At 48.8% G+C, this 141379-nt stretch overlaps 2 protein-coding genes across 8 annotated transcripts in view; both read left to right on the top strand.

The window, feature by feature from the left end:
• The first annotated feature begins 59892 nt into the window (after nucleotides 1–59892).
• MYT1 (myelin transcription factor 1) lies at nucleotides 59893–122308 on the top strand. 6 transcript variants are annotated; one of them, XM_027813608.2, is made up of 23 exons: nucleotides 59893–60154; nucleotides 79854–79954; nucleotides 87979–88033; nucleotides 89936–89966; nucleotides 93299–93361; nucleotides 94122–94369; nucleotides 95185–96063; nucleotides 96690–96824; nucleotides 98204–98342; nucleotides 99963–100076; nucleotides 101531–101745; nucleotides 104374–104579; nucleotides 105275–105544; nucleotides 106318–106472; nucleotides 108789–108851; nucleotides 109068–109136; nucleotides 113270–113332; nucleotides 113902–113985; nucleotides 118363–118584; nucleotides 119164–119255; nucleotides 120202–120305; nucleotides 120421–120564; nucleotides 122023–122308. In XM_027813608.2, the coding sequence occupies exons 3-23, from the start codon at nucleotides 87979–87981 to the stop codon at nucleotides 122161–122163; spliced, it is 3492 nt and encodes a 1163-aa protein (XP_027669409.2). In that variant the 5' UTR covers nucleotides 59893–60154; nucleotides 79854–79954; the 3' UTR covers nucleotides 122164–122308. The 6 variants fall into 6 exon arrangements, with proteins under 6 accessions (XP_027669409.2, XP_055578868.1, XP_055578866.1 ...); XM_055722893.1 differs by lacking the exon at nucleotides 59893–60154 and adding an exon at nucleotides 60287–60786 and having other exon boundaries at nucleotides 98252–98342; nucleotides 104455–104579; XM_055722891.1 differs by lacking the exon at nucleotides 59893–60154 and adding an exon at nucleotides 60287–60786 and having other exon boundaries at nucleotides 98252–98342.
• Nucleotides 122309–137771: 15463 nt separating this feature from the next.
• PCMTD2 (protein-L-isoaspartate (D-aspartate) O-methyltransferase domain containing 2) overlaps nucleotides 137772–141379 on the top strand; it is a 10485-nt gene continuing 6877 nt past the window's right edge. Inside the window, exon 1 of one of the 2 annotated variants that reach the window (XM_027813630.2) lies at nucleotides 137772–137906. Coding sequence is in view for 1 of the 2 variants with exons in the window: in XM_055721754.1 (XP_055577729.1) it covers nucleotides 141086–141379 (294 nt within the window). In the remaining variant the exon portion in view is untranslated. Of the gene's footprint in view, nucleotides 137907–140989 lie in introns of those variants that run through there. The other variant, XM_055721754.1, reaches the window with a different exon arrangement.

The raw sequence follows: 141379 nt of genomic DNA, 5'->3' as shown, positions 1-141379 counted from the left end.
CCTGTTTGCTGCCAGGCACCACAACTTCGGTGCAGACAAGGCTGGTGTCTCTTCATCTCATCTTCACCGATCAAAAAGGAATGACCCAAAGTCCTCAGGGCATCTGTGCTAGCAGCAGCGAGGTGAAACTGAGCCTTGGATCCTGCCCTCCTCCTGCCTGGGCATGGTTGGCTGGGCACTTCCCAAAGTGGGGCTGGACCCCGGGCACCTGCCTCCATCGCCGCCTTCTCTGGAGGGCTGGACGGTTCCCCATTCTCCCAGCACTGACCCCAAGGGCTGCACACACCATTTCAGTCTCTCCCTTCTCTCCTCCCACCTCTGACCACTGCTTCTTCCCCAAATGCTGGGGCAGAACATCAGGGTTACAGATTTCTCCAAGAGAAGAACAAAAATTTTCTGGGTGTAATTTTCACCATTCAAAGTCCTGCTGCCACAGGATCAATAATTACCAATAAGTAAAAGTGTATATATAATAATCTGCCACACTGAGGTTCTGTTCAGCTAAAGGAAAGCAAAGATGTTTGGTTTGGGGCTTGGTAGGTGTTTTTTGGTTGTTTTTTTTTTTTTTTCTGTTTTGTTTTGTTTGGGGCTGGAGGTTTTTTGTTTGTTTTGTTGGGTTTTAATATCTCATCTCTCTGGGCAGGGGCCAGAGAAGCTTATCTGGATCTCTCAGTGTCTCTCCCCCCTTGCCTAAGTACCTTGTAATGACTACATATGAACAGCTTCTGCAGGAGGATTTTGTAGCTTCATTCAATCAGCGGTAGCAGTTATTACAGAATTTATTACTTCTGTTTAAATGAAAATCTAAAAAACTCTGGTGCTAGAATGCAGACTGTGTCCCCTCTTTTCCTCTGAAGCCCTGTACGGTCCCTAAGGCATTGAGGACAAGTGCATCCCAAGATCCGTCTGGGTGGTGATGGAGACTGAAAGGGAAATGAATACTTGAGGCTTACGTAGGAGCTACCAAAATTGCCATTTGGTCCTTTTTTCTAATGAGGCTTCTAGATGGGAGGCAGCTGAAATGGAGTTTGGGAGACCAGGGCTCTTCTCAAGGCACATTTGGGTTGGTGTCATGATGGCCGTCTGCCTCAGTTTCCCCTTTGGGAGAAAAAGTGCTACTAAAAATCTAGTTCACGTGAGGTAGGGGGTGAGATATGTCAGTCGTATCATCCTGGCTCAGGAAACTTATTTGCTGGTGATGCCAGCTGTGTTTCACTCCAGGCAACATTTATTGTCTGTATCAGACAAATTCAAGCAGGAGAGTCCTCAGGGCATCACACTCAGCAAGAAGGGCAGATAGTTGGTTTTCCCCCCCCACCCCCCTCGTGTTATTCTTAATCCTGCCAAGCCCTAGGAAGGGATAGAAGCAGATAAAACTTTCTCTGTATGCAGCAAATAGACGTTATTAGAGCAAGCTGGAAATGGTACCTCCTCGCATGTCAATATTTGACTGGAGGTGATGTGGGGGCGGCATCGATTGCGCTTCGGCTTTGATGCATTGTCACTTCAAAGCATGAAACTCCCCGAATAGTTCAAGCTCCACGCAGATGTTGGCAGGTGATTATAAATCCAGGCAGAGACAGGAAAAACCAGTCTTTGGGGAGAGCTTCAAAGCTGGAGCTGAGAATATTGTAAATGTTATGAAATATTTCAAAGTCTGTCAAATGGGAGCTATGTTTTTAGATTAGGTTAAGAAACATGTGGGCTAATTTTGTAAGACTCTCCAGCACTTCTTGTGGATTATGGATTCTCTTTTAATCTTTAAATAGCTGCACTTTTCTTTTAGATTCAATAAAAATAACCCTCGCCTCCAAGAAACCTGACAAAAGAAAGTATTTCACTGTACATTTAGTTTGAGACGACTCCCAAATGACTGCAGTTAGTCAGTTGTACACAGCCTTTTACAAACACAAATGGGCAAATAGGTCTAATGAGGGGTCCCCAGCCTGCCCTGCATGGATTCTGCAGCATTCCTTGCACAGGGAAGGAACCAGTGGGAGACCACAGCCTGCTCGCTGCTGCCTTCCTCCCCACCATCTCCCGTTTCACTCCTCTTGCTTATTCACCTGCATCTTCTCAGCTTGATATTTTGCCAGCCAGGAGAGGGATTGCAGGAGATGGAGCCAGTCGTGGGGAGAAAGGAGTAGAGGGTGTTTGCAAATTCGGCAGATTCAGAGAATTAATTATTCTTTAAAATTAAATTTGAATGGGAGAGTTTAATTCTAGCAAAGCAATCAACTCCCTGGTTGCACGTTCCCAGGTCCAGGATGGTTTTAGACAAGGTGCTGAGCCAGGGTGAATTCCCCGTCACCAGGAATTAATCCTCAGCAGGGTGAGCTAAGGGTTTAAGTACCCCTGAGGTGCAAAATCTTCCTGGTTCTGGAGAAAAAACCCCAAGAAGCCACCTTCGACCTACTGTTGCTTTCAGGATCATCTCCTAAGATACCTACCAAAACTGAAATGACCCTGTCTAAGTTCATTTTGCAGCTTGTTTTTAGTACTTTAAAGCTTTCATTAAAGGCAGAGGTAACACAACAACAGCTGATGCCAAACTGTTGGCTTTCTTTTAAACCCTCCATTAATGACTTCTTCTAAAATCAGTAATTGAAAGCATTCATTAAAGGCAGAGGTAATGCAACAGCAGCTCATGCCAAACTGTTGGCTTTCTTTTAAACTCTCCACTAATGATTTAAAATCAACAATTTCGCCAGTAGGTAAGTGACTGTCCTGTATTGTGGCTGCACTAACTCATCTTTCCTAGTGGAATTAAAATGTGCCTTCAAAAGGAAGTGATATTTTAAAAATTGATGCATACAAAGCAGGTGGGCAGGAAATAATGTGCTTTCCATACAAAGACTTTTGAATTAAAAAAAAAAAAAGTATATTCACACTCCAAAGAGAGTGAAAAGGAAAATCTATCTTAGAAATCATTACTAAGTTACAGCCCAACCTCAAATCTTCCTTCCTTTTGAAAAATGTCACTTTAATTATAATCTGTATTTTTTTAAGCAGAATTTTCCCCATTTTGTGAAGAAAACCAAAAAACCAAACCAAACCAAAACCCCTCAAATCAAAACCATCCCCCAGACACTTCTCCTTCCTTCAAACTAAGAAAAAATCCTTTTAAAACACAAACAATTTTGGATAGGAGAAAGCAACAGTTAGCAAAGTCCCTGCTTGGTATAGTGCCCTCCATAAAGAGGGGAAGCGTCGGCACTCTGGTAACACCTTTCTTCTTGCTACAGGGCAAATTGGATTTTTGTCCGACACACCACAGTGCACGTCGCATTGCAATGAGGGAAGGCAGTGAGCCACCTTGCAGCTGGTGCGATAGCAGCATCTGATAAAGCTTATGGTAGGAAATACGGGATCAACGTTTTCCAGCTGTACCTTTTTTTTTTTTTTTCAGGGAAACTAGTTTTTTGATTATATAAAACCTTGTTGAGGCAGCTTTCTTTGGAGAATTTGGGGATTTTATTGGAAATGTCAGGCTTATTTTGCTTAGCGTGATCCCCCTTCCTCCCACGGATGCACCAGCTGCCCCCAGTCTCTCATCATCAGCTATTGCCAGGTAGCAGAACTGGGGTATCGTATGAATATTTAGGGTTTGTTTGTAATTTCTCCAGTGTAAATATGGACATTTCCACAGTGAGTCAGGGCCAGGCAATGCTGAAGAGCCAGGAACTGGGTCAGGACTGTGGAGTGAGCCCTGCCTGTAGCGGGAAGGGCAGCACACTTGCTTCCAGTTCTCAGAAGCAGCAAAAACTTGCTTGAGTTTTCCAGGTTTGTTCAGGAGATGTCAGGGGTATGTTAACATCACTTGGGCATCCAGACACAATTCAAGAAATGCAGTGCTTTACTATTAATAATGGACTGGTGGGCCTGAACAATCCTTGAGGGTCTCTTTTTCAACCCAAAATTGTTAGTCTGTAAATACTTCTGCTAGATCCTTCATGTAAAGAGCCGGGGGGTGGGGGGGTGAGGGATAAAAAAAGAGTTTAAACCCTTTGTTTCCTTCCATACTCCACTAGACTGCTGAAAGAGTATAAAATCAGAGATCTCCACCAGGCAAATCACACCTGAGATAATCTGAGCCCAGTCAGGACTCAGATGGATGTGGCATGTCCCTGGGAAGGAGGAAGATGAGGGGATGCTGCCTGTGGTCCTCTGTGGCCTCAGATGGATTCTGGACATCTTGGGGCTGCTGTGTTTGAGGTCTATGTTTCGTGCAGCCTTTCAGCTGCTCTCCTGGGGGGCTCCCAGCCTTGGCAAACAGCTTACAGAGGGTTTCTCCTTTAGCTGGCACTTTTGCCGGGGTGGTTTGTCTCCCTTCCTGCTAGGAGTGGATGTTGAATTCACAATGTGAATTTTGTGGCTGTGGGTTCCAGCTGCTGCTTTTTAAATTCCTTTCTCTGCTAAATTAAAAAAATCCTAACTGGTCATCATAGGGGGAAATAGGCTCTGATGTTCACCCGTGACACCAAATTTCTTCCTCTTCCCTGCGCTTGCTGAAGAGCATCACTGCGCTCATCCTCACAGGAGTAGTGTAGACCTTAGAGAGGAGCCTGGATCTTCCCGAGTGATGCATTTTCAGCAGAGCTTCTCCCTTACTTATCAGGGAATGGGCTGGCTTGGAAGGGACCTTAAAGATCACCTAGTTCAAACTTTGGCTGCAACTCACCCACCTTCCAGCCATACCCACCTTCACCAAAGTCAATCCCAAGGGACCTGCCTTTTGCTGTGAGTCACACCTGGTGACATCACTTGTTTTAAATGCCTCTGCCCCCCAGCCAGACACAGCACCCATCTAGTTTTAGTCCTATGAGTCACACCACAGATTTTTTGACAAGGAAATACTTCTTGCCTGTTAGCCAGCGTAGAGGCCAGCTCCACGTGTCCAAGGGACCGACACATCTGCTTCTGCTCCAGCTTCGTTAGTGGTGTCAGTGTAAATACATGAGCAGCTTTGGACTTGCAGGGAGAGACTTTTAGCAGCACACATGACCACGGCCAACAGCTCCACTAATTAAAGCGTAGTGAAGGACTGGCTGCTAATGCAGTGCCAAGTGAAACACTTCCGTAGTGTCTTTTTTTCTTCCCTTTTTTCTTTCTGTGTACAGAAAAAAATGAGTGGGCTTCTTGAACCTCATCATTGTAAGTTAATGTGTTACTTGCTTAAAAACCTGTCAAAATCAAGAGGAAAGAATAATAATTTTGATGTTCAACTGCATGCTTTTTTTTCCTTTAAGCTAAAGCATTGTTTTAAATTATTTCAGCCATCAAAGCTTATTTAGCAGAGATTAAAATTCAAAACGAGTTTAAGAAAAGATAAAGAACCACTTATCTTTTTAATTTCAGCTGTCTTTGTGGGAATTAGTGTGAATGAAATAGAAAAATACATTTGGGTATGAGCGATGGTAGAGAGCAGAAAACTGGAATTGGAGCCTAAAAATCAAGACGTGCTGTGATATTTTGTTTTGCCGGCATCCTTTATTTAAGATACTGAAGGAGCCCAAGGTATTACAGAAATGATGAAAAAGAGAAATACCTTCTTTATAGCAGCTGTAGACCTGTGGAGTTGATGTTGCTTCTTTTGAAGGCAGATTGCAGCATGGGAACTTTAGTTTGGTCCCTGCAATAGCTCACAGACCTGATCTTATAGGTATATTCTGTATATTTAGGCATCCTAAGATCATAACCAAGGGTCATTGCACAGGAGTGAATGAAAAAGCTAATTTGGGACTTCATTTTGCAATATTTGCTGGATTTCTTTTCAGTTAGAATAAAGCATTCCTCACAGCAGTAAGTCTCGCGCTATTCCTGGGTTTCCAGAATAAGTTCATGAGCCTTCAACAAGGGAAACCATGTGAATCACTAAAATATAATGTTTGCTGATGAGTCTCCGTTGTGAAGCTCGCTCACAGGCTGTGCGATACACAGAAATTCTGAAATGACGTTCTCCCCTGGTGGCTGGTTGCAAGCAGAGAGATAATAAGGCTCAGCCTTATTGCTTTCCCTGCCTGCTGCTCGGAGGGGTGGGAATGAGATATTCAGAAAGAGCCTCTTAAATCTGATTCCCAACCAACAGGTTCAGGAGATCTGCAACAGGTTGGTCGATGCTGGTGTGTGGAATCACAGAATGGTTTGGGTTGGAAGGGACCTTAAAGATCATCTAGTTCCAACCCCCTGCCATGGGCAGGGACATCTCCCACTGGACCAGGTTGCTCCAAGCTCCATCCATGACACTTCTCTGGCCCCGGAGGGGGAACTGGCTGCAGTTTCAGTTCATCAGCATCACAAGGTTTCTCCTGAAAGCCCCTCGAGGAGGTTTCCCAACAGCAAGAGCTGTTCTCATCTCCTCTTAGCCACAAGCCAGCAGCGCTAATGCTCGTATTTCTGTTCCCATTTCCTACTGCCTGTGCAATCGAGGACACGCTCCAGCAATGCATGGCAGCTCTCTCCCCAGACACCCTCAGGTGGGAACCTGGGAGCTGATGCGGAAACCCAGTCATGGTCCTCTGCATCTGTGCACCAAAGGAGCTCACAGCTAAGCTATAGCATCTGCACACACACGTACAGATGTGAAAGTGCACAGGAGTTACGGCAACATTCACGGTGTAAGCAAAGTGTGTAAATGCACTGGTGTTTATGCGAGCATGCTAACAAAGATATGCAGAAGGCAAATCTGCAGGGGGTAATATTAACACATCATGTGTTTATGCTATGGAGAAACCCCAGCAAGCATTTCCCTCCATTTTAAAATGAAAGCCTTACAAAGGGATAAAGGGGAGGAGATTCATTGCCAAGGCTTGCTGTGTTCTGCCACAGGAAAGCTCAGCAGGAGGATGGGACTCACCCTCCTCTTCCTCAGCCTGCCACGAGCATAGAAACCTGCACTATGGGAGCTGGGGAAAGACATCAGCCTGGGTCAGGTACAGGTAATTAATTAATTAACCCCAGCCCATAATGGGCAGAGACCTGGGAGGGAGCAGAGCTGCTCTTGGGTTGAAGTGATGGTGAAGATAGTTATTTCATAGAGGTTTTTGGTTAGGGCTTGTTTATGTGAGTACAAGTTGGGCTCTGAAGGGACAGAGGGGTTTTATTATTGCTTTTTCTACCTTGAAGTGCTGCCTTTAAGCCTCCAAGAAGGGGTCTGAAATCTTCTGTGGGAGAATAGGGAAAGCAAAGCCTCTCCTCTGAGCAGTGGTAGGGAGTTACTGTGCAACCAGGTGATGCTTTAAAGGGTTACTTGGTGTTAAAAGTCAATATTCTGTGCAGTTTTCTGCTGGAGAGGAGGCATTCTGTGGGCTGGCAGCTACAGACTGCTACAGGCAAAGCCCTGTGTGGCACCTGGAGTTGGGAAATTTTGCCTCTTCTCCTGTCCTGTCCCTTACAAAAGGAAAAAGAAAATTAAATAGGGATTAGTCAACCTGGTGGTGAAAAGTGAGAGTCCTTGTTTTTCCTTAGGGTTTCTCTGGAGTTAATTGTGTGATCGACTAACCCAAGGGCTCTTGGAAGGAGTAAGAATTTGGGTCTATACAGCCCATTTGCATAATACTCATTACTAACACTTGTTAGAGGGCAGTGTTTTTAGAAAGGTGATCTTGGCTTTGGTTCTGTTGATGGTGGCCAGTGTTTGATATCTTTCCAGGGTAATGTCCAGATGCAGAGAGATCCCTGAAAATAATAGGTCTTCATCTCAGAGGAGCTTGACTTCTCCTCAGATGAATAATGGTCTTGAAGTGAGTGTTCCCACTCCTGGCAAAATACAATGCTGCCTCTTTGAATTTTGTGTCAAGGCACAACTGTTGGGGTGTGGAGGGGTGTATTGGAGGAATTCCCCTAAAAGTAAACTGGAAAAGTTTTTCATCCAGAAATCCATAGAAAAGCATTCACTGCTTTCTTCAGTGCTAAATATTTTCCTGCTTAAAATCTAGTTTTATGGGTGCATGCATTTTTTATCCAGCAGTGAAAAAGCTTAATTTTCTCAAATTGCTTCATTTTTCTAAATAATTCTTCTGTGCTTGGTGTGTTTTCTAACAGCCCCTACTTCACCAGCCTTAGTGAGCAGGTCAGAGCCCCTCCTGAGCTGTAAAGCAGGTGATGGTCATTACAGGGACAACTTCACCCATCACTGAACTGCAGTTAGCTCAGAGGAGTCTGGCATCCCTCTGGCATCCACCACCAGGATGCCTCCGGTTGCGTGGGACCACAGGCTGAAAAACAGTGATGCAGACAGAGTTCGGGGGCTAGAGGAGATGTAAGCAAGGTGGGAGCTGAGTGAGTGGGCTGGAGGTTGGCAGGAGCCCAGGTACAAATGCCATGGAGCCCATAAGGAATCCAGCAACCCCACCGATTCACCATGGAAGCTCCCAGCTGGATTTGGAGGGTGCACAGGGCGGCTGTATCCCAAACCCGTGGCCAGGGAAGGGCTCCTGCAGCTGAGCTTACAAGACTTGTCATGTTGAAATTGCAGATCTCTGCTCCATGCGAGCTGAGCACAGAGGCATAAAGGAGCACCCTGAGTGGGGAAAATTAACCCACCAGATTGAAATCCCCATTGTAACATATTCTTTTCCACCTGGGTGTATTGATGGTTGGAGCCCATGGAGTCCATGAGCAGCCCGAGGATGACAAGCAACAAATTGGGGAGTAAAATGAGGGAAGAAAAACCCAGTAGTGTTTTCTCGTTAAAACTTAGAGTGGATGCTGCATGGGAGTCAAGAAAAATAAAACAAGCAAATATAAGGTGCCATGGGAGAGAAAGGGGAAGGGAACATTTTTCTAATCCCTGAATTTGACAGCCAGTTTATATGAAACAAGCTCTGAAGGCTCCTGCCTTCCCCAAGGTATTTTCTTTCTAAATAGATCTATAGATACACTAATTAGCCAAAGGAGAAGCACAGGAGTTAATCCCTAATCATGTAAATGTGTTGTTTCAATTAATTAATGCACGTGGCACTTGTGCTCTAGTGATAGGCACCCTAAGGAAAGACAGGCACAAACGAGAATAATCATATTTAACAGTCTACTCCCATTTATTCCTCCAAAAGTTAATGGTGTCAAACCTTCCCATAATCTTTCTCCATAATTCATTGTTGTTTGGCAGTGCTGTGTTATAAATTAGCTGGAATCATAGGCTGGAAATTATAGTTTTGCAAAAAAAAAAAAATTATAATGTGTTTACTTGATGACTCAGTGAAGGGATGTAAACAAGGAAGAAGCAAAGCACTATTTTCTGGGTTGGTTGGGTTGGGAATCTCTGCAACTGGGATGGTGTTGGAACCAGCACCCTACGGATAGGTGCAGGCTGGAGCTGGCCACCTGAAGTTTGGGTGCTGCTGGGGCTTTGCCAGTTTATAGGCTCAGCCATGCTGGGGGATTGCTGGAGCAAGCAGGCAGAGCGGGAAGAAGAAAACAAGTCACTAAAGAGTATATTTTTAGCCATTAAAAAATTCTTCCCTTAATCAAGACCTTATTGACCCTCTTAAAAGAGCTGCCCAAGCCGTGGTCCCAGCTTTGTGTGAGCACGGTAAAAGATGGATCCAATTTCTACTGGTTTTTACCAAATGTTAGCATTTTGGTTCAGACAGTCACTGCAAAGGATAATAAACAGGACGTGTTTATACAAACCTGAGGGGACTGTAATGTCCTTTCCATGCTGTTTCTGAGAACTAGAAGCATCACATCAGAATTAAAAGCCCCTTTGTTAAGGAAAAAGCACAAAAGGAGAGTGGAGCGAGGCTGTTTGCTCTGTGGTGAGGCGTGGATGAGCCCTGTGGAGCAGCCAGCATGGAAAGGGTCTCGCAGGCAAGTTCTGGCTCCTTGGAGCAAGCTGGGGTTTGTAAGGCAAGATAAAAACATCCACAAGTGCTATGACGGAGGCATCTGTGGAGCCAGTAATTACCTCTTGGACTGGGTGGAGGCTGCTTTTATCAAAAGACAGGGCACGCTTGAGTTTGAGGTCTCTCTGGAGAGGTGGGATGTTTGCAGAAGTTCTTCTTATGTCATTTTTTTAGAGGTTTTTTACTGACCAGCATCAAACGTGCCTTTATCTTGTTGAGGTTTGGAGCTCCAAGCTGAGGGATGATGCTCAGGGTGGAGGATGCACATATTGCACAGACAAGCAGGAGCAAAGTCCTTGAGGTGACAGCGGGACCTGCAGTGCTCATGGTCCACGAAGTCCTTTGTGCTTGTCCTGACAGAAACAGCATCCTCTGGCATGAAACACATAAATGCAATTATTGGAAAGAATTGAAGAAGTAATTAGAGAAGAGGCAGGAGTCAACTAAATAGCGGAGGCCAATGTGTGTCGCAGCTGTGAAAATGGGATTTTTTTTTTTTTTTGTCCTTTCTATCATGTGTAGCTGGTGGACAAGGCTGAGAGCTCCTGAGTAGCCCTGGGGCAGTGGCAGCCCAGGGAAGCTGAGGTTCATGGCTTTTGGGGTACACTTGCTTTTGGCTGCTGTATACCTGACCACAGGGTGCTGTACAGCTCAAGAACTGATCAATACCACAGTTAAATACTATTTTTGCAAACACACTGCCCAGGGGCAGTGCTGAGGGCAAACACACTTGGAGATCTTTGGTCCCGTGGGCCAAATCCATCTCTTATAGATTTTTTTTTTTTTTTAACCTGTTTTCCTTTCCTTTCCTTTCCTCAAGGGCTTTCTCCTTCTCCTAGAAATCAGGCAAACAAAGCTCTTCCCACATCAGCCAGGATTTCACAGTGTTCCTCAGGCTGATGAAGAGGAAGGGTTATGGTGAGCTTTGCTCTGGCTCCGCAGCACCTCAGTGCACACTCCAGCCACAACCCTCCGCGGTGGCTGAGCTGCTGCGGCTGCTTTGCCGTTGCCACCCGTGGTGATGCTGAAAGCAATTAGAAGTTAATTTTTGTCAATTCATCAGGGGGAAAAAAAATATCTGAATTTTCTGTGACTTTTTCCCTCTGGTTGCTATGGTGACTCTTTTGTCAGGCTGTCAATTTGGGTGTTTGAGTGAGGGAAGGTTTAATTTTGCTTCAGCAAATTAGCCCATTCCTTTGAGTGTCATTTCCTATGGTGAAAAATTCCTGCTGTAGCTTCCCATGGCTTCGGAGAACATCCTTGTTAAAGATTGTGTCTCTCTGATTTCCACTTGGACTGTGAAACCTTTCATTCTTCCATTTACTGGACTGACTGTGATTCACTCTCTCTTTCAAAGACCCACCTCCAAGCTTGTGCCCTGATGGTTATTTAAAACCACAGTCAGCTCTGAAACGAGTCCTCGGTGATAAAAGAGGCTTCAAGACCTAGTGAAAGTAAGGGGATTGCACGGGAGAAAACTATGAGCCTGCTCTGATGTCCCAGGATATGAGTGAAAAACCGTGGCTGCAGGGATGTGCTGCTTTACCCAAACTAAACCAGACTTGTCTCTGCCCAGTTTGGGTGATGGTTAACTGGCAGTGTAGGGCTGTGAAGGACTCGTTCTTGCAATTACTCTGCAGCTCTTCCTAAACTGATCAAGAACTATAACAAACTAATGCTGGTTTGTTTGGTTTGTGGGTTTTTTTTTTTTGTTTTTTTTTTTTTTTTTTTGGGGGGGGGAGCTCATCTTTCCTTGCTTCTTCCTTTCAGATTTTTGGGGGTTTTTTGAGTTTAATTGCTCTGAAGCTTAGGAGCTTAGTGTCAATATCCCACTGAAACAGAGTCACGGCCAGTTTATTGCCATTTGTTTAACTGAACTGTAGCAGGGCAGCTCTGGAGAGGACAGGAAGAAATTGCTTGGGTCTGAACAGCTTGGAAAGGAATCTGAGAGCCTCGTTTTAGGTGCTGAAAAGACAGGATTTCACTCCTTGGTCTCGGTACTTCCCAGATACCTGCCCAGTTCTCTGTCTCTATCGGAGGAGTGCTCAGAGGAAAAGGCCATGAGGTGTAAGCCCAGGGAGATGAGAAGGGCATTTTTATACAGCAAGCTGCAAAGCTGAAAGTCAGGAATTCTGCTTTTATGTGTGCTCAGCCTCAGGGCTGAAAAAACAGTAAAATCCCCCCCTCAGCTAAAATCCCCCCTGAAGCACTATTTTAATTTCTTACAGTGACTCTTGCTCACTTGAGAATTTGCATTTTCTTTCCCAGTTTACAATTTCCTCGAGTGGATTAAGAACTTCCTGGTTCTTTCCCAGTAAATTTTTCTTCGAAACCTCAGCGCAGGAAAAAAAAAAAAAAAAAGGAGTTTTTGCCAGTTGCATCCCCCAACCTGTGCTAAAACCCCCAAGAACTCTTTCTGCTGCTTCCTGAGCAGCCCCACTCCTGATGCACACTCATGTCGGGGAACACGGGAGAGGCTGAAGCAGCAAAGCAAGGAGCTTCTGGCCCTCAGCAGCGTTCCGCAGGGGTCCCCCCTGGAGCAGGGTCCCCCCTGGAGCAGGGCACCCCCAGGATCCGTGTGCTGTCCCGGAGAGCTTGGAGCATCCTCTCTCCCGGCGTCGGCGGCCGCCGATGAGCGATGGAGCTCTGCCACCTTGTGGGACTCCAACCCTGTTGCCTCATCCGCCTGGCACCCAGCCTTACCTCACACCTTGTAGAAAGGTGGGGGTTTTTGGGGTTTTTTTTGTTTGTTTGTTTGTTTTGTTTTGTTTTGTTTTTTTGGTGTGGTTTTTTTTTTTTTAAACAAACAAAAAGCGATGCATTGGAAAACATCACTAGAAAATCTTTGTGGCTCGAAGATCACGGGGAATATGCCTGATGCTGAAAAGGTACAATTTCAGTGCAACCTCTTGGAAGAAATGTGACATTTGTATTGAACTCCGGTGTTCTTCCCTGATGGCTGTTAGTGCTCTCAGTGTTCCTGTGCAGGGTCTCGGAGGGTGTGAGAGCAACAGGGCAAGGTCTGTGGATGAGGGCTGGAGGGTACCTGGTATCTCAGGGTGCTGGCTGGTTGTGGGAGGTGGCTGCTGGCCAGCCGAAGCCCACACTGGTGCAGTGCTATGGTATCACAGGGGGTACCTGTGCTGACCTGGAGCTCACACTGCTCATGGGCAGGGCTGGTAGTTGCCTGCCTGTATCTCCCTCTGCTTCTCCAATGGCAGAAGCAAAAATGGAGATAAGTTCCGCTGCGAGATGATGAACTTCTCAGGGATGCAGCCAGCAGTAAGTGCTACCCAGCAGGATCCTGGCCTGGAGATGCTGAAATGAAGGTGAAGATGGGGGAGATGGATGGGGTCCTGCACTGGATGTGAGGACTGAAAGAGAAAAGGGACAGGGAGTCCCCTCCTGGGGGTTTACATCGTGGGGAATGAAGGGGCTGGGAAGGACCCTTGAGTGAGCTGTGGGTTCTGCAGGCTGGCAGCTGTGGTGGCTCTGGCTGCTGGTGGGGGCTGGAAGCTGGGTTGGACCCCCGTCCCATGGCGTTGCAGGGGCTCCTGTCAGCCGATGAGGTTTTTGCCGGCCGGCACGTGGCCCCAGGGCAGCCCTCAGCCTCACCCCTCTTCCCTGCCTGCAGCACTCCCTGCAAGCAACAATTAGCATTAATAATCAGATTCTCTTTTTGAGCCTTGAAAAGACAAATAAAGGGGAAAGAACTAGCAGGGCTGCCGAGATTCACTAATTGGCACTTCCTTCCCTTGCCTGTCTGCTCACTTACAGACCGACAGCGCTTTGAACATGAATATAATTGAAGTGTCAAGTGGCAGGAGGTGCTGAGGTGGCCATGCCCGGCTCTGCCGTTTCTCCTCGATTTGCAATGTTCAGCTCCATGAGTGTGCTGATGGCCCTGAGCTCCACAGACACGGCAGGCTCTCGGTCCCTGCTAACACCGAGCATCGCTGCCGCAGCCCTGCAAGGGATGGGCAGGCTGCCCGTGTCCCCGAGGTGTGAATTTGGAGCTCTTCTAAGCGTGTGTGGCAGGGGCTGCTGGTGCAAAGAAGTTTCATTTCAAGATTCAAGTCACTGTCGTGTGTTCTGACCTGATGCTTGATCAGTGGGTCCAAGCTCCCACTTGAAACTCTGAAACCTTGGTGATGGAAGGCAGGTTCAGGAGCAGGACATCAGGCTTGCTGGTGGCTCTGGTTTGGTTTGTCTTAGGTCTTTACTTATTATTTTTGTATATATATATTAATATATATTTACTTACATATTTACTTAAGTCTATACCTATAAATCGTACCGATTCTTTTTGCCAAGGTTTTTTTGCAGTCAACATCCACTAAAATCTCTGCAAAAGTACCAAAGACAGTTTTGCTTCATAAATGCCACCAAAACACTTGCTCAGGAAAACATGTGAGCTCTTCCTTGGCCACCTCTAGCCTTCTCCAGCAGGATTTAGGCCAGTGCTTACACACTTCCTAAATCAGGGCCAGAGAGGCAAACAGTTTCAGTGACCATGCAGAATATGCCGCCTTCTGCCATCACAGGCTGATCAAGAGGAGTGAGCTGGACCTCCCTGTGTCCATCTCAGACGTGGGTGGATTTTCAGAGGTACTCACATTCCAGCAATCCCTCAGAAGTTCCTCAGCCTTTGAAGGTTCCTTCATCCCACATATATTGCTTTTGATGATCTGTTAGGGAGTTTTACGAATCTGATCTATTGGGCAGCAAACAAATACTCTGTAGCGATTATTCTGAGATAAAACCTTATTTTTTTAGCAGCAGCCTACCTCCCCTGGGAGAGTGACAGAGATACCACCTGGGAAACTTTTCAGCATTAAATAGTCATGAGCTGCTATTCTGGATGCATATGGCTGGTTTCAGAACCATGTGACAGGTTAAAAGCAAATAAAAATAACCCTTTACATCAAAAAACATGTTTCTGATCTCTGCTGCCTTCTGCCTACGGGACTTGCAGGAGAATAAACTCCTACGGACTTGATTTGCTTTAAAAGAATACAGTTGCTAGATTCGGGAGAAAGAAATCTGCTCTGATGTTGTTTAGGTGGTTGCTATTGTTTGCTCTGCTCTTTGGGAACCGGATGAGTCACCACCTGAAATTGGTATGTTCTCATAAAATGTTCCAATTTCACTGAAAGGTCAACAAAATTAATTTCCAACCAACTATAGACAATTTGTGATACCAAGTCTCATTTTAGGCAGTGCAGAGTATAAAAACACTTCCCCCCTGCCCCCTCTAACCAGAAGGAGTTGTAATTCATAAAGGAAATCAAGCAAACAAGAGAGCTTGAGCTAACACCACCAAACTGTAGGATAATCTGCAGGATTATCCTTTAGGTATTGATCTCAAGAAAAAGAGGAACAGCTGCAGAATCCTCTCAGGGCAAAATAATTGTGTCTGAAAGCTTGTTTGCCAACTGATCTGTATCCAGAGCAAAGGAATTATTTTAGCCTTTGGGAGTGGGGGGGAGGGAAATGTCAGACATGATAATCTAGTTTGCTGCTGGGAAAGCCTTGCAGCATGCTGAGCTCTGCCTACCTGTGCATCTCTGACTTTCCTCTTAAAAAAGCATTTTTAATTTTTTAATTTTTTTTTTCCTTGGAAAAGCCATACCGTCCTGTTCCCTTCTTAGCTGTTTCTTGAAGGGAACTGATCTCACTCTGCAAAATCCTTCTGGTGCTGCTGGAAGTGACAGTGTTCACACACTCTGCTCCTGCGTTCAGCTGTGGCAGGGAGGAGGGTATCCCATCCCCACAGTGGCAACAGCAGCGTGACATTGGGGTGACAGACAGTCTCAGTGAAGCATGAAGGATGCTCCAGGGTTGGGCTCAGAGGAGCCAGGGCAGAGCATAGATGTGGGTGATACTGGCTGTCAGGCTAAACTGAGCTGATTTGGGAGCTGGAACTGGGAAATTGGTATTTTACGCTGTGTGTAAGTGAGGAGAGGCGGAACAGGGCTTCAAGCGGGGCAGCTGGAGGAGGGCTGTGCTGGGCTGCGCATCTGGGGGAGATGCTGTGTGCTCCCTTTGTGCCATCCAACAAACCTAGCTCTGTTGCAACCCCGGGGCTGGAGGAAGACAGAGCAGGAAGGAATATTCCCTGTTCTGGAAGCGGAAGCACCACAAAGCCTGCATTGAGGGAGGGTGCTGTGCTGAGAGGGTCCTTGGAAACCTTCCCAAGCAAGTCCAAGGCGTGTCGGAGTTGTCTTTGCTGTCTAAGGGATCCATTCATGGAGCATGACCTCATTTCCCCTGTAGCACACACCAGTGTGTATTCTCTCTGGTTTATTAACCCAAAAGCGTTATTGCTCTCACGTTTGTTTGAAAAAGTTCCCCACAGGTCTTGCCTGGGTGGGGGCTGTAATGCTCTCTTTCCTTGTGCGCCCTGAAAATAAACCAGCTCAAAATTAACTTTGGAGCCATTTATTACTGTTCTTTTCAAACCCCCGCAGACTGGAAGTACAGGTTGGACCCCTGTGGGCACCATGCCCTCAGCCCTGCAGCACTAACCCTGGTGCCTGCGGCCAGTTTCGTTGCAGCCTTACCTGGGTGGCAGCTCCCCTGGGGAGACGGGGACGCTGCCAAGCCATGGCTTGCTGCAGCTCCTGTTGCATCCCCGGTCATCTGAGGTCTGTGGGACCCCTTGTCATTGCTGCTTGGCTGGAACAGCTCTGCCCTGGCCTTTCAAGGTGGTTTGAATTCCTCTCTCCCCTCTCCTGAAGTGGGTCTGGCTAGGGGACCCTCTCCATCCAGCCCACCACCCAAGAGGCACAAGGAAGGAGGAACAGCAGATGCAAATTGAAAAGCCGTCTGGGAAGGGTGAACGTGCAACTTAACCATGCAAAGGAAGCCAAAGATGCACAGAACAGAATATTTTGACTCTAAGCCATGAAGTTACTCAGCCATCCTCCTCCTCTCTCCATTCCTGCTGCGAAAGCTCTGCGTGGTGCCCAAGGAGACGCAGATGTAGGGATTCATCCGTTGCCATCAGCTAGTCCTGGAAGAGAATTTGCATAAGGCTAAAAATGTCAGTGTTCCTGGAGGAGGAACAGGGTTAAAATCCCATCTGGAGTTTGTAAAGCAGCATTCAGAATTCAGGTGGTGGCACCAAGAGGACACTGTCCCCTCACATCATCACATCTAACCAGAAGACCAGGGCAGAGGAGGTGAGACCAACATGGCTCAAAAGCACTGTGTGAGAACGAGCTTGTAGCTCTGGGGCAGTTTGAGGGAGGGAAGGGGAAAGGCAGGTGTATTCCTGGCCACCTGTGGGTCGCTGAGTGCGTGAGGGTCTTGTCTCTGGTGCGGTGGCATGGCAGAGCTCCCTTCCACCAGGGCTTTGGGGAAAACTTCTGCTGGGGACACAGAAGAGCACATTGAAGTGATGCGGCGTGGTGATGGGGACCACTGTCCCTGGGGCTCATGGTCTTCCTCAGAGTGGGGAAGGACTTCCTGCAGCGACAAGTTAATGCTGGAAAATCCAGCTCAGAGAAGCACCGAGGAGGCTTCCTGAAGGTGATCCAGCCACTTCCCTCTAACTGCAGCCAGAGGAGAAGCGCCGAGCAGGACAGACCTTGCAGCACATCAGGCCAGCTTGGGCCCTCTTTAAAGAGCAAAGGTCTTTAGAACAGGGACCAAACCGTGTGTCCCAGGCTTTCGGGTCTGTGCAGCTCATCAGACCTCCTGGGTTTATGGTTGCACTTGATGCTCTTGAAGGTCTTTTCCAACCTAAAGGATTCTGTGATCCTATGCTATGATTCTAAGTGATTTCCATCCTTTCTGCTGGGCCGCTGCTGAGAGCATCCCTGTGTCGGACGCCGTGTCCCTTACATCAATAGATGGCAGCAACTTCCCGGTGCTGATGGAGAAGCCTCGGCTCAAAAGAGCTGCAATAGTTCTCTTCTTGCCTGCCTTTCCTCCTGGTTCTCAGCCCAGTCTCCTGCCACAGCCTAAACTGTAGATGGCAGCAGGAAAAAGATTTTCCTATTTCTTTGTGCCTTCTGCTCTGGGTAGTGTTTTCCTGCTGCTGGCTGAAGGGGTCCGTTGGCTCTGGGGTCTCTGGCTGGATCACATCCCTGTCCAGACTTCAGGCCAGTTTGCAGGCTCTGCTGACTGGGGTCAAGAGGGTTTTCTGTGCGTGCTCCGGCTCGGAGCGATCTGTGCGGGGTGTGCGTGGAGACACCTGCAAGTGCCTGTCGGGGGGTGGAGGGGGGATGCTCCCACCAAACCACATCAGGGCTGTCCAAAAGTTTTGGTACAAACCGCTGCATCACACCTGGAAGAAAAAGTTGCTGCTGTGCCCTGTTAAAGGAGACAGAGTTTAAGCAGTAGTTGTGCAGGCAGAGAGGTTGTGGCATCTCCGTCCTTGGAGATTGTTGAAACTCAACTCTGACATCCGGAGTTCACTCTGATTGTAGCCCTGGTTGGAGCAGGTGGTTGGATCAGGGATATCCAGAGGTTTTCTGTGCTTGTCTGCCTGATCTCTCTGGCCTGCAGCTGCTAATCATACCCCTCCGGCTTAATGTAACATGTTTTTCTCTGCATTGAAACCCATTGCAGAGAGTCTGTTACCCCGTCTGGAGCTGGGACAGATGAATCTTCAAAAGCACCATCCAGACTGTTTGACACCTTGCAAATAGCTGTCAGTGTGTCCTAGGTGTGTCAGCAGGATGCTGAGGCCATATCCGCATGTGTCTCCCACATACAGCCACGCCAGGGCTTCCTAAAGTGTTTTTTTTTTTGAGGCTCTGTTTTGGTGAATTGGTTTAAAGCTTCACTCTTGCTTGCTGTAATGGGAGTTCAGCAAGCTGATGTCCTAAGGAACATGGGTCATTTGAAGTATACACCGCTCAGTGGAGGAGGAAATTTGAACGTGGGACATGCCAGCTAGGAAGAAAAATCAAGATTAAGGTGAATCATAGAAAAAGCTGCCTCAAAATGAGAGCTATTAGCTACTAGAGTAATTTGTGGGGACAGAATATTTAGGCTATTTAATGCATCATAAATTACATAGGGAATTCTCATGCTTTAACTCAGTAGTCACTTGATTTAAATCTGCTTCTCTCCCCAGCTTCCTATAATTACAGCGTAGCTATCAGCCACATCCCCAGCCACCTGCAGTGCCTGTTCCCGGTGAAAGGGACTCCCAGATGTTCGACACCTCTCGGTGCTGGGTCCCACGTCTATGGGGTCTCTGTCACGGAGCTGCTGATCCCCGCTCCCACCCCGCCAGCGGCTCTTGAACCGCCCGGCTTCTTTTCACACTACGTCTCTTTTTGTGGAGCTGGGAAAGGATCCAGAGCAGCTGTGTTAGGACCTGTCAATCTCAAATTGCAAAGTCATAAGGAGGCAAAATAATCATCGTAATAATAATAATAAAGTCATCAACTTGTCTTACCCTCCAACAGAAAAAAGGTTTTGGTTGGTGATTTGCATTAGTTATAATTTTCTCCAAGCTGATTTCTCCCTGTGATGCCACTATACAGCCGATAAACGATGCTCAGGCAAAATCTCCTCTGACATTCATCTCTGTTTACAGAGCTCATCCAAAAACAAGAGGCCTTTTCTTTACTTTATTCAGCATCACCACGACTCGGTTGCCAAGGCATCAGCCTTAGATTCCCGCAGTTTGGCTCTAACCAGTGGTGCCCAACACCTCCCGATCCCTGGGAGCGGCGAGCTCAGCCATTGCGGCACCGATCCTGCAGTCCAGCAGCACCGTGTCCCTGTGGTGGGACATCTGCTTCCACTGCCCAGCCTTGGTGGGCTCCTTCCTGGGTCTGACATAGGGACCTGCCTTCAAGCTTGATTTGTCAAGGGCAAAAAAGCAGGTGGAAAAGACCCTGGCAGAATAATATTTTGTTGGAACTTGTGTGTATATGGCTGTTCAACCAAAATCACCTTCATTCTCCTTATGGAGTGGAAAGGGCTGGTCAAGAAGACCCTGGAACAGGGGGGTTGTGAAGCCTTTGATGGATCAGGAGCAAAGCTGAGGCTGTTGTTAGCTCTCCTGTCTGTTCACCCTCCCACACCACTGCCACCTTCCCCAGCTGATGCACCGCTGTCCCCAAATGCCCAAGGTTTTCTAGCAAAACAGTTTCTAGCTGTAAACCCCACTGCTCTGAGTCAATCAGCTGCACCAGGTCTGAGCTGTTCTTGGGTGAGAGGTCTGCTAGCAGCCCCTCCTAAGACTCCCATCCGTACATTGCTGCTAAAGCTGCCAACATTTATAAATATCTCCAAATCCAAGTCTGATCAGTGGAAAAAGGTGTTTCTCCTTTTCTGGTTTTCCACCAGAAAAAGAAAAATCATCCAAGCTGCACAGCATGTTAAGGGAAAAGAGCCGAGAGAAGCAAGTTGGGAAGTGCATCTTGATGCCTTTAAGTCACTCAGATGAAGTTCATTTCTCCTTGTCTGTACAAGGTTGGACTCTTTGCATTTTCATGGTAAATTTGTTTACCGAGCCGTTGTTGAAATTCTGGAAGCAGAGAAAATGCATTTGCTCCATAACCTTTCCGGATCTGACAAGTCCTATAAAATCTATTAAAGCCTTTAATGAAATCCCCGCTCAGAGCCAGCTCCCATGAATGAATGTGGAATCGGAATTTAAATTAAAATGTTGTTTTTGTAGTCTGTGGGCTTTAGCCTTGACAGAAATTAAAGGGACAGTTCACATTTTGGGGCTCATTGCTTTCTCCCTTTAGTTTTGTACCACCACAAATTGCCTCTCCTTGGAGAGGATGGGTATTTGAATCTCTTTTCCTCTCACAGAGGCTGTGGCCAGTTGGGAGCACTCAGCTGCAAGCACAAAACCTGGTATACTAGATAATTTCAATTAGAAAAGAGTAAATTGCTTAATAGGCAGCACCGTCCTTTAAATAGGATGCAGAACTCTCATTAGCAAATGGAGGGGTGGTGGGTTTGGTCTTCCCCTCGAAGGTGCAGGAGCTGGCCAGGCACAGTGTGCCCTTGCTGCAGGGGTAAGCCCAGTGCCAAGGGCACCATGGTCATGGGCTGTCCTCAAGCCCCTGCCTGTCCCTCTGCCATCAGCCACCTGGAGACATGCTGTGGCTCAGCCCTCCAAGCCTTGGTGCTACGGAGACATTTCCAGGCAAGCCTTGGTAAGGAGCCTGATGTAAATCCATTGGATGTGCTTGGCTTTGCATACCCAAAGATTTAATTTCTATATGTAAATACAGGTCTGCATGTGCAGGGGGTGTGCAAGCAGTTTATTATTTTTGATCTTTTCTGCACTGAGCAAAGCAAAATATCCCACAGTGAAACATGTGTGTCTGAGCCCCCAAAATAAAGAGCTGCTCAGGGCTTTGGTTGCCTTCTCGTAAGCCTGGACCCTGCGCCAGCCTAAGGCAGCACAGTTCAGGGGTGGGCCAGGGTTACGCAGGTCCCTGCTACCTCCTTTCCCCAGAGAAATTCTGCCAGGATTTGCTAGGTTTGGCTTCCCATGGAGTGATGCCACCAACTGTCCCCAGTGCCTCTTTGGGGGGGTGGGGGGTGTTTTCCAACAAGAAGGGATAAAGTTTGCATTTGTTTTCTCACAGAGGTTTGTTTCTCTTTGCCATGTTTTGGTTTTAGGTATTTGCTTACAACTGCATCAGCTCTTGCCGTTCTCTGCAACGAGTCAGTGCTTTACCTGGAAGAAGGAAACATCCATCCTCCTTTCCTAGGAGCCAAAAGCTGCCCCAGCCCTGGACCCCCCCAGCTGCAGCCGCTCACCCCTGGGCAGGGAGCCAACCAGAGGAGGCTGCACAAGGTACCCCCGCCTCAATTCATTTTGGGGGTTTGAACTTTTGGTTGCTCTTTTCACAGCTTGCAACTCCTTCTGTTTGTGTATGTCCCCTTGTAAGGGTTATTTTTGCCTGGGGAGGCCCTTGGCACCTGTGCTTCAGCCTGGATTTAGCCCACGTGGTGGGCTGCCCTTGCCCCATAGCAGGCTTTGGAGTCCCACCCCACAACTGCAAACATGTTAAGGCTGTCTGGTGCCCCGTGGTCCTGACCCAGGGCTGAGGGTGATTCAACTTTTTTCTTTTCTTCATGAGGGCTGCTTCCAGAACCGCATTCCCAGCCCCCCCGAACCCGCACCATGCGGTGTTAGGCTACCCGGGATCAACGCAGGGTAGTAACTATTATGGACAAGGCATTACAAGAAGGGTTGCAGATCACAAATAACTGCATAATGAACACATGTAAACAGCCATTTGGTTCATGGCTGATAAACTTTCATGGTCCATTTTATCACTGTGTGAGCAGAGGAGGAGGGCTCAGGATGATGCTGGATGGCTGTGGACCAACTCTCTCCCCTCTGACCTGCAAGAGGTTTGGGCACAATCCTGAACAGGGGACTCATTTGGTTCATACACCAGTTCCTCCAGGCTGGGAGGACAGCTCTGCCTCCAAAGTGTGGCAGGGGACCATGGAAAAGGGTGATTTCTGGTGTGGGTGACACCACGGAGAGAGGTTGCATTCTGCAGAATGCTGAGTGCACAAGCAGTAGAGGAGGTGGCTCCCTTCCCAAGGAGATGAAAGCATTTGCTGCTTGTATTAAAAATTCTTAGGGTAGGAGAGTTGCAGCGGGCTGAGCATGCCCATGGGCACCAGGATTTTTCCCCAGCTTTGTAGGAAGCCTTGCTCCTGCAGCAAGGCCAAGCTTGGGAAGTCTTTCCAGAAGGGAGGATCTTGGAAGCCAGGCAAAGGCAAGAGTCTGTTTTCAGTGCAGAAAAGGAGGGGAACTCATTAGTGCAATGTGAAGTGAAACAGAAAATGCTTAAATTTGCTGGCAAAATGGCAGGAGGAGGGAAGGAAATGCTCTTTCCATGTCATCGCGTTGCTGGAAGGATGGTGAAAAGTTTGTTTTGTTTTGGTGGCCATCAAGCTTTTACATTTTTCTCCTTTTTCTTTTTTCTTTAACTTGGGTTATTACAAAGCAATCCATGCTGTTTCTAAGAAAAATATCATTAAGTTTCATTTTGAAAATGTCAAAACAAAATGTTTTGGCATTTTCTGAAGTGAAACATTTCATTAAAAATGCTGCATCTGAGTGTTTTGACATTTTTTAAATCCACTCTCCTCCTCCTTCTATTTTCTCAACCTAAATTTATTAATATTTTTAGTCCTTCTAAAACTTAATTTTCCAGCAAACATAGTAGTAGTTAAAAAAAAGAAATATATTAGTGCCTTGTACATTTTGAAAGCGATGAGCAATGGGAAACCTGGACGGCTGAGGTTGCCATTGTCTTACAACCTTGGTTGTCCTTTCCATGGTGCAGAAGGAATGTGTAATCGTGCAATTTTGTAGTAAGAGCTTTACTCATTTTTTATTCACTTAGAATCATAGTGGAAGGAATACCCCGAAAGCAAAAATTGATGCAGTGGTGGACAGCAAAGCTGGAGTAGGTTGGGAGCTGGGTGCTGATGCTGATGTCCCCTTGCCTTCCTCCTACTCCCTTGCTGCACCCCTGGTTCAAATGCTGGCTGCATTGGAGCACCCAAATGGCTGCAGCGAACGGTCTTGGTGCTTCAGCCAGGAGAGCATGGGGAGGCTCGAGGGGGCTGGGCAGCCCCGCAACGATCCAGGGTGGGCTGCTTGCATGTTGCTGGGTGTTTCTTGCCTGCCAGCAGCCACCACCATACTTCAAACTCTCCTGGCGTGCCCTGGGCATGAACTGGGGGCTGCCTCTAGCCAGAGCAAACTACTGATGCTCAGAGGCTATTCAAATATCACCGGACTCAAATGCAATCACAAGCTGCCTTTAAAGTGTGTGGGGGGTTGTGCAGTGGAGGGAATAGCTGGCAGGGCTCGATGCTTGTGGCAGTGTGATAGTCACCTACAAAGGCTGGAGATGGTTGTCAAAGGGGACAGGGAAGCCTCTGAAGGCAGGAGATGCTTTCAAGGGGAGAACGAGTGGGTATGTGCTCCGGTCTGCACCCCACCACTCGGAGATGAAAGGATTCGAGGCTCTGCTGTATTGCGTGTCTGCTGCCACAGCCCAGCACGCAGCAGCTGCACACCCTTCCCCTGCCAAAGCCTTAAAGCTGGGTAAATTGAAATGAAAAAATGTGAAAAAATATGGAGTCATTGTATTTGCTTTCAAATCGCCTGACTCCAGGAGTTCAGGTCTTGATGAGCATAGCCAATTCAGGCTTCAAATAGCCCCACTCGCTTGGCCGGTGTCAGTGGATAAGAGAAATTGAGTTTACATACCACTTTACGCTCTTGTGGCAGCACCTCCCTGCCACCCACGGGCAGAGAAGCCGGCGGTCCCACCGAGAGGTCCGGCTGGAGGAGAGGCTTCAACTGAGAACCACCTGTTCTCGGCGGGGGCGATGGAGTTGGGCTGCTGAGAGGCAAAGGCAGGCTGGGCCCCGCTCGGCGTGCTGAGCACCGCGCTGGGGCTGCCCCAGCCTCCGGCTTTGCTTGTACCCATCCCTGCTCCCTTTGGTGCCAGTTCAAGGATTTGTCTGAGCCATGCCAGGCTGAGCAAGTTCAATTTGTGAGCTTTTGCTTTCCAGAAAAAAATAAATATCCTCTAGCCTTACAAATGCCTATCTAGAGGCTTTCTCAGGACTTCAGGAAGACCCAGAAGCTGCCTCAGCAGTATGAAATACTAACAATAATCCTAATTTGCTAAAGGAAGATCCACTGTTGTTTTTTTTTTAATCCAGAGCAGCCAGTTATCTTTATGAAAATAAAAGCACGTTTGTGCTTGCTGGGAAGGCTGCTGGCGGTCTGGCTTGCTTGAGGACTGTGGTCCCAGCTCCTGTTTCAGCACCCCCCAGGCAGGCTGGGCAAGCAGAGCACCCACCAAGGGCCTCCTTTCAATGCTGGCTACTTGGGACTAGATCTAGGCAAAGGAGCAAACCCCTTTTTTGGTTTGGAAAAAAACAACTTATTTTTCCTCTTCTATAGCGGCATGCTTAATTCCCATATGGTGGGAGTGGATCTGGATCTTAACACCAGAGAGCTCCCTGAAAACACCCCACACCATTGCTTTGGGGGGTGCTGTCATGCTCAAGGCTGAATTTTTCCCAGCAAGTACAAACTTATTTTTGCATCAAGATAACCGCCTTGCAGTAGTGGTGTCCAGCTGAAACCCTCGTGGAGACACCAGCACTCTTACAGGGGTGAAGGCGGGTGTGGGAACAGAGCTGGGCTTGGGCAGCCTGAAAGATGGGCTCATTCCAGGGGAAAAGGGGAAAAACTGCCTCTGGTCTTCCCACCCTTTGGATGATTGCAGTTTTTGAACAAATAGAGTTACTCTTCCAGCCTTTTTGGTGACAAATTGCCTTTGCAGGGTTGCAACAACTCTGTCCCGCATCCCTCTTCCCCGTACCTTCTGAGCCAAACCATTCTTCAGCTGGGCTCATCCACAGCCTGCAGGTCTCCTTGGGGCCCCTCCACTTGTCTCTTCTTAACAAACATTAAGGGAAAAGGGCAGAAGGGAGGTGGTGGTGCAGGAACATAAAGTCCCACAAAGAAAATTATCTTCCTTTCCCTCGAGGTTTTTTTGAAAGCTGCTGGGTTGCAAAGGCGGTTCTGTTGATTGCAGTTTCAGTCCCTGATTATGCAGTAATGGAAGCATCAGAAATAATCAAGCTTCCTTCCTCAATTTGAGTTTGCCCTTCATCCCGTGGTTTCAGGCTAAGGAGAAAATGGTCATTTGGAAGAGGAAGGGGGGAAAAAACCCACAATATTGTTTATCTCCCTTAAAGTCACAGCTCTTTATTTTCCGTTCCCATTTTACAGCTTGGCCATTTGAAAGATCAATTAGCAACTGCCTCATAAACGAGCAATAAAACCTTTCACAGGGAAACTTTTCTCCAGGCTGAAAAGTACTTTTCTGTCCTTTGTACAGAAGGAAGAAAGGCTGGGTGGTTCCTCAAACCAGGAATCCCCAGGTGAGTGACACAGGCTGTGAAGAGGCTTTCAGGCGGCTGCCAGCCCCACTCAGCAGGCAGTGTGCTGGGGGTCGGCGTCTTTAAGTGGTTTAACCTAAACCGCTCGCTCGTGACAGCATCAGTGAGCAAGAAATGAGCTCAGAAGCCATGAATGGAGGAGGAAAGCACCTCTTGCTGTAGGAGGTTTTGGTGATGGAGATGTGCTTGTCCATCCTCTCCCTTTCACTGTGCTCCATCTTCTAAGTGGTGGGATCGCTTGAGAGGGGACTAAACAGTTAAAACAATTATTCTAGGTTGATTCTCTCTAGGATGAAAGTACAGCCTCTGTTTGAAAGTTTTAGAATATGTGTGCAGAACTATGTACCCACAAAGATTTCTAGGCATTTGTGTTGATAAGGCTGACAAAAAAATTCACAAAACGGGGGCAAAATAACAGCAAAACCCAATTTTAGGGCATCATAGCTAAGCAAAACCTGAGATTTTGGAGTATTGGAGATGCTAAAGGTGACTGCCACCTGGTCATCTCATTTCTGGGGGAAAGGCAGAGCTCTGACCACCCTAACGTTCCTGGCATGCTGCTCCTGCTCTCCCCGGTGCCCTGGGCAGCCAATGCGCCTGCACCTCTCACAAGGGCTGAGCACTTTTCTTTTCTCTCTCTTTTATATTTTTTTTTTTTTTTTTAACTCCAATCTGTTTGCACTTCTCCCCCCTCCCCATCACCATCCCTTAGGCCTTCTGGGAAAAGAAAGAAACAGCCTCTCTGTTTTTAATCAACCTAATTAGTGTATCTTTAATACAATTAGAGGGAAATTTTACTGCTCCCCCCCCCATCCTCGTGTATCAATTAAAACTCCACAGTTGCAGGGTAAATTTTTAATCCGTTTAGGACCATCTCCCCCGGCCTCGCATCCCCCTCCTCCTCCTGCCTGGCAAAGTGTCGCTTCCTCCTCCGTTTTCTTTAGGAGTCTGTTCAAACAGCACATTGTAAGGAGTAAATAAATTACTCTCTGCCCCCTTGCCCTCTCCTCCACGGCAGCCGGCCCCGTTCCAGGCAGCTGCCCTGATTGTACAGGCAGGCGTGGGGGGGAAGGGGCTCGCACAAAGCCGGGGCTGCGGGACTGCACGCTCCGGGTCGGGGGGGTCATGCTGTTCATCCCTCCTTTCTTCTATTCTTCATCTCCTCTTCTGTATCTTGCTGGTTTTGGGTTTTTTTAAGGTCTAGGGGTGGTTGGGGTTTAGTGTCTATTTTTGTGGCGTGTAGGGGTTTCTGTCCCAGCGGGATTTTTTCCCCTTGGGGGTCTCAGCTGGGGCGGGTGGGTGATGGCCCTGCTGCTGCGGTCATGGCTCCTGCCCCCGGGATGCTGTGTGGGGAGCTGGGGGGTCCCGCTGTGCCTGGCTGCCTCCCCTTCACAGCGGGATTCCCATGCAGGAAAAGCCTTGGGCTTGCCTAAACCTGGAGGGAACAGCCCTGCCCTGTGCCAGCAACCCTTAGACCATCTGGGCTCAGCACCAGTGGGCTCAATCCTGCCCTACACACAGAGATAGTGGCTTAGGGAGCACGAGGTACCAGCTGGTGGAGCAGCACCTAAATAGCAAGAGCATTTTCTTGGGGTTTAGGTTTTTTTCCTTGTAGTAAAGATATAGGGTTAATGGATCTGGAAAACCAGATTGAACACCACAGAATGTGGCACCCTGCCTGTGTGGGTTCCCCTCCCTGTTCCCCTGAAGGTCCCTGAGATGGCTTCTGCCCAGGCTGCTTCTCTCCAGCTTCTGCAGGATTTGAGCACCCAGGCCAAAGACCTGCTTAGTCAGCGCACGTTCATTTGCAGACTCCTGAGAGAGGCTGAGGGCTCTGGACTGGGATACCTGGAGCGTGGTACCCGGGGGTGACCAAAGCTGGGAGGGAGCCAGGAAGGAGGTGGCAGGACCCGACCTTCTCTCCTTTTTTTTGCATGTGGTGTAAGAGCTTGCTCGCAGGGGTGAAGTAGGGAGGCATGGGTGCCACGGGGCTGGGTGCTGACCCTGCATGGTGCCTGGCCAGCATCCCAACACGGGGCGATGCCCTGGGAACCCCACGGCAGCCAGTGACTGAGCTGTGCTCCAGGAAGTCCTGCCGGTGGCTCGTTATCCTCAGTGCAAACACAATTAGTAGCTTTGCTGCTGCCTTTTTGAGGTAGAAGGGCAAGATTCCCCTCTCTGCATTTCTCCCCGGCTGGCCTGTGACTACAAGGTCCTGCCTTTATGGATCACCGAGTCCCTGTGCTTCCTTAATGAACCTGCGTTTAATGCTTGACTTCTCTGTGTCATGTTTAATTACAGCAGCTGTAACTTCCTCGTTGGTTGGCTTGAAATAATATCTAAGTGCTTCTGAGCTTTAGAGCCTTGTTATTCTTCTATAATTAGAGTTCTAAGGCTGGTGTAAGCCATCTCTATAAAACAGACAGCCATTTGCCATGCATGCTTATTGCAAGGCTTTGGGTTTCCCAAGGATGGGGAAGAGATGCTGTTATTGAAAATCTGGCAGGTTTTGGTGAGAAGAAAGGTGGGCCCAGGGTGCAAGAGGCGGCAGCCGTGCTCTGTGGATTGTCGGCAGTGAGGCAGCTCACCGAGCATTTCAGAACTCAAATACCACCAAGGAACAAATACAAAAAAAGTTCCTCAGGGTGGATCTGACACAGGAGCGTGCACTCTCTTTGGCTTAAGGTTGTTTGTGCCTCCTTTCATCTCTAAATATGCTGGTTTTCCCTCAGAAGTGCTGGGGCTGGGTGGATCTGGGGTCCTTGCTGCCTCTTCATGTGCCCTCTGCTTCAGCCCGTGGCTGGTGACACTCCTGGGAATGGGAGACAAGTGAGACGGGGACAAGGATGAGCGTCACCCAGTGCAAACCAAGACCTGAGGTGACATTGTGCCTCCCCGGGAGACGACGGGTGAGACAGCAGCCAACTTGCAAAACAAGTGGCCTTTTAGGACCTGCCAACTCGGGAGAGAAGGGGGCTTTGAGGCGGTAGAGATCACCCCTTCTATACCACATCTGCACTCCCAGCGGAGGGGCCGCAAGTGTTCCCTTCTCTCAATCTCCCTCTCTATATTCGCTTCCTTTTAAAGAAAGGGGTTTATTCCAGCAAAAGTGAAGGGATTGATGCATTTTTCTTAACTTTATGTTCGGGTACCTGTGTCGTTCAGGCAGCTGTGGTAGGCGATCAAGTACGCAGCCCTGCAGCCCAGCTGGAGGGGTTTGTGCCGACTGTGGTGGGGGACTGAGACGCAGGGACCCCCCAGCTCTGTCCTTGGCCACGGGGGGGGACATGGGGACTTCTCAGCTCAGGGATAGCTCCTGTCCATGTGGGTAGGGGGGGTTCCCAGGCACTGCAGAGGCGGTGCAACCAGCAGAGGCAAGGTGAGAAGAAGAGCAACGACATTTTGAGATTTTATTAAACTCATGCACTTCCTAAATTCCCTGCAGCTGGAGGATCTCACCGCCCCAAACTGGGCACAAAATGCCACAGCCTGTGATGGATGTTGAGCCACCACTGGGGTATGGTCTCAGCTGTAGGTACACATGAGACTCAAGCCTCAGGGCAACCCAGATCCCCTTGGTATGGGACAAAAACCTGTGACTATACTGGGCTGGAGAGATCCAGGTAGTGTTGGGCTCACGGGGCTGGGGCAGCTGGAAACGGGACACCCCATGGGCCAAAATTCAGCAACTCCTCGGTGTGGCTTAGGGCTATCCCCTCATCCCTTTGGAAAGCAGCTCCTTGAAAGAAAAGGGCAGCATGCTGATCCATCCCTAAACTGGGATTAGTCAAAACAGGCAAGGACAAAGTGCCCTGATACCTCAATTTACACTGTAAACTCTTCCCAGAAGTGTCTGCCATGGGCCACGTTTGGAGGCAAGATCCCTAATCCAGCAGAGCTGAGGGTGAGACCACAGCAAAGGACCTCGCACTCGTGGCCATGGAGAAGCTCATCTCCTCGCAAGATCCCTGCCATGCTGCGTGTGCCGAGCATTAAGAGGGCTTTTTCCAGCAAGAAGGGGATGGCGAGGAATGACAGTCTCTGAATTGCAATTTGAAACGTTTACAGCCCAGTCAATCCTAATTCATTATTAGCTGTAATTGTTTCAAAGAAAGTGTCCACTGTTATGTAAAATGCAGTCCCAGATGCTCCTAATGGTTCAGGCTCTCTGATTGCTGTAATTTGCAAAGCTTTTGCCTTTTTTTCCCCCTCCCTCTGTAGTTATGATGTGCCTTTTATGAGCCAGCGAGGAAGAAAGAGAGAAAAGCACGCCATTAGAGGAAAATAATAATGTTGTACCTGAAAGGCCATTAGTGAGTCTCATATGAAAGTATGCATCTGGTCTGTGCTAGCCTTGTCCATGCTCCCTGGCACCTGGACACTGTCTGGGGACACGTGGAGCTTGGGGACAGGGACACAGGGAGCGGGGGGACAGCTCTGCCTGCAGGGAGAAGGGCTACAACCCAGGTGTGCAGCCCAAAGCAATGTTGCACTAACCCAGGCATCAGGATATGTAAATAATCAAAACGCTTCACAATTAATTTTCACAATTAGATGTGGGCTCTGCGTGGCTAGGCAATCAGCTGGGGTGGAGCAGCTTTTGGCTGGCAAATTTAATGGGGTGTGATTTTGCTGGTGAGCGGGGTTTTGTCTCTCTTTTGACATGAGGCAACATCCATTTCCCACTTCCATCCTCTGATGTTTCTTTGTATAAAGGCAGAACTGCAGAGATGTCTCTTGCCAGGATACCCAAGCTGTGCACTACGGGCTGTTTCAAAGCTCTTATTGCTTGCTGCCTTTCGCCTCCACCTCTGTTTTCAGCTCAGGTGTTTGTTTTAGCTGTCTGTGCCAATCCTGTCACCAGGAGCTTCTTAAGTCCATAATATCAACCTAATTTAAGGAAGGCTTTACTTGATGAGACAGGTTTCGGCCCCCTGCTGTGTGCAGAGGAAAGAAAGGAAAGTTGGTTTGGTGTTTCCATTACACCCTGCCCAGGGCTGAGCTCCCATGGGATGAGGCACGGTCCTTGGGCTGAGTTTCTTGGTGCAGTTTGTCTGGATGAACTGCGCTAGACCTAGCACTGGGATGAAACAAAGAGTTGTACTTTTAGTGCTTTTTGGGTTGGTTTTTTTTTTTTTAGGAAAAAAACCCAAATAGAATATTTTAGTTGGAATGGGCATACAGTGACTATGTAGTCCAACTGCCTGAATAACACCCAAACCCATTGTGAAAGAGGCCAGAGGACATGAAAGCTGTGGCTAAGTACAGTGTCCCCCATGTCCGGCAGATGCTGCATCTGTAAATTATCTGGGAGTGAAATACCCCGTGAATTGGACCGGGGTTTCCCTCCTTCTGAGGCCAGGCTGGGGGGAGCAGCAAGACGGAGGAGCAAAGGCCAGGAGGAGAGATCCAGGGCGGTGGGGAGGGAGGGCTGCCCTTTCACCTCTGCTCTCCCATTGCTCCTCCAAAACGCTCTGCTGTGTGATCCAGCCTCGCTGCTTCCCACCAGACAGCCCTGCCCTGGCCCCCTCCCCAGGACCCGCTCCCCCGAGACAGGCTTTGTCTGGGGAAGATTGAGAGGGCTGATGGAGTGGGGCTGCCGCCTTCCCCTTCCCCTCCGAGGAGGGTGGTCCTCCGAGGTCATTGCCGGGGGCACGCAGGGCAGCGCACGATGGGATTGTCTGCTAGGAGCCCCCTGACGGGCTTTTAACAGGGAGGAAGGGCACACAGCACCCATCCTAACACCGTGCCTTTAGCAGCACCCATCCCATCACTGTGCCTTTCGCAGCACCCATCCCAGCACCTTGCGTTTCTCCCCCTGCCCTGCCGCTAAAGGTTTCCTGGTGTTGGGAAGAGAGGGGATAACTCTTATTCATAGGAAGGATTTAATGCAGGATAACTCAGGGGCTGTGGGTCCAGCTCTGGCAATTAGCAGCATGCATAGGCTTGGAAGTGTCAATTAGGCTCTTGAGCCATTGTGTACTCATTAACACAAGGTCTCTAATTGCCCTGACCTGATGTTCTGGGGGTGCTGAGGTTGGCTAATCAAACATGTACAGGAAGTTAGGGCTCAGTACTGAGTGAAAATACCCTTTCCATGGCTGAGACCATGCTGTCTGGTGATTTACAGCACCATCACGCTCTCCATCCCTGCGGAGGGACAGGGAGGAGGCAGCGAGTGACCAAGCTGTCCAGGTGTCTCGCACGCTGCCGGAGCAGCCAGCAGGGCTGGGATTGCTTTGTTGCCTCCCGTGTCTGCGGCTGTGTGGACCTGGCAGCCCTGGTTCCTGTGGGATGTGTTAATGCAGGTCGCGGCGTGGCTGGACTTGCCGGCCCCAGCAGGAGCAGGGATGGATGCGGTGGCAGCAGGCAGACAGCTCGCTGGTGTCAAGCAGGGCTGCGCGGGGAGGTGGGGGTGATGTGGCTGGAGAGCTTTGCTTTGCAAACCACCAAAATAGTAATTTTTGAGGGTGAGGTGAAACACTCTGAACTCCCCAAATCAGAGCTACAAAACGGATACCACAGTCATGAGCACAATGGTCACATAGGAACCAAAGCAGCCTTTCTTGTTCGATTATTTTTTTTCTCCTGCTCCCTCTCAATTAACTCTCTTTATTATTTCATCAAGGAAATAGTTTGTGCCTTTAACGAATGGGAGGAACACTTGCAAATGCCTTTTTGTCTGAAGGCAAAGCTGCTTGTGTTACTGAACTTCAAGGGATCGTTCCCTGTTTCCGTTCCTCTCCCTTTCTCTGCTGAGGCAGAACGTAGCGTAACTTAAAAGTCAGTGATTCAGACTGCAATTATAACCTAAAAGCACAAATAAAAGATAAGCTGGCATCCTACTGTTCCCCATTTGCATCTGTGTCACATGGGATGAAGGGAAAAATAAAATCTGCTTTTATAAAGTGTTGAGCCAGAGAATCTCGTCCAGCAGAAAGAAGAAAATAAACAGATCCCCTGAGGCACCGGCTGTTTGAGTTGCAAATGACAACTCGGCTGGAAGACAGGCACCGGAGAGGCACGAGGAGTTCGCACACAGGTTTTGCACACAGGTTTGCCATCACGGAGCCCTACCATCAGCCTGACACTGGTAAAAAGCCACCTTGAGCTGTTTTTAACATGTCCCGTGAGCACCATGCACCTCATTGTGGGCGTTTCCCATTGCTCCCCAAATCCTTGCCACGATTTCCAGGTGCAGGAGGGCTTGGGGGGGCTGTGGGGCTGCTGTGGTTTGCCCATCCCATCCCATCGACCATCCAACACGGCTCCCCAGGGCAGCACCTCAGTTATCCTCTCTTTTGGGGAGCAACGGCTCATTTTAGCATTGGCAGAGATTTCTAGTGCTCCTGTCTTGGTAGATTGAAAAATCACCTCCCAGGGTGTTTCAGGTTTCTCTGTTTGCAGAGATGTCTGGGAACTCACTAGGGCCCTGAAAACACTTCTTGCTGAAAATAAACAGGTTTTTGAGACAATAGGCTTTTTTTTTTTTCTTTCAGAATGTGATGGGCTTCTAATGGGAAAAAAAATTATCCAAGGAGGAGGGTTTTGGCTGAGATACTGAAGAAGCCCAAAGCTATCGTCTTTGGGGAGCAGGGGGGGCTGTGCTTTGTGTCTCTTGGGCTGGAGGGAACTGAAGCCCTGCCACCAAGTCTCAGCTGCAAGAATTTGTCTTCCAGCCTGCGAGCAGATTGTTTCCCAGCCAGGCGCTGAGCTGGACACGAGGAGCCACGTCAATACAGAAGATGCTCTATCCTGGTCTGCCCAACTTGGCTCTGTCCTTCAGTGCCTCCTGCTTCTCCAGGCACCTACCCCGACGCTTTACAAAAGCAGGGATAATTTGTTCCTGCCTCAATCCAAGACCCTTCAGTGCTGCATATACTTGTGGCAGACTGTGGCTGTGGGACAGGCAGCACTTGGGGTCTTTCCTTAAAATCATGCAATGCTTTACTTGGCATTCCTGTGTCCCAAGCCCCACGGTGTGGCTGGACGGAGGGGCTCCTGCCGGCCTGCCAGGCCCCAGGAAGCAGAGCAGCTGTGCCAGGGATGCTCTGAACAAAGTGCCTCTCCTGGTGCCAGCAGCCTGCGATTTGCATACAGATGCATAGGAAATCCTGGCAGGTCCTGGTGTGAAGGGGGAAGGGGACCACAGGTGTGGGCAAAGAGGTGAGGCTGGCCGATGTGCAGCTCCCAAAAACTCCACCTCATCACGGTAGGCTGGGAGGCCCATCACCAAGGCTGTCCCCATGGCCACCCTGGTGCTTGCGGGATCAGGAGCAGCTTCAAGCCCAACAAGCCTGGGGCTGCAGGATGTCCCCCACAAGGGAGCACCACCCTGCCCTGTCTGTCTGTCCATCCTTTCTCCCTTTCCTGCCTCTTCTCTTGTTCCTCCCCTCCGCTTTTGCATCATCCTGTTCTCATGCTTTTCCCCTCCTGGTGTCTTTTGTTGAAGATCCAGGCTGATACTTTAAAGCAGGTTTTAGATCTTGCTTGCTGGCTGTCATAGAATCACAGAATCATTTAGGTTGGAAAAGACCTTTAAGATCATCAAGTCCAACCATTAACCCAGCACTGCCAAGTCCACCACTAAACCATGTCCCTAAGCACCACATCTATGTGGTTTTTGAACACTTCCAGGGATTGTGACTTCGCCACCTCCCTGGGCAGCCTGTTCCAGTGCTTGACCACCCTTTCAGTGAAGAAATCTTTCCTAAAAAATTGTCCAAGGGCTCTGGGTGCTCTGCACTATCTCACCCAGAGCAGAACCCCATCTGGCTCTGCAAATGGTGTAAAACCCCATCCCCACCACCCTCGCACCTTGAGTCCCCGCCCCATGACAAAGGTGGGCATTCGCCACAGGCAGTGGATTTTGCAGGCTAAGGAGGGTTGAACAAACCTTCCATCAACAAGCGGGAGGAAACTACAGCCTCTGATCCCCTTACCCCCACTCAGCAGAGGAACTCCAACTGGAGACTACCGCAGTGCATAAACAGTATGTTTGCTTTATTTTAAAGAAAAGTTATCCATCAAATCTGTTTGAATAGCAAATAAATGCAGGGAAGCTGTGAGCGGCCGTGGAGGGTCCTTGGGCAGAAGGGGAGGATGAATTTGTCAAACCCGCTGTTTGTACAGCTGGATCTCTGAGTGCTCTGCAGCATTGAGAAAGCTGAGGTTGCATACGAATGAAACACTGAATTCATCATCCATTTTTTGCGTGCCCTTCCCCAGATGCCGATGGCTCTGTGTCACCTTTTCTGCTGGACTCCCAAACCCTACTTGACATGAAGCTGGTGATGGAGGGACACACAACAACGTGGGACAGCACGCATTGACTTTCCAAGTTTTGCAAAGGGCTCGGAGAGGTAAAACACCGCAGCCACAATCATTGCATCTCCATGAGGAGCTCAGCAACCCCCTCTCCTACCAACTTGTAATTAAAGAGAACAAAAACCCAACACGGTGGAGGTGCTGGAAACGAGACAGCTTCCTTGCTGTCCTTGTATCTCTCGTTATCAAATATTGTCCACAGTATCCCAAATGCATGACCTCAGCAAACAGCAAATTGAGTCTGTTTATCACGTGGCTCCTTAAGAGGTGCTTGCCTGGTGAATGGCCTTGGCATACATTAAGTGAATAAACCGCCCCATTGTTCGACTCCTTCAGCCGCTCTGCTCAGTTGACCCATTCAATAACTGTTTGTTTGCACAGATTTCCCTGTACAAGTGCAACAAGCTGAACCCTGGATCTGAGCAGATGTGTTTGGAGTAGGCTCTCTCTCCTCGCTTCCTTCCCATCAAGGTGTATTGTTCCATCTTTTGAGAGCTCAAGCTCTCACCAGTGTGACTCATTCAGGCAAAATTTCTGTGCTGTTTTCAGAGACCCTCAAGGGTTTCCAGGCGTGATTTACCTCTTCCTTGGCCATATTTTGAGCATCAAACTAACTCAAAACTTCCTCCTAAGAGATTTCTTTATGTTTTATCACAGCATATCTGCACATGAGAAAGCAGGGAATGCAATGGAGCACGGGAAAGGTGTGCAACTGCCGTTTGAGGCCAGAACTGAATCGGATGCATCAGCATCTCCTCTCCAAGGTTGCTTGGCTCTGGAGGAGGTGTCCTGAAGTCCTCTGGGACTATGTCTACTGCGACCATCCTTTTGCCTTGACCTTGCAACACTGTGCATCCCAGCCCTTCCCGGCATCCTGGAGCTCTGCCTGGACTTAAAGATAGGAAAGTCTCAACCTGTATTGCTGGGATGTTGGGAGGCCAAACTGTCCCTGCATCTTGAACTTCTAATTGGTAAGAACAGAAATGGTGTTAAACCCTTGTGCTAAGTCAGACCCCTGCAAGTGCCTTTGTTTCAGGGACCCTGTCCTTCAGACATGGGATTTGGAGAATTTTCACAAAGAGAGCACTTCTCCATTTGAAAACCATAGGTTGGCCCCTAAATTATCTGATGTACAGAACGCACTGCTTGTAGCTCATGTCTTCTACCCAGAAGTAGCAAAGCACTGTGTAAATATCACAAGTTCAGGCTGATCAGGCACAATCTCGCCTTGTTGCAGAGACCAAGTGGCTGCAGGACTCACGGAGAAATAGCCTTCAGCAGTAAAAGTGAAGGGATGTACCCATGTATTTTAAAAACGTGGGTAACTTTGGGTATGGAGTAAGGGCATGTCCCTCAAAACAAAGAAACAGTGGCAAGCTCTGGAGTGTGCAATGCTGCTGCTTGAAATCAAAGTCAGCTCGAGGTTAGCTAAAAATACAGCAGGCACGTTCTGTGGGACTGTGGATGCCAAGACCCAATAAGCTATTAAAAGTTCTGGAGATTTAAAATCCTTCTTTCCATTGATGTATCACATGAATCACAAATACCCTCAAACGAGCCATTTGTGCGTCTCCCTCCAGACGGAGCTGACAGGGGGATAAACCAAACGCATGCAAATATTATTTCAGGGCAGGCTGAGATTGGATGGGGTGAAAGAGAAAAGTTAAACATAGAAGCATATTTATTTCTGCATAATTTTGTCAGCTTTCTGCTGGCAGCGATAGACTAAACTTCGGAGGAGCCTGACCTCCGGATTATCTGAGGGAAGACATGTGCCTGCTGTTTCAGAGTCACCATCTGTGAGGGAGATTTCGGGGAGCGAAGACGCGTGGCAGGGAGATGGCTGCATCAGCCCAGCCTGGAGAGGGACAGCCGGGACCCTCAATTCCTGAGCATCCCTCCAGCCCTGCCTGTGCATTTATCACCGCAACGAGTTTCTGCATGACAGGGGGGCTCTGCAGCTTTTCTATTTCTTCCCCACCATCCCTCCAGCCCAGCTCCGGGGGACTTTCCCCCCTCCTGCAATCAGCCCCGGCAGGTCCATTTGCTTTTGTCTCCCATTAATTGCTTGCTACTTTTCACTGCCTGCTCCTCCCCCTTTTAAAGATAAATTTTAAAGCCCGAGCGGGGTGGAGAATGGCTGAGCCCGCTGTTATTTTTGACATTCACCCCAGTGACAGCTGGACCTTGCAAGGCTGGGGCCGTTCGCACACAAAGCCTATTAGCTGTGCCCACTCACTTAATGAGGCCTGAAGTCTGGAAGGAAAATTTCCTCCCCGAAGTGTGGCAGAGCCCTTTGTCATTGTAAACAGGCGCTGCTTGCCGAGCCCTGCCTTGCCTTTCTCCTGCCTGCCACCGTGGCTTTTCTATTTACTCAGGAAACAAAAGCGAAGCCGTGTCAGCGTGCAGGGAAGAAAATGCACCCAGCTCCTCAGGTTCACACGCATGCATGCACACGCGCGCCTGCCTCTGCCACCCACCTACCTCCGCCAGGGCTCCCCGGTGTCACCGACACGAAGGGGACAGCCAGGCACGGGCTGTGGGATGGGGAGAGAGGGATGCACCTGGGATTTGCAGAGCAGTAGGAACTGCTCCCCATAGGAACTGGCTGTACTGGTCAGAACAGCGGTGGGAAGAAGAGTGGGATGCCTCCTCCAAAATCCTTTACCCAAACATAGTGATTTGGGGCTCCAAAAATTCCTGTATTAGCCACAAAGTCGGTTTGGAGGGGTATTTTCTTGCATGGTTTTCTCTAGTTGCCTTTTGAATTTGTAATCTTTTTTCTCTTGTGCAAAGAGCTTCCTTCTCCGCTCTACAAATAATTCACAAAGGAGTATTTCCTTCTGCCTCTTTTGAACTTGCAGCCTGCCTGGGTTTGTTGCATTGTAAGCCCCAACATGTCCCATTTTATGCCCATTTACAATGGGAGTCACCACCCAGCAGAATAAAACCGTAAGTGCTTATAAAGCATTTTGGAAATGGAAACACTCTTGGTGTAACTGGTAGCACATGTTTATTGAGACCGGTAGCAATACGCAAGCAAAGAGCAAGGAAATTGGAAAAAAAACCCAATTGCTTTCCCCCAGCAAGGCCACCTCACAGATGGTCCTTCCTTGGGCTGAGGGTCACCAGTCACTAGACTATGTCACCAAGGGCAAGAGAAGTTACTAGGATGCAAGCTTTGGGATATAGGTCATGATTTGATTAAGAAGATGAAATCTCCTGGTCTCACGACTTGCAACATAACCTGCAATGTCAACCAGATGTAGAAAAAAAAAAAAAGCTGGAATATTTGCCTGGTCTTCATCCAGGCTGGGAAAGAGCTGAGAGGTGAGAGCTGTCCCTCCTTTGTAGTGTCACTACCAAAGCCTAAAGAGCATTTAAAAGTCCTGCTTTGAGTGCGTGTGAGGGCACCACAGCCTGCATGGCGACAATTTGCTTTTGTGGTTCAAGTGGGCAGGGAATGGCTTGAGAGCTGGACCTCGGAGGGTGTCCTCATGCTGTTGCTTTCCTGGGCTGCCCCTGGTGAAAACTTCCAAGAGGCTTCAGAAAAGCAGCTCCCAGCCTGCAGTGTCTGTATCTGCTGGCACCCCTTCCCCCGCTTCTTTTTTGTTCCTTCTTCTCCAGGGATTTGCTTGCTGGTTTTTAAATATTTGCATATTTCCGTGCTTTCTTTCTGTTGGTAACCAAGGCTGTTTGGTAAAAGCTGAGACATTCTCTAAATGTAAGTCAGGCAAAAAATTACCTTTTTTGTGTGCTTTGCAATTATCACAGCAAAATGATTCCTTTCTTCCTTCCATAGTCAGTAATTTATTTTTCAACAGAAAAACTAAAACGTTACTTCAAGAACACTGGGTTAATGCTGTTCTTGTTTTCCCTGTGAAGTTAAGACGGCTTCGTGACTGAAGTGTTTGTCTTCAATTTATGAAATTGCTTGTGGGTATGTCCCACTTTGGGAAGACACAAGAGGCATTCACAAGCGAGAAAATCTCAGGTTCCAAATTGGTTGTTTAGTAACAAAGGGAGGGAAAAGACCAATCTTTATCCTGTGTTTTAAACTTGCCTTCGCCAATGTTTCTAAAGTGGCTTTTCCCTGTTTGCTTCATAAATCCTAAGGCATAAAACCGACTGTGTCAGGAAATTCACAGTGATCTTTGATCATCAATCTCAGCATCTTCTGCTTGCTCCTCCGGTTCCCTGCACTGATGCCAGCCCACGAGCGTAAGGAGTCCTGCACCCACCCTGCGGCAGCCTCTCCTGAGCAATGCTTCGTCGACGGACGATGGAGAGAGAAGTGGAATAAGTAATGTTAATGAGAAGTCACCAGGTCTCTCCCTTCCCACAAGCCATGGTTGCCCTTTTGGCCCGTTTGAAGTTCAGCCTGTTCTGGGGATCAGGGAAAGGTTTTCTGCTCTTGCTTGGCTTTGCGTGAACAGCTGGGACTGCAGCAGCTTTGGTGGACCTCCTCATTGACCACCCCAGCTCCTGCTAGCCTGGGCCAAGACCACCTCTTTGTAGCGACTCAGTCTCTCTAAGGGGTAGTTAAGTCTTGAGAGACAATGATGTTTAGCAATCCAAGTCTCCCAGCTTAATGAATGTCCAGTTTAGGGAAAGGTGGGTAAATGTGGGTTGCAGAGTAGGAATGTGAAAGCCTGGGCTGTAAGAACAATGCTAAAGTGTAGCTTCACCAACTGCCTGGGCAAGCTTTCCAGATACTCGGTTTGACAGCTCCTGCACGTCCAGCACACATGAAAGCCTCTCAGTCACATTTCTCCATAAACCCTTGAAAATTTTTAATAATGGCTATGGAAAACCTTCCTGTTGCACACAGCCACCTTGCGTAGGGCTGCTCTCGAGAGCAAGGAGCCTGCTGGGATCCCCTTTTCTTCTTGTGGTTCTATATAATTTGGGGGCTGGATTTTGACACAGAGAAGTCTGCAGAAGCTCTTCTCCCCTCTGGTGTCAGCTTGTCCCTGTGCAAGGGTATGAGGACATGGCAAAGGAGCCACAGGCATCAGGGAGGAGGTTGTGCTACAAACCAAGGTGGGGGCCAGGAGCCTTTCTCTATTGCTGTGGCCTCTTTGTCTCAATGTCCTTCTAATATCTGCTAATTGGCTTTTCACTCGTAGGCTCTGTTTTAATTCACCAGCGTTCATACCTCCAACATTAAGTTGGCAAGCTTGCGTCTGTGTAAAAGCTGTAAGTCAGGACTGGGCAAACGGCTCCAGGAGTGCCTGTGAGCTTGGCGTGTGTCGAGGGGATTTGCATTTTGAAGACGGAGCTAATCCCTTTTCTATGGTCTGCACTAGTAGGCAGCTGCCCCAGAAGCGTTTTGCCTATCCTCTCCTCCACCCTCCCTGTTGATGGGGATTTCAGAACAAAGAGGGTGGTGGGTCAGGGGTGGCAGCAGGAGACCTGGCTCCAGCCCTCTGCTCTCATCAGCCTCCCAAGGTGACCCTGGATAAGTCCTGCAGACTACATCTACACGGGTGCCAGAGCAGGCTTATGCATGCTAACATCCAACCCACCCATGAAGCTGGCCTCCAGCCCAGCTCCGGCTCCAGTGGCCAGCCCAGGTCAGGAGACCTGCTGGGGGACACAGCTGGAAATGAGTACACACACGACCACCTCTCCGGCACTTCCAGCCAGCCCTTTAAAAATTTGAATTGCATCTACTCAGTGTCGCTGGGGCTGTATTGGGAGAGGTCTGCGGAAATCTGGGCATGTGTTTCTGCCCCTCTGGTCTGCAGAGCCTTCCAACAGCTGCTACTGAGCGAGGGGGAGATTCCATATCATCTCAGCCTAAAGAACCACATACTGCAGAAGTTGCTCGGAGGCCCGCAGCTGACAGGGGAGATGTCCAGAGTCCCTGGATGAGCCACGATTTGCAAAACCAACTGCAAGATGTGGATACTCAGCACTCACTGAAATGAATAGGAGTGTTAAATCTAAATATGCAGCTGGCTTTGCTGAGTGGACAAAATTCTTGGGAACATCTCTTTTGCCACTATTTCATTAAGAGTATTAACCTCGAGATCTGGCCTGAAGGTGGGAGAATTGAATGCCAACAGATCTGGCTGGATTTTACTTTTGTGCTTCATTTACAGAGTCCAGGACCATCTTTCCACAGTCCGGGTGATTATTTGCACCAACCCTGTGCAGTGATCATCTTTTATGCGGTTGTGAGGAGGCGTTTGGAAGCCAAAGAAGATTTTTCAGACCATATCCAGTCCCTTCTGTGTGACTGCAGTTACCTGCCAAGATGCCCTAATACTTAAAGGGGCCAAGCTCCTGCTCACCTCTTGAGGAAGAAGGAAGACCTGCAACCCCGATTTCTGGTCCATGAACGCTTCCCTTTCCAATAAAGGAACATTTTCAGTGATGGGGGAGGGGGGGAATGTTTCCCTTCTTAGAGAATGTCCCACCAACTGTACAACTACAGAGCACACCAAGTCCATCACTAGGTCGGAGGTATTTGCAGGTGTTTGGTCCCTGACCTCTCCTCTTGGAGTGGGAAGACTTGCACCAAAGCAAGCAGTCCTCACCTCCATGTTAGTCCTGGGGAAAAACAGTCCATTGCTGACAATCTTTGATGTGATTATTTCATATCACAAGGTTGGCTGGACAGGTGGATGCTGCCAGAGCAGGGAAACCACCCAGCACAGCTTGAGCAGGTGGGCTTTTGCTGGCCACGCAGGAATGCAGATCCCCCCCAAGCGGGGAAGGAAATCGAGTTGGGTTGCATTTGAAATAAGGCCTATGCAAAAAATTTGCATAATAACATGCAAAAAAATGTGAGGTGAAACTAAATATAGTGCAGTGCTATTTTACCAACCTCTGGTTAATCAAAGTTAACTGCATTATAATGTAACATGTGTTGTCTCACTGCATATCAAATTGCCATTCTTCCAAACCATTGGCATGTTTTTGGTAGGCAGCTCTACAAAAAAGTACAGTAGGAAAAAAAATCCCAACTACACTACAATTCAAACTTGCTTTTACACTGATAAAAAAGTTTTAATTCTTTTTTAAGTCTCACCATGTCATTTGAGGCAAACCTGGGTGGGAGGGTTGTGTGGAAGGGTAGCAGCAGGAACACCCATTTCTAGTGCTCTGGAAAAAGCCAGATTTGTCTGTCATGTCTGGGAAAGAAATATAAATATTTACTTGAATCAAAATCACAATTTTCTGTAGAAAGAAAGAATGTTTTCCGGTAAAACTTTTCGGCTTGTTCTGTTTAATCTGCAATGTTTTGAGCCTCTCAGAGGAGTGTTGTCACTGAGCATTAGCCAAGAATGGTCCTACAGAAAAGTCAGGAAAGAAAGGAGCACCAGTCTGTTCTTTGATTTTTTGTTTCTTTCTCTCTCTCTCTCTTTTTTTTTTTTTTTAAAGAAACTTGTCCTCTGAGTCTCCAGTCTTTCCATTTTCTTCTCATACAATTTCTGTCACGAGCCATGATCTCAGTCCTACCGAGTTCTTGCTGTGGCTCCAGCGCAATATCGCACATATCTCTGTGTAATCTTGATTTACAAAGCAGAGGTTATATTGCAAATCAGACACCGGGCTGCTGCCCTCTGCAAGCCTCACTGGTCCAGTGAATCCCAGACTCTTGTTAATATTCATACCGGAGCTAACAGTGGCGCGGGGGGCTGTGATGGGCTCCATCGCGTCAGGTCCCGTACGACCATGTGTGGGAACGCGTGGGTCGCCGCGTGCCCAGCGAAGCGCTCCCCTTTTCGAGCCGAGAGCTGATTGCCCGCCCTCGCCCGGGGTTCTGCACCGCGAGGACCGCCGGCGTTCGGCACGTTCCTGGAAACACCCCGCTCTCCCCATTCAAAGCCTCTGTGGGTTGAACTCCTCCACGGCTTCTGTTAATAGGTTAATGAGACCCTCGTCTGGCGGAGTTAGAGTGCCTGGCTTTCTAAGATAAAACTATCCAGCGACATTAGGAGGCTGGGCCTCTTTATGACTGAACGCCATTCATCCTGAGTACACAAGAGCTCACAAATTTAATAAGCAGAATCCATTTCAGCCCCGTGGCCTGCCATGGCAACAGGAGAGAGGGGCTCCAGCCTCCGCTGCTCAGGCATCATTATCTCCAGGGCCATCTGCTCCAGAGAAGCACAATCCCAAACTCATTTAAATAGAGCCAGCCTGAAATATGTGATGATTTTTCCCAGTCTTCCCCTCCCCGCTGGCTCCCCCCTCTCCCCGTGCACGGCTACACCTCCGCATACAAGCGGGAGGAGATGTAATATTCAAAGGGTGAGGAGAGGGTACGGGAGATAAGATTATAGTGATAATGAACTGAGGGGAGCCAAACAGGGGAGGGAGGAACTTTCCTCCTTTGCCTGCCATTCCCTGAGAAAGCAAGAGGTTGCAATAAATTATAAATGTATTTTTCAAATCATCTTCTTGGAAGAAATATTTCATAAACAATGATTCATCAGCCTCCCCAGAACTCAGCCTCTCTGGAACAATTAAGCAGTGAAGAAAACTAACGCAGCTAATTCATTCCTTTCCCTGCTTTCTGACTGATGGTGCACTGTCCTCACCATGAATGCGTACAATAAATTACCATGTGCCTAAACGAGTTCACCCCTAATAACTGGGGATATTTTGGAAAGCCAATGGGAGGGGTTAGGGAGAAGAAGATTCAGTCCTTGCCCTGTGGGGCTCCGATGGCTTGTGCCCATGCACGTGCTGCCTCATGTTTAGGGGCTTCCGAGCCAGGGTTTGGGATGGGGACCCAAAAGAACTCTCTGAGATGAGCAGCCTCAAGTGCATCCCCTGAAGGGGACAGGAAAGGACATGGGCTTTGACAGAGGGACATAAACAAGAGCGTGCACAGTTGCACTATGCCTCTGCTTCCAGACAGAAGTCATTTTTAATGCACCTGTTTTATTTTGGATGTAACTCACAGCTTGCAGGCACGGTGGCTGCAGGAGCTGTAAGGAGCAGCATGAGCCAAAGTAGGGGCAATGGGGGATGCTGGCAAGTGGTTTTATAATTCATTGCCCCAACGGTGTGTAAAGTTTGAGGAGCACTTCAGGCTGTAGCTGGGAGGAGATGGCCAAGAGCAAGCCCCAGGCAGCCCCAGGGAGATACTCGCTTGGCACCCAGGCTGGGAAGGGTGTTCCTCTGCCCGGCCCCTCCATGACAGCTCTGCACGGTGGGAGAGATGCTGCAGCTGGAGGGCAAAGAAGTTACTGCAGGAATTTCTGAAAGATGCCATTTCTCATTTGTTGTCTGTCAGGGTCTTCTGACCTCTGCTCGCTGGGTCACAGGAGTAAATCTGTCATGGGCGGAAAGATGGGTTTCCTCCGCTGAGGTGGAGGCAGTGTCCATCTGCTGAGCATCCCTGTCCCTCCTGAGAGTCCGTAAATGTGTCTGGAGACATTTGCCCTGTTCTCATGTTTCTAGGTCCTCAGCACACATACACCATAGAGCATGCACACAGGTATACGGTCACAGAGGTGTTGAGGCTGTGGGTGGGATGGGAAGCCACAGCTCCCTTAGCTTTCGGGGCAGGCTTGCAGCAGAAGGTGTGACTTTGCCAGCTCCCATTCATGCAGTCATGGTGCTGGGGTCCTTCTCACCTGAAGCTCCTACCTGCCAAGTTTCCCAGCTCCACTCCGTGGCATGTGGAGTTTGAGTGGATTATATGGACTGAGGCTGCAGTATGACAATGAGATCATATGAAAGTGTAGAAATGTGTCTGGGATGGGCAGAAATGAAATAATATATTTTCCATATGTTTATTTAGTGATGTTAAGCCTCCCAGTGCCTGTAACACCCTCTATATGCTGTCATCATTCACCTACGGCAGAGGCGTACCTCTGGGGGGAGCAGGGCAGATGGACAGCAAGCCAGTGCAGCAGCGCTGAGGTGGGGATGTGATGAACGCCTGCAAGGATAGACATCTCTGCCCTGGCCCCAGGGAAAGTTGAAGGAGGCAGAATGCAATTCTACATCTTGGAAACTGGAGGTTTTCCACAATCGACTGAGCCCTGGTGTTTTTCAGCGTCTGCTTCTGTGGATTTTTGCAAGAGCAGTGCTTGCTCAGGGGAGGAAATTGTGGTTACTGTTGGTGCCCATCCCTGGGCAATGCAACCACACATGTGCAAGACATCTTGGGTGACCAAGGTGCCCCGCGTCCCCTCCTGGAGGCTGAGACTGCTTTGGTTACATCACTTACTTTGCACAGATACGATTTTTAAGTGTTCACTAACTCAGGTTGTCAAGTCTTTGATTAGGAATGCAGACTCAGCAAATCCCAGGTGATAAATAGTGTATGACATTAATTCATATACAAAGCCTGTATTGCCTGGAAATCTTTTTAGGTTGATAAATTGGAATATCTACCACAAAATCCATAGTAATGTATTTTTCTCTGTAGCTCAGTTAGAAATGATAAGGTACCAAGTGCTATCGGAGATTAAAAAGCTTCAAAGTATTTGCAGAAGTATTTTAATTTATTAAATCTGCAGAATAGTTGAAAAATTCATAATGTTTTCACTGCAAGTTTCTCAGATTTTTCTTTTCCTGGACTGGCTAACACCTCGTGAGAAGCCGAACCTAACCAGGCCTTTGAATCCTCATCCTAGACAGAGGCTTGGCCAACAAAAAACAAACAAAAAAAACACCTTATGAGGACACAAGTTCAGACCATGTTTCCTTACTGAGAAGAAAACTTTTTGCCTCTAAAGAAACTTCAGACCTCATGTAAGTCCTTGTCAGATTTATGTGAAAAGAAAAGTTACTGCCTCTAAAGAAACTTCAGACCTCGCATAAATCCTTGTCAGAGAGGTCCCAGGAAGGTGCAGCGCCCACGGCAGATGAAGGGAAAGCCGGTCTGCACACACAGGCTGATGCCACAAACTCCATTTGATCCTCTGTGAAATCTCAGCCTGGAGTTTCATGGAAACCCTTTCACCAGCCAGCCTAGACTCTTACCTTAAGTGCATGCATTCAATTATTTAGCAAGGAAAATGGGCTCCTGTAACTAATGAAATATCTGCTTTAGCCCCTTATTCCCATTCTAATGTCTTTAAACCAGTGCCAACACAGGTGAGACCTCTGGGAGAGGAAAGCTAAATATTGCTCTCCGCCTCGTGGCTTGCTTTCAAATGTACATTTCATTCCATCTCTGTTGCTCACAATTTGCGTTGCAAGGGGAGCGGCGGAGAGCTTTTCTAGGAAAGCATGGCAAATGCCCAGCTCCAGCAGCAACCAGCCTACCGCCGTGCAGATCCGCTCTAACACGGGTAATTCATCCCGGATGGCAAAGGCTGGGCTTGTTTTTTGAAATACTCAGCTGTTAGCAGCATGAGAGAACCAGCTCATGGGTGAAAGCTCTCAGAGCAAATCTTTCTGCTTTATTTTTCAGGTTTTCAGAGATAAAGCCCAGCAGGTGGGAAGGAAAAGATTGAACAGGGCAGTTTTTCATTCTTCCATAAGCAAATTCTTGGTCGCAATCTCTCCAGCTCCTGGTGCGGTGGTCTAAAGTAACTAGACAGCACAGCCCGAAATCTTTGCTGCATAATTGTGTGCTTCACTGGACTGACACCAGGAAGGAATTTTGCGCACCCGAGGCTCAGCTGGAGATGGGGTGGCTTTCAAGAAGCTTACGCTCTGTCCTGGCGCATCACCCTTCATTGATTGATTACCTTTTCTGCAGATTCTGACAAGAGGTATCAAATTATCATTAAAGATGCCCCTCAGAAAGGCTCTAAGCTGTTTTCTATCAGATTTACACTGTGTTGGGAGAAGTGAGGCAACTAGCAACTCCCTTCGCACCCCGTCATCTAATTCCGCAGCTGATGGAGCTGGCTAAAGAGATGGCGTGGAGGAAAATCTGTGCTGTGAGCAAGGTCTGGACAAGCCAGGGAGACCAGCAGACACCAGCGTTTCAGGTTTAGTTTGATGCAATTCAGCTTCAATTTTTATCACCTTAGCAAGAGTTATAAAAACAAACAACCCCCCCCCCAAAAAAAAAAAACCCAACAAAAAAACCCCAAACCCCACACCAGGAAATTTGACATTTTCTGACAAAAAAAACCCCAACCACATTTGGATTGCTTGTAGTGAACACGTGTTGGGTTAAATGTCCCGGAAAATTTGGGGCAGTCTATAGCTATAAATGTACCTAACATCCTTCCCGGTATCTATTTCACACACAGCCTCGTTTTCTTGCATATTTTCTATTTTTATTTTCTTTAATGGGTCTCAGCAGTGATATTTTTAAGAGCGCTTTTCTGTGCGTAGCAGCTGCCATTGCCATGCTGGCAGCCCGGTTGCCATGGCTGAGCTGCAGGGCTTGTGCCAGAATTTTGTTGGTCAACAAGCCACTGTCAGAGCTGTTGGGCAGCGTGTTTCCATAGCTGTCTGTGGAGAGGGGCGTCTTCAGGTGATGTGATGCTGAATCTCCTGTTTAAAGGACTCAGCCTAAATGCACTTGTAGGTCTGTAGACTTTGATGTGACTGTTTAGCACCCTAACAGCCCAGCTCTTTCCAAATTAGCCAGAAAAGCGAGCATGATAATTTTTAACACAGCGCCGGTAGAGCAGCTTGTTTGTGCTAATCAAAAGGGAGCTATCAGCTTGAAAATGTCCCCTCTTAATTTAATTCATGGACTTCAAAAATAAGTTTCTTCAGATGCAGGTGCCTTGAGAACATCCATTTTTAACTCATTTGAAGTAGCGAATTCCTCTCACTGGACTTAATTAGGGACAGGTATTAAAACAAATTGAGGAAGAGGATCTTAGAAGAAAAGTGTTTTTATTAGGAAAGGACTGTAGGGCTTTTTAATTAATGCCAGAACAGCTGTCCTTAAATTGTTTCTCTCCTATGAGCCGATTATTCCAGCGAAGGCTAAGAGGCCATGGAAAACAAGGAGCAAGTTCTGTTCAGAGCTTCTGGTCCCCGTCTGCACCGCTGCCATCAGAAACCACGAAGCATTTGTCTGGTCCTCCCTTGGATTGCAGCATATTTCTGTTTTCTTACAATATAGACTCATCCCAGTTTGTTTCTAGGCGAACTGCTGTTTTGTTCATGTTGCATATTCCCTAAACAGTCGTATTAGTGGCGACAGCATGTCATTTTGATGGTGTTATGACAGTATGACGCCAAACGAGTATTAACATAACATTTCTTTTTAAATCTTGTCTGAAAACATATTGTTCTCCTTTGCCAGGGTTTCTCTGTTTCTCTCACCCTTTACCATGGGTTCTGGGTTGTCTTTTTTGGTTGAACTCAGTTGCTGCAAGCGGGCTGATGCACAGGGTATATGGAGGCATTTTGGGGATCATTCAGGTGATAAGAGGAGGGAAAGAAGAACGAACCTGTTTGCCCAAGGCTGTCCAGAAGCCTCTTCTGGGGAAAAGCCCCAAGCCCACGTTTCCCTGCCTGACATCCTCCTGCTTTCTCTTATGCTTCACCTTGCTCAGATTTATTGTGTTGAGATTTATGAAGTTTAGGTTTCAAGATCCCCATCGCTACCACAGAATTATTTATATTTCTCCTACCTTTCCCTCTACAACCTCAGTTAAAAGGTGAACTCTGATGTCCCCCAAATGGTGAAGTCAGTCTTAAATTCAGAATGCTCATGAAAAGGGAAGAGCCATAACCTGGGGGACAAGGAGTTCTCTGTGTGCGTGAGGGGGATGAGCAGATGGCCTCTACTTGCTTGAATGTCCCGTTTTTCTGATGTGAGGTCTGTGGGATGGAGCTAGTTTGGCCTGGAAGTGAAAATTGTTTGCTAAGTAACAGACATTTTCTTCTGAAGGAAAGTAGAATAGCGCTTGTTTCCCAAGGAAGAGATTTTTATGTTGAAAATGGGAGAGCAGCAATTACCTGGATCCAGCCCCCATGACACGTAGGCAGCGAGATGCATGCTCCCAGGCAAATGCCTGCATCCGAGGGAGCCCAAATTGCCAAGGAGGAGCTTCAGTCATTAAAACAGAGAAAAATACAAATGGCCTTTCCTGCAGTCCTTTGCTTCAAGGCAGAAGCCTGGCTGGCAGATGCTGGTGGTCGAGAGGACTGGGAGAAAGTGACACCCAGAACTAAGAGCTGTCGGGGAGCCCCAAAGCTGGAGGCATTGCTCAGTGTCCTTGTGCAACCAAGCTGCCAAACCCGGGGAGCATCTTCACCTGATCCCTCTCATGTTCCCAGTGGGGCAAATATGCGCTGGTCCAGATTGGCTTAGCATCTGGTCTGGCTGTCTGCAGGGCTTTCCTGGCCCCTTAGTAAGGAAAGGAGGATGGGAGTGGGTCCTGTGATACAAAGCACAGTAAAGCTCCCCGACAGCCCACCGATGGTGGTGACACACCTACTCTCCTCTTCAACAGCCTGTAGATGAGCACAGACCCCATCCCCATCGCCCTGGACATCTGCACCCCACAGTTCCTCCTGCCCGATTGTCCCCAGCCTCTTCCTCACAACAAACCTTTGCTCAGGTTTTATTTTTGCCTGTTTGTTTTCCCATCCCTCTTTCTGTTCCTTGACCTGACAAGCACTCCTTTTAGCAGAGTATTAATTATCATCACAGTGCTGGGACTAGTAATTATCCCTCCCTTGTGCTTTATGGGCTTCCCAGCACAGCTTGCAACGAGGACAGGGTGAGATGGCTCAGCTGGCAAGGGGCTCGTGGTGGTGTCTCAGAGCTGTGGTAATTGTCCTGTGCCCGAGAGCAGGCAAAAAGGGGAAGAAGAAGGAAAAGGAGAAAATGGTCTCTTTGGAGTCAATGGTGAATCGAAGAACTCAGGTTGTAGCCTTTAACCAGCGTGTTTTCTTCCCAGTGGCTCCCAGAGTTTATAATGAAGAAGAAAAATAGGAGTAACCTTAGGCTAGCTACCAGGAGATGGAGAAGCCCAGGAGGGCTGAGAGGATGACAGTGATGCTTGCCAGTGCTGAGCAACCCCCTTGTAACAAGAAGCATGAGAAAAAATCCCAACAGAGACATAAAGAGGGGTCACAGGGAGAAGATTTCAAGGCTGTGGGTACACCTGTGTGTTCATCTGTGGGTATTTGTATGGGGCAAGTGCAGCAGGCGCTGCTTTTGAGGGGGGTTTGCTCATGGTTCCTCACAGGGCTCGTGTGGGCTGGCTGGGGACAACTGGGCACAGCAGCACTGGTTCAGTTACCTCACTGATATTAACTACTGTGCTAGTGCCCAGGTTACAAGATCTGTCCAAAATAATTCATACTCAATGCATTGTGTTTCACCGAGCATTTGAAATGAAAAACTCTGTATTTAACTCTGCCCCCTCACACCACATCTCACACACACTACTTCTGTAGTACCTTGCTGTGTTTCTATGCCAAAATTTCATGGTGACCAGCCACCTAAGGCTGCTGCTCTGAGATGCCCATCACCCCAGTGCCATCCTGGCTGATAGGACCTCCCCTGGGATGGCCATGGTGAGCCCAGTGGGGAGGCACTGCGTGGGATGGCAGAGCTGGAGAGCATCGAGGTGGGAGCCCGGGTGCCTCCCCAGGGGCAGGGCTACCACCGCTGCCAGATATACAACAGCTCTCTGTCATGGACAGGATAAAAAAAAAAAAAAATAATCACTCCTCTTTGGTCAAAACTGTGACTTTTTCTTTGGCAAAATGACAACACTGTTAGTGAAAATTGCCTTTCATTACAGCAGGGAGGGGAAAGAGAGATAAAAATGAAATAAGCTGTGCTTTTCTTCCCTTTATGTCCTTTTTGCAAACCTGTAAAGATTCTTTCTGTCTTTGTCCCCCTCTGTTTCCTGCAGCAGTGAGAAGTTTTATTGCGATTTATTGTGTATTTGCCTAGGAATTTAGGGATCTCAAGCAAATCACAGCCCCAGCCTGGCAAGCACTGCTAATAGACATGGTAAGAGCAGGGTGTGCTCTGAGCACCTTTTACTCAAAATAGAGAAGCCAGGTGTCAGGGGGAAATGGATGAAGACGCTTTCCCATAGCCACCCTCAAAAGATCAGTGTCAGGAGCAGAAATGAAATTCAGATCTCTTATCTCCTAGGCCCTTGGGCAAACCTGCCTGCTTGAGGATTTTCTTCCAGGTTAAGGATTAATTGCAGCAATGGAACTGTCATGCTGAAGTCCCAAGCTAGAAAGCAGAAGCCCACCCTGGCTGCTGCTCTGCCCCATGCCTGACCCTGGGACAAGTTGCATGTGTGAGACCTGAGGCCATGCAGGTCTGCAGTGCCACACGCAGCATCTCAGAAGCCGTGGGAGTGAACCCTGCAGCCTTTCCCTGTGCTGGTGCAGAGCACAGGAGGTGCTTGGCTTTGGTAGGCCAGCATGGGAAGCTGTGGAGGACACTTATTCCACAGAGATGCTCGGTGCGAGTAAATCCCCAGCACATCCAGGCTGGAAACTTTGTGCCTGGGGAATCAGGCAGAGTCATTTTCCCATTATTAATGGGAACAGATGAAAATATGACCACCAAGATGGTGATTATCCCTGTAAATATAGTCATCCTGAGAAAACTAGCCCTCAGACACATAAGCATCTCATCTCTGCCTTTGCAGCAAGGGAACTGTGAGCATCTTCTCTGATACAGTGGAGCCAGCTGGGATTTCGGACTCTGTGCTAAGGAGGGTGATACTCATCTCTTAGCTCTGCCAGCGACTCTCTATGTAACCTTGGTCAAATCACTTGCCACTCTGCAAAGGGTGGAAGAAGATTCAGTGCAGCAGCTCCTGAGGGTGCGCAGCCCCAACTCCCCACGTGCTCAGAGCAGCGCAGTGGCTGCAGCACCAAAGCAAGCTGCTGCGAGTGCCAGTGCGGCTTCAGCCTCCTCCTGCCGCTGCGCTGGGGCAGCCCCGGGTAAACAGGCAGTCTGCACGGACTGTCACTTCTTGGCTGCTCCCTCTCTGGCTCAGCCAAGACAGTCCAAATACGGTTCCGAATCACCACGTGCCTCAATTTCCCCATCTGTTAAATGAAGCTCATCATCATTTTCAGCTTTGCACTGTCAGCGTTGCACTGTTGTGCAGAACCTAACAGAAAAAGGCTTTCTCAACGAGGGTGAGCAACATCCTGGAGCTGAGCAGCTCCCCTGGTCGGGCATTCCCCATCCATGGTGGCTCTGCCAATTTTGGGCACGTGCACATCCCTCCTGCACACCAGATAACAAACTGGCTCAGGAAACCGCATCCATCCCCCATCTTGTCTGAAGGCAGATTGCTCACGGGCGGAGGAAATCTCCTGGAGAGTGAACCTTGTCAGCAAAAATGCAAATATTTGGAGACAAAGTGTTCATTACAGCAGAACTTGATTTCAGGGTCAACCCTTTTTGCAGCAAATTGTTAGCCAGCTAAAATGTTTATTGTCACCAGACTCTGGCAGTTTTGACAGTACCTATCAAGTTGAGCTTGACAATATCTGCATACGGCTTCTCTGCTTTTCGTTGCACAGCAATGAGAGAGGTGCTGGAGGAAGAGATTTAAGACAGAAGCAAACAGTCAACAGATAATTGGAACTATCTTTGTGAAAAAGCCAGGGCTGCTGTGGACCGGGGGAGCTGTTTAAGAGGAGGAAGGTGTAACACAGGCTGTTGGTAAGATGGTGATGGGGTAGGCAGAGAAGCGTCTTGGCAATTTATTTTTTTTTTTCCAGATGCAAAACTGCACACATGGAACAATAAATTCCCCCCGGCCTGGCAGTGCATCAGCAGAAATCACAGGCTACAAAGGGATGGTATTTCCTTTGGTCTTTTTCTACATGAGCCACGTGGCCAGGGAACCATCCAGACATCAGTGGAGTTTCTGTGATTCTTCTCCATTCCCATCTGTGCTCTCCTCTGCTCCCCTTCATGCCTGCGCGAGACTAAGGCCAGTGGCACCTGGGAAGAGGATCGCACTGCTGGCCAGCCCAGAGCCCAAAGGGATAAGCTCTCACATCTTCACACTGTGATCCAAGACTAGAGGATGGAGGGAGCCGGGGCTGGCTCTGCCTTACCGGTGAAGAGGGGAAAGGGGAGGCAGCAGAAGGAATTTGGGGGAAAACAAGAACAAGGATGAGATGCTGATGAAAACAGCAAGAAGGAGCGGATGAGGCAGCTGCAGCCACAATGCTTGCTAATAATATTTTGGGGCTCCCTCTGCTAGACAAAAGACAATAGCTTGCAGCTTCAGGATGGACTAATTTTACTCTGCTTTTTGCTTCTCCACATCTTTACCTTTTCCCCCAGCTAATGCACAAGGAAGGTGAGCCAGTCTGGAGCCACCGTGAATGGGTTTCATTTCCTTGCTTGCTGGAGCTGAGTGAAGACTGTTTCATCCCAACAGGCTGCTCCCAACACCCCTTAATTTGAGATCTCCTGCATGCAGGAAGCAATGGAGTTGAGTGACCTTGCTGAATCCCAGCCGCTGCAGCTGCAGGAGAACAGGGGAGGAAAAGAAAAGAGGGGAGGAGGAAGAGGCCCTTTGCTGTCTCCCATTAAAGCCCCAAGAGGCCGAAGATGAGAGAGCGAAAGTTTCAAATTGCCAGAACGTAATTCTGAAAGTCATTTTCCAAGCGCAGAGCTCTCTGCAATGTCACCTCTCATCTTCCAAGGTGGGGATTGAAGGGACAATAAAGCACAGAATATTCTGCAAAGACAGAGCTGCTAATTCAAAGACGGAAGAGGTGCCAGTCCCCAAACAGGCTGTCTCACACCCCCTTCTGCCGGGAGATCTGTGCAGTCAGATGTAGCTGTACAGGGGGCCCAGCTCCAGCTCCTTTCCTGAGCCATATCCAGCCCAGACGAGCGATCCGGCTGAGCTAAGCGTGGCTTATCCAGGTCCTTCTAAGAGCAAGGATCTCAAAAAAAGTCTGCCTATTCAACAGTTACACTTTTAATTTGAATCAGACTCCTGACTTTCAATTCAATTCAATGATGATCCTAATGATTATTACTACTATTGTTTCCTTAGACCTCCCTGAGACCAGCAGATGACCGTGATGGATGTGCAGACAAAAAGGTGCACTTTGATATTCACACACACCCTGCCCCAGCCCAACAAAACTGTACCTCCCCGCTCGCTCTTCCAGCTCTCTGCCTTCAAAGAAATCTGGATTAAGGAGTTAGATGTATTCAACAAAGTGTTCAGCCCGGGATCTTGCACCAAAGAGGGAATTAGCCTCTTGTTCTACATTCATTGCCAGCATTTATTCCAACTGCAATCCCCCCTTATGTTTATAAAATAAAAAAAAAAAATCACCCAAATATGCAGGCATGCCCTGCTGAGATAAATTGCATTCAGCTCTCCTTCAGATAATATCAGCTTTGTCCCGGGTTCCTTATTACTGGTGCCACCTGTCCCTAGAAGCACAGGCTTTTCCCCTTTCCCAAAGTACCCGAGCTGAGGCTTGGGTGGGCTTGCCCTCTCTCTGCCAGAGCACTGCTTTGCCCACCCGGGTCAGGGTGCTGTTTTTACACTGACAGTCAGGCTTTTTGCCAGGCTACCCCTCCTCTCTCCCACTTTCAGAAATGACACTTTTCCCTCTCCCAGACCAGGGCTGGCCCACAGAAAGAGCTGCCCTTGGTTCATCCGGGGTAATGAGCAGGGCACGGCGGGTCACAGCCTAGAGAAGGTACTTTGCCCTCCCAGCCAACATGGTAACAAAGTTCAGTCCTATCATACATATTAATCACAATCCTGGTTAGTTTTCTTCTATTATTATTGTTATTACTGTTATTATTATTATTATTTCCTGGTAACTCTTTCCCTGCTTTTCCATCTGGGAGGCCAGTGAGAATGTTCCTCACTGGCCTGTAGCCAGTTTTCTCCAGCTGGGATCAGTTCAGTCCAACGTTGCCATCTGTCCTTTGAGGCAGAGGGACATCTTCTTCCATTTCGGATCTCTCCCAGAACCAGTTCCCCCCTTTCCTTCCCCCACGCACCCTGGACTCGACCAGAGCACCCAACGAGCTTGTGTATGGCCATCAGCAGACTTGTGCATTTCTAGATGGACTCAGGCATGCAAGAGGTCCAGTGGCCTGATCCTGCCAGCCTGTGGACTGCCCAGGGGGCTGTGGGCACATCCCTCTGCCCAACCCCCGGGTCAGCTGGGGGGGCTGTCACCCTTCAAGGAGATACAGTGTGTTTGGGGGTCTCCTTGACATAGTGGAGGTGGATGGGGCTCTCTGGGGATGCTTTGTCTTGTTGGGCGCGGGGGTGTGTGTGTGTTTACCCCCCACTCCTCCACTGGGATGTGCAAGCTGTCACTTCATCCCTCTCCTACAGGCAGAAGAGAGGCACTGAGACCCCGAGGGCCAGGGAGGACAGGTCCCCTTCCTCAGCTTCTCCCCCCGCCCTGCCCAGCCGGGGAGGGGGGCGGGGGACGGGACACGACAACCCCCCTCCGGGCCGTTGCGCGGGGCCCCGCGGATTGGCCGCCGCGTGCTCTGCGGGGACTTTGCGGCGGGTCCCATTGGCCGCCGCCGCCCATAAGTTTTTGCTCCGGACGGGAACTTTTCTCAGGGATGATGGAGTAACCCCGGCCGCCCCGCACCCCCCGGCACACGCACCCACCGCTACGCGGCAAGGATGAAGCTCTGCGGGACCTTCCTCGGTTCGTAGCCGTTCGGTGTTGGGGGGGGGGGGGGGCATCCTGAGTGCGGGGTGGGGTCCTGAGCGCGTCCCCCACCCCCGCCTTCTGTCTCCTCTAAAGCACTTGAGCATCTTAACTCTGCCTAAGCCACGCCTTGGCAAAGGGGGTCAGTCAGTCGGCCGGGGGTGGGCATCGCGAACCAGCCTGTTCCCCCTTGTTTTATGATGGATTTCCCCCCAACAGCACGGTGGCAAGAGGCTCTCAAGTGTGTTTCGGAGCGCAGGTTCCCCGTGTCTGTGTTTAGTGAGCGAGGTCCCTGTCCCATTTCCCTCCCCTCCCCGGCCACCCCCCCCCCCACCCCCCACCCCCCCCCCGGGCTCAGCTGCGAAGGGCTACAGGTGCTGGGGGAGGAGGCGGGGAGTGCCCGGCCCCGGCGCTTTGCTCCGGGGCACCGGCGTGGCTTTGTCCCCGCTGCCGACGGTTTCACCGAATTACAAAGGACGAGGAGGGGAGGGGAGGTGGGGGTGAGGAGAAAATCCTGTTTTCTGCCGCTTCTAGTCCCAGTTCTGCTGGGGACGGGGTGCTTGGTTTGCTTTTGCAGATTTTTTTTTTCCTTCCCACTCTTGAGCGTTGCTGGGTAATAAAGGGGCGAGTGGGATGTTGTTAAATAAAAAGTTAGTTCGTGGCTGTCGAGCCGGGTGTTTCAGTACCTGCGTTACCCGAAGCACGAAGGAGGAACTTTGGGGATAATGCGAGGTGCCTTTTGCAAAAGATGGGGATTGCTCCGACTGCTGTTCTTCGGGGAAAAAGAGCTCTAGGTTTGGGTCAGACAAAGACGTTGCCTCTTCGGGAAGGAACCGCCCAAACCGGGGAGAAGGGGCGCGCTGCAGAGTGAGTAAAGGGTTATTAAAAGTTTTTTTGTGCCTGTTGTTCCATCTGCCAGGGCCCTGTAGTGGGCAGGTTTCTTCGCAACCCTTCAGCTGTTCCATATACAATATTAATGCTGGCCATTTCTATTCGGCATACAACAGCACTAATTGTAGTCTGAGGCATTAAGGCAGCCAGCCCATCTGCATAGAAGCTTTCAGAAAGAAACAAGGAGGGGGGAAAAAAAAAAATCTTTCACCCCCAGCTGGTAACCGGAGAAGTTGGTGCCAATTACAAATGCATAAAGTTTGAGATCTAATTTTCTTTGAAACAGACTCAAAGAAGCCAGTGAAATGCAGCACGGTGCCTGTATTTACACAAATGCAGTTTTATTTTAAATAGTCTCAAACTTTACACCCATGTTTTTGGATGAATCATTTAGTAAGATAAAAAAATTAATTAAAAAAATCAAATTGCATGGGGGCTGTGGGGTGTGTGTGAAGGGAATTTACTTTTTAAATCCTGTTGGCGCTGGGTTCTGTGGACACCAGGCAGGCAGCGACCCTCGGGGCGCCTGTCCCAAACCACGCTCCGAGGGAGAGAACAGGCGGACGCTTATTTTACACCTCTGCGCTGTTCCGCTGCCTTCAGGGAAGCGGCAGCTCCTTCAGACCTGGGAAGACACAGTCGTTCTCCCTGCGAACAGCTGGGAAGTGACTCTGTAGAGCTTGGAAACACCAAAATGGTCGGAAAAGGCGTAAAAGGCCGGGAAGCGGCCGGGAAGGGGGCGGGGGCGGGGCGGGGCGGGCGGAGCTGTCCGCCGCCGTGGTGCTGACCCGCCGGCAGAGCCCACGCGTGGCCGCGCTCCCCGCGGGCTCCTCCGGCTGGGCCAGAGGGGGCTGCGGGGGGCTTACCCTTGGCTGGGGTGTGTGTGGGGGGTGGGGGTGTGTGTGTGTTGGGGCTGCGAGCTGGGAATTCCTGCCGGCTGCTGAAGTTGATGGGAATGAGAAACTGCGGGTAAGGTGCCGGCTGGCGGCAGCGTTTTGGGGAGGTTTGGAGCGGAGGTGAAGGGGAAATCCGGCTAGTTTGGGAACAAAGGAAAACCAAGGACCCTTTCAGAACCCGGAGCTTAGTAGAATGATATCAAAGCTGTCAGCTGCCTCGGGGCTTCTTGGTTTGTCGTGTTAATAACTGCAACAACAGCAATAATAAAATTCATCTGTGCTACCACTCAGAGTGGCACAGGTAGATTTGCACATGTGTGTATTCCCACCCGTGCCGTGTGCGTGTCCACAAATTTATGTGGAAACACGTGAGTAAACACATTTCCCTCCTGCCTTCTAGTCTATCTATTGTGCTTTTTGTTTCTCAAGTTTTAGCATTACGTCTCTAAATGAAATAGCGGAGAAGAGGACCAGGCAGCATTGTGAGCAGAGAGGAGCTGAGTACACCCAGCCCTCCCTTTGATTCTATCGTGGGTGCAGAACAATGGAGATGCAGTGTAGCACTAGGCCTGCTGCCTGCAGATAAGAGTTTAATAGAATTTCTGAATGCCAAAGGTTTAGGATGTAAAATATCCCTGTCTTCGTGGTGTGTCCAAAGGAGATAGAAAACGGCTTTTCAGGAGTACTCTCTGCTGAATACCTCCTTTATGTTAATGGTTTAGGAGCACACCAGGCTTGCAAGCCATAGAAATGGGCATCATAAGAATCTCCAAAGCAGCCTCAACAGTTTAAAATTAGTATTTCTGTCACCCTCTCCTCAAAAAAAAAAAAAAATGCCTGAAATGGGGAATGAAATCCCTCTCCCCTGCTGTGCACCCTGTAATGGTCCGTGGGTGCAGTGGGGTTGCAGGCAGCTTGCTCAAGCCTGCGCTGCCAGGCAGGTGTCCAGCACAGCTAATAACACACGTGGGCTGAAACCTCGGGCAGCTTGAGGGGCTTCTCCCTCCTGCCTGCACCCAACCTCGCCAGGGTGGGAGGGAGCTGGAGAGGGGTGGCTGGGGCTCCCGCAGCTCTGGGGCTGGAGTTTCCCCACAGGAGAGTGCATCCTCAGGAGGAATCAACTTCCCTTGCCAGGCTCTGCCTCTGCTCTCGCAGCTCTCTAAAGGCTCCTGGGGTTTCTGTCCGTTTGTGCAGTCCTGCACCTTTTTGTAAATCTTCATGAACATGATGGTGAAGTCTTAATCATCTCGGTGATGCTGAGGTGGTGTGAGGGTGCAGGAAAAAGCGCTGAGTAGAAAGGTGACACCACCGCCCGCCCCCCCCCCCCCCCCCCCCCCCCCCACACACACACGGGGCTGCATCATGCCTGTGTTTTCCCTCACTGTCTCTGAAAAGTTGCAACCCAAGTGCCAATGCTCCTGTCTGGCAGGGCGGGACACGGGACCGGGGGATGGGGACGTGCTAATGCCCTTCCTTCTGCACGGTGCCGGGGTCTCTCCCCAGAGTCCCTCCCTCCAGCTCGGCGAGGGTTCTCCTCCTGGGGTGACCAGACCTCTGCCAAACAGAAGCATTTACAAGGAAAGATGATGCTAGTGCCTGGAAAGTGTAGCTCTTTCTGGGAGGAGGAGAAACATGTTGCAAGAACACGTACTTTTCTCACTTAGAAACAATCTCCAAACTATTTGAGTCACCGCTTTCTTTTAGGACTTCATTAGGTTATTCTCCTTCCCATCATGAAACCCAAAACGTAACTGCCTGAGCCACGATCCGTCCTTCCCGGGGTGAGGCGATGTCTGCTGGGAATATGTTGTGTCATTTATTTTATTATTTTTTTGAAGGGGAAGAAAAAAAAAATATTTATACACCTTTTAACCACTCGCTTTTGAATATGTATATCAGCTAATATGCAATACTTCCAGGTTCATAGAGGCGATAAATTTCCCAGTCTGTTCTTTATGGTGATAGGTCATCTTCCTAACCACCAATAAATATTGTAAAGTACTTTCGCTGGAGCTGTGCTAACCCAGGGCATCTGTCACTCGCTGCTTGCTGCTATTAGGAATTATTGGGCCGTACCACGCGTTGGGATGCGCGGGGGGGGACACGGCACGGTGCTTGTCGCGCTCGCCGTCCTTTTGTGTTGCTGCTATCAAAGGAACCCCGAGCCTCGTGCATATTAATTATGAATCAGCTCGGGTAAAATCACTCACCTTCTGCCGGGTCTTGGGGAGGGGGGAGTGTGAAGTGAGAGGGGCTGGTGGGGCTGGGAGAGCCCCAACTCTCTGTGCACTGAAGTCAGCAGCTCCATCTCTCTCTCTCTCTCTTTTTGATGCTATACTGTAAATTTATTTCACCTCAGAGAGTAAACAGATATATTGCAACCCCAAGGGTTCATGGGTAGTGTATTTACAAAGGGAAGGCGCAGCAAGCCCCCTCTGTGCCATTTCCATTAATGAGAGCGGTCATTAAGTAAATGAGACATTGCCTTTAGCAGGCTTAAGAGTTCACACACTAAGGAGTATCAGATATTTAATTGAAACCAACAACCCGTCTTACACGCGTGTTACTGGTGTAGGGAAGTGGGCTGCCCTCCAAGAACTCTCCCCCCACAACCTCCCCCATGCAAATTTCATGATTGGTTTCCGTGATGTCATTTTGTAAAGGGGCAGACAATAGCTGTGGGGAAAGGTAAGTCAATATTATGTTCTTTCGCTGACAAAGGCAGATAATGCTGGCTTTTTTCTTTTATTTTTTTTTCCCTTCTCTCTCTTTTTTTTTTTTTTTTTTTTTTTTTTTTTCCCCTCCTGCTTCCCTCCCTTGGATTGAGACAGAGGGGAAAGGCTTTCGCAGCACACAGTTGATGTAAACAGACGCAGGCGTTTTGCCTTTAGAGCACGAAGGCTGGGTTGTTGTTTTGAAAATTGCACTGGAGAACCGAGGGGATTTTTATGATGATCATCATGCTCCTAGGTCCATCTTTGCTCGCTCGCTCTCTCGCTGGCTGCGAGACGCTAGTGGACATGTTATGCTTCTGACTGAAAAGAGGTTGAATAAGACGAGAAAGGAGATTTCTTTGAAAAAAAAGAAAAAAAAAAAAAAAAAGCACAACATCGCATTCAGCCGGGAAACTTTCTGAATATTTCTGGAAGAGGATGCTTGCCGGGTTTGTGGACCGCGGGATCGGTGGATGTGTGCCCGGAGGGAAGCGTGCGCGGTGTTAGCAGAAGACGCTCCCGGGCGCCGGGAGGAGCTGGCGCCGGCGGCCTCCGCGCCCGCGGAGCTCTCGGAGGTGCTGATGGCGGTGCGCGCCCGCGGTGCGGGTACCGGGGCTCCGCGCGTCCCCCGCCCCCCCCCCCCCCCCCCCCCCTCAGCCCCCTTTACTACAGAAACTCCAGCCCAAGTCCGCAGTTGCCCGCTCCGCGGTCTTTAAGCAGCTCTGCGCCCCGGCGGGGGGGCCGCGCTTTGCTCGCCGGTGGACGCGTGTGCGGGGGGCTGGCGTTTGCCCGCTCAGGTCGCCCGCCGGGTGCTCGCTTTTGCCACTGGCAGACTTTTTTACTTTTTTCCTTTTTTTTTCCCTCTCTTACTGCCCCCCCCCTTCCCCAATATTGACTACTTGAGAGTTCTCTATTTATAGCAGCGAGGAGCAGGGGGAGTGTGCCATGTTTGTGGCTGTCTCTGTGCATTGACCACGACAGAAAGCTGCGGGTTCTTTATTTTTAGCTGGCTCGGAAGAGGCTTTGCTCAGCTAATCTCTTTATCAATTTTAGCAAAGTTTGTTGTTGTTCTTCTGCGGGGGATTTGCAGGGGGGAGAGGAGGGAAGGGGCCCGGTGCCCGAGGCTGTGCGTGCGCTGCCATCGCCCCCCGCCAGTGAGGCTGAGTTCGGGGCGCACTTTGCCGGCGGGTAGGACCGACTGCCCCCCAGGGAGGCGGCCCGAAGGGAGGCTCAGCACCCTCCGAGGCTCTCCTACACAAAGGGGCAGGTCGTGGGGGTCAACCCCCTGGGAGCTGGAGGTTTGGGGCATGGCAGCCCCCCTCCCCGAGCCGGGCTGCGGGCAGGGGGGTGTAGGCTGGCCACCGCTCCGCTCTCCTCCCGCTATTGTTGAGCCCCCTCGCACCGAGCAGCCGCTGGAAACAAGTGCAAAAATCCAAATCCTCGCCATCGCCCTGCCGCTACTTTTAGTTATTATTTTTTCTTTCCCTTTCCCCCTCTCTTGTTGGCTCATCTGCTGTTATTATCAACCTTTTCCATATGGTCACTTTAATTAATGGCAGACAAAAGGGGGTTGGGGGGGTGGGGGTGGAGGGGAAATCCAGGAATTAGAGTTTATAGTTGGTTTGTCTCTGATGCTGTCATAGAAACCAGAAGCAAAGATGCCGCCTTTCTACTTCTTTGTATGATCCTGTTTATTGTTCCCGAGCGGCGCAGGCTGGAGCAGGCGCATGTTGCAAAGCGCAACCCACCGCCTGCTGCTGCGGCCCGGGAGCCCGGGCACAACTTGGCCCCTTCGGCTCCTCTCCCCGTCCACCTTGCCTGCCCTCTCCCCGTCCTTCCCCTCCTCCTCTCCTTCGGGAAGGCCAAGGAGAACTTATTTTTGCTTTCTCTCTCACTCTTTTTTTTTTTTTTTTTTTTTTTTTGCAAGTAGCTTAGGGGACTGCGGGTTCCCCCACACAAAGGCGAGAAGAGTAGGCAAACTACCGCAAGTTGGCTTTACCCTGCCCGGAAAGCAGCCGGGAGCTGCCCCGTGGGTCCCGGCGGAATTGGGGTCCCGGTACCCCGCAGCGGCGGGTCCGGCTCTGTCCCGGGGTGCCGTTACAGCGGGGGTTACCGTCCCCCCCCGGGGCTGGGCGGCGCGGGCCGGGGGCGGCAGCTTCCCGGGGGTTCCGTCGAGGAGCCGGGGGCTGGGCGGGCAGCCCCCCTTGTCCCCTGCGCAGCCCCGGGATGCCGCCTCCCATCCCGGCCGCCGTCGGCCCCTGGCAGCCCCCGGGGGCGGTGGGGGCACCTCGTACTGTAGAAAAGCCAGAAGTGCAGCCCCCCCCCCCCCCCCGTGACCCCCGAGGTTTGGCCCGGCTTGGGGGGGGCGTCCCACTGTGGGACGGTGCTTAAGGTCACTGCCAAGGCTGGCGCTGGGGGATTTGGGACTGGGGTGCCTCCTCGTCTTTGGGCAAGCCCAAAGGTTCTTCCCTTAAAGAACTCAAACCTCTCCCTTACCACCACCCCCCACCCCCCGGTCGGTGCTGCTACTAGGTGCTCAGTCCCTTTGCTCCCCTTGTCCCCAAAGCGGGGGGCGGGGGGGCACACGGAGCAGGGGGAGAGCCGTCTGGGGGTCGGAGCGGCAGCCGCTCCAGCTCCCCCCGGCTTTTGTTTCGCAGAGCCGGGCCGTGTCGGTTAATGGCCCGGGCGGGGGGGGGGGGGGGGGGGGGGGGGGAGGGACGGAGCGAGGCGGGGCACGGCGAGCCCAGGTACCTTCCAGCCGGGGGAATGATGGGGCCAGGGCTAACCCAGCCGGGCCGGGGCTTGCCCCTCCCGTCCGGAGCCGCAACGTGCGGGCCGGGGGCGGGCGGGCGAGGGTCCGGCTCCACGAGCCCCCCTGTCTCGCAGAGCCCCTGGGGAGCCGGCAGCGGAGCGGCCCCGGTTCCTGGCAGTCAGATGATGAGGGCAGGGCTGACTTTGCAAGACGTAGCTCGGCGTCAGAGCAGCTGCCATTTTAGCAGACAGTGCTAAACTGCCCCCATCGCACCCCCCGTGTCCCCTCCCGGGGGAGACCTGGGCTTTGGGGTGCTGCCTCCAAACTTTCCTTCTTGATGGGGCACGCTGCTCTTCGTGGGCTCTGGCGGGGAGCAGTGCACCCTAAGCCAGCCATGCACCCTAAACGGGCTGAATTACCCAGCTTTTGGAGCTCAGGAATATAAACTCTTCTCTCCTCACCAAATCCCACCGTGGTTCCACATCAGGGCTTGAGGAGGGCAGGTGAGTTTGTACTCCCAAGCCCCCCCCAAATCAGTTTGTGCAATGCAAAATGGTCCCCAGCTCCCTGTCCGGTGAGGGGGAGAGAATTCCTTTTGCAGCTTGGGGGTTCTTATTTTGCAAGGGGTGCTGGCATCTGCCCCACTCGAAACTCGGGGGGTTTGCCCCCCGAGAGTAGAGCGAGGAGGGGGAAGCAGCAGGTTTACAGTAAAGGCCGGAGCGTGCAGGAGAAATCATCCACGGCTGGGCTGGGCTTCCCAGAAGACATGAAATCAGCCGTGGGAAGGGGGGGGAGACGTGGGGAAGCGTCGCGTTACCGCTGGGAAGTCGGCTGTGAGAGTTTGATGGCAAAGTGGGGGGCAAGACCCCGTTCCCCCTCCACTTTGTGCATGTGCGTCAGTTTGCAAACGGAAAGAGTTATTTTTACAGCTGTAAACTGTGTGGCTTAGTTGCTAGTGCTCTTTCCTTAATGACAAAGGACATCTCCTGTCATCACTACATAGCTGTTCCCCTTTCTCGTATATACGGGAGCTGAGGGTGGAGGATCCTCACTGCAAACTTCCAGAGCTGGGAATACACCACTACTCGTTACTCTTCTTCCCTTAACAACCCCCCTCTTTGAGTTATTTGTTGTGCAAATGCTGTTTAGTCCCCGGCTGTGCAGAGAAGGATGCTGATGCCGGGAAGGAGGGAGGCCAAGGTGGCCCCAAAATCCAGGTTTATTTGTCTTTTTGGGAGATAGTCCTCTAGCAGCTGTGTGAAAGGCATTATCAGGTGGGATTAGCTCCCACCCATCCTCTCAGTTCCCAGGTATTTCTAGAGTTTTGATAGGACAGAACTTGCTGTCAGGAAACTTTATGCTTTCCACTTTTTTTTTTTTTTTTACTTTTTTTTTTTTCTGTAACCCCTGCCTTTTCCATCTTTTTCCTGGGTTTTTCTGGTTTCTACAAAGAATAACTCCAGCACCTACACAGCAGCGCTGGTCTCCTGGGGCGCGTGATGCTGAGTCCCCCGGTGTCTCTGACACCCTTAAGGCTTTCAGATGTTTGCGTGAAACATCCCATCTTAAAATACTCTGTATCGCTTCTGAGGCTGTTTACCTTTGAAATGTAGAAACTTGATTCCCCACCTAGTCCTTAGAGAGGAGATCGTGGTGTGAACAGGGAAGTGGGGTGATAAGCATGTGCTGTGAAAAGTTTCTGGGGTGGAGCAATGCCCTGAAACACCTTCCTCCTAGAGTGAAAGGAATGTGCGTGAGATTTTTGCTCCGGGATCTGGGAGCCAGGTCACGGGTAACAGCAAAGAGCAGGGCTGGGGCATCCCTTCTGCTTCCTTCAGAGATGGAAGGGAGATCTGCCACCCACCCCCACATTCCACACAAATATTTGCACCGGGGAGAAAAGGGCTTGATGTATGTCTATTTGGAGGACGCAAGTTTCTCCTCTTGGCAGGTTAGCTCATCGGAGGGGATGCCTGGCAGTGCAGCGGGCTCCCTTGCAGAGCCTGGGGCAGGGCTGAGATACCGAAGGTGAAGAGAAGTTCCCAGGTGTCCCCTGCCCGTGCAGGTTCGCTGGAAGCCCTGTGTGAGAGCAGCAGCGCAGGAGGGCATCCCTCTGCTTCTTGGAGCTGCTCTGCCCTGGCATCTGGGGTGGGAGGGAGGATGTTTCTGCCCTGAGAGGTGTGGACACTGGGGTGAGGGCATCTCTGAGGCACAAGCATGTGTTGGACACTTATGTTTAAAGACTGTTAACATTAAAAAACACCTGAATGGAGTGACTCCTCAAAAACTTGAAATGTTTTGTGGATTTTCTGGACTTTTTAATAGAATTAATGAGCTGGAATTTTAAGGAAAAATGGCTAAATATACAATACAAAACTAGTGGTTTTCTATTGTTGAGGGTATTCATCCCTACAGCACTTCTGTGAGGTTTTGCTGTGGTTTTGCAGGTGGGGATGAGGAGGCAGAGAAGATTTCTGAGCCAGAAAGATCCAGGCTAACAGCCTGGGATCCTTGTGTGAAATCTTGCTCCCTTTAAGCAGGGATTTGCCCATTGAGGGACTCTATTTTGAACATCTCTGGCTGCTTTTTAAAGCACTGCATCCACCAGTGCTATGGGAGCCTTTGGTGAGGCAAAGCCTGTATGAAACTGGTCCAGCAGTGCCCTGGAGGGACCTGGCACTGGGAGCCGTGGCCATTTTGGGGCAGACCCAAGTGGGCAAAGGCTCACGTGGCTCCTGCTTGTTTACAGATGAGTGTGGGGAAGAAGATGTGGGATGAGTGTGGCTGGGGCTCCATCCTGCCTCCCTGCTCCTCTGCTGATCTGATCGGAGCATCCTGGTGTATCGATTGCTGTGCACGCGTTCATACGTGACTCAGATGCCCGCTGTGTTTTATAGGAGTGAGGAAATGCAGGGAGCTGTGAAAGCTTGTGTGGGGAAGGGTGGTCTGGTGTGAAAGGATGGCAGGAAAGAGGAACACCGAATCACGCACAGTTTAGTTGAGGAAAGGGTGGCTGAGATCGCTTTGTCCTACCAGCCAGGCTGTTCCCAGCAAGTGTCAATCTTACAGCAGAATAATAAAGTGACACACTCGGCAATACTCTGCTTTTCATTTTGGTTTGGTTAAAAAAAAAAAAAAAAGATAAAAAAATATAATTTTCACCTGAATTAAAATACTTTTGATCTTTGTCTTTCATTGAACTTTTTGCTTCAGAGAGAATAGATTAATAAACACTTTCAAATGGAAAAACATAGTTTGGAAAGGTCCCCCTTTTATCTTTAACACAGAGCTTTAATGCTAACCTGGGTATGGGCTGGCTGTCCCTCAGTTCCTTCTGCCTTGCTTTTTTTATCTTAACAACAATAAATTTGCTTTTATTGTGATCATGCTGGCCTTTACTGGTCACTTTTTATTCTTTCCTTTTTTATTTTGAAGTCAGCACATTAAAAAAAAATTGCAATGTTATTTTAATCAGACCAAATGAAAGAGCAAATCAGAGCGAGAATTTTAATCTGCCCCAAGCAAAACTGCCTTGTACATCTGTCATGTTGGGATTAGCGGAACTCTTTAAAGAAGCTGAAGACTTTTTAAACAAAGTATTAAACATTTGTGACCTGATTTCCATTCTTACAATATTCTCATTAATAAGAGTGCAGGCTGAAAGACATCTGTTAGGTCCTATTTGTTTTAAGAATATTAAAGAATAATATGAATATTGGAGGGGGGTGTGTGTGGGTGGAGGAAATCTAATTGTAATATTTAGAGCTAAATCTCTAAGCTGCAGTATTGCAAAGTGATTCTGTGTCTGACTTGGAGCAGGGTGGGGGGAAACAAGTCTTGGTAAAGCCCATCAAGTTGGATACTCCGTATTGTTGGTCTTGCTTGGTTAGTTTAGGCTGGTAGTGCTTGGGTGAGGCTTCCCGGCGGGCTGTGAGCTTTGCCTGGTGCTCTGTCCAGGCTGCAGTAGTGGACAAGAGGCAACTCTACCTTCCTGAGATAAAATCACATCTGAAACGAAAACCAAGCAGCAATGCAGCCTTAAACTGTGCACAGATACAACTCGTATGGCTGCAGCACCTGCATGCATCAAGTGCTGCCTTGGACAGCCAGAAAACAGCAGGAAGGGAATGAAAACGTCCTTCTTGGGTTTGCTGCTTGTGTTTTATTTGATGCTAAGGCAGTTAAGTAAATGGCCCAGCTTGGGCTCCTAAGGGAGGGTGGGAAAAAAAAAAAAAGCCAGGCATGTGTTCAGTAAGCTACTTGCTGAAAGAAGTCTACACTATTAACATGGGTATATGGTTTAAGAGAAGGTTGCTGTCGACTGCAATCTTTGCATCTTGTTTATGCTTGCTGGGTAAAATATTAACTAAAGCATCTGAACATAAAGTTCTGGTGTGAAAGAATATCAGCAGGGGAGAGCCATATGGTGCCAGCCTGCTAACAAAATACCAAACGCTGGAGATTCCTTTTTGCAGAAGACTGAAAACTCTCGTTCCCATACATAATACATGAGTTCACGCCTTTGATTACTCTAAACATTAGTCCAAGCAGTACAGGCGTCTCTCTGGAGCTAACACAACTTAGGGTACGCAGTTCTCATCCACCCTCTTCCTTTACATAAAAGAAATCAATGTCGAGCTGTTAAGATACAAATATCCAATATGCTGTAAGACAATATGTTTCCAAAACTGCTGCGTAAGCTGCCTTTCCTCTAATTAAATATAAACTGCACTAGAAACTCAGGTTTCTTCGTTCCTTTGCTTGAAACCATTTGGCCAGCGTATGGCTCTCCCTAGGACGGCATCCACAAGCCAGGTCTGTGCCTGCTTTGGGGAAGCCCTTCACACCTTGTAGGTGTGCTCAGACCTTTGTGATCAATGCCGAGGACTGCAGTCCTCTCTCTGAGCAGCAGCTCGTGGGCGCATTTACCTGAACGCCCCTGCAAGCCAAGGAGTGGGGTGTATTCAACAGCAATGGATTCAAACCCTGCATTAGGAGGATCCCCTGGTGAATATTATTATAAGGTACAAGAGATGGCTCTGGGGGAGCTTTCATGCACACGGTATTTAAAACCCCAAGGTATTGCTGGCAAAATCTGTAGGTGACACTTCGAGCACTTTTGAATTTCTTTTTTTAAACAGTCTCTCGAAACCAACAATTTAAGGTTGAAAAACTCTGCCTTGTGCTTGTCACTGGGTTCCCCAAGCGCAGCTTATTAAAGGTTGTGATGAGTACCCAATTACCTGTGCGTAGAAACACCCACGTACTGTGGAGAAACCTCCCCAGCAGCTGTCTGGGGTTAACCCATGTTTTAGAGCTGGAGTCTCTCCCTGCTCTGGGGGTCTCCAGCCTGGGAGAGGCAGCTCCAGTGGGTGGAAAGCAATGTCTGTCTGGCAGCTGTGGGTTCGGGGCCAAAGCTTGCATCTGAGTCACTTGTTTCAGCTCTTGGACATCCAAACCCTCTTGGAAGAACATCAGATTTAGCACCGAAATGCAGAACTGGGCTTTCCTTTTTCAGCACTGGTTTTTCCTATCTGGCTGTACAGGCAACGCGGAGTGGTGGGATGGAAATTAAGTCACAGTCCAACCCCCCGCTGGCTGAATGTCCGGTGCACATTTTGGGGCAGGACAGAGCAGTATCCCGGGGGGAGGCTGCTCCTGTGCACTGCTGGGATAAGTGACAGTGTCAGATGGGCTTTGAGAGAAGTTGCCTAATTTCAGCCAAGCACTTTTGAAAACCATCTTATGGTGGGGCTTGAAGCCTAAGCAAGAGCCTTCCTGGGGAACATGTGTCCAGTCCTTGCTCCTTAACTAAAACCCAAACGCTTGTGTGGGAATGAGAGAAAATAAATTGATTCCTTTCCCTGGAAAAGGCAAAAAGTCTTTATTTATATGAAATCAAAGCCTTGGGGCAGTGATATTCTGGGTGAAGTTATCCTGGGCAAAGTTAGCCTAACCAGTGGCTCTAGAGAGAGGAAAGGAAATATATACCTCTAAAATGATGTGGCCATGAGCACGTCTGGAGTCACAGCTTCTCCTGCTGTTGCATACATTTCTCCTCCATAACTTTGAAGCTTTGCATCAAGCGAGCTGCTGGCAAGCAGAGTTAAAGGTTTGTTTGTTGCCCTCAATATTTTGATGTAATTAGTCAGCAAGCAACTCGCTGCTTTTGCCCAGAGAAATGCTCTCTCCAAGAACACAAATGACAGGAGAGGATTAATAGCCTTCTGGAGAGAGCTGTTCCATTTTTTTATTATTAAAAAACAAAAAAGTGCCTGAGAGCATTGTTGTTGCTTTAAAAAAAAATGACAGTCTAAACAGTTACCTTTGCCTGCAGTGTCTCAGAGGAGCATGGAGTTGTCAGCTCCTCTCCCGCATCCCCTAGAAAGTTTCGGCTCCCTCCCATCCCGGAGCAGCTTTTCCTGGAGCAGCAAAGTGGCTCTGGCAGGTTGGCTGCCTCCCCTCTGCGCTCGCCCGCCACGCAAGGAGCGTGGCTGGGGAGAGCAAGGACACCGTGGCAGAAAGGGGCGGACTGGGAAGTGAGGAATTTGGACGAGAGAGAAACTTCCCACTTATGGGCTACAAGCTGATCCTTGGCTGTGGGGTGTGAGGAGCGGGCACAGTGCTGGTGACCTTGGGCTTGGCTGGCTTGGCATCAGGACAAAGCTGACGTGGTGCGGTGGGCTCAGCCGGTGCAAGTGGCTGGACGTGGGGATGAAGGCTGCTCCCACAGCGCTGCCCAAGGGCACCCAGCTGCTGCCCCATCCCGCCTCGTTGTCCCAACTTTGTATTCACTAGCAAATGCAGGCTTCTCTGGGAAGGACAGAAAGTTATCACTTGCCTCTATTTAATTTCAGTTACATGAGGTCCACAGGAGCACTAAGAGCGGTGCCAGCAGGGCTATAAACTTAACATATTTGATGATTCTCCTTCTTTTCAAGCAAGTGGTGCACAGCAGCCGTCCCATTCAGCGGTGATAATCCTGGGGGGCTGCGACATTACTGCTGGTAGAGTTGTGCACTGCAGTGGAGGCTCCTTTTTAATAAAACCATTTGAAGGGTCAGCTTAATTGCTTCATTTCATGGTACGCAGCATGGCACCCTGTGCATGGCCCTGGTCTGGGAGGCTTGGTGTGGAAATGGGCATCAGCGTGAGAGTGACGAGCCTGTGCCGTGAGAGGGGATGCTGGTGGGGGACTGAGAGCCAGCGGGCACTGTGCAGCACTGCCTCTTACCCCAGGGGAGTCGTTGCTGCACGATGATCTCACCTCCTTTTATGCCTTATTGCTTCTGTCTCTCTGACTCTGTATGGCACATGCTTACGTGTCAACTTTTCACTTCTTATATGGCAGCAGAGAGGAAAGGCTTAATATCATAAAGACAAGCTGGCAGCTGGGAAGTAGCCCACTTAGTCATCTAACTTTGCGTCAGAGGCACTGCCAGCCTCTTCCCCAGCTCTTCCAGGCAGCTTCCCCCGCCTCTGCCTGACCTGGTGTCACACATGGTAGAAACCCCCATCTGGAAAACCACCTGCTTGAGCAAACGCTCTTGGTGGACCCCAGTCCTGTGCTGGGGGTAAAAGGGTTTGTGTCCCCCAAAGACGTCTGTGTGCCCAGCTGGGGACAAATTTGGGTAGAAGCAATGTGGGGTTTTGTAGCTTTTGTGGGTTTTTGCAGCTCTGTGGTTTTGCCCAGAACCTACAGGGCTGAAAGTAAGGTCCCAGAGCAGATTCAGATTAACTTGGAGTGTAACAGTCAACACTGGGGCATCTCTGGAGGTCTGGAGCCCAGAAGGCTCCAGAAGGAAGAGTCATTGACAGCTAAATCTATAGATCACTAAAATGACGGAGGAAAGATTAGTTTAGATTTCCCCTGTTTCTTCTATTCTTTCCCTACACACTGGGGAAATCTATATTTGCTGCTCAGAAACGGGTACTGAGCCAAACGCTGTGCTGCCCTGTCCCAGGAAGGCCATCTGCAGCTGCCTTTTCTCACTTGCTATTCCTGTATGCAAAGAACCTCACTTATTACCTTTGCTTTTACATTTGTCTTCCTCCCCAGCACTCAGCCTTGTATCCCCCTCTGCAAGCACAATGCTCAGGCTCACCTTCCTTCTTCTCTGTTTCCGAACAGATAATGGAGCAATTTGGATGCAGGGTGTCCAATACCCAGCTGGGTCAAGGCATCCAACCGGATCTGTTTGACATCCATTCGTGCTGGGAGTCTTTCCCTGCGCGGGCATCAAGCAGCTGTGAGAACGGGGAAGCTTTGCTTGCAGCAGTTGCCGATGCCTCCTTTCACCTCTCAACCTGCTGGGGTGGGCTTCTGTTCCTGGGTTAGGGGGACAACCCTGTTCCCATCCCATGGGTGAGGAGATATAAGCCAAGGGCTGTCTGGCACGTGGCTGCTGGCATTGGGACTATTGTGCAGTGGTGCTCTGTGCTGCTCTCCCAGAGGTTTACCCTTCTTTCAATGGCTGGGAGAAGGAGAGGTGAACTAGAGGGGTCTTGGAGCTGAAATCCCCTAATCTTATTTGTTCCTCTTTATGCATCATCTCATTGTGGCTGCTTCCCCACCGGCCTCTTCTTCAGCCACCCTTCTCACTATTTATCTTCAGCCTCAGCAGTCCTAATGCTGCCCTGGAGCTCCTTTGTGCAGTGCAGACACCGCGCACGCACACACAACCTGAAAGCTCTTCCCAGACCACCTCAGGTGGGGAAGGGCATCCGTGCCTGACACCAGCATCCCTCTCATACCTGCTGTGCTCGCCCCACACAGAGCTCCCTGGCTCACTCAGTTTGTTTTCCCCTTCCTGAGGGCTTCTGTGTGTCAGCAGCACCATGCAAAGTGTTTTACAAGACGAGAGATGCTCTTCTGACCTCACCCTGAGCCATCAGGTCATTCCCTTTGGCAGCAGCGTGTCTTGGAGCTGCTTCCTTCCCACTGGTCCAAGACAACACTTATCCAAAACCATCTCTAAAAATCCATCTGCGCTGAATTCTCCTGCTGGTCTTTTGACACATCGGCTCCACGGAGGCTTTCGATTTGGTATGAAAAGTAATTATTACTGGGGTGCAGTTTAGCAGTTGTGTTTTACAGTGCTGGTAAGGTTAAAAGAAATAATAATAATATAAGAAAGACTCAGCCAGAGTAACTGCCTGCAACATGCTATTTGCATTTTTAAGGAAATACTTCTTTGAGATAGCTTGGGTGAAAGGTCGGCATTTCCATATAAATGGAAAAGAAAGTGTGTGATGCTGGAAGTTACATCTATATTATTTTCTCAGCAGTGAGCTGCTGTTTCGGAGATTAAGGGACGCGGTTTGCATTTGGCTTTTATTGAATAGAGAAGGTACCAGGAAAGCCAAATCAGAACAAAATAATGAGGGAAACGTGCAAGAAGAAAGAAGCAACATCCTGTTCCTCAGAGATGCTCTCCTGCATGCCTGACGTGTTACACGCCTGTTTGCACACGCACTGGGCACAAGCAGATGAGCGTTACTGAGCAGGGCTCCCTCTGTGTGCACAGAAGGATGGATGCTGGAGATGAAGCCAGTGGCAGGAGTGGTCCACGCTGTGGATAAGCCTGGCAGAAGGGGGGATGCTGGCACTCATCGTTTGGCAGTGATAAGCCAGGAATTGCCTCATTTATTTTTTTTTTCCCACTTAAACTTCTGTTGTTGTTCAGGCTCCAGTATGTTTGTAAAGGAATTAATCAGCAGAATCAGATGAATTTCCTTTTCTTGTAGTAAGAAAATTCACACTTTGGGCAACTCTTAGTGGCTGGCAGGGTGAAGGCAGGAGGCAGGAAAGCCCATGACTTAGGTCTTCCTCTCCTCTTGGAGGGGGTCGGCATCAGCTGAGAGCTTTTCCAGGCCCTGCTGTTGCCCTGTGCTTTGGAAATCCCAAAGGGATTCTCCGGTGGAGAACCTCACTGCTTTGTTTTCCCTCTCATTGGTGGCCTTGCTCGCCACGCTCAGAGTGGCTTTGCATTTTGACAGCTCCCCCAAGGAGCTGGGGGGAGATGGGATGTTGAACAACATTCACTCTTTAATCTCTTTGATCGATATGCTTAAGAACAATGTACCGACAGCAGTGTCACTGTGGGCACGCGGCATTTATTCCTCCCTTGAAGGGTACACAAGCGATACAAGGATGGAAAGTGAAAACCACCTTCTTTTATATCTTCTGCAGCGCTGTGTAGTATGCTTCTGCCACTTTGCAGAAGAAGAAAAAAGGCTCTAATAAAAAAGTCTTATTAACTGGCCGTGAACACTGGAGCATGAATATTGCTCTTAATGAGGAGGGACTGTAGCCTCATTTGCTTCCTTTGCATTGTAGATGCAATGAGGGCTTTGGCTCCTGTAGCACTGGGTGGTAGAGGGAAACTGGACGAAATGTTGGTCCTTCCCTAGAGCAGTTAGTGGGTCGGTGAACAGAGCTGCTGGGCAGGCATGGGGAGGGGGCCTTGGGGGATGGGTGGCAGCGTGGCCATCACAGGGGCTTGGGGATACTGGGTCCCCTGGCAAGGTGATGCCTGTACCTTGCTGTCAACCCCGCTGGTGAGGGCTCCACTCCCACTCCAAGGAGCGGGTTTTGGTGCTTCTTCCCTTCCTATTACAACGTGTCCTCCTGTTTGGGACATCTGAATCTTCTTGCAATTAATTGCCAGTTGCTCCATGTCCTGTCCCAGGGCTGTGGGAAAGGATCGATTCCCTTTTCCCATCAAGGACATGGCAAAGAGAGTTCGAAAGCATCCGAAGGTGCCAGGTATCACAAAGCAAAGCACGAGCTGGCATGGCTGAGGTGGTCACAAGGGCTGACTGGGCAGAGGTGGCAGATGATGACATCAAAGCAGGATGAGCCACAGGATGAGGTGGCAAGGGGCTGGGAAGGAGGATCTGAGTCACTTACGCTTCATGCAGGAGGGAGCCAAGGCAGGGGATGCTCCCTTGGCTGCTGGCTGGCCCCTGGACACTGCAGGAATTGCTGGAAGGAGGGTGGCAGGTTTCTGTGGCTGGGGATGGAGAAACAGTGGCATCTTGCTAGCAGTGACCTGTCCTCTTCCCCTTAGCATAGCCAGATGGAAGCCCTGGTGCTCCCCTCTGTGCCCCCAGGACCTGCAAGGCTGTGCTTGGCTGTTGGCAGCGAACACCTCTGAGCCCTGCTGGTGCTGAGCCTGTTGCTTAGTGTGTTAGCAACACACACTGTTCTGCAAGCATCCGTTTGGCAGCGAAAGCTCTAGAAAGGCTTGATCCAACTGAAATCAAAACTCTCTCTTTCCTTTGCGTAAGCGGAAAGTAAAAGATCAGAGTGCACACCACAGATTTCATAAACTTTGTTGTAGTGTGTGGTTCGGTAGCACAGTAGGTTAAGCCAGGATTGCATGCGTGTCTGGGCTGTGGGATCAAAAATTGAGTTCACTGGTACGATGAGTTGTTCGGTCTCCAAACAGCTGTGCAGTGCGGCAAGGCACCGTGTGGTGCTGTGTCTCAGCGAGAGGGGGCACGGCTGGGAGGGGGGTGGGGATGAGGAGCAGCGACTCCCGGGCTGTGGGAGCGGGATGTGCTGGGTGAATACGATGATGGAGCCAAGGGATGGGAGCAGCAGGAGACTGAGCACTCAGGTGAACGAGGGCAATGATCTTTGTCAACTTGCTGTGAATAAAAGTTACTATTAGAAAGGGTGGCCGTGACTCTTGCACACTTTTGAAAGGATCCCCCAAGCGCTGGGGGAGGATCACCATCTCCCATTTGCTCCCCATTCACCAGGGTTCACTGCTTTGCTGTCGGTGCATGGTCATGGGGCCAGGTCCCTGCAGCTTGGCCCTGCCTTAGTAGGAGGAAACTGCTCATGGCTCCCTCATTTCTCCTCTATTTATAGAGATTATAAACTCTTCAGGACTTGTCCAGGTAAGCACCCCAGGTGAAAGCATCAAAGCTCAACATCTGCTTGGTGATTACCAAGCTCCTTTCCAAACATGCTAAGGAAAAGTATCTTTAGGTCAGCAAATGAACAACCAGCAGTCTAGCTGGGCATGCCGAGTCTTCTATCCATATATCCCGTCCTAGCTGATTATTAAATCATATTTGCTGATAAGTATGAGATGTAATATCTATTACACAGCTGTTAAACCTCAATTAATATGTTTTAATGATCAGTCGCTTACTGTGCAATATACAATTAACATCCGGTATTAGATCTTAAATTAAATGCATGTTTAGGAAGCTAAATTTGAAGCGCCAAACATAGCCATGCCACAGTAAACAGTGATAATTGCATTGAACAGACAGTATTCCTGTGCCCTGAGAGGGGCTTAAACCAACACTCCTGGCAGCAGAGAAGAATTGCTGAAGTAGCTGGGTTCTCCTTTTTCAGTGTATTTTGATCCCTACGGAGGTTGTAATTTATCTCTGTTGAAAAAAAAACACCTTGATGCATAGCTGCTGTGCTCCTGCATGTGGGAAGGCTGAACCGGCAGGCGGTACACAGGGTGTCTGCTCAGATGAGTCTTCTCTTGGCAGGGGCTGGGCAGGAGCATGGGGCAATTAGTTGTGCTTCAGGCTGGGTTGGGCTGTGCTGAGTGCCGGGGGCTGTGCTGAGTGCCAGGGGCTGTGCTGAGTGCCGGGGGCTGTGCAAGGGGCTTCAGTGGTGCAGCTAGGATCTGAGACTGCAGCCTTAAATCAAAGCTAAGACTCACATTACCTGCTGGAAGAGAAGACCTCACTGTACCATGGGTTTGGGGCCATGCAGGAAAGCAAATTCGGTTGTTGGTGTCCCTCAGGCAGTGGCTACAGAGAGTGGTGCGTGTGAGCCATGCACTGCAAAATGCAGCGGTGTCAGCCAGCAGGCAGTGCTGAGGGGGTGGAAGGGACCATGGGTGGCGTTTGCAGCTTAGAGAAGATGCAAAATTTGGATTTGAGATTTTTTTCTAAGTTCAATTCATATGAAAGATGCAGTCCAAAGGGCACCCTCCCACCCCTGACACTGCTGCTGCATGTGCTCTGAGCAGCGAGCCCACGTTGCCTGGTGGGACACTGAAGGACGCTGCTGCCTTATTAACACAGGGTTCACCTTTCCCATGAAAAATGTGCCTGAACAAAGATGAAGAAAAATCTTACCCTCTTCCTTTTTCTTTTCTCATATGTGGGGGAAGCAAATGAAGATTGATATGTTTTTCTTCTAGTCTTTCAGTTTAAATATGCAGTGAGGCATCTTATGAGGAAATGAAGCCTTCACCCCACCATCTTTTCTCTAAGGAACCTGTCTCTCACCCCACCACTTTGCTATAGCAGATGTAACCTCTGCATAGATTTGCAAACAGAGGGATGCTGCTCTGGCAGGCATCCTGTGAGCACGGCTCCCCCCAGCACCGTAGGACACGTGTGGGAGCCGGCTGCCACCCAGAGCTCCCTCCTGCCACATCCCGCCTCGTTTTCTATCCACCCTCTGTGCTGCGAAGCTTTCTGCGAGGTTTGTTTGGTTTATTCTGGAGGGAAATTTCTGCCATTCTTTGGAGGGTTTAGTTTTTTTTTTTTTCTGGCAAATCAATGCTTTCTTCTCTCTTTGGAAATGTAAAGTAAAACATACCCAAGTCTGATTCATGCTTTGATTTGCATGTGATCGCCTCCCAAGTCTCCAGATCTTGTTTGGAGTTGATGACAGTGGCCCAAAGGTTTCACAGAACTTGCTCCTCCGTGCCAGGGCTCTGCACAACTCGCAATGCTTTGGTTCACAGCTGACCCTTCTCTGTAGATGTTTCTGAAGGACAGAAGGGGACAAAGAGATTCAAGGTTTGGGAAGGAATCTCATCTGGAAGAAGACACGCTGATGTTTTGGTGGTGGATCGTTATACATGTTGATGAGGGAAAAGACAGAAGTGTGGGTATGCCATCCCTGGCAGGGTTCAAGGCCAGGCTGGACAGGGCTTTGAGCAACCTGGGCTGGTGGAAGTTGTCCCTGGCTGTGGCCAGTAACTAGATGATCTTTAAGGTCCCTTTCCAACCCAAACCGTTCTAGGATTCTTTGAAAAGCAACCTGTCTGATTAGGGAACCCAGTGTGTGATCCCATCCAGGCTAGGTGGTGGGTACTGAGGATGGAGCGGGTGGGGGAAAGCCCGTGATTTCCTTTGGGATGTGAACATCAGGCAGCGATCTGTCAGACCAGCTGAGCATCTAGATTATTTTTCAAGGAGGAGTGGATGCAAGTGCTCCCGGCTGTGTGCTTTGGCTGTTCCGGCTCGGTGCCAGGGGGGGACCCCAGAACATGCTGTGCCCACTGGGATCTACTTCCCATGGGGAAAAACTTTAATTTAAGGCAATATCCTGCATCATCACTTGGGTGGCCCAGGTAGGGGTTAAAAGAAGTGTCCTTCACAGAACCACTGAGCTGCATTTCTGCTGAACCCAGGGTCCGGAGGCGAGGTGGAAAGGGCACAGCCAGCACTGCAAGCTGATCCTCTCTGGGGACCAGATGCATTTAAGCAGCACGGAGTAGAGGAAATCTGACTCGTGTATTGATGGAGCTGCCTTGGCCATCTGAACCGGGACTGGGCAGAGGGACAGGAGTGGGCAGGAAGGTGCTGAGCTGGTGCGGCCAACGTACATTCAGCCTGGCCAGGGCTCTTCACCCCAACATTCAGCCCCTTCCCCTCCTCTTGCTCACAGGGACAAAGGCACAGGAGGTGGGGATGGGGCCCGTGGCAAGGACAAGCTGGCGTCTGGGGCCATATTCACTGCAGCAGCTTCCAGAACTCACCCTTAGCCTACAACAGAGGCACATGTGACCGAAATAGGCCCAAAGAGGATAAGTGTGTATGTGTTTGCTATTTTTTCATCCTTGGTGTTGTATCTCATGACCTCTCAACCTTTCAAAAAAATCTTCTAAGCTATCTTTAGGGTTATCTTGCATCCAGGATCCATTGTTTCTACAGTTTAACCCACTCTGCTTCTGCCCCCACTGCATCCCAGAGGGGATGCTCCTTCTTCAAAACACACTGCTCGGGAGAAGTATGCTCAGAGAAATGCTTCAGCTAAGCAGGCAGGCTGTACTGTCCTATGAATGTGCTATAGAAACATTTTTATTTCTTCCTATCTGATGGGGTTTTTTCCCTCTGTTCTCCTTTCTTCTGTCCCTTTCTAGTTTCTTTCCCACATTTTGCGTGGTTTTCATCATCTGCCTGGCCATCTGTGCCTCCCTGCTCCCTTTCCTCGGAGCTTCTCCAAAGCAGAATAATGTTTCAGCCCAGGCTGGAACACAGCGCATCAGACAGAGTTTGGAGCAGTCTCCAACACAGGTGTTTCTCCTGTGAAACCTCAAAAAGTTCCCCCAGCTGCCCTCCTGGCTCCAGCACAGCTCTGGTTTAGGACAGATACATGAAGATGACTTTCACAGTCATTTGTCTTCATCACTAACGTAGATTGTGCATCACCATAGGATCAAATTATCCTGGTCTTTCAATGTATTCATTCTTGCAAGAGCACTGTAGGATATACTGGTTGTTCCTTAATGTTTTGCAGGTAGAGAACAGGCACAAGCAGGGAAGGAACACATTCCCTACCTAATTTCTTCATGTTCTCCTAAAAGCTGCTTTGTGGCAGAACAGATCCAAAGTTGCTCGGCTGCTGTCCTATGCACTCAGCAAGTTATCCACTGCTGGAAACACCCACCTTCTGCAGGTTTCCTTTAGCATGCGTGAGCCTTCTCCCTGCTTTCCCTGTCTTTGAGGTTGCCCCAATAACAGAACCATCAAGCCAAAGAAGCAGGAGAGCCTGTTGGGCGGAGGAAACAAAGCCTCTACCCTGAGCTCTTCCCCGGAATATTAGGAGCCCAAGATGAATGAGCGCGCCAGCATGCGCGTAGCTCCTCATGTGCCTCCTTCTGGGGGATGCTCTCCTTTTACCTTTCTATCAGTGGTAGAAGATAAATGAAGCAAGACTTGGAGAACAGGCAGTAAATAATTCAGTACTCAGTGCCAGAGGGAACCGCAATTACTGATGTGAGGGGAAGACTTGTGGCGGCAGTGCCCAAAGCAACAACCATTTGCCAAGGTGAGCTGTGGTGCTGGGGGCAAGCGCCCTTGATCTCCTTGCGGTGAGCAGTACCTGCACACCGTGCAGCTGTGCCATGCAGCTCCCGCACCACCGCAGCTCCTCTGCGCTGGCCCTGCTGCTGCACGTCCACCCATGTGCAGCAGGGCTGGCGCCAGCCCCTTGGAGATGCTTGAAGTTGTATGAGATGAAGGGAAAGTGCTGAGAATCTGCTTGGGAAGTATATACGTCCCACGGTATTTCCCCACGGATGGAGGGTCCTCTCTGCCTGCTTTCCCTCGCTCCCAGAGCAGCTCTGTGTCTGGAAGCTCTAACTCTGAGAGCCGTGGTTTGCACCTTCGCTGCTGTTTGTGGACGGACTCCCTCTAGAACACTGATGTCACAGACCGATGCCATGGAGATGGGTGGGGACCCCACTCGCTTTCATTGATACACAGCTAAAGGGTCCCATCCACTGCCCTAGGTGTGCACATTTTAAGGAAAGGTTAAAAATTAACTTTACTTCTGGAATGAGAGGAAGCTGTAAGGGCACAGTGGGGTTCCCCAGCCACTGCTGGCAGCTGCCTTGCCCAGCCCACCAGTGACACTCACTGTTAATACTGTGGTTTCCAATGGAGGACCAAGCTGAGCAGCATTGCAGTGTTTATGGTAAGCTGAGGGTGCGCATAAACATTTTTCATGGTTGGGGCTCTTGGCTTTGGCATGGCACCCTGGGTTCCTGCTCGGGGCATCGAGACCCTCAGCCAGGATTTTTATGGCCGTTAAAGAAAGCAGGCAGGGAATATATATATGGCATTTTTGTCTCCGGTTGCTGCTGCTGGGTTGCTGGGCTGACTCCGTGTCCTGACCCCGTGTTCCTCTTCCCTTCCCCAGAAAATGAGTTTCGGGGTGAGCTGCTGAATCAGAGGTGGACCTGCGGAGAGAAGATCAGCAGCTGCGAGGGAGCCACCAGCCTGCACGGCACACACATCAAGGTGAGCAGAAAGCCTTCCGTCCCCTAAAAGCGTGTACTTTTGTGGTACGGTGACCCTTGGCCCCACACGTTGGCCATGGGACGAGGGCCACGTGCTGCTCCAGCCCTTATGGACCAGGTGGTTCTGGGGGGATGGAGCCTTTCCGGTACCCAAAGTGATGGGCAGGACTTGGATGTCTCTGTCTCCCTGCTGCAGCCAAACCTCCTGCATGGTGAATCCGGGCAGAGAGGGCTTCCAGCTGCCAAGATTTGGCTTCGAGTCCACATATTTAAATCCTTGCCTTCCTCTCTGGTCCCATCCTTCAAGGGCGGATCAGATCAGGATATTTAGGTCAGTCCCAGGCCTGATAAAATAGGCCCTTTCTGCAAGGGGCCGGCTGGTCGGAAGGAGCCCCCCGCACGCCAGGTGAAGCTGTGGAGCCTTTGGAGGAGACAAGTGCAGCATTCATCCCCACCAGGACCCCGGGCAGCAACAGGGGCTCAACAGAGCCACTCATTTACTGCTGCAGCTGTGGCTGATGAAAGAGGTCCAGCCAAAGCTGTCAAACCTCCTGGCAGATTCACTGCCAGCAGATTAAGAAGCTTTAATTAAGCATAGAATTGGGCTGCTTGCTACACAAATGGCCCTTCCTGTCCCGTTTTGGCCCCTCGGTAGTGAGGCACCATCTCAGATGGGCGGATGGACGCACCTGGGTGGTGGAGGAAGCCCTCCTTTGGTGACTGATGTTACTGACTCTTCCTGTATCCCCAAATAAACTGAACCCTGGGAAACCCCCAAACCAGCAAAAATCCACCCTTAAAAACCATCCTTCTTCACTAACAAGCTGTCAGCTGCAAGCAGGTGTCGCCAGAAAAGCTCACACCTTCTTAGAAAGCAGAGTAAGCAGTTGTTGCTATATTTAAAACGAGCTCAATTAAGGCTTTTCTATTGAACCTGCCAAATAAGCACTTAGATTAGATTTAATAAGATTGTTGTATGTTAATAAAGCGATGATTACAAGAGGTAATATTCCTCATACCTGGTGCTCATCTAGTGTGCTGTCTCTGCCAGGCACATTGCTAACAAGGGTTTCCTGCAACCTCCGACTCTGCTGATTTGTGTTAAAACAGAGTGACTGGTCTGGGGGCAAGAGGAGGAGGTGGGAAGGGGGCATCTGAAGTGGGAGCAGGATTTGGGGAGCTGCAGCTTTTCAGGGTGGCAGTGCTGGTCCTGTAAAGCCAGGGTCAGAGTCACACCGTGGGATGTCAGGGGTACACAAGGGCCTGATCCTGTGCATCTTTGGCTGCAAGACCGAGCCTGCTAGCCTAAGGTGTGTGAGTGAGCGATAGATCAGTTCTGGTCCTTTGTTATAAAAGCCAAATTAAACTTGAACGGGAAGGAAGAGGCTGGCTTTGATAAGGCTATTGCCAGCTCTCCATGTGCAGTTTTCCCCACGCATCACTTTAAATCCATTTAGGCAAATTTAAAAAATAGTTCTCTGCATATCAGTGCAGTAGCATATTTGTTTTCTGCCGTGTTTTCCTAAAATGCAGGTAGAACTTACGATGGTTTAGGCCTAGGTATTGTGCCTGTGTGCAGCCCTCTTCCTCGCAGTGGGGAGCGAGATCTCAGTTGCTCTCTAACCTCTGGGTCTGCCCCATGCACACATGCTTCCACTTGCGTGTGTGCTCCTAAATACATATTGTATTTAAATGTAGTTTTTCATGCCAGTTACAGCTTGTAATCCACAGGATGTGCAGCAGTGAAGGACAATGGGATGTGGGGCACGTTTACTTATTTATTTTTGCCTCTTAAAGAAGTCCAGGCGCAGGATAAAATTTCCCATGACAGGTCTGAAATGAGATCTCCGGAGAGTGCTGCGGTGAGGTGCTTGCTGCACGGAGCCAGCTGGGACTGTCCGCATGGACGCTCCTGCCTGCGCTCATCCCGGATCACCGTGCTGATGGAGAAAAGAATCTTTGTCTCCCAAATCTTCCCTATTTTCCTGTGCCACAGTGAGCTAGCTGGGGGTACCGCTAAGCAGCGGGCAGGCTGTTGCAGAAGGCTGGCCACTGGTAGGACAGGCAGGGCTGATGTTGATAGGACCACCAGAGCTGCCCACCCCCTGCCAAGAACATGGGCTGCTGCAGCCCTCTTTGGAGACAGGCATGTAGCTCGCCTCAGCCATCGCCTCTCATTGTGCCACTCGAGGATAATCTTATGAAAAAGGCAGCTTATTACTGAGCTTGAAAGCAATGAGGTTGAAGAACTGTGATATATTATTTCCGCCCCCCCTTCCCCAACCCCTCCTTTTCTGGCGTAAGAGCTGTTTGCACGAACGAAGCCACTTAGGTCTCTCTGCGCGTGAAATGGCGTTTGGATTGCGTGTTGTAGCACTTTCAAACAGTCAAGAGGAAAGTATATGTCAACTTAAACTACTGCATATGAAATCACCCCAGCCTAATGCTTGAATGTCAGCGCTGCAGAGGCACACGGTACAGCTGCGGCTGTGTCAAACGTGATGCTCGGGAGCATCTTTTCTGGTCCGCTTCACTTGTGCGGAGGATGCCTCTGCTATCGCTACAGAGCATTAGCGCTTGGTAAGCGTATCATTCGCAGCATTAAGCTTTTTTTTTTGGGGTGGGAGTTGGACCTTTTCTGCAAACGCAAACTGACAGTACAGCTTCGGGAGGATGTTTGTGACACCTCGGTAATGTGTAGTTTGAGGGGGGTACAAGCTGTGGGTTTGCATCTAAAGATGTCAAGGCAAAATCCTCCCCCCGACTCCAAGCCCCAGAACACTGCGCAGGGTGTCCTTTCCTGGAAGCAGTCAGAAAGCAAAAGGCAGGCGGTAGTTTGTTCAGCTGAGGATGGGACTCACAATAGGTGGAATGTCAGGAGGATTTAAATCAAGCAGCAAGGAAGACCCTAAAGGGAAGAAGCAAAAAAAAACCCCTAACCTCAGAGTGTGGTTATAAAATAGCAGCTGGGAGCTACTATTGAGCCTTTTTTAAAAGTAGAGGCAGATCAAGGGTATTTCTTCCTTCATTGTTCCCTTATTTTTTACAAAATTAACAGCTGGAGAAGGTCCAGTGGGACAAAGTCCTCTTCATTTTCTGCAGTGACTGATGATGCCATGGTGCTTTGCAGAGAGCAAGTGGGAGAGATTTGGAGACCCAGATCCAGGTCTTTCCACCCATGTTCTGCCTGCATCAGCCAAGGAAGGAGATTCCTCAGCGGTGGGGAAAAAACCCTCAGAAAAAAACAAAAAAAAAGAAAAGAAAAAAAAAATACAACAGAGGAAGGAGAAATCAGGACAGGCCATTCAAGCCCATCCTCACCTCTTGGTGGGTGCTGAGGGGCAGTTCTGGTGCCTGGATGTGATTTGCCCCATAGTATACATCCAGCTGGACCGCAGGGTTTGCTCCCTTCAGTGGCTCACACTGATAAGGTGATCCTTGGGTAGGAAAGGAGCAGTGGGCAGCAGTGCAAATTAACCAGCAAATTAATCTTCCCTGGTGAGGGCTCGAAGGTGTTTGCTGGGACAAGGTTGGTGATGGAGGAGGTTTCCCACCCAGCATCCTTCTCCTTTCCCTCACCCTGGCTTTGAACCCAGCCCTGAAATGGGGTTGTGGGAGCTGGACCGTCCTTGGCCTCTGCCAGGGTGGAGTGAGGTGTGGTGGGGTCCTCCCTCGTTAGGGTGGTCTGTGCTGCCTTCTCCCATGAGGAGCTAAAGAAGGGGCTCTTTGGACCTGGAAGGAGGGAAGGACCAAGCAGAAAACCACTTTTCAACAATTCTGTTCTAAAAATGTAATCTCTTCTGGCATTTTCCTCCTCTTGCTTTACCTGCTGCTAGGCAAATTTAGATTTCGGGGGTTTTAACTAAAAATAGAGGCTCTGTCTGTCAGTCTGTCTCTCTAAAGCTCAGACGCAGCTTCTTGCAAATGGCATTTTGCTATATCTGCGAATAAGCACTGATGGAAGCTCTGCTGTTTTCAGAGTGAAATAAATATTCCCGCTGAATCCTCACCTCCCTTTGTCCACCTGAAGGCTTTTTTAAGATGTTTATTTTCTCTGAGCTCAGTGGTGCTTTTGAATACACAGAAAGTATTACTGCTGACGGTGGGGAATTTCATCATGGCCCTTAATGGCATATTTGCATAGAGCTATTGAAGCCTAGGCACACCTAGGTGTCAGTGCATGGGAGGCTCCAGCGGTTTTAACTTAGCACCTCACTCTTCCATCGGAGAAGAAGTCTGTATTAAGATAAGAAAGAAGAAGATATCAACCCCTCAGGTACTCCATAAAATTAAACATCAGGTCCGTGCTGGTGTTCCCACGCTGTATCCCTGTAGTCTTGGCAGCAGAGCAAGACCATCACTGTAGGAGGAGGCTGTTAAGATTCACTTTTTACTCAGGTTAAACAGTCTTTCCAGTTTATCTGTCTGAACCCCATTGATTTAGATTTGCAGCACTGGGACATGGTCAGTATAGCTTGTGTTACGGTCGTGTCAGGAAGCTACTTGGTGCGGGACAAATGCGTGGTAAGAAATAGCCCCTGCGCCATGGCGTGTTTGGAGAAGTGGGGGGAAGGAGCACCCAGAGATGAAGTGACGCTCTCAAGGTTGTCCTGGCTCAGTGGCAGAGCACTGAGCTGAATCCTGACCTCAGCACGGGGTCCTTTCTACTGCATGGCCTAGTGGTGTTGGGTTAGGAAACCTGCCAGGTGCTCGTTTCGGTTTAATGTGAGAAATAATCCAGCGATAAGGCGAGGATGAGCAGAATAAACCTCTGTCTTTTGTAGCTGGACTAACATGCTCTGAGGCTGGCATCTGCTAGCAATAATTTATTTGCAGGTTTCCTTTCAGATTGCTTTGTTTTCCTTTCAGAGTTAAAATAATAAGAGTGAAATCCAGATAGCTTCTCAGCCTGGCTATTATGCGAGCAAGGGAGAGAACAAATGAAAATACCCCATCAGTTTCCAAGACTGCAAACATGCACTATGTGACCTGAAATTTCGCGTTAAAACGATCTGTCTAGAGGGCTTCTCGCTGAGGAGGCAAACAATAAAGAACAGTGGTTTCATGTAACCTTCATGCATCCGAGCCCGATAACCACAGAGGCTCCAGAAGCGCAGTAATGGCCATGTCAGTTAATTTAAGTTGCCTGGGAGGAGCAGGGGCTGAGTTCAGAAATGGATCTTTTTCCTGGTGTTTCTGCACTTTGGTGGGAAATGAAGATTTTTGAGGCTGGTGCTGCTGTTGATTTAAGCTGAGAAAAGCAGCTTGATGGTAGGAAAAAAAAAAAAAAAAGTCTGGGAGTACAGAACTCACCCCATCCATCTGATGCTGTGAGCGAAACGTTATAATTATGCAGTGGCGGGGCTGTGTCAAGTTCTTTAACCAAGTAATGGAGTCTTCCCTATGGGGGAAAATCCAAATAATTTAGTGATCTAGTGAGATTTTTTGAGTTTTTTTGGTTTGTGTTTGGTTTTTATTTAAAAAAAAATGCTGCTTTGTAGAGATTACAGGCAAGGCAGCTTATCTGGCTTTTTCATCCTTTGGTGTTCAGCAAAGTTGGGTCCGTCCCTGCCTCAGGTGGCTCCGGTCCCCTTTCCCTATGCAGTGCCCAAGTATGCTCCGGTCTTCCCAGGGCATTTGATCCTGGCTTGAAAGAGGTGGCAAAGGCAATGGGAGGAGTTGCTTTATGAAGTGCTGTGGTGTAGTGAGGAGCTTGGGTGTGTTACCTAATTTTCTGAAGACAAATGTAACTTGAAATGGGGCCTCCCCCATTTATAGACAAGCAGCTTGAGCCCTTCCCACCTGCCTGTCCTTGAAGGTTTAAGAAAATTGAAGTTTTGCTCTGCTTTTCCCCCACTGTCCCTGCAGGGTCCCAGCCCTTCCTCTTTTTTGGCCAGAGCTGGCACGTTGCAGGCGGTGCCCATTACGCTTCCCACTTTGACTAATTTATCTGCAGGAAACCCATATTGCCAAGGCACCAGCCCAACATGTGCCAATTCCCTGGGAAAACTGTCAAAAAAAAAAAAAAAAAAAAAAAAAAAAAGAAAAAAAAAAGAAAAAAGAAAAAAAGAAAAAAAAAAAAAGCCCTCTCTGAAGTTCGTTTTGGTTGGAGGCAGACTCCCAGCAATCAAATGTATTAGTTGTATTGTCGGCGCGCGGCAGCGGCATTAGCTAGCTTGCTCAGTGCACGCCAACGTTGAAAGGCTCATAAATGTAATGAAGTCCCTTTGACACCTGCTCCTCTCCACACTTTAAACGTGAGCCATTGGTCCACAGGGAAACGGGGCTTTAAAAATACAAATTATAGTAATTGTCTGCTGTGTTATTGGGAAGATTGTAATAAACGTGGAGCACAACACTGCGGTGCCATGAGCTGAATGCTGACAGGATGCATAAATTGCTCCAGGTTTTGATTTTTCCCCCCCTTCCCCCCCTCCCCTCCTCGCCAATCTCCCTATCTAACAAAAACACATAAATCACTGTGTGTTAACGCCGCATTTCTGGAGGGTGGCAGTGGAAGGGAGAGGGGCACTGGGGGAAATTCCATCCCTGCCCTTTGGAGTGGGGACTTGCATCCCCTCTCCCTGCCTGCCTGACAGCCTCCCTCCTTGCTCCCCCCAAGCCTCAGGGGGAACAAAAGAGACTCACACCAAGCAGTGCATCCTTTGAGGCTGATGGGTGAGGACCTCCCCAGCCCCTTCTGCTGGGGACTGTGAGCAGCATCCATCAAGAAATAGTTTCAAGGTGCGTGTGGGGATGCAGTGGATGTATCAGGCGAGCATCATCCCAGCTACCGCACATGCTCTGCATGCATGTCCCTTCCTGCTCCTCAGCTTGGGGGAGCAGCTGCTTGCGTCCCCCCTCTCTCAGGGGCGCTGGAGGGTTAGCTGTGGAGCCTCATGTGGGGATGCACAGGAGCTGGTCAGATCCTTTCCAACCAGTAGAGGATGCTCCAAAGAGAATCTGGTTTTATGTCAAATCCCGCTTGGAAATGGTCCTTCCCCTGCCTTTCTCTCTGCGCCTCTTTATCCCAGGAGGAAATGTCCCAGATGGTAGCACTACAATAAAGCTCAAATTGTCTTGACCCTAACCTACCAGGCTACAATCCATCCCCTGCCCACACCCTGATCCTGCGTACCCCAAATGCACCTGCCTGCAGAGAGAGCATCTGTGTCAAGGGCAAGATGTAAAACCAGCTCCTTGACCACTTCAGCAACTTCATTGGCAACTTTAATGAAGTCCCATTTCTGTTATTCTGGCTATGCCTTTTTGCTCTGCCACAGAGGTTCCCCTGCTCTTGTAGCTCCCACCTCCAGGCACAGCCTGATTTCAAAGCCCCCCGATGCTGGGGCATGGGTGTGTAGCCTGCGCTGCACCCCAAAGGTGGCTGCACTTCAGCCTTCCGCTACCTTGTGGCATGTTGTGATGTTTAATTAATATCAAGCACTTTGAAGTCCCCAGTGTTGCTTATTCATGCCCATATTCCCTGCAGACCTCCTCTTTGATGTCCATGTTGCAGGGGTTATTTAGATGCAACCCTCTCTGTGTCAAATTTAAGCAGAAAGAAGAGGGTGCCCTTTAGGGCACTACACAAAAAGTTGCCCTTCCTGAGCACAAGATCAGCTGGGCTGTGTATCCACAGATTTCTGAATATGTGCCAGCAACTCATCTCGGTGCTTACAGCGCTTCTGTGGTGCAATCCAGAGAAATCAGTTTTGCCCTTAAGTGCTCAGACACGGGTGTTTTCCATCACGGGCCATCACATCTGGCTGTTTGTCCCTCTGTAGTTCCCAACCAGTGGAGAGTCCTTGTTGTGTCCCAGGATGTGGATATTAATTATAGGGTTCCTACAGGGCACTGTGGGTTGAACAATCAAATCAGTGCAAGAAACCTCTGTCTCAAAATTATGGGAAAGCTTTCCCTGCTGCTCAGGTATTTACACAGAGCGATGACCACATATGAGATTGTCCTTTAACAATAATTTTCTTGTTATCTTTCAACAATTATCTTTTCTTTACATTCCAGATGAGTTTAGAAAATGATGATAAGAGAGCACGCACGCGATCGAAGTCTATCAGAGGTGAGCAGCTGGTTATCCCGCAGCACAGGGATGCACAAACTTGAACTCCTCGCGCTTTGCTTGTTCCAAATAGGCTTTGATTTTTCAGGTCCAGGCTTAACTCTTTAAGTTATGCTCAATATTCTCCTCTCCAACCCTACTGCAATCTATCTACAAACCTGCAAAACTCCCAGCCGCAACCTTTATAGGTCCTTAGAATATTTAACCCTCATCCCTTACACCTAGGAGAAAAAAAAAAAAAAAAAAGAGCAAGAGAGAGAGAGAAATAAAAAAAAAATCACCCCTTTACATGCTTTGCTTTAGGGGGATTGCAATCACTGGAGCTTCAGATCAGCTCCTGGGGCTTTCATCATGCGCACTCTGCCAGCGGCTTTGAAGTTGCACATCTGAGAGTGCCTGGCAGAAGTAGTGCATGCTGGAGAAGCAAATGGGGCCGTCCCCTGGCAGGGATGTGAGGACAAACGACTTGTTAAAAAGCTTGATTGCTATTTATTTTCTGAATTTAAAAACATGTGCAGGTCTTTCGTTGCATGCTTTCTGTTGGGGAGAAGGCGAGGTGCTCTGATGCAGAGCAGAGGGTGTCACCTCAGATGGTCCCATAGCCACGTGTGATGGTTACAGACCAGCCTCTCTGTTTTGGTTCCTTTTTGTGACCATGAATTTTTTTTTGTGGCTATGGATGTGATGAATTGCAAAGGTGGCTGGAAGCAAGGAATGAACAGGGCTGGCTGAAAAAGTGCAATGGCTGCAGGACCTGCAGCTTCACCCACACAGCTGTGCCAAGCCACCTTCCTTTGTCTTGACCCTCCTTGCCCTTCTCAGCATCTGCAGCTTTTTAAAACAAAAACCCAGATGCTGCCAATTATGCTGAATCGAGCTTGGATTTTTGGGTTTCATTGCTTTGTTGTGCTTACATAAAGGTGCTTGCTCAGGTTGCTAATGAGAGTGCCCTGATTCTATTTATTTTCTCGCACCCTGCCTTCCCCACACTTGAATCTGGATTTCCTGATGTGAAAAAGTAATTTATTGCATATGCCCTGGGACTTGCTGCTGCCTCCAGTTTGTTGAAGCTTGTGAGTCATCCCACCGGGAACTGGATCCCAGGAAACCCAATTAGCTCAAACAAATTGAGCAAACGTGTTATGGTTTTTAGCCTGGGCAAATTTAGACTTGGGTTGTGGATTTTCCCCCCTCCTGATTATTTGGATTCCTGGATGGATGTAAGGTTTCAGCAGCGATGCTATGTTGTGTGTTATAACTGTAAGCAATGAGAAGTCCTCTTATTCATAAATGGGGAATAATCCCTAACACCCCTACAAAGCATTGTTTACCTTAGAAGCCAAATAGCACACAGCCTACCATGTGTCTGAGCATAGGCAGGGGCTCCCACATCAGTCCAGTGTGACAAGGGGAGGAGAAAAATGTGGCTGTGCCTGTTGTTGTAGAGGTAAATGTGGCCATTGCAGCAAAACAGTAACAGTGCAAAAAGTAACTGAGGTGCATGTTTTAAAGGCAAACAGAGAAGAAGGCATGAGAAAACTTGGTCTTTACTTAAAAATGTTTGAGTTCAATGCACTGTATCAGTATGGCTCCACTGACTTTAAAGTCATTGCGTCTTTAGAGAGAGAGGTGGTCCCTGATGCTGCAAACACGCTCACGCGCTTGAAATTAAGCACAGCCATGAGGATTTACAAGGCAGGATTATGATTTACTAGAGGCTGGCATGCAGTAAATAATGGCAGGATAGATTTTCCTTGCCTTCCCCAAATGGGATGCCTGAGGAGGCAGCAGCAACCCAGCTGCAGGCAGGAGATGATCCCCCAGAGAAGGGGGGTGCGCAGATCCCTGGTGTGTTTTTGACCTTGTGTTTGTTTCCATTGCTGCATCCTGCCCCTCCACCAGTGCCCACGGAGCTCATCGGCCAGGAGGTGAGGTAAGGACCCTGCTCACCCTCGGTGGTGGGAAGGAGGGGAGGCCCCGCACCAAGGCTGCTGTGGGCACAGCCCTGCAGCTCCTTATAGGCTGGGGAGCCCGGGTGAGGGGAGCAAACCCATGGGACTGATGGGGTGGAGGTCTTGCTAGGAGACTTATACTGGTGGGAACCTTGTGTCCAAGTCCTCTGGGCACACTGATGTGTGGACAACATGCACCAGAAGAACCACGGGAGTTAAAGGGGTGAAAATAGAAACTCTAGAGGGGTCATATTAGACTGGAAACCCTCCAGCCATCCTCTGTCCCACCCCCGATCTAAATCCCAGCAAAACCTAACACCCACGTTTTGCATTGCAGGTTCATTAGGGACAACATCCCCCTAACCAGAGTTTCTTTTCTATGTATTTTACATCCTCTTATTAACCCTAAACAATGTTGTTTCACATCACCTCATGCCAGATGCCCCTCCTTTGGCCCTGCATCCCCCTGTTGAGTCACCCAGGTCCTGTTATCATTCATTTAGCGGCACCGGCATGCCAACAGCAGCAGCCAAAAGAGCAGGAGCAAGTCTCTGCAGCCCTACAGAGCTTCTCATTATAAATAACAGCCTCCCCCATCTCTAAGATCCCATTAAACCTTGCAGAAGGGCTTACGTGAAAGGTAGGAGTCTTTAACCTGGACAGGCGCTAATAGCAGGGGCTGCCTCTCCTAGCAGCCTCCCTTAGAAAGCTGCATGTGTCAAAGAGTAATTGGACCTTAACCAACCCAATTTCAGAGTATTTCTGCTCCTCTGCTCTCCTATTACTCTGGAGAGATGGGAGGAGTGAGTGGCAGGCATGCCACTTCTCCAACTTTTATTGCTGAACACTTGAGTGGAGGTGGTAATTGGAGCAGGTGACATATATAAGGGGCAGGGCAGAGTGCTCCACAAAGCCATCTCTGCAGCTGTCACCTAATTGCCTGAATAACTGGACGATTAATCGACTAATTGGAAGCAGGGCATCGTCTGCATAACAATAAGAGGCCCTTTTGTCAAGCATATGAAGGCTGTGGGGAGGGGGAGAGCAGTGCGGTGTGGTGGCTCTTGCTGGGAAGGAGAGCAGCTTTAACAGACCTGGAAGCCCTTTTGGGACTCCTGCCAAAATCCGTGAAACCTCCCGAAAGGAGGGTGGGCATGGGTAAAGCCTGGCGTAGCACATGCTGAGCATCACCTCTGCACTGGCACTTTTTAAGGGGATTGAATTAATATGCTGAAGCCGGAGACATCCCAAATCGCCACCTGCTTTGGAAAACCTCGATGCCGAACCACTTGGCTCTCTCCTGCTTACTCTTTACTGCAGGCTTCCTTTTGCCACATCAAAAATGGGGTGGGTGAGTGGGGGGGAATCAGCTTTAATTGATGCAGGGAAGCTTATGAAAGCCTGTAACATCTTCATCAGAGCTGCTCTTGTTTTCCACTGAATAAGGCCTTTTTCAGGCACATCACTGGTAACATAAACACCGCTCTGTCTTTCAGCGTGCAGTCACTTAAAGTGTGTCTGGGGCTGCTCAGGACAGAGCTGCCTCGGTCATGACTGAGGGCAATTAAAATTAAATAGACTTTCAGATCATCAGCAGAGGCAGTAGTGAAGCGGGGAGCTCCCTCTTCCAATTATGCATGTTAGCGGGACGAGATCTTTTTATACATGACCTTAAGCATTTTGCTCGGGAAGGGATGCTTTGCTGGCAGGCAAGACCCCAGGCGTGGTGAGGCTCAGGCTGTGCATGTGTGCTGAAAAAGCTGGGAGCCATCCCCCAAGCGATGATGCTGGAGGATGCTCAGCAACTCTGATTGAAACTGGGCCATAAGCAAAGGGGACAGCAGGAAGGGGACTTCATCTTGGAGGGGCCAGGAGGTGCAGCTTATGCCCACGCCTCATCTAGAACGCTGTGTCCCTTTAGGGGACATGCTGCCATCATTTGCCCTGTTAGCGTTAGCTTTGCTAAGCTAAAGCAAGCAGGTCTCCCTGGAGGAAGGATTCCTACTCTCCTGACAGTTCAGCAGCCCTTTCCTGTCCCGGTTTTGGGTTGAATTATATTCTCTGAACACAGCGATCTGACTTGTGCACGGTGTTCTGGGGAGCTGAGCCATTAATAACCTGCCGGCACCCAGAGCTGCTGCATCCATTAGTGCACTCAGATCCTCCTTATCCTCAGCTTTCTGCAAGGGCTGAGCTCTCTGCTGAGAGCAGAAATTCTGAGTCCCTAAAGCCTGACTTGGCACTTGGTACTATGTAATGTTGTCCTGCGTCTTTTACTCCAGGAATAACAGGCTGGCCAGATCCCCTCTGGGCTGGCGATGCCTTCTCCCTTTGCACTGTCATAAAGAGATTTCATTAGCGCTTCCAACTTCCCGGGCCGAGGGTGATACGGTGCTAAATGAGGTTATTAATCCTACACGACTCCAGAATTCCTCAGATGTCAGGCAAGTCACTTGGGCATCCTATAATCAATGCCATAATCTGGTTTTGCCAGAAAATGTTTGCTCTAATGCTTTTTATCTGGAGCCCTTATAGCTCCTGGAGCTGGGACTAATTACCCTGGCAGGAGAGGTGTGTGGCCCCGCGCTGAGGGATGCAGCAAGCAGGCTGCATCGCTGCAGTCTGTGGCAAAGGACTTTGAGCACTGCCCAGAGCTCCCTGGAAGTATTTAACTCATCCTCTTCTGTGGAGCAGCCGGAACAAATGCAGGGATTTGGGAGATCTGGTCACCTAAATCCCACCTGTTCCCCCCAAAGAGGCTCTGAGGTGCTTTTGAGGATTTTTGTCCTGGTGATCTCCACCCAATGTGCTCTGGCTAATACCTCCTTGATCCACTCCCAGCCTGCTCTTTCCAAAAAAGCCATCCCTTTCTTACTGCAAGGAACCCCAGTTCCCTGAGAAGCCATCAAATAAGCGCAAAGCCCGTGTTTTCCTCCTGCACCAGAGGAAAACTGAAGAGTGGCAGTGGGGAGGCAGAGTGCAGTAGTTGCCTGCTTTTTAAAAGCTTGCTCTTACACATGCAAATCTTTAATTAAACATACTCATAAAACTATAATGAACCGTTCATCTAATTAAATGGGGTGAGTCATTTCATTAATTTTTAGCAAACTGCAAGGCTGCTCTCCTGCCCTCCTCACTTGGAATTCAAAGGGACAAGCTGAACCATTTGAGGGAAATTATCTTCCCTTTTGCGGTTATTTTGTTCCTTTGGCACAGGACCTGTTTAACTGACCATAGTTTATACATTTCTAATTAAAAATAAATTCGCCAAATCCTATTGCTGTTCTTGATGGTTGCTTGTTTCCCTTTCAAGCTGTCCAACTCCAGGCTGTAATGGCTCAGGACACATCCGTGGAAAGTATGCAAGGCACAGAAGGTGAGGCTGGGTTGGAGGTTGTGGGAACGGAAAAATGCAAGCAAGAAACCCAAAAGACAGACGTTCACTGGAGAGAGGCTGGTTCAGAGCAGCAACCGAACCAAACCTAGCTACCAAAGAGCCAATTTCTGTCTCTCCATCGGTCCTTGAGGTATCCTAAAGGATCTGCTTCACCAGGCTGACGGTAGCCTTCCCGCAGATCCCAGACCAAGTGCGTAGGTGCCTGGGGTTGATGACCGGCAGAAATTTTGGTCTGCTCTGTGCCTCTGTGGGTAAGGAGAAGAAATGAGAGCACTCTGGCTGCCTTGGAGGCCATGGCAGCCTTAAGTGATGGTTTTCATTACCCTATAATAGTGAGACTGGAAAAGTTGGTAGACGTGCCCCAGGGGATGGTACTGCATCTCTTGCCTTGTTTCATGGTGGCACTGGTGGCCATCAGCAACAGTGGTGCTGGGAGCTGCTGGTCCTGCTGCTCCCTGGCAGCAGCTGCCTGTGGGCCAGGGTGCTGGAGTGAGCCCAACATCCTTGCGCTGACTTCTGAGAAAAGTTGACATAGTTGCAGAAAGTTAAGGTCTGAGAGCAGATCTTCTGGCCACAAAGGGTTAAAACAGCTAGAATGCTGGGCTGCTGGATGATTTATTTGTTTTTTTTAGTATTTGTATATTTGTCCGACTCACCTTTGCCTAACGGGTTTGGATGCCGTAGCCATGCCTTTCTCACTCAGCAATGTCTCCTCTCTGCTCCTTGATCCCATCTGCAGTTTACAAAGCTGCCCTCTAGCAAAGAAGAGGAAACTTCAGGATGCGGAGACTGAACATCTGGTATCAAAGAGAAAATCCCATCCGCTCAAGCTGGCCTTGGATGAAGGCTACAATGTTGACAGTGACGGCAGCGAGGAGGCTGAGGCAAAGGAGGAGTCCGGCTCCGATGAGTCGGAAGGGATGCTGGAGGAGGACGAGGCGGAGGCGGTGGAGCAGGAGGAGACCCACAGCCCTGAGCCGGCAGAAGGTGCTTTATCATTATTGATTGCAGAGCTGTGTTCTGCAGATGAATAAAGGGCAGGGAGTGTTAATAACCAGGAGTTATAGCTCCTCTGAATTATGTACAGGATGGGTCCTTCAATTATTACATTCAGTGGAAGCACAATGGCAAAGCTCTGGTTAAGCAGAGAGAGGATGAGCATAGATTGTCTCCAGTGTCTTAAAAATGAGGGCTTTTCCATCAGGGATGCTCCCTGGGGAAAGACCCATGGAAAGCACGGAGGAGCTCACTGCATGGCTCAGATGGCGGTGGGGAAGGCAGCCGCGGTCCCGCATCGGTGCCTCGAGGGGCTCAGCTGGTGTCCCCATGCAGGAGCTGTCCCTGTCTCTACCTGGAGGAGGTGGGTGTCCAGCCAAGGTCCTGGCACTGTGCCGCCCCCCTGCTTTGGAAAGCCCGGTCTGGGGAGCACTGGGAGCAAGGGGGCCAGGTGGCTGCTGGCTGCGGGGGCTGGGAAGCCACACGCATCTTAGTCCCACCAAAACTTCCACGTGGAAATCCCCTTTCTACCTGTGATCCCCAAATGCAATAAATTCGCTGCTGCAGAGGTACAACAGCTAGGCTCTAGTTTCAATTAAGCTTAAGGAAGACAAAGAGATGTTTATGAGCTTAAATAATTACTTTATTTTCCTCTTTTTTTTCTTTACTTTTCCTCCTTTTTTTCTTTTCCTTTTTTCTTTTCCTTTTCCTTTTCTCCTTTCTTCCTTTTTTTTCTTTCTCCCCTTTTCTTTTTCCCCCTTTTCTTTCTTCTTCCCCTTTCTTTTCTTTCTCCTCCACCCCCCCAGAGAGAAGCCCAGCGAAATCGACGCATTATGGACAAAACACGGCAACAAGTATGTCTGGGCCCAGCAAGGCCAACTATAGCAGCTATCAAGAAATAATCGCCAACTCTCTCCTAAACCTAGGCCAAATAGCAGAGGAAACCCTCGCCATCGAAGGGCAGCTGCCTGAGGCTGAGCTGCAGGGCTCCAAGCCGCCATCCAATGTTGTGCACCTGGTCCATGAGGATGCGGGAGAGGAGTTAGTGGAGGAGGAGTGTGACAAGGAGATCATCATCCAGACGGAGGATGCGGAGGAGGTCATCGAGGTCACCAGCGAACGCAGCAGCGAGTTGTGTCCAGAGCACCGGGACGATGCGAACTGCGAGGAGTCCTGCAAACTGGAAAAGGCTGAAGCAGAAGAAGAGGAGGAGGAGGAGGAGGAGGAGGAGGATGAGGAGGATGAAGATGATGATGAGGAGGAGGATGAAGATGAAGAGGAGGAAGAGGAAGAAGAAGAGGAGGATGAAGAGGAGGAGGAGATGGCTCCTGAAGTGATCTGTGAAGAAGCTCCTCACACTTCTCAGGACACCCAGAAAAGCCACTGTGAAGGGCAGTTCAGCCCAAAGCCCGAGTACTCGGTCATCGTGGAGGTCCGGTCAGATGACGACAAAGACGACGACGCCCGCTCCCAGAAATCAGCGGTGACCGATGAGTCAGAGATGTATGACATGATGACGAGGGGGAACCTGGGGCTGCTGGAACAAGCCATTGCGCTGAAAGCCGAGCAGGTGAAAATTGTGCGGGAGCCCAGCAGGCTGCCGGGAGAGCATGTAAAGCACTTCCAGGTGGACGAGAAGCAGAGCAAACCGCTGGACAGCATCCGAAAGAGCTACTATGGCAAAGGTATGGGGACAAACCTTCATGGGTCTTCTTCCTTCCTATCCCCAGTGAAATAGCTGAACTTGTCTGCACAGCACCCTTTGAAAACCAGGCTGCTGGGGGGGGGTCACAGCCCACCCAGGGGATTTAGCCACAACTCCTCAGTACCCAGAGGGGTGGGGACATCTGAGGGTCAACAGAGAATGCACAAAATGATGGTGTCCTCTACATCTCAGCAGGGAAATTGCTTGACTAAATTGCCTGTTGGCCTTGAGACTCTCTGCCTGAGCAGCAGGGCTGGTTCAGAATCCGAGTGGGGTTTAAAGTAGTGGTAGGAGTCTGGCCACAGCAGCACGAGGGACACGGCAGAGTCCCCTGGGTGCTGAGCCCGGCTGCCTGCTCGGTCACTGTGAGTGGCTCCGTGCTCCTGGCTGGGTCAGTTACTCAAACTGCTCTGCTGATTTTAGTTTTTGAAACTTCCAGTGTTACAATTCCACCTTCAAGAAATAAAATCTCCAAAGCCAAAGGTTTCTCCCTGTTTAACTGGAAAAGCGGTAGGAAGCATCCTCAGCAATATTCCTCTCCTTTCCACCTTTTCCCCTCCAAATCTGGTAACCTGCTTCCCACCGTGCTTCTCCCACAATCCCTAGATCCCTCAAGACCCGAGAAGCGAGAAATCAAATGTCCGACTCCTGGCTGTGACGGGACCGGCCATGTCACGGGACTCTACCCTCACCACCGCAGCCTCTCCGGTTGTCCGCACAAAGACAGGATCCCTCCCGAGAGTGAGTACACGGTGGGATAATGAGGGTTGTTTAAACTGGTCTGAAGCCTGATTTCCTAGGGAGAATTTCACACCTGGTGGGCAGAGCTGTCTCAAGGCCAGTGGGCACTCCAGATAGTCCCAAATGATGGGAATATTATGACTGAGTCCCTAGCATGAGCCTAATGTTAATCCTTGGGCCATGCCAGAGTTTCTGGCGTGGGATGATCCTTTTCCAAGTTGTTCTGGGATGCTTCTATCCACCAAAGTGTTATTGCTCTTCATGGGAAACACTATGGAATTTACTAGGAAGTCCTACCCTTCTTAAAGATTTTTAGCACCATCCTGTGGAGAATGAGGTCCCTTCCCTGAGAATTAAAGAAGTGCTTTAAAAATCATTGCCTGCCTCCAGGGGTGTGTTAAGCAGTTCCCATCTTTACACTGAATGTCTTGCGTTTTTCCTTATTTGGGATATCATGTTGGGAAGAAGGGGAAAACGTTCTTTCTTGCTGTTTAAATGTGCTGGAAGTGTTGCCGGGTGGCAAAGGCGAGGAGTCGTTCAGGATGCGCAGGATAGCTGAGTCTCCTCCTATGCTCTCCTCACTGTAAAACTCGCAAGGTGCTGTACTGAGATTCATCTAGCCCACAGAAAATATTTATCATCATCATAACAGATTTATATATCTATATGCATAGAGAGATACTTCATTTCTACCTCTCTACCAGCATCCTAAATAGCTTTCCCTCTACATATATATAAAAATCAATGTTGTATGTTTACTATAATGGCATAACAGAGGAAAAAAAAAAAATTAGGAGCCCTTCCTTATCGGTAATTTCAAAGGTTGCAGACCTGCCATAAACACAGCAAGAAACAAGGAGAAAGTGCAGTTATCGTCACACAAGCTTGAATGCAAGAAAAAAATATTAATAAATAACTAACATAAGCTGTGTGCTTTAGAAAAGCTCGCAAATCAAATTATTTTCCTTACTTTTAAGGTCAGCGCTGCAGGAAGCAATAATCCTGAAGATTAAATTTTTTTTTTAAAAAAAAAGACAAAAAAGAAAAATCAAACAAAGACTAGTCCTAAGGATAAAAGCAGAGATACAACTTCAATCACTTAAAACTACCTGAAATGGGGAGACCTGGCTCCAAAACAGTGGTGGGCGGGAGGGGCTGGATGGGGGAAGCTGGGCTGCAATCAGCAAACGAGAAGAAAGCCCAAGCTGTGTGCACAGATGCTAATCTAGTGCTGACCTGAGCACTGCTGCCTTGTAAATCTTTTTTCTCTACTCAGACAAATTCTAATTACAGCATTTCACGTCCCCTGATTTCTAGGAAACCAGCGTACAAACCTTGATGATTTTGTCTTTTTTCTTTTTTCTCTGATTTTTATCAAGTTGTTTTTGCTTCCCTTCCCCTCTCCCCTTGCCCTTCTTGCTCCGAAGTCTTGGCGATGCACGAGAACGTGTTGAAATGCCCCACGCCAGGCTGCACAGGACAGGGTCACGTCAACAGCAACCGCAACACGCACAGGAGGTACCAGCTTTGACTGCTTCTCCATCACAGCCAGGGCAAGGGTGGCCAGCAGGGCGACCATCCCCACAAGACTCGGCTTTACTTTTGCACTGAGGGATGGTGCAACTAAGATGGGTGAAGCAGGGATAACCCTAAGAGAAAGAATAATTTGGGAAAGCAAGATGGGGCAGTGACTTCTGGCTGGGAATAGAGCAGAGCAATGTTTCCAGGCTTGCAGGTGGGACTGTGGAGGGCTTGATGCAGGTGGGGTTCCTGAAAGAGGCATTTGGCATTGGGGAAGCAGAGGGTGCCCAGTGAGGCTGCCTGGAGGGTGATGTTTGTGTTTGGTGGTGGAGCACTGTGCATGATTTCTAGGGATTTCCACAATATTTAGGTCAAAATGCTTGACGAACTGGGAAATTAGGTCCTCTTGCTGTAGGACCTCAGGCCAGATGTGGTCAGGAGGGGACAGGGTTCAGTTTGGGACCTGTATCCCGTGCTCTGGCTTTGGTTAAACCCGAGCAATTTTACGAATGGGAAGACTGCAAGTGGAGGGGATGATGCACTTAAAAGCTAGAAACCTTCCAAAAAGCCAGGGTAGCTTTTGCTACAGGGATGCGCTCATGAATTTATGATTTACCATTTGTTGCTCTTGAGCTTAATTGGCAGAGAGTGATGTCCCTGTGAGTGTCAGTGCGCTTGCAGGTGTGAGGTGAGTTTGTGTTGTTACTTGTTCAGCCATGGAGGAAGGTGGTGGGTGCTTCATCATAGCTGCTAGAGGAATATTAGGGAAATCTGCTTGGTTAATTAAGAAGTTCAGTTTGGTGCAGGCAGCAAGCAATTGCAATGAGACTGAACCACCTGCTGGTGTTAGGGGTTACGGAGCGAACTTTGGGCTGAGACCCAGTGGGGTCGGAGCCCTGAATTGCACATGGGGCTGGGCTGGGGTTCCCTCCATGCTGGCTGTTCCAGCGCTGAAGCTGCCTGTGATGGCTTGGGGTAGGCTGGGAGCATGCGGGTTCTGCTTGCGAGGGATTTTTACCTTCCCTGAGCAATCGCAGTAAGATCCAAGCTGTCCCGGAGAGGCAGAGCCAGGCTGATGCACAGGGCATGTGTGAGCAAAAGCCATTACAGCCCTCGACCTTCCCCAGGCACCGGCGCGCTGGCAGCCGTGCACATCAGAAGTGCAAATGCTTCCCTGCAAGTGCCCTTCAGAAGGCTCCCTTCAAATGGCCCCTGCAAAAGATCCATATAAATACAAATCAGAAATGCCATTTAACTGCTAAAACCACTCAAAGGCACCAGCCCGTCCCCTTCTACCCCTGCTGTGCTCAAGCAGGGGGAGCTACGTCCCTGACCCACCGCCGGGCCCTGGGGATGTTCCGGGGCTCATTCCAGAGAAGTCTGGCACTTGGTGTTTGGCTGCTTTGCCACTTGCCAAGACTAAGAGTAAGCTAGGATAATGGTAATGAAAAAACCCTTTAAATGCAAGCACTGTTCGCATGGGCTCAGTGCAGCTCTGGGACCCTGAAATGAATTTTTTACACTCATCCCTCATGCTTGCTTTCCTTCTCTCTTTTTTTTTTCTCCTTCTTAAAAAAAAAACCAAACCGCAAAACAAAACAAAAAAAATTTCCACAGTTTATCTGGGTGCCCCATTGCTGCTGCTGAAAAATTAGCCAAATCGCATGAAAAGCAACAAACCCAGTCTGGTGATCCTTCGAAGACCAGCTCCAATTCTGACCGGATACTCAGGTAAATGGGACCACAAAGCGCAGCGCCGCGTAACCAGGCTGCCCCAGCCCTCCCCGTCATGCCATGCTCGCAAGAGCAGCCGTCACGGCTCCCTCCGGCTGTATCTTGATACTGCTGAGTCCTGTTATTATGATCATAGGTCTCGCCAAGGTGGGGAGATATTTAATTGATGATCCCAGGGAGGGCATTGAGGACAATGAATTGCTTCTGTAGCATCAATTAATGCTGAGGCTACAGGCCAAAGGGTTTTACCAGTGCAGCAGAAGGCATTTGTGCCGATTGCTCTGCAATGCAAACTGCCAGAGAATGATGGCTATTATATTAGCATTATAAGTAGGGTGGGCTCGGGGAGGGGGAGGAGGAGATTTAGGCTGCGTATAAATCACTCGATGGCAGTTTCGCCTGAAGTCCACCCACTTTTCATCCCTAGCCTGCACAGTTCGGAGGAGAGAAACCTGCCACTCATTTCCAAACCAGTCGCATTTATTTTGTTCTTTCACCCATCTCTATCTTCCCGGGAGAAAGGGCTGTCTCACGTTAAGGGTGTTCCTGATAGATGCTGGCTTCCGTAGCTGATGTGATTCATGAGGCTACAGATGGATTGTAATATGGTTAGTTATTTTGCGACGAGAGTGGGATAAAAACCGCAGTAGGAGCCTTGAGCAGCACTCCCACAAAGGCATCAAGGTCTGATTAATTTATTTATTTGCTCCCCAGGACTGCTGTGCACCCTGGTGTGCCAGCACTCGGTGCTTTGGAAAGGCCATTCAGGGCAATTATTTATTTATTTGCAGCAGAGCCCGTGCCGGGAGCAGAGTGCTCTGAGCACATCATGAGGACAGTCCATGCTCCAAGGAGCTCCCGCTCCGAGGACTGGCTGGTGGAAAGAGGTCACGGGAAGGAGAATAACAATAGGCCATTTATATACAATTTCTATGCAAGTCAAATTGATTCATGATAAGCAGCCCAGCAGAAGCGGGTCTTCCAGAGGGGCTCTGCAGGCAGGGGAGAGGCCCTGTGCCTTTGCAATGAACCTGCAGTGGGGAGCAGAGCAAAACTGGGGTCTTCATGGCCTTGGGTTCCATCCTGTGTCATAGGTCCCATAAGCGGTGGTGCCCAAGTTTCTACAGCTTTTGGAAAATGCTACCATGCCATGGCAGCCTGCAAGAATATTGTTTTGGATGAAAGCGACACCTCGGTGTTTTGCTTAAAAAGAGAAAAAAAAAAAAAAGAAAAATATAAAGGGGGAAATATAAAAAAAGTAATCAAAGAGACCCAAACCAGATTCAGACTTGCTGAGGGAGAACCAAAGGGCTGTCGCTGCATCTGCTTCTTCAGTAACCCCTCAGGGACAAGGCACAGCTAGCTATGCATCCCCATTGCGTCTGGTCCCCTCCCAACAGCCATCTTGTCAAGGAAAAGAGAGTCACTGTTGTTTGTTGTTTCATCCTCAGGCCTATGTGCTTTGTGAAGCAACTGGAGATCCCTCAGTACGGAAGCTACCGGCCCAACATGGTCCCAGCAACCCCCCGGGCCAACCTGGCCAAGGAGCTGGAGAAGTACTCCAAGGTCACCTTCGATTATGCAAGTTTTGATGCTCAGGTTTTTGGCAAACGCATGCTTGCCCCAAAGATTCAGACTAGCGAAACCTCACCTAAAGCCTTTAAATGTAAGTTGGGAGCAGGGATGGGCTGGGTTTTGCATTTTCTGCCTTTCTCAGCATGCCGCGAGGTTCTTGGGATCATGGCTTTGGGGTGATGGGAGAGTCTTGGGTCTGAGCTGCTGGATCCCTCCTGCTGCTGTGAAGCTAGTGGAGAAATGGGGATGGGGAGGCTGAGATGGGTCCCAAGGTGTGCACCTTTGATGGAGAGAGGAGCCCATGGCTGCCAGTAAAGCTTTGCTTGGGGAAGAGTCCCTTCAGCTTTGGGAAGAATTGCATTGAGTGGTGGGAACGTTAATCTGAGTGATGTCTCTAGGTGGGATAAGTTACACAGTTGTCCTCAGTCGGTCCCCATTGCTTTGCAGTTCATATCTATTGATCTGTCTTTCCTCATCTAGCTAAATGGATTACAGTTTTCTTCTCTTCCATCTTATATATGATCCACTCTGCCCATTTGTCTTCTCTGTCGTGCTCTGCTCTCCAGCTCTACTACCTATCGATCACCCACCTCCTATCTCCCAGCTCTTTCCTATTGTAGCCACCCACCTCTGTTCTGTACCGAGGACCGAGCGCTGGCTACAACACTGTGCGATGGAAGCGTGGGTGAAAATGAAATGGCTAAATAAACCCTCAGGGACTGGGCTGTCAGAAGCAGGAGGGAAGATGCATGGAGAGACAGCCTGCTGCGAGCCGATGTGAAACCTCCCCTTCCTTTTGACACCAAACATGCACCTGAAGACATCTTTTTGAGGAGGAAAAAAAAAAAAAAAAAAACAGATTTAGAAGCCCAGTTTGCAGAAGTCAGCGGCCTCAAGAGGGTTTTCTGTCTGGCTAATCCCACTTCCACAATCCTGTTTAATCCTGATGCAGCTGCTCTCTAAAAAGTGCTCGTACTTGAAAGCATCCCGGTTGTGGCACTACAATGGAAGCGCCCTTTATTACAGTACTAAATCTGTAAAGGATCAGACAATGAAATTGGATGGAGGCCAGAGAGCACAACTGCCACTGTCATCCTGGGTTAGGGCTGATGGAAAAGTAATTTGTTTCCCAGCACAAGTGATTCTCTTGCTGAATAGATTGTGTTATTTGCAATATTAGCAAAGAATTTTCAGGGTAATTGTACTGACAAAAATAATTCCAGCAGACCCACTAGGATAATCCTTTCTATTTTTTCTCATCACTTATTTTACTAATTTGCTGATTGCGAGTCTATTAGTGGTAGAAATACTTATGAAATGGAAAAGCATCGCTGAGCCTACGGTGTGAAATTGCAATTGGCATCTCACGATCCTGGATATTGTCAGGTTGGGCTGGCGAATACCCGCACCCCACCGCAAAGACATGGATTAAACTGGACTCGAAAACAGGCAGCCATACACAAGAATAACCATTTGGGCAAACCTCCAATGAGTTAATCAAAGCGACAAGATGAATATGATTGCCAATCATAGCAGGGAAATCTGTTCCTTTCACTGAGAACTTATTTTAAAGAGATCTTCATCCAGAGGGATTTATATTCCCCTGCATGTGTGTGTATAACTCCCATTAATGTCAATATGCATTATATACGCACACAACGAGGAAGAAAGCAGTCCTTGGGAAGATTAGCATTTTATAGTGTCTTATATTACGAGTTTGTAATGGGAATAATGAAATCGCTTTGCTCTGTAGGCACATCAACCAAGGTTGTCTTGCTGCTTTGCCATCGTCGGGACAAAGCTTAGGAGTCTTCCCTGCGTGAGACTCCTACTGAAGTGGGAGGGATGTTTTCCCTTGAAAAGGGCATAGTGGAATGAATTAAGAATTTGAAGATTTTGCTAATTGATTCAGAATGCAATCCCATGGTTGTTGCAAATCCTGATCCCCTGTTTGCACTCACTGAAACTACTGACTTCAGAGGGACTCTCTGTGGGTCAAGGACCTAACCAGGACCAGGTTTAAGATTAGGGCAAGTTTTATTGTGGGCTAACACTGGGAAATACTGGCTTTTGTTTCATAGGGTGTGAAGAGAAAACGTATCTCTCGGATTGCGCTGCCACGTGCTGTAGCATACAGTAACAGTGCAGCATCGTGGCCACATGTGGCTGTGTAATAAATCCTGTTATTCAGGCATATTAAAATGATATGTCAGCTGTCAGAAAATCCATATTTCACTGGTGTCATCGTTGGAATCTTGTATTTCATGGCCATGGTTTTGCTATTAATGTAATTTTTTAAATTGTAAGTTTTCAAATGTGCTACAAGAAATGTGCCTGTAAGCCAGCTCTGCAGATAAATTATGAACATACAGAGAACCATAAAAAAAAAAAAGAGCCAGGAAGCTTCTCTAAGCTTTCGCTTTTATCCGCTTCCAGTGAGGAGTAGCTTTAATGAAGAAAAGCACTTGTGTTTGGGGGACTTGATAGCAGAGTCAGTTAATGAATTAAGTTTTTGCACCGAGAGACCATTGCACAAGCCGCAGCCAGCACCGCTCTGGTCGCACATCCCAGGCAACAAAACAGCCGGTGGGTCAGTAATAACCCCAGGCTGTCACTGGAACCACTAATACATTGGCTGTGTCAGACTGACTTAACCTCTCACTGCTGCCCGTGCCAGTTATACATTAGCCTTGTGTTGTTCCTTCTCTTTTTATTCCAGCCAAACCTTTTCCAAAGGCCTCTTCCCCCAGCCACAGCCCCTCCAGCAGTTACGTGAAGAGCACTTCATCTTCCTCCACAGGCTTCGACTACTCCCACGACGCTGAGGCTGCGCACATGGCTGCCACTGCCATCCTCAACCTCTCCACCCGCTGCTGGGAAATGCCGGAGAATCTCAGCACCAAGCAGCAAGAGGCCCCTGGCAAGGTGAGTCGAGCGTGCCCGGGGACCACTGTGCCAGCACACAGCGGAGTGGGGTGAAACATGAAGTCTGGGGTGGGAGAAATACCTTTTTCTACTCGTTCTTATTTTAATTTTTAAATGTAGAGGGAATGCAGAGACTTGGTGCGTATCACCCTTTCAGTCCCTGCTTTGGGTGATGCAGTTTGGAGGCAGTAATCTTGGCTCTTACTGTGTTATGGAGATGCATTGTGGTTCAAATTACCTATCTGAGACATGCGTCGTTCCCAAGCAGAGTCTCAGAGCTGGTTTCAGTTGCTCACTGGGCTGTATCTGATGCCATTTGAGATTCCCCAGTTGCATCCAGGCTGACCTCCAGCTATTTTTCAGAAGAACACAGGTTTCCCAGCAGTCCCATGTTGCACCCTCAGCCTTGGGCAGATCTTAGATGCCCTGGGGCATCTTAAATGGCCCTGAGGCCTGTGTTCAAGCAACAGAGACAAAGCGCCACGTTGCTGGTAGTAGGAGGCTGCATTTGCATGGCACGTTTCGGAAATATTTATGAAAGAGCATCCCTTTTCATTCAGTCCCTTGTAACTGACTGTGGAGAGGATGGGATGTGAATAGCTTGTCCCCCTGCATTGCAAGAGGCAAATGGGGGCAAGATCCCCGTAGGGAATCGCTGGCAGCTGCTAACATTGGGCATGTTTCCAACCTTTCAGTCCATGGACATCGAGGTGGATGAAAATGGGACTCTGGACTTGAGTATGAACAAGCACCGCAAACGGGAGAGCACCTTCCCCAGCAGCAGCAGCTGCAGCAGTAGTCCCAGCATGAAGTCTCCAGATATGTCCCAGCGCCAAAACAGCACCAGTGCCACAAGCAGCACCATGACCTCCCCGCAGTCCAGCCAGACCTCCCGCCAGGATGAATGGGATGGGCCCATTGACTACACTAAACCAAACCGTCAGCGGGAAGAGGAGCCAGAAGAGGTGAGTGGTGGCTCTTCATGCTTGAATAACACCTCATGGGGGACTGAATGCCATGTTTGCTTGCCCAGTTGTCCTATTTCCCCCCAGGACCCCTAGTTTGTCCTTTGAGCCTAGGAGAGAAATATTATTAGCTTTGTCAGCGCTATCAGGAGTCAGCTGTGGACCATCAGGCAGGAGGCAGATGCTCTTGGATCTGCTGGGGTGCTCCTGCAAAGGAGGAGCCCTCAGCTTGTGTTGTTCTGGGTCTGTACTACTTTCTTCGTTGTAAATCCTTTCAGCTCATTCGCACCAGTGGTGCTCCTGGTGACATTCCTCAGGACGATTTATGTCTGCCATGAGCAGCTATGGCCCTGCATGCTGCTGACATTAATCCTGCAGGTGGGGGAATCATCCATTACCTCCAGCTGGGGGGAGCGTCCCAGCCCTGGAAGCAGCGCACTGCCCATTGGGAGGCAGGTGCTGCTGAGGATGAGTATGGCGAGATTGCACTGACCTTCATGCCTTGAAGACCTTGGGAGACCCAGGTGTAAATCCCTGTACAGACGTGTTTTACACATTTCCCCTGTAAAAAGGCAAAATTAAAGAGATTGTATTTCTGAGGTTTTTCCAATTACTATCAGATCTCTGGGTATGGAAAGGCACTTGCAGAGGGCTCGGGAGTGTTGGCAGTGCTGCACTAACTCTGAGCTGGGCTGAAGCTGGGATCCTTTCCTATCACAGCTCAACAGCAACAACCACCACTACAACCACTTTTCCTGGCTGTTTTCTTGCAGTCAGAGCCTGCTGCCCACTCTTTTGCCTCTTCTGAAGCTGATGAGCAAGAAGTGTCGGAGGAAAACTTTGAAGAACGAAAATACCCAGGGGAAGTTACTTTAACCAACTTCAAGCTTAAATTCCTCTCCAAGGACATCAAGAAAGAGCTGCTCACGTAAGTCCTGCCTTCTTGTCTCTTCTTCCAAAATGTATAAAATATGTACCCAGCACAACCAGGCTGGTAGGAGACAAACTTTGTTAGCAAATACATTTTAAAAATTAGAAGTGTAGTTCCCTTTCTTACTGTGATTGGTTTTACCTCATCTAAGCAGTTCAAATGAAAGCTCAAAGAGAAACCCTCCCTTCATACAGCTGCTGATCGAGGCAAAATATGTTCCCATATGTCCTTGAAACTGTGCAGTGATGAAGGGAACTTTCTGAGGAGCTTGGATTCATGGATGGGGCTGTGGAAACCTCCTTGCAGGGCCCATTTTCCCTGGTATTGTCCTGCAAGAGTGTTTCTGGTGCAGTGATGGAGCCTGCCCAATCTCCTGCCCCCTTGTTTTGGGACACTGGGTGATGCTGTGGAGCCAAGAGCACCCAGTGGGTCTCAATATCTTCTTGATGGGGGTGTTGAACCACAAGATGCCTCACTGGGAGGACAGGACTTGTTGGCTGCTTAATGTAGAGCAATGGGTCCTATCACCATGATAGTGCAGGGCCACAAAATGTGAGCTAGGGCTGCAGCAAGGTTGTCACGCTGCATCTCACATGGGAGAGAGATCCTAACCCAGCTCATGTCTGTGTATCCGTGGCATTGGGTGGGTGGGTCTGTTCTGCTAGATGGAGTGGTGCTCTGCATCCACACGGGTCACCAAACTGATGGTTAATGTTTAGTCAGACCCAAACACTGCTGCTTGGAGCTGGCTCTGATCTAATGGCATGTTGGGATCAGTCTGGAGATTGTGATGGGGATGTACCCCCTCCCGGGCATCCCAGCAGATCTGCTGTTCTTGGCTTCTTCCCTGTGCTTCTGACCTTCTTATGTGGTACACAGGGAAGAGTCAGCAAGCATCATTTTGCTGACCTTAGACAACGTAGCTCATGATTTGGCTATGCAAGCAGGAGGCTGAGGGAGCAGACAGGCAGGGAGATCTGTGGGGGCAGAGCGGCAGCAGCATCTTCCCTGAATGAGCAAAGCACAGACCAGCTGCGCTGTGCAAATCTCTAAAGGCTTTTTTCAAACCCAGCAGCTATGTGCACAGCAATTTCTGAGGTAGAGCCCTAAAGTCCTCCTGTGCTTTGATTGTATTATGAGGGTAGAGATATTTCCTAAATGGAAAGAGTTCTCAAATAAATAAATGGTGTTGAGGGCAGCACTGAGCCTTCTCTCCTTATTTAGCAATGCTGTTCCTTTCTGGTCCCAGGGCTGTAATGAATTAGCTGTTGTTAACTCAGGATCAGACTTGTCTGCTGTGTCTGTCTGGTGCTCCATGTCTGGGTATAGATCTTGGGCCATCCCCTGGCACTGATGGCTGTCGCTGTGAAGATGCTCCTCACTTCAACCTTCTCGTCCCCCTCCTGCTGGTGCAGGAGTGGGTACCACATAGCAATACATCACTGCTGCTTGAGCATCTTCATATCACTGCTGGCTCTAGGGCTCACTGTGTTTGTTGTGAGTGTTGCGGCTGCAAAAAGGACTCAAGGGTGAGCAGGGAATAGGCACACCTCCAAGCCTCAGCCTGCTGGGCCAAGCTCTCCCAGGATATCCCTGCACGTCCCGGGACATCCCTGCTCTCTGGCATCCCCCTGGCCTCAGGCAGGCAGGGCACAACTGTGCCAGAGCCTCACTGCTCATGCACAAATGGGATTTTATTCCCTGGATGCTGAGAAGGGATGGCACCTTCTCCCATCACCCACGCAGGTGCAGCTCACGGGGGAGGCAGCAGAGCAGGCAGGTGGGAAGCGCAGCCCGGTGGAGGCAGCAGGCGGGATGCGGCAGCTTCTGCCTGCCCTCAGTTTAGAATCCCCCAGGCACGGGAGTCAGAAGTTACTTTCATTCCCTTTCTGGAGTGAGCAGTGTTTTCAAGCTTTTCTTTGCAACTGTAAGGGCTGGGGGGAAAAAAATGTTTCAGAAAGCTGAAATCTGATGCTTTCAGGCAATAAGCTGATTCCCACACCCAGAGCTTCAGTATTGCAAAAACCATCCACTGAGCAAAGCAAGCAACTATGTATCTTGAACACTTTCTCACGTTTGCCACAAATTCTTTCAATTTTTTCAAATTTCTTTCAGGATCCTTGGGATCTTTTGGGATCAAAAAAGGGAGGAAGGGGAGCTGAAAGGGAAACAGCTGGTTTATTTGTACGCAAACATATAAACACATGCCAAGGTCCGATGGAAGGGGGGCTCAGCTGGCTTTGCAGATCCGTGGCTCTCGGGTGAATCCATTCCTTTCCAGCACTTACACTCGTTGTTGTTGTTGTTGCCCAGTTGCCCAACTCCAGGCTGTGATGGCAGCGGACACATAACAGGAAACTATGCCTCTCACCGCAGGTGAGTTGACCTTTTTTTCATGGTTTGGACTCTAAAGGCAACTTTTTTTTTTCCTTTTGGTATATTTTTTGACCATGTGGATAGTTTGGTTCTGTTTCTTCCCCACCTTCTGTTGCCCCTTTCCCTCCCAACACCCCGGTCCGTTTTCTTTTTCCTTTTTTCCTTTTTTTTTTTTTTTTTTTTGCTTATCCAGATATTCCATCTCTTCTCTTTCAGCCTTTCTGGTTGTCCTCTTGCTGACAAGAGCCTCAGAAACCTCATGGCTGCCCACTCTGCTGACCTCAAGTATGTTTGCGCTCAACTTGGAACTCCTTTTTTTCTTTATTTCCACCCTTTTTTCTCTCTTCCCCCTCCCCCCCCCCTCCTTTTGCTCTGCTTTTGCTTTTCCATCCCCTCCCTTCTCCTTTCAAAGAGCTGCTCAAATACCACCTGCAAGGAGCTCTGGTGGAGTCCAGCCTCCAGCTGCTGCATTGAGAAGAGGCAATGGCATGGAGGAAAGATAATTTTGGGGAGGGGGGACCATGGCAGTGTTCAGAAATAACCTGGACCCTTGGCAGGTTTCCTTTGGGCACTGTAGACAAATGATATTTTCTTTTTCATTTGGTGTCTTTTCCCAAGCTCTTGTTCCCTTGTTTGTGCCATAACCATTTTCATTCAACATTTTTGTACATCTCTCAAATAATCCAAAGCCTAGATAAAGGCACATGCTTTATTTTTGGGTAGAGACACAGCTGGGAAAATACTGCCAGGACATAGCAAAGCCAACTCTTTTGGACAACCTGGGATGCTAATTTTATGCTAAATTTTAGGGGCCATTGGGATATAGTGACAGAGGTTTCTGTTCATTTCCATGAGAGTTTGATTTGTGAGGGGATGAAAGAAGGAGCAAGCAAATACTTGGTGAGGCCGGATCCTGAGCCAGTGGCAAAGGGCTCACCGGCACCCGAATTTCTGTTCCCATTTCTGCTCCTGAAGGGAGGAACCTGGTTTTGACATTTTCATTCCAATATCTTCCTCTGAATCCCGTTTTCAGTTTTGCTACTGACTTCCCAAACCTCCTCATTTTCAGTAGGAGCTTATTCTTCACAAGAGGGTTTCCCAAATGCTGTCTTTGGTTGCCTCCCATAAAGAAAGGTTTAATCAAAAATGTATTTAAAGTAGATGGAGACACTGGGGGCACCCCAACCCTCCTCCACCCAACCTGCATCACTGGGGGCAAGCTAATTGTGAATTTTTTTTCGACATCTGTTCCACGGAGCCAGCCTACCTTCAGAGACCGATTCTCCTCTGAGCTCCCTGTTTTGCTGAATCCAGTTTCAGGATTATTTAGAAACTGAGATATTCATAACTATAATTGAGGAGCCTCTACTGAGAATAAAACCTTATGGAGGACTTCACATTGCACAGGCTCATCACAAAAAGAAAAAAATATATAATGCCCTGTGTCCTGTATGCAATCAGTGATGTCTGGAGCCATAGCAGAGTCAGGTGGGAGCCTCTCTGCTCAATAAGGTGGTGGGTAATGTCCTAAATCCCTTTTTGGTGGGTGACCTGGAGGGCAGTGTGGGTCTAGAACTGCTCCACACTCCACCACTGATGTGGGTGCTAGAGCCAGGAAAAATGTTGATTAACCTCCTGCTCCTTATCACAGAGGTGGAAAAAGTAGCTGGATTAGTTGATATTAATAGAATATGCTAGTGGATGGAAAGGACTCGCATGATTAGCACTAAGTACGCTTAATCGTGCATTATAGACGATATACATTTTGAAAGAACCTCTTAAGAGAGCTTTGCTGAACTGGTGTTTCTCCAACAGCCTTAAAGAATAGCCAAGTGATCAGGCAATTAGTGTTAAAGATATTAAAAGCTCTCAGGAACAGTGCCTGTTTCCAGTAAGGGCTGGAGAAAACGCAAATGGTGTTGTCCCCGAGAGCAAGCATCATGCCGAGCCTCGCTGTGCTGCATACCCTGCTCCCCTCAGGCATCTGACGTGAGCACTTTTTGTCAAAATACTGTATAAAACAGGAGACTTCTGGCCAAAACAAAGCTTTCTCATGTTATTTCCCAAGTAATGTTTGGTTTGGGGTTTTTTTTTTTTTTGCCTCACTATGTCCTGGTGAGGATGGGAGCAGAGGAAGGAAGAAGGGGAGAGAATTTGGAGATATTACAGATAGCACAGCCATAGCTTTTCACAACTCCAGATAAGGCCATGTCAGTGTTTCTATTATAAATTCTATTTCAGGGGTTAATATCCCTGATATAAAAAAAATAGCTCCAGGCTGAAACATGCAATAAAAGGTCTCAGTCGGTATGATTTGTCTCCAGATAATTAAAAATCAAGATCAAATCACTTTTCTCCCCTCTTTAAAAGTCCTGAAAGGCAAAAGGATTTGGTGTTAGTGTTTTCATAATTTCATCCCACCCTGAAGCTAGAACAACAAAAAAATAGTTTTGCTTTCTACTTTAACAGCATATTACAGGGAAATGTCAGTCATCTCCCAAACCTGTAATTTCTAAATAAGTTAGAGTATTTGTACCCTCATCGAGGTCCTGATGGATGTGTCCCTTACTGCACTGGATTTATGTGCATTTATATTTTACTAGGTCTGAGTGTGCTAAGCCTTGCTCCAGACTTAGTCACCCTCCCTTCTGGGGCAAGGACATGTCCCTGCTCTCAAACCCTAGGCGAGGTACCAATTTTTTTTGCCATTGGAGACAATGCAATGACCTGCACATGCCAAACCCTCCTTCAGAGGTGGTGCAAAGAGGAGAATTTTGATATTTTCTGACTAAAAAAAAAGAGAACTCTTTAAAAGGCTGTTTTCCAAGTCACAAAACTAAAGGTATCTCTGGAAATCATTGCTCTGCTGACTCTCAGGGGCCAGAGCACCGCAGCAACACCATTGCCCAAGCCAGACATCAGTGCATTGCCTTTCCCAAGGGCACTGGCCTCGGGGTCTGCCCAAGCGCCACCATGTGTTGCCCATTACTTCACTAGGGTGTCCTGGAGACACATCGGTCCCTGCAGTACCAACCAGTGGTACCAAACCAGGCACCCATGGCTTTAAAAATGGGGATCGAGAAAGCGGGGATGCAGCAAAATCCTCCCACGACAAGAACGGGCACTCTGCAAGCTTGCAGCTGTGAGCTTTGCTGGCTCTGGCTCAAAAGCTGAGCATCTCTCCTGCTCATCCCATGGATTTCTTACCCCCCCTCCCCCTGCCCTGGTCCTAATCACTTGATTCAAAAAGCCCTGGCTAATTGGCAGGCTGGCGAGCACTCCTCGCCTCTCTTCCTTGTCCCCATGACAGCTTTTATGTCCGCTGCATCACCTACAGCATTCGGAGTAGATCTTCATGCTTGTGGTACTTCAATCCCCTCACCTTTCTCTGTCTGCACCCTTAATGATGCAGTGCTTAACCCGTGCCATTATCTTCGCTGCCACTGGGTACAGCTCGCAGCCCCTGCTAGCCTTTGTGCAGCTTTGGGTGAGCACGGAAGTATTCCCCTGCTGTTGCTTTCAACCATGTCCCAGAGCGTGGGATGCTTACCTTCAAACCATGATCATGAATGCATCTCCAAGGACTCCTATGTAACGGCAGCGGCTGAGGACAGAGAGGCAGATTCTCCACTGAAGCACCAAAAGCTGCTGGGGCACCATGTGTGGTGACCTGGTGTCCCCCAGCCCGAGGCCCCACGGGCAGCCATCCCCCTGCAGACCCTGCCCATGGTGTTATGGAAGGAGGAGACCCGAGCTAACCTAACCTTTTTCCTCCTCTTCCTTCGTTACTTTCCATAGAGGCATCGGCTGGTTTCGGACTCTGAGGACCCTCCTGTGGTGGGGTGTCTCTTTCTGCTCTCAGTGAGATTAGCCCCCCACAAGTCGCCCAGACCTGAGCTGAGACCTTCTGTCAGGCTTCCTCGTGGCTGTGGTCAGGGTGGCCCCGTTGCCCAGAGCTGTCAGCTATTTTTCTGGTTTCTTGTCCACGCTTGCATCCAGCCCAATGGCCATGGATGGTACCTGCTGTCTCCTTATGGTTTCCTCAAGGTGACAGATGCTGTCCTGGAGAGGTTTTTTTGGCTCATTATCGTCTCTGAGCTGTCCCCTTCATGAGGGTGGGGACAGAGGCTGGGACCCATGTCCCTCTGCCGGAGAGCAGCCACCCACCTCGCTCCCAGCATCTCCACCTTTTCTCACTGATGTTCTTCTCCAACGCCAACATTGTGCAGCGACGCAGCAACTTTGGTGCCATGGATATTACAGACCAGACCTTGTTCTTACAGAGGGAGAAGGGGCAGGAAGAAAAAACCTGCTTCTGTGTTGACAGTCCCTAGATTTCTCTTTGAAATGAGCTGTTGCAAAGTGTCGATCCCCTGCTCGCATCGCCAGGCTAATCTGAGGTTCCCTTCCCTCCGCAGGTGCCCTACTCCTGGTTGTGATGGCTCTGGTCACATAACAGGAAATTATGCATCGCATAGAAGGTAAGATCTCCCTTAAATTATTTTCTCTGTAGCCTCTTTCGATTTTTTTTTTTCCTTCCCCCTGCAGTGGGCAGAGTTGTAAAGTTCTGAATAAAACATTAATGTTACTGACAACTGAAGCCTATTTTCATCTCTTTAATCTGACTTCTTTTTTTTTTTTTCCCTGATGTTTCCAGCATCTGATTAGAAGCTCCTTTCAACAGAATAAAAGACAAAGGGTCAGATTTTAGCTGATGCAATGTTCCTGTTAATAATGCTACCTATTTATGACTTCTATTATCACTTTAGAGCATTAATAGCAGAGATCTGAGCCTTCTGTTTCAACAGTTCCATTAAACATCGCAAGCTGTTAGCAGATATCTTCTTATCTAGACACCATTAATTACTGTCCATCTCCCTCAATTTTTTATTATTTTTTTTTCTCCTGACTTCTCCTCGTGATGTGAGGCTGCAAAACGAGAGAGATCAAAAACACTGTGCCAAATTCAAGGGAAAGATGACTGAAGTGGGGAAATAGCGAATGCAGGGATTCTGCCAGTGAGACAGGCCTTTCTTCTTTTTTTAACCAGTCTGTCAGGCTGCCCTCGTGCCAAGAAAAGTGGGATCAAGATCACCCCAACAAAGGATGATAAAGAAGACCCAGAGCTGATGAAGTAAGTCTGCGGATAACTCCCGAGTGGAGCCTTTCACTCTATCTCCTTTGCCTTGCACAGATTTATGCGGGGCAGCAGCACCCATCCTGCAACTCCCCTCACTTGCGCTGCTCGGAGCATTGTCTGCCCGCACTGGAGCAGGCACTGCCAAAGCTCTTCCCCTGGTTGTTGGGGAATTTTAATCCCTGATCCCCAAAATGGTGTTGCGATTTTGAAATCGGTTTGGAAAATGGGGGAGTGGGGAGATGTAGAGGAATGAAGCTGGGTTAATTAGGATCGATAATCTACAGCTGTGGGTTGGCTTGGGGCGGTGGGTTGGCTGATGTAGATAAAGTGCAGCTGTGGCTGTTCTGTTAAGTGGTTGGGTAGCCATGGAAGAGAGAGGAGAGAGAACACGCACCCTGGATGAGGAGAAGGCAGCAGAGGGACTGGCACAAAGAGTATGTTGGTATGAGATGGTAAAAGACCTTGTTGCAGCTTGATAGTTTGGAGAGTGCTGTGATAGGAAGATAACTGTATTTTTCTTTATTGTTTTTTGCAAAGGTAGGCTGATGGGGCATGGGCAGTTCCTCTCCTACCTGTGCTTTATATAATTCCTAAAAAACCCACTGATGGTGTAAAAGAGGGTTTGAACCCACAGTCAAGCAGAACATCACAGATTTTGGGGCAGCAATGGGCAGGTGAGGGGTGCCAGTGGGCTTGCTTAATGCCCAGGAACACGGTAGAAATAGAAACTCTCCAGTACTGAGTTGGACCAGGATGTGATAACCTTGAATCAAATGCATTTTGTAGAGTCTTTGCCACGGCTGACTGTTCAAAGCGAACTGAAAAAGCCTTTCTCTGTTGCTTCAGGCTGAATTTTTCAAAACATTGCAGGAGGTTTATTCCTACTGGGAACAGATATTTTAAATCCCTCAGTCCACCTCAAGAGCTTTCATTTGCTGTGAAATCCATTTGCCTGGACTTTTAGTGAGCCTGAGCACCACCAGCTCAGCATTCGGGGCCTGACGCGAGGTTTGGGGTCTGTCTTGACCTCTCATACAGCTACAGGACATCAAAGTCTTTACAGAAATGCTGGGACTAGCATTGACTCCAGAACCCTATTTTTTGTTAACTTGGAGCATCCCCAGTCTTTCTGAAGCCTGTTCACCCACCCAGCAAGTGCAGGTGGAGTGGGGTAAAGAGAAACATGGAAAAACGTATAAATCCCCTCCAAGAGTTTTCACAAGCCCATAAATGCTGGCATGTTTGGCCAGACCCCTTTGGCTCAGCTGACTGTCCCCAAAATGCATTTTTTTTCCTCATTTTAGCCCTAGGGCAGATCTCACCTTTGCAAGAAGAGCAGAGGTAAATAGCTCCGTGCACCCGGGAGCCAGAGCGGGAAGCAGTGGGTGCGGAAGCATCCCGCGGGGGCTGAAGGAAACTAGGATGCGCCAGCCGGGGGAAGGGCCTTTAAGAAAAAGATGATATTTGAGCCATCTGCTCTGTTCTTACTCCTCAGTCTACAGGAAGGAAAGCCTCCCAGTTAAATGAGCCGTGTGATAATTAGCAGGACTTAGTGGAGTTTATTAAAAATTAAGCAACCTACTCAAGAATCTGTGGGAAAAAAATCCTTTTTTGGCTCAAATACGCTAAATTGCTGGTGGCATTGTAGTGCTGTGCCATTAACCACTGACACAGTGAGGGGAAAGGACAAGCAGTAAATGCTGCTGTGCAACTGCTGGCTCTTGTACTTTTGCTTCTTTTACCACAGCCGGAGGCCCCCAGGTGGGATGTCTCCACTCTCCGTGTTTTCCCCAGGGACTTGTGCCCTGCGGGGCTGAGGAAGCCTTGGCTTTGCTCATCCTTGCCTGCCCCATTAAGGGCTGGGACTGGCTGGGGATGTGCCAAGCGGCTCCTCCAGTGCAGTTGCTCTGCAAAGAGATTGCTTCCCAGTGCAAGGAGAAAGGGGCTTTTATACGACTGGTTTGTTATGGTGCAGCTGGCGCTTGTATAGGAACGTGGGATGAGCTGTCAGAGCATCCCCAGCAGAATGATGGTTCCCCCCAGCATCCTCACCAGGGGTTGGGTCTTTCCTAGTTTCCCTAAAGGTGCAAATGTTGGGAAGCTAAAGTGGCAGGAAATGGGGTTGGAGCATCACCAGAGCTGGGATTTTCTGAGTCCTAGAAAGCTGATGCTATCCACCTCCAGGCTGGCCTTGGAGGCTCGTCGTAGCTCCGCTGCTCCATCCGCAGCCGGACCATGGGCATGGGTGCAGGCAGTGCCGGGTGGGCTGTGAGGGTCTCTGTGGCATAAAGACAGGAAGGCATTCCCTAACATCCCGTGGCACAGGCAGCAACCCCTGCTCCTCCAGTACACCCAAGAGGATGCCTGAAACAACATGGTACCACAATCCCTTCGCTGCTGCCTTCCCCCAGCCCCTGCAAAGCTGGTGCGCTGCCCTCCGCAGCAAGGTGCGCCTGGTGCGGGTTTGCGTTAAGGAGCTTTGGCTCTAAATCCATCCTCCGTCTGCACTGAGTGCCACTTGGAACCCAGCCGAGTTTTGCACATTGCCACCGAGGAGAAAGTCATTTAGTCCCTGTTGTTTTTGCTGTTCATCCTTCAAGTAATTTGCTACAGATGTGATTGAACAGATCACCTCAACCTTCAGCCCAGCCCTGGCATAAAACGGAAGCATCCACGGGTGCCTAATTGATCAAATGCTACTGGTGCTTCTGTTAAATAATAATAATTTAAAAAAAAATTAAAAAATGTCCAAGCCAGCTGTTCTGCACAATAAGGCTCTGGTTTATTTTTTAACAATGAAAATGTAATGAAAGTTAAATTAACAGCATAAAATATGTGATGGTTGGGCTGTAACGGCTGCATACTAAATGCTGGGGTTTGTCTCTTTCTCTCTCACTCTTTCCCCCCCGCCCCCCACCCCCATCTCCTTTTCCTCCTGAGGATTCAGTAATTTGCTCGTGATCATATAAAAGCAATGATGTTATGAATTTACTGAGGATCCTGCTGGCAGGGATATTATAAGTGAATTGTGCTGCATTTGCAGCTGATTAAAATCGAGATCAGCATTTTTCAAATTATCTTGGGAAAAGGCTGGGTGTACGGCTCCCCCCTTCTGCTGTCGTCTCCCTTTTGTATGAAATGTAAACAATCAGGATAATCGTTTCTGCGGTGAAATGCAGCTTGCGATTCTCAGGAGCAGCTCAGCGGATACTTTGCTGGGGAAACTCGAGGTCCCTAATTGCCTTCAAACTGAGAACACGGGGGTTATTTTTGCCATTTCTTGCCTGCTTCCACCTCCCCTTTCTTAGAGTAACCTCCCTTGAGTAATAAACTTTTAACTGTATTTATAATTGACTAGCATCTTTAAACAAATGCAAACCACAGCAAAACCCCTAGTAGACTCACCGGGCTTTGTCAAACAGCTGAATTCAGTGAGTATGCCATTAGGTGGGGAGTTGGTGAGTGTGGAGTGGACACTCATCATCTTGGCAATTCAGTGTCTGTGCTTCTGTGATGCCCCTCACAGCTCCTGTGTGCTTTAACCAGCCGTAAATGTGGCAGAAGCACAGGGGCTGGAGGGCTCGTGCTCTGCCTTGGTGGCAATTCCCACTTCTGTCCCTTGCAAGCGCAGGCTGATCTCTGGTACCTGCAGGATGTGAACCAGCAGGAGGAGGCAAGCGAGGCCGTGCTGTGGCTGCTGCCGGCTGAGCTGTGCCCCAGGGTTTCTTTGTTCTGTCTTGATGGGGTACACACTTGGGAACCCCTCAGACACCCTCCTTGCAGGTGCAGGTTTGCAGCTTTTTGGTGTGCGGGTTGCAGCCTGACTGGCTCCTGGGTCAGGGGCTGGTTCACGGGGAAGGGTTGTATCCCCACGGGCAGTGCTCTGAGATCACATTGGCCGTGCTGGTGTAGGGGGATAAAGCTGGTGACTGTAGTAATGCAGTAGCACCGGGCAGAGCTGGCTGTAAATGTGTGATGGTTCGGTGCAAACATGTCTGTGTCAGCCTTGGGGTATGTCAGGATCCCACGGCAGGCAGCCCAGCCTTCTGGCTCTGCCCTCAATGATGCACCAAACACCACGGTTTGGGACAGCACTGGGACCTGCTTTTGCTTCAAGCATGAGTGTGACCTGACCTCCAGTCTTTTTGCAGGATTTACTTTGGTTCTCTATGGCTCTTTTGAAGGGGCATTCATAGCTCTTAATTTCCTATCTGTCATTTCTATCAGCTGAGCACCTACCCCATAAACTCCAGATGAGAACCCCAAATGTGAATGCTCTCTTCCTAGGCTTCCTCATTTCTGTTCATCCCTAATTTCCTTACGTCCCTCTTCATTCCCATGCTCTAATTTTTGTTCATTCCTTTTGCCCAGGTGTCCGGTTCCTGGCTGTGTCGGGCTTGGACACATCAGTGGCAAATACGCCTCTCACCGGAGCGCATCAGGGTGCCCTCTCGCAGCCCGCAGGCAGAAGGAAGGATCGCTCAACGGCTCCTCATTTTCTTGGAAGTCATTGAAGAATGAAGGCCCGACCTGCCCTACCCCAGGCTGCGACGGCTCTGGCCATGCCAATGGGAGCTTCCTCACTCACAGAAGGTAAATCACAGGGTTGAGATCATTGTGAGCATGACCACGTTGCCATGGACTGACCCACCTGCCTGTAGATGCTGCTTGAGCATCGTTCAGCTCTTCACGCAAGGCTCTATAGCTGGTACTTTTGATGCTGACTTCAGTCAGGTTGCTCCACGGTTGGAGTTTTCTGCATGCAAGAAAATGCATAGTTGTTTTAATAGTGCAATGGTGAGGTGTGGATTGGGCAAAATAACGGAAAATGATGCTATAATGTCCTTCCATTAGCATGCTAGAACAGGACTTGGGCTCCCCAGACAAGGGTTTGATGCCCGAGCCAGCCAGGCTCATCTCACCTTCCTCACCTGGCATACTCTCTCTTCAAGGAAACAATGTGGGGTTTGATCTTTGCTCAGAGAAAATTGCTCTCGCTTTATAAATGGGGAGTTTGTAGCATTATTCATAAAGCAATTTCCTCTGTACCATAAAAAGCTTTTAGAACTGTCTCGCAGCATGAACTCCACCAAATGGTACATGTTCTTGTTGGGAACATAAGCACCTATAAATACCTAGTGTTTATGAAACTCATTTTTACTTGCTTTTCAGTTTGTCAGGGTGTCCAAGAGCTACTTTTGCTGGGAAGAAAGGAAAAATCTCAGGGGATGAAATTCTCAACACAAAGTTCAAGACCAGCGATGGTAAGGATTTGCACTCCTTTTGCCTGGCAGGTGTGTCAGGGCATTGAGCCTGTATATCTTTTTCTTTGCAGACTGAGGAGGTTTCAACAAATGAATTCTGGCCACAGATTTGCAGGGATATCATGTGCTGTGAACACCCATTTCTTGGGTTTCCTGAGTATTGGGTGTGGTGTGGTACTGACACTGCTCCCTGAGTGACACACCATGAGGGAGCAGGTGAAAAGATGAAGAGGGAGTTCCCTTAGGGAAATTTGGGAAAGGGGGGGAGGGGGAAGGAAAAAAAAAGTGCTGAAATTGAATTCCCCCCCCACCCCCCCCACCCTAAAATATTTACTGGCATTTTTACAAATCCCTTGCAGTTGTTCAGTGATTTTCACCTATTCAGGGCTTTTAATCCTGAGATATTTCTGGATATGGAGTTCTGTTGGCACTGGCACTTTGCATTTCCAGTGCTATTACTGAGGTTTCTGTGGTATTTGATAAGCTTCAGGCGTTTAACATGAATACTAATATACTTTGGAACCTATAAATACCTGAACTCTCGTAGAAATATGGCTTTATTTTACGAACCTTGCAATTTCTAACCAAGACATGCATTAGTTTTTTAAATGGCATCTTCCCAAACTCAGGACCAGAGTGACCTGAGTTTTCAGGACAATCAACCTTGCAGGGTGTGGGGATGTGCTGGACTCCAGCCGCTGTGCTGTCATTTGGGTTTGCATTTGCATATTGACCTATTAAAGTAGCATTGAACCATGATGATAAAGACCTTGGGGAGGGAAAAAAAAAAAAGCAGCGAGATGTGCGCCCTGTTCAGAGGATGTAAAAGCAAAGGTGAGGACTTTGAGTAGTGATGTCTATGAACAGGATGGGCTCAGCAGAAAGCTCCACATTTTTGTTTTCCCTGTGAGTGTTCGCTGACTGCCCACGACCTTCTCTCCTGCAGTTCTAGAGAATGACGAAGAGATCAAGCAGCTGAACAAGGAGATCAGTGAACTGAACGAGTCCAACTCTGAGATGGAAGCGGCCATGGTGAAACTGCAGTCACAGGTTTGTGTGCTTGGACATGCATCCAAGCCCCTTGATGCATGGCCAAGCCCCTTGCATGGGTGGTGGGTGCCATCCCATGAGGGTTGGTAACACTGCCGTGCTCCTTGCTCTGCAGATCTCCACCATGGAGAAGAATCTGAAGAACATTGAGGAGGAAAACAAAATCATAGAGGAGCAAAACGAAGCCCTGTTCCTGGAGCTCTCAGGGTTGAGCCAGGCTCTAATCCAAAGTCTTGCCAATATCCGCCTTCCACACATGGTAAGAAACTTTGACAGCGCTCTCCCCAGCCGGTGCGATCGAGGGAGCCGTGCCAAACCCAATTCACGATAAGGCTTATGTACAATTAAAGAGTGAGAGAAATTCTCTACACACACCTACGTGTCCTTTATAAGATCAGTTCTTTTGCCTTATCTCTGAAGCTTGCATTGTATCTCCCTTTTGCTGTCATTTTCTGCTGATCTCCCTTTGTATCTATTGTTCTGTCTCATTACATCTGGGAGCATTATCACAAAATAGGAAACTTTATCAAGGGCACCCAGCACCTTTTAGGCTAAGACAGCACAAGCAGAGATCAGGAGGGATTGGATTTCAACGTCAGAAAGATCTTACAGCTCCTATTATAATGCAGGTAGTTTCAATTCAGTTTTGAATAGCTGGCAGTCAAAGAATAGCATTCTTAAAAAGAGTGTATTTTGTTTAATTTAACAAGGTCTAACAGCCCACAGCATGTTACCATAGAGTTACTGCAAAATGAAAAGACTGCATTAAAATAGTAAAACCACAAAAGGCTATTAATTACCTTCTCTCTATTCCCAGGAATGTAATTACTGTTGTCAAAACCAGGTGTGTGGAGGGGGGGCTCGTGTTGGCGAAGCTGTCCTCTTACAACTCATAAAGACCCTCGCAATGATCAGAGGAATGAGCTTTTGATTTCCTTTTCCTGCCATCATTTTTTTGGGGGGGGGAGAATCCTTTTCATTGGGGTTTGTATTTAAATTCAGGCTGGTTGGAGAGAAGCCATCCTCCAGCAGAGCAGTTTTGGATAGTATTCACCCAGCTGCCTAACTGGCAAAAAAACACTTGCTGAGTGCTTTTTTGTAAAGTATTTGACACATAAAGGTCAAATAAACTGTTCAGCAAATATTTTTTTCAAGGTTTCAGGCAACTCCAATTAAGTAGTGCCCATGAGATTTGTATGCTCATTTTATTCCTGTTCTTTTTCTTCCTTCGCCTCTTCTTTTTTTCCCCATTAACTCCAGGTTAGATACTTGCAAGTGTTCCACAATGCCCCTCCAAAGAAAAAGCTGTACCGCAGCAGCATGCTGGTGTGGGCAGGCACGAGCCCAAGGTGACCGGGCTCCTGTCCTAACTTTGCCTTTCATTCCCTCTGTGATGCTTCAGCAGTGCTCCTGTCCTCTAGCCCTTCATTTCCATGGCTTCATTCAGCCTCCAGCCTGTCAAACTGCCTGTGTGTGCTTAACCTGATGCTGTTAATAGTTCCGTGAGGCCAATGCATAAAATTAAAGACCCAGTTAAGATCTGGCAGGCTCAGGCGTTGCACAATGAGATTCCCGTATGTACAGCACCGCACACAAAAAGGCTGTGATGTGGAGACCTTTGGTTGTTGGTACACAGACAGAGGATTAATTGTAAAGAGGCACCCCAGCCCTTTCCTGCTCTATTACTAATGCTTTTATTTGGCTATTTTGACCACAGGAGCCAATTAGTGAGCAGAACTTTGATGCGTACGTGAACACGCTGACTGACATGTACACCAACCAAGAGTGCTACCAGAACCCAGAGAACAAGGACCTGCTGGAGAGCATCAAGCAAGCCGTCAAGGGCATCCAGGTTTAGTGCCGTGGGCCAGGGATGAGCAAGCGAACAGACTGTAAGATGGAACTTTCCCTCCAAGTATTCAGGTTTACAAGTTAGAAAACTTGTTTAATGAATGAAATTAAAAAAAAAAAAAAAGGACCAAAATGTAACCAAGAGGCCATTTCTGAGACGTGGAACTGATCGAACTCAATGTTCTCGTTTACTTAACTTTGGACCTTCTTGAGAAAAGTGGGATTTTTTTTTTTTTTTTTTTTCTACCTGGACCACGAGGTAGATCAGGATGGAAGGTTAACTCCTCCTGGAGGCTGTTGGGCTTGGTAGCTGGTGAAGAGCAGGCATCTTTCCTGAGTTGCCACGCTCTTGCAGAGTTGATCCAAGGGTTAAAACATTACAAGAACAGGGTCTTGTCTGATCCAAGACTACCATATGACTGGCTTAAACCCTCATGTTGTCTATGGTCTTATGTCCAGATCACCTACTCACACATGATTATGTTCTATGTTGCTACAAGTGCTGGAGCTGCAAGCTACCTGTAAATCTGAACCTGTTCTGGGCCTCCCAACCCCGAAGTGTTCAGATATCCACTGGGCATGGGAACTCTGAAGTATTATAAAGTAGCTTATTTTTATTTTCTGAAAGAAATCTGAAGAGCAGTTCTGGATCTCCAGTGGAAAGCGCAATGGAAAAAAGGTTCTCAGGGAAGCTTTTGGAGTTTGCAACTACAGTATTCCTTTGTCTGTCTTAAATATGAGAATAGCTATTATGAATAGGCCAATACCAGATATTTCATACAGAGGAATTCTTTAATGTATCATGGTCCGGTGTATATGATTTTTTTGGAAGTCTGTTTGATGACAGTTCTGGTTCTTTTCATTATTGTGATCATACTTACAGTGGCATAGTACTGCCAGTCCAGAGATCATACATCAATGCCAGAGAACGTTTGAGATTGCGATGAACAAAAACAAACAAAAAAAAAGAAACAACAAACAACAAAAAGAGGAAATGTTAATTGATGGCCAGCAAAGTGCTTACATAACCGTGAATTGGTAGTTGATTTCTTACAGGTATCCACAGGGCAATGGGTATTTTTTTGGTTTGGTGTTCTAAGTTTCGCGCAAAATCACAGCGCAAGCACTGTTCTACAAAAAAAAAAAAAAAAAAAGAGTATTCAGGTATTGGGTATTCTTCCAAAGAAGCATTTTGTAAGCAGCTCAGTACACGCAGCCCACTGTGCACTTAAAGAACAACTCTATGAATGTCTTTGTGACGCTGCTGTCCAGCACCCGCTCCATCGCGCATGGAGCTGGCTGTCACCCCGCGGGTTTGCTCTCCCCCACACCCATTCCCGGCTGGAGCTCACTGTCCCCCTGCTGCAAACCCTTTGGAAGCAGAGGGGGGCAACCCCCACCCTGAGGGGTCCCAGTGAGGGGTGCATCCTTCATCCCTTCTGGTGGTGTGGCAGGCAGAGCTGGGGAGGGCTTTGCTAACTTCTACTAAAGGGAAGACCGTGGTGTTGCTTTGAACCCAGTCCTGCAGATATTTAGGGCATCATCCAGAATTCCGAGAAGTCAGTGGAAAGCTTCCCAGTGACTGCAGCGGTCCCTGGATCCGGCCTCGAAGCTCACGAGCGACTTGACTTGCATCAGTCCATCTGCTGAGTTCAATAGGGCAGCTGGCGTGGGTGGGTTTCCTCACATCCTTAAGTGTTTGCAGGATCAGACCCCATCAGTTCACTTATTTCAGAACCCATTCCAAGTGCAAAAATACAAAAGCAAGGGGAAAAAAAAATAATTTGAGGTGTTAAAAACACAATGTTCTTAACATGTAAATAGAGTCCAAATTGATTGTGACTGCAATTCAGTTAGTATTTAAAAGTAGAGAAATTGCACTTCCTGGAAGAAAGAGGGGAGAAAAAAAAAAAGTAGTTAGTTTAATTATCCTGTAAATTATTTAATTTTGGCAAGATGTATGTAATTTATATTTACAACACCTTATGTTAACTTTTTGCTATTTATTTAACTTTTTTATTTATTAATTTTATACTTATTTTAAACTGGACACTGCACCATAGAAAAGAAGATAAAAGAAGCAAAAAAAAAAAGTTAAAAATTAAAACTTTTGACCATAAAAAAATGATATTCCAAAAAAAATAAAAAAAAATAAAGAAACCTATCTACAACTCCTACTTGTAATTTTGATGCAACCAAGTTATTTTTTATATATTTTGTTATTTATTCTTTTAATGATGGGAATTTTTTTAAAGATATTTTATAACTGAGACATTTTGATAATTTTTTGGTTTGTTTTTTTGAGGGGGCAGGGGCACCACGGGGAAGAGAGACTTCTTCAGTTTTTCTTTTCTTTTTCATTCATGTTGTTTCAGGCACTGATAACAGGAAATGAAAATTCTGTATTTATTATTTATTTAATATTTAAGTCGGGGAAAAAAATGAACTGTGCTCTTGTTGTATATTTATTTTGTCGTTTGTGTGTTGGTTATGTGATGACTGAGTACTTGTTTATGTGAAGGAATACTGTTAATATTTAAATAATAAAGAGTCACATTGAAAGTTATAGCAGGCTACATGTTATTCTGTGAAAACGAATACTGTGATCTACTTTCCTCAGGAAATGTATTTTGCAGACAGAACTTCCTTATGTACTGGCAGGGTTATTTCATAATAAAACCCAGTTCTGTTTGTGACTTTAGTTCCCATGGTCTTTCTTCGAGCTGCTGCCAATGTCCCCGGTGGGCTTTGTCCTTGCTCCTGCACGATGGCTTGGAGGGTCGGCGTGTCCGCCCGTCTTGGAGCTGCAGCCAGGGACTGCCCAACCCAAGCCTTCCTCTCCCTGCCTGCTAAACGGGGAGATTTAGGGGGAATTTAGGTTTGGTATCTCTGAAGGCTTTGAAGAATAAGGAGCTGTCACCATCCAGCCAAGTGGGTGCCTCAGATCTCGCAGTGGGGAGAATCCCAACTTTGAGCAGAGGTACATGTTTGCTGGGTCGGATGCTGGAGCCCCTTGCCCAAGGCAGGAGGGCTGCAGGCAGTGCTCCTCTGGGCAGGGGTCGCATCCTGTACCCCCAGTGCTCAGCATCCCCGGGATGCCACAGCTTCATGCTCCCAGAGGCGGTGTGTGAGCAGAGGAGATGCCAGCCCTGCGATGGGACACAGAGATGGATGCTTTCCCCACCTGGATTTACAAAAAAAGCCTTGCCAAATTATCTCCGAAGTTTAGCTAAAATGCTGGGAGATGGCTTGTTGTTGTCAACAAGATTTCCTCGCTTACATCTGCCTGATGGTGATGTTCAAAGAGTGCCATCCTGGAAGAATGAAGCGTTCTCACTGGCAAAAGTTTATATTTTGAAGCTGTGGCAATGAAGAGAATTTCTCACCGGTCTCTGCATTGGGGATGTCATTGCTGAAATTGTCGAAATTCAGTCTTGCAATGCTGTAGCTTCCAAGGTGAAATAAGTTAAATCATATTAAGGCAATTTGGAGTTGAGTGAGTTGGGTCAAATGGGAATTTCAAGCAGGTCTATCACCAAGAAATTAAATTTTCTGATTAACTGACCTGAACTTTCCTGACCGTCCCACACGGAGGCACAAGTGCTGCTGGGTTACAACAGGAGGGGTGGCCGTACCGCAAAGACACAAAAGGCAAAGGCAGACTAAAGTGGAGCCAAAAGGGTAAGAACCGTAGCCAGAAAAATTCAGAGGAAAGTTTTGGGTAAAAAGAAGATGTCTTAAAGTCTGTCCTCAAGTATGTTTATGGCCATGGGTGTTCATTGGAAGTTCTTTCTGTCTTCATTGGATGTCTGCAAGCTGTCCTGGGGCAGGACAGCTGGCAGAGGCTTGGGACAGGTTTGTGGGGATCGTCAAGGAGAGGATGACTCTCCTGGAGAGGGTGCAGTAGATGCTCTTGTTTCATGCTGGTGGGTTTCCAAGGTCAGTGTGGTGGACAAGTGGGCTACCAGCTCTGCCCTCTTCCCCTCCTCTGCAGAGCACGGCACAGAGATCTCAGGTGCAATTAAATGTGTAAGGCAGGGGCTGATAAGAGCGATTAAACTTTGGGCCCAGAGTCTCCCCTAGTTGTGACCAACGTTGAAATTGGGAGTTACTGGTAGCTATGAAGCGACAGACCCACCGTGGAGACATGAGGGACAGTTTGGTTCAGAGCCTTCACACTGACCCCGTGAGTGCAGCAGCAACAGGCCTTCCCCCCCTCTGCAGCCCCAGCTCCTTGCACGGGAGGTGTCCTGGGACACCAGCCATCCTGCCTTATCTCCATGTTGGGATAAGCTGGAGGCTTTGCTGCAGCACTCCTGGCTCTGCTGAAAGCGAGTACTCCTCCTGCCTCTGCCCGAGCTCTTTCTCCAGGTTCTTCTATCAGCATCTGGCTTTCCTCTCTCTGAGAAGTCTGATTTAGGATCTGCTCTGGATCCCCATGCCATGTTGCCCCAAATGCCTGAGCAGAAACACCCTCAGGAGCGAGGACTGCTGGAGACTGAGCCCAGCTTTCCCGGGAGCCGTCCTGTGCAGCAAGAGCCCCAAGGACAAGGTCTCTTTGAGGTTCTGCTGGATGACACCTTAGGGCCAGTGATGGGGCCTTGATCCTTCCACAAAGGGCTGCACATCTTAAAAGGAGAAAAACAGGGCGACCCATGCAATGGTTCACCAGAACTGGCTGGCATGTTGTTTTTCTGAAGGGTACATAATTGTCTTATGGGGGGTTTCGCTAGGCTTTGCACCACCAAGCAGTTCCTTGTGCCAATATTTGATTATGATGATACAGCTAATAGACATGCTCGCTTGTCCTTTCTTAACGAATTGGCTGTGCTGTATAATAGAGCGGTTAGATTTGTGTTAAATTGCAGCTTTGGGAGCCATCACTGTGAGATGTTATCTTCTCTGAACTGGCGTCCTTTATCGCAGGGAAGGGAATTGAATTGGTTTAAGATGGTACACTGTCAGTTTATAGGTGTGCTTAGGAGAGCTCTTAAGCCTCCTTCAACGCATGTAGGGTGAGAGCTGAACAGCAGAGGAGAGCAGGTCTTTTGCTTCAAGGATGCAAGGGAAAAGATTGTCAGCATATGGTTGTTTCTAAATGCATCGATAAACCCATTGACCAACGAGAGTGTCATTTTGCCTTGCTGATGCTATTGTTAATTGTTACGAGCTGTTAATGACCCATCTCTCCACTCTTGTGCTCAGGTGGTACCTTCCATTTGTCAACATTTCCTAGCCTCTTCCAGAGAGCCACCAGCTCCAGCGATGGCTTTCGGGTGTACACAGAAAGGGCTTTCTTTCCCAGCCTCGTGCATTTTTTAATGATCGTGCATTTTTTTTTCTCCCTGTCCCAGAGCTCCTCTGGTGAAGTCTTAAAGCTCGGTCCATCTCACCCTGCTCCCACAGCCAAGGGGTCCTAAAAACACATGGGTTGGGAGGGGGTCGCCTCATTCTCCATCAGGTTACTGGGGAGAGAAGGCTACTTTGCGTTTCAGAGATGCCATTTGGCATCGAATTTAGCCCCCTTAGGCTGCAGGAAGACAATGCTGAGGCTGGGGAGCAATCAGATGGGCTGGAGATGACACTGCAGCCAACAGATTAGCCCCCAGCTGGAAACTGCTTCCCTCCCAACCGGTACTGAGCGCAGCTTGCTTGGATTAAAGGCTCTGGCCCGCACTTGTTAACATACTCACTTCTTCTACACTTTTATGAGAAGATATATCCTGAAACGACCTTCTGCTTTGTACAGAAGGGCTCGTGGGACTGAGGCTGTAGGAAAGCACGCGGATGATGCATTCTTCAGACAAATAGCTCTCGTTATTCCAGATGCCTTCATCCCTGTCTTTCAGGGGGCTGAATAAATCACCAATTGTTGTAAAAATGGTAGTATCAGATTTAAAGACATTTTTGACCCTGTCAACAAGGAAGTATAACAACCATTAAAGCCTGCTTTCATTTATATAACTGCAATGCTCTTTTATTTGGATGTCAGTGACTGTCTTTGATGATCTGAAGAAACACAAGCCATGAAGGGATAGAACACAGACATATGCTCTGCCTGAGCTCCAGAACCAGCACAGAGGGCTGGACCACCCTGGGAGGACCTATCCACATTAAGATATGGTGTCTGACCCCACAGCTTTGTGGTCGGGTTAACTCCAGCCTGCCCTTATTGAAGCCAGGATATGTCAAAACTTTTCCTTGCCTCTTCTTTACTCACAAGTCCTAGAGTCCACCCAAACTGAGCATGAAGCAATGGCCAAATGGTTTGGACTCAAACAGGGGCTAACTTGGCCTTAGCCCTGCAAGGCAGTTGGTTTTGGCCTCAGGCTCATCAAGTCCAAGATCAAGGATCAGCTTTTCAGGTTTCGCTGTTTGCCAGAGAACACCTTCTTGGGCTTCAACATTTAACAGCCCAGACCAACCATGCTGAGGATGTTTAGCCATTGAATAACATAAATCCAGAAGCTAGATTAATAAACAGTCTAGTCTGTCTAGAGCAGTCTACAGGGTGGAGAGATAAAACTGTAAAATATTCATTATCGGCTTGGGGATGAAGTCATTAATTTAATAACTACCCATTGCTTTGCTTCTTACAGTTGTTAGCAGTCTGAAGGTTACAGAAGATTAGGTGGGAAACTTACTGCCTCCCTGCTGAGAGGAGCCTTTCCCATGAAAGCCACAGCCCAGCTCCCATCTGTCACCCCATTACGTTTGGAGGTGGTGAATATATTATCGTGCTGCTTATCGAAATAAAACAAAACAAAATTTCTGCTGGCCACATGGCAACCCTCCACGAAATTTAATGAGGACGCTGCCCTTTATGCACGAGGCTACTTCCAACAGCTGTAGAGATGAAGGCAGGAGGATCTTTGCTGGTGCTTGCTGTTTGCTCACGATGTGGCTCCCACAGCGAGCCTGGCCCCAGCAGCATCACGAGGGCAGGTGCCTTTGGGGACCAATGCTTTGGCTGCCTCTTGTCCTGAGAGGTTGGGAGCATTGTCAGAGCCTTCCTTGCCTATGATTTCTCAGTGGGTCTTCACATTTTCAGGAGAGGGAACATGGATATTAGTTCAGTCCCTGCTGTGATCTGATATTGGGGAGCATCCAGGACTTAGATATACGCATCCTCTTTATAGTGATTATGGATGGAATGCCTGATGAGTGTGCTTCCCCACCGACAATTACAATTCGCAGCGATGCTGCAGCAAAAATCGTGGGGGGAGGTAGGGGGGAGTAAGGGAGGGTGTCTGTCCACTTGGCATATTTTGTCATTGGTTTTGTCCAGGGACAGCAAAGAGCTGTAACCTGAACAAAGTGCACAGTGGGTAGGGTCTGAGCAGAAGACAGTGTATGATGGGTGATGTGTGTCCCCCACAGCCATCTCCTGCTGATGAGGGGCCAAGACACCGCTAATCCCCCCCTGACAACCACCCTGACAGTGGTGGCAATCAAATTACCTAAATAATTTTATCGAATCTTTGTAAAATAAATAAAATAAAACCAGGCACATACCACAAGCATGGGACACGGACCACAGCATGGATGGATATATGGGTGCAGCCACCCAGTTCTGCCAGGCAGCCCCCAGTTGCAGCCTCCCTGCGGGGGGACCAGCTCCAGCAGCACTTAGTGCCCATCCCTGTTCTTGAGAAGGGCAGGAGAAACAGCTCGGAAAGCACTGAAGGGTGCTGGATGAATTCTGTCCTGATGGAGCTGCAGCTCCCCTGCAGAGCCCATATTCCTCACTCAGCCACCAGCCTTTGAAGAGCCCTTTTGCCCATGGGCATCCCAGGTCCTCCTAAAGCCTCGAAGAGCTGCAGAGCCACATGGACTGATCCCAGGCAAAGCAGGAACAAGTGGGACCCCTAAGGGAGCAACGTGAGGAAGTAAGAGAGGAGAGATGGTGGCCAGTGATGGAGAAAGGTATCTGTGCTCTCCATTAACACAAGAAGCAGTGATAAGCACTGCAGGTCATGCAGTGACAGACACTGATTTTTACCTTGCACCATTTGGTGTGACTGTAGCTCTGCCACCAACCCAGAGAGCACCAAGTCGCCTTGTTTTCGCATAAATTCCAGGCTATCTGGTTGACTCAAGTTATCCTTGATGATTGCCCAAGGGAGAAAAGAAAACATCCCTGGAATCATGTTCTGGCTTCTGCAGGCTCCCAAAGGAGACGCTTGCGTGAGGTCTGTGGGCAGCTCAAAACAGACAAGTACGAAGCTGGGCCTCCAGGCACTGGGGATGAGAAGCTGTGGACAGGTGATTCACTGCAATACCTTGGCCAGGACTTCTCCCAACAGTTTAATGACATCAGGCTCTGTTTTAGCACAGATAGAGTGAGATGTTAGTGGCACCTTAAGCAGTGTCAGGAGGAAAGGGAAAGAGAGAGAGAAAATGCTCGTGAATCACCACAGACCTACAAGGTATTTCTGTTGTCACCAAGAAGTAACAGAAACATTTCTGCAGAGCGTTCACCTCAATTTTTCCCTCACAACAGACTAATTTGCAACTGTCAGCATAAGCATCTTTGTCCTGACCATCCTGTACACCAGTACACATTGAGCACGGGCAGGGCTAACTGCAGAGGCCCTACCCCAGTATCATGCCATCGCATTACCCTTTCATTTCTCTTATCAATGCTGCCATTCAGTTCCACTCCTTATTCCCAGCCGTTATCACAATAAGCCAAGAAAGTGCAGAGCATCAGCCAGGAGGGAAAAAAATAATAATAAAAAAAGAACAGGTGAAATCCTGATGTTGTCAGCTAAAATAGTTTCCAGATGAGCTCTGCCCACAAAGCAGCTGAATCTTGGTGATTTAGTTGCCAAATTTTACATTTGCTCCCTCTCCCCCATCTCTCCTCTCAGCTGCAAGCTCAAAGTGGAGTCCTGACACTGCAAAGCGTTAATAGAATTAGTCTCCTGCTATAAACTGTTCACTGGGGCTTGTTAGCTCAATTGTTGATGCTAAATTCTTATCAGAACCACCTAAAAGAGCATTAATCAAGAAAGGCTGAACTCCCTGCCTGGGTCACAGAAATTTAATTAAACCCCAAGTAAAACTGGAAAATCATTTTGAAAAGAGAAGAGATGAATGCAAAAAGCTTTTCACCATTTGACTCTGCATCTTTGTAGTTCAAACCCTCAGCCACGATTTCAAAGAGAGTTTTGCGAGAGCAAAGGCTGAGTGAAACACAGACAAGACTTCCCTCAGTGCCTCCTTTAACACAAGGTCCTGGTGCTCATCCAGGGTAAATGAAATATGGAAACCACTGATTAAGGCCTGCTAAGGACCGGGATCCACAAATGCAAAGGAACAGAATGCCCTTCCAAGTAAAACTGTGATCTTCTCGAGTAAGGTTGTGTTACGGTTATTGGTTTATGTATTTGTATCTATTTCACATTTGCTGTGCAAAAAGGCTCATGCAACAACCATTTGATTGGTAGGTGCAGAGAAATATTAGTACTGGTGTCGGTACAACCTTGTGTGGAATAGTTCTGGGACCTCTCTTTGGAAAAAGAAAAGATGAATTTATCCCTGAACAGGTGCAGGGAAGGACTGGCAGGGTGATTAGCAGAACAGAGAACCTATCTTAGGAGAGGAGATTAAAAGAGCTTGGCTTGTTTAGCCTAGAAAAACAAAGGTTAAGAGGGGATATGATTACTCTTCATAAATACATTCAGGGTGGGAGGAAGGGAAATGATTTAAGTTAGAGGATAATATGGGTAGGAGATCAAATAAGGCTCATCTTGGCCAGGAATAAATTTCCATTGGGAATTGGAAGATGTCTCCTTATTTCTGGAGGAGGGATGTTTTGGAAAAGCCTTCCGAGCAGTACAGCTGAGCCCCTGGGGCTTTTAAGGGGAGATGGACACATGTTGTGGCTGGTGCAGCCTGATAAGCAAGTCTGCAGGTAGGAGATGTGGGACTACCAAAGTCAAAGCAGGAGCAGGAAAACATGATATGGCTGCTGTCTTGTTGTATTTTTATTATTTATGAACCCATAAAACCCACTGATTTCATTTAATCCATGATTCACTTGAAAGATCCAGGAATCATTTTCTTCCCCTGTAAATACAAAAAGTTTGATTTTTGAGATTTTTATTTGGCAGCCCTCTCCTAAATCATGGCAGATGGGCCATAACGAGACAGTGGAGGGATAGGATGCTGAACGGGGCTCACGGGTGCTCCTGGCAGTACCAAGAAGAGATGGAGCACCTCGCTGCTGTATGTCCCCAACGGCAGAGACCTCCAGTGATGTTTTCTCCCACTCTCAGCCAAGCTGCACCATCTCCTGGCTGCTTGCCTTTGATGATGCAGTTAAGTGAGATGAATCCAGGTCTTTACGAGTCCTTTTTCCAAGTGGCAGTAGTTATGCACAGTGCAATACAGTGGAAATCAAGACATATGTTCTTCCTCTTGCTTCAGCAATTACTCACAGAGCCCTTTGATGAAGTGAGGCAAGAGGATAGCTTTAGGAGACACACACACACACACGCATACCCTTTGCATGGCCAGGAGGATCTCAAGTGATTTGCTGTCAGTGTGTTAACAGTAATACTAGTGTACATGCATACGTCTGCATGTATTTACATATATGCATGTGTGTGTGTGTATGCATATATAGTATATGCTTCTGAAAGTGGTATAGTGCCAAACTGACCAGAAAACGCCACAGGGCACATTTTGCAAAATAAAGACAATGGTGAAACTATAACTCTATTTAATGCTTGTCCAGTTCTTAATTTATGTGAGTCATCCTGTCACTCACAAATTACCCTGTTGACTTAAAGGGCCATCCATATCGCAAGGCTTCAGGTCAGGCTGCCTAAGTGCACGAGCTTGGCCCTGCCTTTGGGGTGCTAAAATGCATTTTTACTATTTGCTTTTTCAAATATAGAAAAACATCCCATTTTAACTGACCATCACTAAGATGGACTTCAGAAGTTAATTCAGGCTGGCTGGTGTTTTAAAAATATGTACTTAAAAATGATTAAAAAAAAAAAAAGGAAGGAGGAAACTGTAAAAAACAGGGAAATAAAGATAAGAAAGAGCAAGAAAAATCTTAGCTTCAGCTTAACCTCATGAAAATTGCTTGCTCTCAGCAATTAAGTATCAGCTAACAAAGGATGGAGACTTGATTCTCACTGTTAAGACTGTAGAGCTGGGGGTTGCTGAGGGTAGGGACAGGGCTTGCACTTGCACCAGTGCCCCAGCCCAGGAGAAGATGCAGAGGTGCAACCGCCAGACCCTGCAGCAATGCCTGTACTGCTGGGGACACCTTGTGGTACATGCCTGAGAGACATAGTAATGCTGGGATTTAACTGACGCCACCAGGCCCTGCTTTCCCAATCCTACTCTGTTTTTTCCAATCTCAGATGCTGCTGGGGCTCTTCAATCCCGAGGGAGCTGCCCACACGCATTTGCAGACAACGCAGATGCTGAAGTTACTTACTAATCTATTGCTGACTATAACTCACGGATAACAAAGCCCCAGGTGAGCTGTAAGGATGAAAGGAAGGTCTTTTTAAAGAGTGGGGAAAGAAGGAGCACAAAGAATCAGCAATTACAGACCCGTAAAATCATGAAACACCCAACCATTCTGTTTTTCTAAATGTGGGTATTTTTGCAAGATTATCAGACAACTTTTGGTTTCCTCCAGAGCCCGGCGCTATGACCTATGTGGAGTTTTTTTCAGCAATAACTGTATTTTCAAAGAAGCCAGAGGGGCCAAAGCCCAATAGGGGAGCAGAACGGGTGGCTGTCAGTGGGAAGCTGGGCTGAGCTCGCGGCGGTGAAGGTGTGCCTGCCCAGGCACAGCCCAGCGGAGTCCTCTGTTAGCCCGCGGTTTGGGCCCCGTGCTGCACAGACATGTAGGAGCTTGAGGTGCCAAAAATAACCTGTCCCTTGGGGGTGACTGTCTCCCTTCAGCTATTCCCTGCCCCGTGGCATTTGGGATACAGGCAATGAGGTGGGGACTTGCCGTGGGCAAGTGCCTTCCCTGCGTGCTTCTCCTGGCTAGTTCTTGTAATCCTCTGTCTGGAGATGGAGGGGCTGCAAGTCTCACTGATCCTGGCAGTGAAAGGCTGGAAGGAATCATGAATACACCTGGGAGTGTTCAGGATATTTGGGAATCCCTAAAACACTCCTCAAGCACTTTCTGGTCTTCTCGAGGACCTGCTGGAAGAGCAGCTGCTACCGCTGAATCTTCTCCTCCACCTCAGTAACAGTTTGCAGGGAGGCACAAGCGGTGCTCCCCTCGGCTGCTGCTGCCAGCTCCCTCTGCCTACAGCACAGCTGCTCTAGCAATAATAGGAAAATTTTTACCCACCTTTCATTTTAGCAATTTTTGCACGAAAAATAAACCAATTGCTATTTTGCAAGCGGCTCTAGCAGCAAGGGGAGCAGATGCTGAAAGGAAGCCCTGGAATCACACGTGTAAGGAGTTTGTCTGTTCTGCATTTGCAGCTTTCAACTGCATTGCCATTACGCTTGAGTGCTTTCTGTATTAAACAAGATCAGGCGAGCGCAATCGCCCCGTCCTGTTTTGGTTGAATCAGCAAGGAGGAGTTTCAGTGCTCACTCTCCACGAATAATCCCGTTCTCCCAGGCAGCTGTCTGCAAACATCTACAGTATTACCCAGTGCCTCTTCCCTCTTCGCAGAGTCTGCTGTTATCATGTTAATGAAGGGAGCTGAGATAATCACCTTAAAGCATAAATAAACCTTGGATGCTGATTCACTTTCTGCTATTTGAGTCTCATTTACCAGTGCAATTCTTATTTTTTTCCACTGCGGGCTTGTTGTGTCTAGAAGGATAGCTCTTTCTGCTTTCACAATTCATCTTCAGACAACTTAAATCAAGAAGCCTCTTGTCTAGATGTGGTTATTTCTTCTCATTTTGTAGCCATACGTTGTATCAAATCCTAGATCTAAGGCCAGTCAAGACAATTTTGTTTGATCCACAGCCTTAGCAGTCACACAGACTGCACAGCCCCAGCCAGAGCTGTGTAGGTCACTGACAGGAGAACACACACACACACTTTTAAAAGAGGATAATTTCTCAGTCTGAAATGGGTGACAGCATCTACCTTTTCCCCATGTCATGTCAGGCCCTGCCATGTTGGTTACAACCATTGAAGGAGCCTACGTGGGTGGGTAAAATCTAAATTAGGTGCTTAATGCTCAGCCAGATCGTGCTGAGGGACACTGCACGAATGGCAAGTCAGATAGTGTCACAGGCTTTAAATACTCCATTTTTCCTTCAAGCACCAGCCCCTGGTGTCAGGTGAATATGCTTCTCACTTCTTTTCTTCTCAGTAAATTTATATCTGGCATTTATGGTTGCAGAAAAAAAAAATAAAAACCAAGCATGTGGTTCAAGTTGGGTGTTCATAAGCTCAAAATGAAGAATATCAATTAGCTCCCAGAGTAATGTTTTTTTGCTAAGTTCCCATGATTTTTCCCAAGCCTGACTAACAATATCAGAACATCTGGTGTTGGCTATGCTTCACACGAGAGGTTCAGCTACAGCGCAAGGACGGTGTGTGCCAGCTGGGGACTGGCATCTCCCCAGCTCCTCGCTGGCTCCCACCGCCGGGCTGCTCCGTGCATCCGCTCCCGCACCCTGGGAAGCCCCAATCCCACCCAGAGCTGGGACAATGTACTGTCACAGCAGGGATCGCTGTGGAGGTGTCCTGCAAGGGATGAGGACTGGGAGAACTGGGTGCTGAGCTGAAGGAACAGGTGTGGAAATGTTGCCCTGTGCTGGGAGCCAGAAATTAGGGCAGGGTAGGGGGTACGGGGCTGCGGGAAGGCAGCGCCACTGGGATGAGAAGATGCTCCCAGGAGGTGTGCAATGGGACAGATGGGGAAATAAGAGTCCTAGTCTGTGTGTAGTTGTTTTGTGTTTGCGTGGCAAGGTTTTCGTAGCAGGGGAGCTACCAGGGTAGCTTCTGTGTGAAGCTGCTAGAAGCTTTCCCCCCATCTGATAGAGCTAATGCCAGACGGACAGCACAAAGGTGGACTCACTGCTGGCCAAGGCCAAGGTCAGCAGTGATGGTGGCAGCGCCTCTGGGATAACATATTTAAGAAGGGGGGAAAAACCTTGTGCAACAGCAACTTCAGCTGGAGGGAGGAGTGAGAATACGTGAGAGGAACAGCCCTGCAGAGACCCAGGGAGGTGCAGGAGGAGGCAGCAGGGGCTCCAGGCCTGGGGCAGATATTCCCTGGCAGCCTGTGATGAAGACCACGGTGAGGCAGGCTGTGCCCCCACCCCATGGAGCCCATGGTGGAACAGTTTCCCCCCCACAGCCCCGGGAGGGCCCCACACCGGGGCAGGGGGATGCTCACAGCGGGCTGTGGCCCCTGGGCACCTCCTGGCAGGGTCTGTGGCCCCATGGGGAGAGGAGCCTGGGCTGGGGCAGGGGCTGGGGACCCCACGGGAAACCCCCTGGGGCAGGCAGTGCTTGAGGGGCTATGCCCATGGGAGGGACCCATGCTGGGGCAGTGCGTGAGGAGCTGCAGCCCTTGGGAAGGGCTGACACGGCAGCAGCTCCTGGAGGGTGGTCTCCAATGGGAGAGACCCCAGGCTGGGGCAGGGGAAGGGTGTGAGGTGGAAGGAGCGGCAGAGACAATGTGCGATGGACTGACCATAACCCCATTCCCCTGCACCATTCGAGGGGAGGAGGGAGAGAAAATGGAGAGTGAAGCTGAGCCTGGGAAGAAGGGACGGTTTGGGGGAGGTGTTTTAAGATTTGGTTTTATTTCTCATTATCCTGCTCTGATTTGATTGGTAATAAATTAAACTAATTTGACCAAGCTGAGCCTGTTTTGCCCATGATGGCAATTTCTGGGCGATCTCTCCCTGCCCATACCTCGACCCAGGAGCATTTTGTCCCATGTCCTCCCCCCTGCCCAGCTGGGCGGGCAGTGACAGAGCGGCTGGGTGGGCACGCAGCAGCCAGCCAGGGCCAGCCCCACCCTGCCATCCGTATTTCGGCTGGACCAGTGGGTGCAGGCTGTTGGTTCAGTTTGTATTTAGACCTGATCTACATTTATGCCTGGCTGATATCCCTGTGCTGCTGGCCCAGGCTATATTTAAGGCTGGTCTGTCGGCTCCAGCTGCATTTAGCCCTACTCTGTAGCTCTGGTCAATATTTAGACCCTGCCTATAAGCCCAAGTAGTTGACCAAGGCTTTATTTAGAGCCAGTTTGCACTTAGGGCCGGTCTGTACTTAGCTCTGACCTGTAGGCCTAGTGCATTGTGTGCTGTGGTTTGTATTAAGGCCTGGTCAGTAGCACTAATCATATGTAGGCCCTATACATAAGCCCCATAAGTAGGTCCCATACGCAGGCCCTGTGCGTACTCAGGCCACAGTGCCAGCAGGGAAGGGTGAGCTCCTGCTGGGATGGGGACCGGAGCCCCTCGGCCGCCCCCGCACTGGGACGGGCCCCCCTCAGGTATCCAGCGCTGCCCCCGGGCCCAGCAGTGGTACAACTTTCCCCCCCGCGCCGGGTCGGCATGGTACAGCCTAGAGAGCGCCCCCCGCCGGGCAACAGTGGTATGGTCCCTGCCCCCCCTTCCCGCGGCGGTGGTGCGCGCCGCGCCTGCGCAGTGGCGCGGCCGGTGCTCAGCTGGGCAGTGTTTACAGCTGCGGAGCGCGGCGGGACGGCTGCGCCTTCGGGCCCGGGAGGGGAGCGGGCCGCGCCGGGCTGGGCTGCATCGAACCGACCCGCTGCTCAGGTACGGCTGGAGGGCGAGGAGACTGCCCGCTGACGTGCGGCAGGGCCCGGCTCGACCCGACCCGACCCGACCCGACCTGACCTCACCGGGCCGCTGCAGCACAGCCCCGCCTCCCACCCCACCCCCAATTCACCTCAGCCCCGGCCTCAGCGCCGCCGCCTCAGGCTGCTGCCCCCCTCGGCCCTGCCCTGCGGCCTGGCTCCGGCCCTGGGCCCCCGCCGGGCTGCCCCGCCGGCCGCAGGGCCCTCTGCCGGGCCTCCGCCCGCCGCCTCCCCGTCAGGGCGGCCTGTGCTTCCCCCGGCGGCGCGGGGCCCTGGGAGGGCTGCGGGCAGCGGTGCTGTGCGGGGACCGGGGGCACCCAGGTGGGGGTAAAGCGCGGGAGTGTGTGTGTGTGTGAGTGGATATCAACGTCAGGCTGTCTTAGACCTTCCTCCCACTCGTCTCTATCACTTTCCTCGCAGCAGCCTGATAACGCAGGTAGTGATTGAGCTGTGCGGCGCGGGGCTTTTTAATTTGTTGTGTGAGAGGGTTAGAAAGGATCGGATTGAAAGCTTGTGCTAACTGTAATTTTTTTTTTTAGTCGGTAAATAGCCTCACCTTTGTTATTCCTTCTTGAGGGTATTATGTCAGAGCAGGGATTACCCTGGAAATCTGCTGGGGTGAAGAACTGCATTGTTGTGCCTTGTATGTTGTTTTGAGTCCTCCCCTGTGCATCTGCTGGTGTTTGCCTTGGAAGAAATTGCTTTAATTTCAGTGTTTTGTTTCAGGCGTCTGAATGCAGCTTCTCATGTCAGACTTGTTTGGTTTTCTGGTTTGCTTTTCTTAAAGGGGAAGATGGCAATGTGCAATTGAAGGGATGTTTCAGCCCTAAAAGGCTGCTTGGTTTGGTACCTGTGTTGTGATCAGCTAGTGATAATGGTTTTTGCATGTGAACTTTGGCTCTGCTCAAATTTATGGAAATACGTGCTTTACCTAGAAGTGTGAAAAGGCCAACTGGGCTAATTGTGGAGGAAGAGGATCTTGTTAAAGAGTTTGTTAAAAATAAGTCCTACTCATAGTCTTGTTTGCTACTTCCACTAGGAAAAGGGAAACAAGGTTAAACAAAGGTGTGGAATTAGCCAAAGAGGAATTTAAAGGTCAGAGTTCTATGTTGTGCATTTTATTGGAAGTAAGCTAGGGTCCAGTAAAACTGAATATTTCAGAAGTGACTGATGCCTGTCACAACATGGATATTCCTTAATCTCACTAGAAAAATGTCTTCCATGTTGTAAAACATGGAGTAACAGTTGTTGATCATATAGTTGAGCTAAAACCAGGTCGGACCAGTTGTCCCAGTGGCGCTTGCATACATCAGAAAGAATTTGTTGGGGATCCAAAGTGGAACACTGTTAAAGGCACACATTTTTATTCATACTTTAAATCTGAAAATGTAGGCTTTTAGTAGCAGAATTGCTCAAGTGGAAGGAAGAAGCAAGCCTATGAACAAAATATACAAAAGAAGGTCAAGGGAATTGATACCCTTGGGGAAGAGAGTATTTTAATGCAAAATGTTGCATAAAGCATACTGATCAATGATATAAGCAATCCTATATGTGCAGATGAAATGAGCTGTGGTGTATGTAAGAGGAGGAAAAAAAGAAGAAAGAATCAAATTGGCTGATGAACCACGTGAGCCTTCAACTTGATACATTTCCACTGTGAAGTAATAAAACACATTCATTTTTTGCAGAGAAAATGAAGGAGTAACTACAGAAAGGAGAGGGGTGGTACTTTTTTTAAAAAAGTTTTATTAATGGTCTGGAACTGGATTAATGCGTGTGAGACGTGAATGTATTAAAAACTAGCTCAAGTTCCCTGCCTAAGTATGTCTTATTTTATGTGTCTCTACAGGTAATCAGGATGATATGTTATTTGAATAACTGTGAAATTTCCTTAGACTTCTGTAGCTTTTCTTTGTTTCCTCTGAAAATGAAAGTGTGTAATTTGCTCTTGCTGAATGTAGCAAATAAACCCCAATAATTTAGCTGTAGGTAGATCTTCTGATTCCAGGAATGAACTCCAAAGCTGCTGCTTCTGTGATTGTGAGCAGAGAAAGGCATTGTAAATAGTGATATTTTTTTTTTTTAAAAAAAAAGCATTTTTGTTTTCTGAAAAGTTTTTTTTTTCCTCTTAAGATATGTGAAGGGAAGAAAAGCTAGATAAATTTTGAGTGATAAAGTTCTTCCATGTTCTTCTCCCTCTGTGCTTTTTCCTTTACAACCTGTAGATAATTTACTACATGAAGTATATAGCCATGCTTAGTATAATGCAGAGTCAAGGAAGGTGCCTGATTTTCTTTTCCCCAAACCAACAAGACTCAATAGGTTGCTGGAGATGATCATGTTGGTGAAGCCAGAATATTTTGTAATTCATAAATCTGTGTCACTGAAGAGTTTTCAAGTTGGGGATTAGCTCATCCAGGACTTAAGAGGACCTAAGAAATTCCACAGGCTTCAGTGGAAATTCTCTCTGCAGATGTTGTCTGTATTGTTAAGAGCTTTACTAATGATAGTGGCTCAGGCTCTAAAGATGAGCTGTGTGAAAGTGCAGTTGCTGAAGTAAGCAAGCTTGTACTCTAGGTCTGAATATTTTTGACCTCTGTGAAATCAGCATCTGATGATTTTCAAAGAAAATGTAATTTGAGATTTTTCTGGTTCTTGCTGCCTGTATTTTAGTCTCTTAATTTCCCCTTGATACTATAAGAGGTAGAAAGTCTGCATGTGGCAAGAATTATGACAGGCAAGCCAAAGTGGCACTGTTGGTTGGATTTGCAATGAAAAGTGACCTATAAGCATAGGAGCTAGAACAATCCTTTTGTGTGAAAGGGTTCAGGGGAAAAGCTGACATGCTAGTAAAATGTTGGTAGTGTTTGAAGACAGGCATTGCACATTTGAATTGTCTGTTGCGATTTTCCCCACTAGTGTCAGGTACTAAATGCCAGATCTGCTGTATTTTTTTTTCATTGTTTGAATGGGAGTGCTGGTGGTAATTTTGTTCTGCTGCTGGTGGTCCTTAGAGTACCTAAAGGTGTGTCTCTAATACTTCATATACGGCAGCATAATTTAGTGTTGAAGTGCATGTCTTATACCTCACCTTCCTTTATTATCTTTTAGTTTTGTGCTTGTAGAAAACTGTTGAAGATGGGAGGTGCAGTGAGTGCAGGAGAAGATAATGATGAATTAATTGATAACCTGAAGGAGGCACAATACATCCGGACAGAACTGGTAGAGCAGGCGTTCCGAGCCATTGATCGAGCAGACTACTACCTAGAAGAGTTCAAAGATAATGCCTACAAGGACTTGGCATGGAAGCATGGAAATATTCATCTCTCAGCACCGTGCATTTACTCTGAGGTGATGGAAGCTTTGGATCTGCAACCAGGGCTGTCATTTTTGAATCTTGGCAGTGGCACTGGTTATCTGAGTTCTATGGTT

Source organism: Falco cherrug, chromosome 10 (genome assembly GCF_023634085.1).
Source record: "Falco cherrug isolate bFalChe1 chromosome 10, bFalChe1.pri, whole genome shotgun sequence".
NCBI classification, from domain to species: Eukaryota; Metazoa; Chordata; class Aves; order Falconiformes; family Falconidae; genus Falco; species Falco cherrug.
The sequence above is the reverse complement of the archived record's forward strand: the minus strand, read 5'-3'. Positions and strand labels throughout refer to the sequence as shown.

Coding starts and splice junctions, on each gene's coding strand:
- MYT1 (XM_055722890.1), top strand. CDS start 60,654: ATGTGTGCCCGGAGGGAAGCGTGCGCGGTGTTAGCAGAAGACGCTCCC. Junction 88,034..89,935: donor GCGATCGAAGTCTATCAGAG/GTGAGCAGCTGG, acceptor CCCCTCCACCAG/TGCCCACGGAGCTCATCGGC. Junction 113,986..118,362: donor GAAGACCCAGAGCTGATGAA/GTAAGTCTGCGG, acceptor CCTTTTGCCCAG/GTGTCCGGTTCCTGGCTGTG.